Source organism: Pseudorasbora parva, chromosome 10 (genome assembly GCF_024679245.1).
Source record: "Pseudorasbora parva isolate DD20220531a chromosome 10, ASM2467924v1, whole genome shotgun sequence".
NCBI lineage: Eukaryota > Metazoa > Chordata > Actinopteri > Cypriniformes > Gobionidae > Pseudorasbora > Pseudorasbora parva.
This window is the reverse complement of record NC_090181.1, coordinates 25,676,593-25,820,771: the sequence shown is the minus strand read 5'-3', so window position 1 is coordinate 25,820,771 and position 144,179 is coordinate 25,676,593. Positions and strand designations below refer to the sequence as shown.

The window sequence follows — 144,179 nt, the reverse complement described above, 5'->3', positions numbered from 1 at the left end:
CATTGCAGACAAATTTTCCTGGCCTAACTCCAGGGCTAACTTTAACAATAGTTGTCAGGTAAATGTGCCCTTAAACATTACACTTGCAGACACCTGGCCTAACTCCAGGGCTAATTTTTTAAATATTTGTCAGGTAACTGTGCGTTTAAACATTACCCTTGCAGACAAATTTTCCTGGCCTAACTCCAAGGCTAACTTTACAAATATTTGTCAGGTAACTGTGCGTTTAAACAGTACCCTTGCAGACAAATCTTCCTGTACCCACCAAGGCTATACAGACCTATCTGTCAGAGCAGATCTAAACGGATCGTCCTCGTGCCGGAAAGATTTCATTTAAAAAATATTTGTCAGGTAACTGTGCGTTTAAACAGTACCCTTGCAGACAAATCTTCCTGGCCTAACCACCAAGGCTATACAGACCTTTCTGTCAGAGCAGATCTAAACGGATCTCCCTCGTGCCCGAGGGATTTCGGGTTATCGTTTTTCCGTCTCTCAACCCAGATGGAAAAAGTACAGTAAGTACAGCACTATATATTTTTTAACCTTTGTCCGATCGGTTATTAAACCATGTTAATATTTATGCAAAAATAAGTTTCAATAAATACCTAAATGTACGGGAAGAAAAAGTCAATTGTGGACACCATCTAGTCAAGAGCTCTATCAATGCCATCAATGATACTCAAATGCAAAAAAGCAAACAAAGACTTTTAAATATCACTGTTTGCATGGTGTTTCCTGGCATCAAGAATCACTTATACAGCCCAAAGGAAACATTGCCATCACAATTAGTTTATCTAATCAACATGTTTTGCAGGCCTGAGAATATAACCAGCTGTTTGCATGGCAGCAAATAAGCACACATATGCGAGAGATTTACTATTCTGACTATTTTATTTGCTTCTCAATGTACAGTCATTAAGTGTCACACTTGCCAAACCAGATTTGGGTGAGAAAATTACCACCGAAACCGAATAAACATCATTTTCCCAAATTCGTCTAATTGTCACGTTTAAAATCTGATCTGATAAACCGTTTGAATATCCCTAATTGCACTTTATATCATTTCAGCTGTGGTTGACCGTGATAAACAATGTTTAGCAGTAAATCAAGACACCTCTGATATCCGGTTGCAAGGGGAAGCCGCTGAGCTGGTAGAGGCTATTATCAGGATGTGCTAAATATAAATGCCTAATAGAGATGAATTTGCTCTCTGTCGGGTGTTTGCTTTCTGATTGTGACGTAGGCTATATTGGCTGAGGCCAGAGGACAGGTTTTATTTTACACATCTGCTGGAGTTGGGGGGGGGGGGGGGGGGGTATTGATAGATGAGGGTGTCATCAATATCCTTGAGCAGAGATATGAGTGAAAACACACACGCATAAACACGGAGTGAAACGTGATGGTGGTCTGTGAAAACACGACTAAAGATAGGAGACAAAGACAACACACACACACACACACACACACACACACACACACACACACACACACACACACACACACACACACACACACACACACACACACACACACACACACACACACACACACACACACACACACACACACATATGGCACTAAGCCGCAGAGTTATACTCCTGTTGCTATAAATAAAAGCTCATTTGCCAACCTTTTTCACACCCTCACCTTAACTAATACTTTTATAGTTGAGGTCATTTGTTCTGTCTGGCCTTTTCTCCTCTCCATCCACTCGCTCTCTATCTTCTAAGGTCATTTTCCCTCTCTATATCTATTTTCTGTTCTTTTACTCTGCCACTTTCAACATCTCACTTCGCCACACAAACTTGTCCACATCTCTTATATATAGGCTACATATAAAATATGTAAAATGTTATAAATGTCTCTTATTTAATTAAAAACAATAAAGTAATACTGTCACTTTTCCAGTTTGTTTTCATTAATGTTTGTATTTCCGATCTAGTCTTTTGCTGTCAGTTTGTTAATCAGTCTTCATGGAGTGCCCGTTTGTCTCCTTGGTTAAGTTTCAGTTCAGGTGTGTCTCATTAGTTTCTCTTGTTTGTTGTCTATTTAAACCCTGTTTCTTTCAGTTATTGTAAGTTCTGTGTTTGTGTTAATATAAACCCTTCTGTTCAACTGGCTGCTCTTATACCGGAACTCGAACATTGGTCTGCAACCTTGTTGTGTGTGTTTTATACCTTGTTGTGTGTGTTTTATAATGAGAATGTTTTTAACCCTTAAATGCATGGCTGTTTCACGTTGCACCAATTATTATTACTTATTTGGATCTATGGCGACCTATATGGATCTATATAGATGGATCTCTTCTTGTTGCGATAATATATAAAACTCCTGAGTAGCAATTACAGAAGAACAATATAAACCTTTCGAAGCTTGGAATGGTTCAGTTTGAGCAGATGTTTTATACTATCATCACTGTCCTCTTCTGAGCTCATTTCCCAGTACATTCAGCATCAGGCTCATCTTCGAGATCTCAAACTATTCTCAAAACTAATTTTCAACATCTTCAAAACAGGCTTGTGCACAATTCAAAATTGAACTGAAAATAAATCCCAAATTCCAAATCAATTCTTGATTTTAATGTCAAAAACAGGATGTAGAATTACAATTCAAACTTGAATTAAAGGAAGTAGAATTTAAATACAAGAAAATTTACAAGAAATTCATATACATGTCCATCTTGCCATAGCAGCTTCTTCTGCACCTGTTGAGAGAATCTTTAGTGTTGCAGGAAAGATCTTCAGAGCAGAACGCTGCAGACTCGATGATAAAACATCTGAGGAGCGATTGAGGATTAGATGCATCAGTGCTGCTCAGTGAGTTTTGCATTGTGATTAATAACTGCATATACAACAACTTTGTGTTATTTGATTACTTTGACATGAAAATAACATTGGAACAAAACTATTAGATAACATTGAGGGGGTAATTTATTTAAATTCATCATTATCTGTATTTTAGAACAAAATGTGTGCAGGGGTGAGGAGTGACACTGTCAAAAATGAATCATGGGTCTTGTAATTTTCACCAAAAAAAAGGTGATAATTAAAAATAGTGTGTATATTTTTATATATTATTATTATATATTATTTATAAGAAAATTGGGGTTCAGTGTTGTACAGAAATAAAACTAAGAGATACACTTTCCTAATTTTTTTAAGGAAATCTAAGCAATTTTGAATTGAGGAACCGATTTAAGCTGATAAAAATCAAGAAAATAAGATTACTTGTTTATTTGAAGAGATTTAGCTCAATTGTGCAGTTTCATTAAGAGACACCATTGTTAGTTCCCAGCATGCTTTGCTTAATTTAGATTAATATTGAAATGAAGTGTTGTTGAATGTGTTTTTGAGTGAAGGGAAACATCTGTTAATGTATAATGTTCATTTGCATTTGAAAGAATTTCTGTTATGTTGAAGTTTTGACCATTACCATTGTGCAGAAGAGTAGAGCTTATGGTTAGGTTGTGATGTGAGCATTCTTTCTGTTGTGTGACTGTGGAATTTCTTTGAATTGTCATGAATTTAATTCTACTTCCTGTCATTCAGATTCAAATTCAACTTCCTGTGCGGCGGATTCAATTCAATTCTAATTCTAATTCATGAATTGAATGGAGGCCCATTCTAAAATTCTGAAGCCTGCTTCAAAATCAATAATTTAGATCTCTGACAGCTTCTTCACCAGATCCATCATCAAGTGACAGTGACAATAATATTTGATTGCGTTCAATACATTACTGAGCCATTTCATGTTTTGCTGATGATTCTTCTATTCTTTTGTTTTCTGCCTGCTGTGACTATAAGTGAAGCATCACTTCATCATTGTGTATCAGACATTGCCACATTGTGGAATAACTGAATTGCAATTATTTTGTCAATATAGATTAATTTAATGCTGTACAGAAACAAATATACATGAACACACACCTCGGGTCATTAGCGATCTTATACAATTAAAAAAAATGAATGAAAAAACACAAACACACACACACACACACACACACACACACACACACACACACACACACACACACACACACATACACACACACACACACACACACACACACACACACACACACACACACACACACACACACACACACACACACACACACACACACAGTTTTTTTTTTCTTGTTATATTGTTTACAATTAATTGATTGAGGAATGCTAAGAAGGTTTTAAAAAATGAACGAGGAGGTAGTGAATTTACGTCCTGGAGCTAAAGACCAGAGGTATGTAAGGGTTAATAGGAAATAAAGTAAAAACAGAAGCTTTTTTACTACTGGACACAAACCATAGTTGTGGTGTATTTTGCGAGGCCTACAAACTCCCGTGTTATCGTTCCTGCAAATGCTAATTGAATGTTTTGTAAAGGAACATTTGTTTATACTGAAACTTATCAATTGTCAGGGGAGGATCAGTAATTTTTCTTGTTCTCCAGAGCATTGCTGAAGAGAAAATGAAGAAAAAAAAAGAAGGGTAGACGGCAAACCGGAGTGAGAGCGGAGGCTGACTGCTCATTAGTGTGAGAGGATTTTCACAGCATTGGTTGAGGACTCTTATTTTCAGTGGTGACAAAAACAGTCTCACACACACTCACCAATGACAAAGAGGCAAACAAATACAAGAGGAAATGGCAAATGTAAAAATGACAAGGAAAAAATGTGGCATTATTTATGCCTTCATGCCCAACAGCAAGGTGAAAGCAAACAAATCTATGCTCATTAACCTCACAACTTCCTCGCAGCTTGCACGTCGCCACACCCGTCCAACCATCGTTTTTGAACTGTCATCTTTGTTGCGTGAAGTGTGGAGAGAGCTGGTGTCGCTTTAATTGTCATTGTTTTGTGGCTGCATGCAGAGTTTTGTTGTTGTCATATTTTAATGGGCTCGAATACAACATGAGGGCTTACTGGTGGTCTTTAATGAGGGGACGTTCACTTTTTCCTTCTTTCAAACAAAACTAAAAATACTGCATGTGTAGGAAATCCAGTAGAGGAACTCAGAAGAAAATACATAATATTCAATTTCTGACACCTAAAGTGTCATATTAGATAAGACATGGATTTGGGAAACAATTAGGCCTACACTGCTTTCATAAAGACTACAAAAAAGTTGAAAGGGAACATACACAGTTTCTGCCAATCTCATGTTAAAGGGATAGTTCATCCAGAAATGAAAATGTGATGTTTATCTGCTTACCCCCAGGGCATCAGTAGAACACAAATGAAGATTCACCACCAAGAACTCCAACCATTGCAGTCTGTCAGTCGTATAATTCATGTGAGTAGTAACGCATGAGAGTGTGAGAACTATGAGAGTCAAAAAAACATTCACATATCCTGCGGTTTGTGAGGACACGTTGATGCCTTATGTCTTATTAGGTCAATGTACACAAAAGTTAAAAATCTCCATTTGTGTTTTACTGAAGAAACAATGTCACCTACATCTTGGATGACCTTAGCCTGACAAGCCAGAACCACATCAAGATGTTTGGTCTGGAAACTCACCATTGACAGGGCTCAATCTGAGGGGTGGGATAAATGGTTGTCGGTTGTGGGATAAGCGGTTGTGGGATAAACTCCCTCTGCACGGCATGCACGCAATTGGATAGCGCTACAACCAACCAGAGCAACGAAGGTGAAGCAGAGCTCGTTGACAGATTAAACTTTCGCCATATCCGATTGGCAAAACACTAAAGACATCTTCCCTTTTTAAGAAAGACTTCAGTGCCAGTTTTTGTTCTTTTCTCAGAGAAAAGCTTAACTCAAGTCTTCAGAGTCACGGTCAAAGCTGATTCGAAATATCGCCGTTCGCCAGCTTGTTTACTAGAAGCATGCAAACGCAACTCGACCATCATTATGTTAACCCCCGCCCACCGACTCTATACACGATTTGATTGGCCTGACCAGAGTTTGTTTTTTACAGCTCAGACGTGTATTGAGATACTCACGGCAGATTAGATTTGCTGCCGCTAGGGTGCGTCTAGTTTTCTAGACTATGATGCCCTGGGAGTAAGCAGATTTATTTCACATTTAAATTTTTGGGTGAACTATACCTTTAATCTTGAGTACCTATAGAGTATTGAGTAATGTTTTAGATTACGGCCCAGAAAGTACTGCATAATTAAAGTGAATTTAAAGCATAACTTTCAGTAATTATAGTTTAACTATAAAGTAAGTACTTTTAGGTATAATGGAACAATATGTAATATTTGGGGAATAAAGGGGTATATCTAGCCTAGAAATCTAGACGCACCCTAGCGGCAGCAAATCTTATTTGCCGCGAGTGTCGTCTAGCACTCTCAATACACTTCTGAGCTGTAAACGCCAAACTCTGGTCACGCCAATCACATTGTGTATAGAGTCGGTGGGCGGGGCTTAACGTAATGATGGCCTCTGAGAAAAGAACAAAGAATGGCACTAAAGTCATTCTTAAGAAGGGAAGATGTGTTCTGAGTTTTGCAAACCGGATACGTTAAAAGCTTAATCTGTCAACGAGCTCTGCTTCACCTTCGTTGGTCTGGTTGGTTGTAGCACTGGTAGCTCTATCCTATCGCGTGCAGAGGGAGTTTGAAAGACAACCGTTTATCCCGCCCCTCGGATTGAGCCCTGTCAATGGTGAGTTTCCAGACCAAACATCTTGATGTGTGTCTGGCTTGTCAGGCTGGGGTATATCAGGAATTAACAAATTATTTATACTGTAAGTATTTTTTAATTAAGGGGTAATTATCAGTGTAGTTACAGGGTAAGTATGAATGTGTATATTAAAGCAGATCTTGTTCCACTCTTGTTTCATGTAGTTACAGGGTACAGTACAAGTACAGTAAAAACACAAATATCAGATTATCACTTGGAAACCTTCATTTGAAAAATGGAGGACATTTTTTTTTACAACGTTCATTTACCTTGCTTGGCTTCATCCTCCTCTTGTTCCTCTACTTTTTTGTCCTTGCCACAGATGAATCTTAAGAAGGAATCCCACGTGTAACTGTTACAGAATCCCACATGTAAATGTTACACTAAAAATACAGTGCATGCAGAAATGTCCTCACCATTTACTCGTCTTTTACCCTCATGCCATCTGAGATGTATATGACTTCTTCAGATGAACACAGAAAAATAAGTAATCTCTGTTAATTCTTAGAAACCCAAAACTCATTTGGGTTTCTTAGAGTTAAAGTATCAAACAGTACATACAGCAATAACTACAGTAACCCATATGATCCCAATGGATGAATCAATGTCTTCTGAAGTTGAGCGATAAATGTTTGTAAGAAAAATAACAATATTTTACATTTTTTAAACTGTAGACTATATCACTTCTGACCAGCAGTCATCTGCGTGTGCATGCGAGGGTTGATACACTGTACCGATTCTTTCCAAAACTAGCCGAGCTCAACGAGGAATGCAGTGGGCGGAGCTAAAGAGTCACGCACAATACATCATCGCATTATCCCTGGATTCATTATACATTCATGCTGTTTACATTATATGCAATTAAGTGCCGATTGTCAACAAAACAGACATGTGATACGGTTTTACTTAATGCCCATGATTCTGACTCATGGCCGGGATCTTTTAGGTATAGGACCGCTCGATCTTGCAGTTTTAAAAAATGTTCAGTGTTTCCTTAACACTGGATTATTTGGAAAGCTGGACTAGGTTATCTTTCCCTCACAACCAAAAGCATACTTCTTTAGTGACATTGTTGATTTCGTGCTCTTAAAACAAAATGGCTGCGCTGCCTTTAGCTTCCATAAACCGAACAAAGCATGTTGATGGGTGTGCTCTTCAGGGAGCACATACACGCAATTCCGCTCATTATGATGTCATACAGGGCCATACTCAGGGAAAAAAAAACTTTCCAAAACTTTTACGAATCCTAAGGGAGTGTTGTTGGCACATAAATACTCCATCATATGCCCGAACATTGTTTAGAACTGTGCCCGTGTTAAATCTTTAACAGTATAAGTAAGTCAGAATGCATGAAACAGCATTAGACATCCCCTTTAATCATTTTCTGTAAAACTTCCTTCAGATGTGCGTAAACACAAAAATGGGTAATTCACTTTGAGGGTATGGTACATCCATCTCCTTCCCCCTCTCAACGGCCCGTCCACCCCCTCTCCATCTGCCAATCAGGTTAATTTGATCGAGCCTGGTTAATCATATCAAATTTAGAATCACAATTAAAGCTGTCAACCTGCTTCTCTCCTCTCACCAATTCACTCCATTCACAGTGCAGACATATGTGAATATGCCATTCTGTATGACATGCAGTCATAAGAAAATCTATCTATCTATCTATCTATCTATCTATCTATCTATCTATCTATCTATCTATCTATCTATCTATCTATCTATCTATCTATCTATCTATCTATCTATCTATCTATCTATCTATCTATCTATCCATCCATCCATCCATCCATCCATCCATCCATCCATCCATCCATCCATCCATCCATCCATCCATCCATCCATCCATCCATCCATCCATCCATCCCAGGGTACAAACCTGAACGTCATGGTCAATTTTGTATTGCACAGCAGACTTAAAACAAGTTAAAAGAAATGTACATGTGTAGTGTGTAATGATTGTAATATGTGGGGAAAAAACAGCAGGTTCAGTGATCTCATAAAATGTCCCTGAGGCCATTTTAGTACAGACCGTATCCCTTTGGCTGCAGGGATAAAGCTAATCATTGGCAGATCGGCCCGCCAACATTGATGTTGCCTTAATAGGCTTGCGTTGTATTCAGACACTTCTCATGGAATCTAATGGCTTAAATCTAAATTCGCTCTGCTGAAAATCCCTCTAAACCCAGCTTAGAGTGATAGCAGGTTTTTGGAACGTTGTGGCTGGTTTCTAGAAATTAGTGGCACTTGCATGTACACATATTTTTTACTAGTGGAAGAGTAGACAAGTTGGTCAATTAATGTTTACCTTATGTGAATGACTAATACACCTGACTGGGATGATGGACAATCATAGACCAACAACGAAACAGCTCACCACATTTAGAGGACATCACAAAGGAATGTACGGTCATTTACATCATTTAATGAGCAGTGATAAAGAAAAGTGAAATGTAGAAAAATAACTGAAGAAAGGAATCTGATGGGGGGGGGGAGGGGATTTTTAAGATAGTGAGACAAAAAGGACAGAATCTCTTCAGTTTTCCCCCTCTGTCTGGTCAGCTTCCATTTTCCTCAGGACTTGCAGGATTATTCTAACACTCAACAGCAAAGCCTTCTCCTATCTTGGGCCTCCAGCATATAAAGTCTACTCCAATTTTTCTCCTGCAAGAGAAACATGTGACAGGCCTTATATAGCAACTCTCTCACACTCTGGATTGATCCATGCAAGAATAAAATCCTGATTACACCACACTATGATATATTTTCAGTATTGTGACAGCTGTATGTGAGTGGTTTTGTCCTTTCGTGAAACTCTTCCTAAATAGAAATTTAAAGAGGACATATGATGAGTGTACTCAAGTCACATTAATTTATATTGCACTTAATACAGATTGTTTCAAAGCAGTATGTAGACATACTCTAAGGCCCGTTTCACAGAATCCACAGTACAGTAAGCTACATGTATTTATTTTAGCACCCTTATAAAGCTTGTGTTAGGATTCCTACTGAAAATGTTTTTGGACATAGGCTTTTTGGACTATAGGCTTTTACGAAATCTAAATCTGCTTTTTATACCTATACCGTGAAGAAGAAGAAGAATAGTGTAATGAGTAATTTGTGTGGGGTTTTGTTTTGTTTTGTTTTTTGTGGGTTTGACGTCTGAAGTTAAGTTTCCTGTGTTTCAGTTTGTTTCAGTTTTTTTCCCTTGACTTATATTTTTTATTGACTTAATAAAAATATGATTTTATCTGCTTACCCCCAATTAGACCCCATTGACATTATACAGTTGGAGTTAAACATCTTAATTTGTGTTCTAGAAGAAAGAAGAAAGAAGAAAAAAAAACGTTTTGCGTACGGTCTCAAAAATTGGGCTGCACACGGACAGGGTTTGCAGACAGCCGCGAACCCTCCTGATGACAAAAATTACGTCACAAAGTATACTTTGGGCTTCAGTCCTCCAGCATAGAATGGGAATTCAGGCTCTTTTTAGAGAACTGAACTGAATCATTTGGCTCAGCTCAGTAATAAGAGTTTCCGTTTGCGTGTGTTGCTCATCTTGTTTTCTGATCTGATATTAAGGATGATCTTTCAGGTATACTGAATGTTATGTTATTAAAGGTCCCATTGCATGGATTTTTTAAAATTATTTTATAATGTTTCCTGAGGTGTACTTTTATTGTTAGTATGGTTTTACATTGTCTTAAATGCTCTGTTTCAAGGGGCGTGTCAGCTGTGAGATTTCAGTGAAAACACCCACTGTTGTGATTGGCTGACATCTTTTCTTTTCAAATGAGTATTTCAAAGTATTTCTCTACCCGTCCAGAGGGACGGCGAGCTGGGGAAAGATTGCTGAGAAAGTGTTATTGATTTGTTGAGAGCGCTGTGAGTTTATTTTGTTTGTCTCTGAGAGCTCTGAATAAACATGAGTCCCAATCACACCGACCCTTATTCTATGAACTTTGCAAAAATATTTCTCTAACTACAACACGATTCATATTGACATGAATACAGTAAGAGCTTCTGTTGTGCAGCTTAACAGCATGATTAAACGCCACTGGTCATTTGGACAAGTGTGCACTGCCAACATGACATCATGACTTTGGGTAAACATACCGCAAACATACTTTAGGCTTGTTTGAGATGCGCCTTGCCTCGCCTGAAATAAAGGCGAGACTAGGCGGCTGCAGTGAGGGGAGGAGTGAAAAAAGAGCAGGCAAGCCGGACAGTTCTCTCTTCTCGTAGTGGATCAGACACCTGCGAGATCAGTTGCAGATATCGCGGGATTCACACTCGTGCGCTCTGTTGCTGATAAACTGGATGTAATTTAAGTTCTGTTGCTTTTATATGAAAATAAATATTATGAACAAGACACCCAAAGTTTTTGTTATTTATTTCCTTTCGAAAGGCCTGTTTATCAAGCATTTTTATTTTAATTACACACGTTTTTATATATTTTTATTAATATGACAACAATCACATAATCCACAGAGAGATCGCACTGTCCGAGAGTTTGAGAATATTCACACATAATTTATACACATTAAAACATGATATCAGAGTTTTAAAATCAAATATTTTAAAAAGCAACCTTGCATCACGCTTATTTAAACCAATGAGCATTAAGCTGTTTCGTCAGCAAGTCGTTTCGCATCATGCTTTTGTTCAGCGCAGTCGGTGAAGAGCAACTGCGCTCAACTGCAGAATCCAACACGTCCGCCTCGCCATCGCGAGAGATTTTTGACATGCGTCTGCATGACATCAGAGCAAGGCGGACCGCCCTCGGACACATTTCTAACCGGCATGCATCTCGCGCTGATCACCGGTGATCGGTTCTGCGCAGATTTTGCTCATCTCAAACAAGCCTATTATTTGTACGCATTTTGAGCTATCCGCATGTATGTTTACGTCGTGTGATTTTGTGTGTATGTCTACGCCTAAACGAACCATCATCTCAGTTTGTATGTCTACGCGGTGTGATTCCGCCAACCTGATCTCACAGAATGAATATTTATTGGCTAATTTTATATTTTGGAGCAACTAACTCCACTCCTACCCACCCTCAACAAAATAAAACATGTAACATGCAAATAAATGTACAGTCACATGTATTTATTGCAAAAACGGACCAAAAAAACAGTATAAGTATTAACTTAAGTATTAACATTCCAAGTCTTCTGAAGTCATACGATATCTTCATGTGAAGAACAGAGTTGATTTTAATGTTTTATTTGTTGAAACGATGATTGCGCCTTTGTGAACAGAACACACACGCACTCGTTCATATTTCTGATTCATATGATACACACGTCACGACAAGTTTAGAATGACGCGACCGGTCACGAGACACACGAGAGCCAATGGCATTTTACAATCAAAGCTGACGTAATGACGCAATTGGTCACGAGACACACGACAGCAAATGCTGTCAAAGCTGACATGACGTTTCTTCCGGCGGCAATATTTGAAATGTATTAATAATCTTTGGCGGATGGACTCAACGTTCTGATCGCTTTTGGGGATTTTCTTCACAAATCAATCGTTTGGCCTCGGAACACTTGGAATATTTGTACTTTCTGAATAAATTGTGCCTGCAGTCATATCTGCCTGTTATATTCTGTTTTTTATAATACACAAATGGGTAGGTTTAGGGAGGAGTTTGGGATACGCTTTCAAAATGTGTCTGAATATGTGTGTGTGTCCACAATGTAAATGGATTTATACACATACTAAATTATGTTTTTTTGAAAATGTAAAAATGCAGAATGTTTCTTGTGATGGGTAGGTTTAGGGGCAGTGTGTGTGTGATGGGTAGGTTTAGGGGCGGTGTGTGTGTGATGGGTAGGTTTAGGGGCGGTGTGTGTGTGATGGGTAGGTTTAGGGGCTGTGGGTGTGTGTGATGGGTAGGTTTAGGGGTAGGGGCAGTGTAGGGGGATAGACTGAAACGGCGTTGATAAACACGCTAAAAAGCGATTATGCGTCTTCATAGCATGCCAAAATGACATACGAACTGGCGTGTCATACATATGCCATTTCATCAGATCAGTCTGGCACTGCAGATATACGTGTGATGGACATATCCGAACATTATAAAGAGTGCTCTTTGATCACTCCCTGTAGTTTAATTATTTAAATAACAGATTTGTTTCATGCTACCAAACGAAACGACGTGAAGTTGATCGTTTTAGTCACTGGCTTGATTCACTGATGCATCAAGACGACCAGTGGCGGGACTGACACTATTCAATGATTTATTAAAGAAAGTCTGTGTGAACTTGAATGCTACACATCAGAGCTCACTGATCCCAGATCAGGCATTAATGAACACTGTTACTCACTGTTTGTGGTGGTGCTGTTTAATCCATATGATAAAGCCAACCTGTCCTCCAAAAAAATACGACTCTATAGGTCGTTCAAGCACCTTATTACGACCTAGAGTTACGTTTTAAAGTCATGAGCCCTCTAGCTGGCGTAAAAATAATGACAGTGTCGTGTCACGTCTGACGTCATGAAATGACGTATGACTGTTGTTACCTGCCAAAATGCGTGTTTATTTTATTATGTCTGGACTTTTTACCACCATTTGTCATATTTCCGTTTAGCAAAAATATTTTTTTTAAATTTACAGCTACACCCACCCCATCCATAAACCTACCCAGTGATTTATAGTGCATACACACTTTATGAGCACGTGTTCCCCGGGATCGAACTCACGATCGCATGATCACATGTTGTTGTTGTTGTGTAGTGCAATGCTTTAACAACTGAGCTATGCAAAACCTCAAATATTAAGCAGATAAAAGGGAAAAATGCTTTAAAATGAAAGCTTCCTGCTGTCAATAGTAGCACAACTTTAGAATACGATCCTGTCCGTCGTATTTAATTAATTAAAATATTGTCGATAGGGGCGCAACTTTAGTAAACGCTCCTATGGGTCGTATTTCAAGGAAGTGACAAACGACCTATATAGGCGTATTGGTTGGAGGACATGTTGGATAAAGCCTGTGCTGACATCGCAACCAAAAAACTGAATACAGGTCCTTCTCAAAAAATTAGCATATTGTGATAGAAGTTCATTATTTTCCATAATGTAATGATAAAAATTAAACTTTCATATATTTTAGATTCATTGCACACCAACTGAAATATTTCAGGTCTTTTATTGTTTTAATACTGATGATTTTGGCATACAGCTCATGAAAACCCAAACTCTCAAAACATTTGCATATTTCATCCGACCAATAAAAGAAAAGTGTTTTTAATACAAAAAAAGTCAACCTTCAAATAATTATGTTCAGTTATGCACTCAATACTTGGTCGGGAATCCTTTTGCAGAAATGACTGCTTCAGTATGGTGTGGCATGAGGGAATCAGCCTGTGGCAGTGCTGAGGTGTTATGGAGGCCTGCTTCGATAAGGATGCTTCGATAGCGGCCTTAAGCTCATCCAGAGTGTTGGGTCTTGCGTCTCTCAACTTTCTCTTCACAATATCCCACAGATTCTCTATGGGGTTCAGGTCAGGAGAGTTGGCAGGCCAATTGAGCACAGTAATACCATGGTCAGTAAACCATTTACCAGTGGTTTTGGCACTGTGAGCAAGTGCAAGGTTGTGCTGAAAAAAGAAATCTCAATCTCCACAAAGCTTTTCAGGAGATGGAAGCATGAAGTGCTCCAAAATCTCCTGATAGCTAGCTGCATTGACCCTGCCCTTGATAAAACACAGTGGACCAAGAACAGCAGCTGACATGGCACCCCAGACCATCACTGACTGTGGGTACTTGACACTGGACTTCAGGCATTTTGGCATTTACTTCTCTCCAGTCTTCCTCCAGACTCTGGCACCTTGATTTCCGAATGACATGCAAAATTTGCTTTCATCCGAAAAAAGTACTTTGGACCACTGAGCAACAGTCCAGTGCTGCTTCTCTGTAGCCCAGGTCAGGCGCTTCTGCCACTGTTTCTGGTTCAAAAGTGGCATGATGGCACCCGTAGCCCATTTCCTGCACATGCCTGTGCACGGTGGCCCTGGATGTTTCTACTCCAGACTCAGTGCACTGCTTCCGCAGGTCCCCCAAGGTCTGGAATCGGTCCTTCTCCACAATCTTCCTCGGGGTCCGGTCACCTCTTCTCATTGTGCAGCGTTTTTTGCCACACTTTTTCCTTCCCACAGACTTCCCACTGAGTTGCCTTGATACAGCACTCTGGGAACAGCCTTTTCGTTCAGAAATGTCTTTCTGTATCTTACCCTCTAACTTGAGGGTGTCAGTGATGGCCTTCTGGACAGCAGTCAGGTCGGCAGTCTTACCCATGATTGCGGTTTTGAGCTAATGACTGTGTCTGACTGTTTCACTGGAAAGTAGAATGAACCAGGCTGGGAGTTTTTAAAAGCCTCAGGAATCTTTTGCAGGTGTTTAGAGTTAATTAGTTGATTCAGATGATTAGGTTAATAGCTTGTTTAGAGAACCTTTTCATGATATGCTAATTTTTTGAGATAGGAATTTTGGGTTTTCATGAGCTGTATGCCAAAATCATCAGTAAAGATTAATTTGTATCATTATATTATGGAAAATAATGAACTTTTATCACAATATGCTAATTTTTTGAAAAGGACCTGTACATTCTTTACTAATTCTCTGGGCGGGCAAGGCAGAGGAAGGGGAGGAAACCTTTCCTGGTATGACGTCATAGGAGAAATCAGGATCAGCTCATCTGTTCTTATCGTGTTGCTTGCTCTGTTCATGTTTATTCTAGTCCAGAGTTTTCAGAGTATTTTGTTATTTTGAGTTTGTGTTTAATAAGTAAGTATTTTTTTGTTTTTGTTAGAAACCTTGACTAATATTACAAATGGACTATAGGGGAAAAAAATAACTTTTATAGTCTGAAAGAGGGCCATTGACTTATCTGGACTTAGTTTAGTTTGTATCAGGCAGGAAAGTCACATGCTCACATGCCAGCTTGCTTTATTAAGCCAATGTTCTCCAATTAATGTGCATTTCTCGCTCATCCCTTGGTGGAAGGCTGCCTGTGTTAAAGTTTTGAGCTGAGGACATAAAAATAATTATAGATTAATTTCAGCTAATTACACTGAGCAATCAAAGGGTACTGCAGAAATTTAAGCCCAAATAAATCGAAACCACCCAACCATTTATTTCTCCCATGAGACCTAATCAAATAAACAACAACATGTAAGAGGCATATCTTCCACCATGTTCAGGGATGTTCAAAATGAAACTTAATTAAATTTGAAACTTTAATTCTGAAGTAATCACTGGGAAATTATGATTGGGGGGTAATTGCTCAAAGAGAAGTAGTGTGCAACTAATTGGAGAGGACAGTGCACGGTTAAAATGAGAGTGACAATGATCGGCTCTGTCTTTTTGAAGATCAGACTGTAATTACTGTGGTAAAATGAATTTTCATTCATGATAGCATGAATACATAAACAGGAAATTGCAGGGACACACTTTTCAATGTACTTAATGTGAAAAAGCAGACCTTGAAGCGCTGTCTCTCTCTCTCACACACACATGTTCAAACCAGCTCTGCATATCTCTATCTACCTTGCATCAGCCTTACAACACCCTTCTGCTAAGTTTAATCAAGTGATAAATCTGGTTTCCTGTTAGGATCGACTCATCAGGGCGAACATCAAAGTGTGATTCCCTCTCAGCCATGACTGCAGTGTGCTTCAACAGGGCAGAAAAGACACACGTTTTCATGCACACACACACACATTATGGTTCCACGAGATTCATTATATCATTCCCCGTTGTATGGCAGACTCTTATCTGATTTGCGGTCTCTGTGTCCTGTCTCTGTTCAACTAATTCCGCAGACAGACATCAGTAACAGGCCAGCGGCTTTTTAGCCTATAGAGGCTCGATGAGAACATGAGAGGATTGTGTAAAGACAGCGTGGGAGAGCTTAAGGCTTTTTTAAGAGATGCTTTGAGGCAGCTGACGTGTTTGGGGAAATGAGCAATACTTTAGTGGAATTTGTAATTTGGTATAATATTTTTGATAAGAATGCAAAGGAGTGTGGACTGTCATAAGTTAACACATGTTGTGCTTGTTTTGTAGGTGAGTTGAATAAGTATTGGGGAAGATAATGGTGCATTCAAGTCAAGTCCTTCTAGGAAGGGTTCGTAATTTCGACAGCAGGTTTGTTCAAATCTCTTTGTTTGGAGCAAAATTGTGATGTACTTTTTTCATGCGCAGCGAGTGTTTTTAACTCATCAGGTGAATGTTTTTGCTTTTTTTGTTTTTGTTCAGTTTATAAAGGTGAATCTGCAACTGAACCTGGGTTTGAGTTATCTTGTTAGTTTTGTATTACGCCCAATTCAGTTTCTTTTGTCTTTGTCAATCTGTTACCATGGTTTTGACACCTGTGTCTAGTTAACTACTTTGTTTTAGTCCTTAATGTTTCTCTCATTTTCAGTTGTTCTTTGTCAGATCTTGTAATTTTTTGTCCAAATACCCACACTTGTGGTCTTTGCACTTGACCACCACTTGTCTACTTACATGGCGTTTCCTGTGTTTGGCCCAAGTAGGCGCAACTTTTTGGGGGTGGGGGCATTGCCTATAGCCTACCCACAGCGACACTAAAAATTGAATGTCAACCTCCGGACAACTTTGCACTTTGATACATTATGCTAGCCCGCCAGCACATGATGGATTTAAACAATGGATTTGTCTTCTCAGTGGATGTTGTTTTCCATGGATTTTGACTATGTTTAAAAAAAGGTAAGCTGCGATCTAAGTTATATCTGCCGGGTTGGTCTGTGTGTAATGTTTTCACCTCGCCAGGGGAGGTGTGTCGTGAGGCGTTCCCATCCCAATCCACTCGTGTTTTTTTTTCTGTCAGATTGTCTGGATAGTATCCAGGCTTTGATTTATGGTGTCTTAAAGCTGGCACACCATCTATCATGTAGTCTATTTGTGGAGTAGGAATAGTTGTGTTTTGTGTGTCAAATAGCCTAGCTAGCTTAGCCCAAGTTTGCATCGCTAGCTATTTAACTATAGGCTATCAGTGTCCTAGCTGAATTTCACAAAATCTAAAGTAGAAAAATCACAAAAAAAATTCTTCAACATCCATTTCATCCTTACCTTGATCTTCTTGGTGTTTGCGTTTCAAAGCCATGTCCAACATCATTTTCCCACGAGAATATGCCTTTCTTTATGCTAGATAGAAAACAACCACTGCAACAATTTTTTTTATTTTCACTTTATTTAAGTTAATGGGTGTGGCAAAAGTGCTTCAATTACATATATAGTAACACCGTAACTTCAGCGCGGCAAAAATCTTAACGTTGGTAAAACAAAGGCAGAGTGCCTTAACTCAAGCGTAACTGAATTCCACCGTTCTAGAGTGCAGCGGAACAAAGCTAAAAGACTCTAACTGATGTTAAGGTTTACTGCTTTTGCTTTCCCTCTGATTTTGGAAGTTATGGCAAAAACAACATCCTAATTTTAGCTGAAAAGAACAAAATTGACTCGAGATATTTTAACACATGATAAAACTGATGTCCATTTGTCCAAAAATGGCAATAACTCATTTTTGACCAAAATTGAAGTTAAGGTCTTTTGCCTTTGCACGGCAGTACTGGCCTGGTAGCATAATACTGCGTTTTTAAAGATTTCCATAGATCTATGTGAACGGGGATTTGTTTTGACAGTGTTGCTGTATGTATGCAAAAACTGATAAGGAATTTTTTTTTTCATTTTTTTAGTACATCGTTGTCATGTAAACGTACCCTAAATGCTAAATGTCATGTTGTGCTGTGCAAGTAATATTAATAATTCCCATAATTCTCTCGCCATGCTTTTTGTCTACCACAAATATAGCACTAAAAAGCCAGATTCATTCAGAAATTCGGTTTGTCCTACACAGTCTTTTCTCTCGTGTGTTGCATCGGAAAGTCTAATCGGTTTGTGCAAATGGTTATTTTTCTCATATTGGCAGGTGGGTGTGAGTGAATCTGCACACACGTTAAGGTGAAGACTTTTGGACAATGGCCTGGTGTCAAGGGAAGCAAAGAAGTCACTTCTCTCCATGAAAAACATCAAGGACAGACTGAAATTCTGCAGGAAGTGCAATGATTGGACAGCAGAAGACTTGTGCAAAGTTATTTTCTCTGATGAAGCCTCCTTGTGATGGTTTGGAATGTCACAATTCTGCCCAAAAACACAGCCAGAAATAAAGCATGGTATCAAAACAGGACGCAAGAGCAACTTCTCCCAGCAACCCAGGAGAAATCTGATAATGATCTGTGCATTTTCCAGCAGGATGGAGCACCATGTCACAAGAATGATAATGAAGTGGATCGAAGATCATTAAACTCAAATTTTGATATTTGTGGCCAGACAGCTCCCTGGATCATAATCCCATAGAGGACGTGTGGTCAATCCTCAAATGGCAAGTGTACATGCAGCCTACAAATCAAAAAATGAAAATCTACAAATACTGAAGCAAACATGGCAAGACACAAAATTTAAGTGAGTCGGTTCGTCTTGAGCAGCTGGATATTGTTGGACAGTTTTGCTGGTAAAACAAGGTTGGCTACCATCTTTGTTAGATGGTAGGAATCTGATCCTCTTTCTAGATTTTGTAGCCTGACAATTTGTTTAATTAGTATTAAGCTTACCTTGAAACCAAGCCAAGATAGGCTTAATATAATGTTATTATTTCAGTCACATAACGCTACTGAGAATCTTTTGGCTCCTTTTGAGTTTCTCAAATGTTCCCATCTGTGCATGTTTTTACAGCTTACAGTGATTTAAGGAGCTAATTCACTCGGCTGAGGTGGTATTAGCCACTCACAAAGATAAAAGTCTACCTGTATATCATCTGTTATTTTTGTTATCATTCACAAAACTCCTTAGCAGACTACTCGCCTCTCATTCTAGATGGTTCCTCAAAAGTTCAGGATGTCGACTAAGCAGGCGTATCAGGCATTCTGAGCACTCTGCAAGAGAATAAAAGGAACAACCGGAGGAGAATTTCTGCTCGATTGGAAATGTATTACTGCATGTAATCGCTTTGATTGTAAAAAAAAAAACTTTCACTACACCATGCAAAAAAGAAGGCAGAATAGGTTAATTGGCCTGTAAAGAAAAAAAAGAAAGCATAATATTACTTTATGTAGGCTATTTGTGATTGTCACAGTGACTGTACAGTTACAGCATCCAGAGAATATTAGATTATGTTCCTCTCAATTCTGATTTCGTTTTGACTCCTACGGTGGCCGATTCAAGCAACCCTCCTCTTCACATTCGACATGGTGCAATTGAGTGTTAAAACGTGAAAGGCGAAGCTTGAATTTACAGGTATGTCCCTCTTTGGCTAATGTACTTTCAAGATGGAGAGGCAACATGGCGACCGGCATTCGATCCCCTCACCCGTATGTATTTTCAATGGCATATTATAAACTTACGAGAATTTATTACTTGAAAGTGATTAAATGATTAAAAACAAGGCTCAAAATAGCCTCACACTAGCACGGTAGCATAATGAGGGTACCTACATGCAAACCGAAGGATTGAGAACTTTGTGTACAAACAGTTTAATAAGAAGATACTTTATAAAGACAGTCCATTACGCGTATACAGACAGGAGCCATCTTGGAAAACAGTCTCGACGAGTTGAGTCACGAACACTGTGCTAAGTGATGAACTGTGACTTGGAATCTCATATGGTCCGTTGTTTCCGGAAGAAAACACCAGAACACAACAGAGAAAATAAATAAATAAAAATAAAAATGTCCATGTAATTAGATTTCACAAACTTAATTCCTATCGACCAGCTCACTTAGCACAGCAGTCGAGGCTCGACTGGTCAAGACTGTTTTCCAAGATGGCGCCTGTCCGTGAACGCGTAATGCACTGTGTTTATAAAGTATCTTCTTATTAAACTGTTTGTACACTTACAAAGTTTTCAGTCCTTCGGTTTGCATGTAGGGACCCTCATTATGCTACTGTGTTAGTGTGAGGCTATTTATAGCCTTGTTAGTGGTATTAACTAGCAATTTAATTTTACTACCCTGTGCCCTATAAACAAATGTTATAAGCTAATCTGTTTTTAGAGATAAAATTCTTTACATTCGATTTTCATGAAAACGCATCCCACAGAACTATCTACTCGGTAACCATATGTTAATCACCCCTAGGTTCATTTCTCACCAGAGTTGTCCTTTAAGGACTGTTCACTGAAAGGTATTTTGGGAGCCCAAAATGTCTGTGACGTCGCTTTGAAAACCCTCATTTGAAACCTTTATGGAAAAGTGCATATTTAAATGGAGCCATAAACAACTATTTGAAATAGCTAAAGTTAGATATTTATACAGAAATTTAAAGGCAAGAAATTTTAAACTTGAAAAACTATGAGAGATAAAGTAACAAAAAGGAAAAAAAAATGGGAGCTGGAGATACACACCTCAGGGTTGCTGAAGGGCACCGGTGAGTCTGTTTGAGAGAGATTGAGACTGGGCCGCGGTAAACACACTCTCCTCCGAGGTCACTGGAGCAGTGTGAAAATCAACAAGAGGTGGAGCGCAGTTGACCCATCCTGACCGGAGCGTTCACTCTCAGACTGCTTATCTCCCTCTCTCAGGCCTCTATCTGCTTGGCATAGCGCTAACTATAGAGCTTAGCTATTGGAACGAACACACAAGCACTTGCTTCTGTCATTTAGTATCTCTGGTATACCGTAGCTCTAACTCAGAGCTCCGGGGAGTCACTTCACATAAGTTACGAAGCACTTCAGCTTCCCTTTCTCTCTTGCATGTGACAGAAATTATGTTAGAGTCCCTCAAAACAAACACTTGACACACTAATGGAAACTTGACTCATATGGATATTAACGTGGTAGCAGCTTGGAAATGATGGAGGAGAAGGAAAATACCCATCATCATTAACATAATTTTCATGATTGTGATCGTCATCATTGTCTGTTTTGTAATAGACTCACAACATCTCCTCCTCCTCGCTGTTTCCTGCTCAGCCGCGAAGATTTAATCCTGCTGACATAAAAGATCGCATCTTGCTTTATCGATTAGGCTTGAGTTCTTTAATGCTAGAGCTCGAGTGACATCCACACATGAGCCTTTTCTTAGAAACTGAAGCGAGTATACAAAGCCACTCCAGCATCTCTTTTTCAAATGTATCATGGTTGGACATTTAGAAATGTTATCGTGATGATTAAAATCAGTGGCTCTCTAGTTTTGCTTCAGAATCCAGGCATGCACTGGCCATCCCAGTATCAACATTGTTAATTGTACAAAAACATTAATTTGATTCATATCACCACAACACAAATTGTAATGGTTTTATTGTGTGTAGCAACTTATAATCTAAAAACCGCACATAATAAGTATTACATTATTATTACACGGCAATACAAAGTTAATAATTATCTAAAAATGTAGGCCTAATAAAATCTTGAGCTCATAATGTAATAACAATGTTTACATAGGAGAAACTCATTACATTATAAACTCACTAAAAACATGTCATATTTTCATTATTGTAATATTTCAAAACATAGAAAATATTAGTATTCACTTACAGTAAATGTTTTATTTAAAGCCAATACAATTTAACGCCAGTCTTAAACTACCTGCGAAATGCAACAGAAAATGATTGCATTATGAACATTTTATTACAATAACAATGAAATGCTTATTACATTATGTGCACTTTTTACATTATGAGTTTGCAATGGTCCTAATGGTATCAAATAATGTAAATGCCTCAGATCAGTGTCAAGACATTTAACACACTATCATTCAAAAGGTTTAGGGTCCGTAATTTATACTTTGATTTAGGACTTTTACATTAGTACAAGAATATTGCATTTGAAATAAATTCTGTTCTTTTGAACTTTACCAAAGATGATTAAAAAGACAATAATAAAAAAGATAATAACATTTTTTTTGAGCTGCAAAACAGCATTAGAAGGATTTCTGAAGGATCATGTGAAACTGAAGACTGGAGTAATGATGCTGAAAATTCAGCTTTTCCTATTTTAGAGAAAAAAAATTCACAATATCAATGTTGTGTGTGTATGTGTGTGTGTTTGTGAGAGAGAGAGAGAAAGAGAGGGAGAGAATTTCAATATTCTAAAAACTATAAGCATTTATAAACATTTGTACAGTTGCTCATACTGTTTAGAATGCTAACATTTTAAAATGCTGTCAATATGTTCATTATGTTAATTTAACAAAAAATTATATGTGCACTTTACATACAAATACAGTGCCCTCCATTAATATCGGCACACTTTGTAAATATGAGCAAAGAAAGCTATGAAAATAAATCTGGGCTCTGATATCTTGTCAGGTGTTCTCTAAATTCATCAGGCATTACAGAAGAAGGCTCTGATGTTGATGTTGTAATAACTGGGCGCCAATAATTGTGGTCAACATGAACTAGAGAAAAAACATGTATTTCATATTGTAAGTTTCCTCCCACTCTCAGTTGTTTTACTTGAATGAAAGGTTAGAATTTTGAGATTTTTTAAACAATGCAAATTTATTTTCATAGCCTTCTTCGTTCATGCCAAGGGTGCCAGTCTTAGTGGACCGCATGATTACTAATGAGATCACATTGCCATAATGTGAACAAAGAAAACCTGGGACTCTCAAAAGACTAATTCTTAGGGTGTAGTTGATGATTTGAATGTAGAATACAAGCTGTTTTTTAAGTTGCAGAGATGTAGAAATGGGGAAAATATGAGAGAGAAAAGTTTAGTATTTGAGGATAGCATGGGGAAGGAAAATATTGAGGGACAAGGGAATGTGGGTTGTTGGCGCAACCCTCATGCACTACATTTGGCTGGCATTGCTTCTGCATTCATGCTAAACTGGGCTCGTACATGGAGACAGTTTGGTCAGGTGGACGGTTGACAGACACTCCAGCATGTGATGTCTTATCATCTGATTTTTAAGGCAGGAAGATTAGCCCCATTCACATAGGTTTTTAAAGAGGGTTTCAGCAAATCTGGGAAGGATTTAAAAGATCTAGATTAGAAAGTCTGGAAACGTTTGAAATGATTCTGAACATGGAGATATTCCAACTGCTACAAATAGCCAGATTCCATGAGGAATGGTTACTAAATCTCTTCTTTCAATGTTTATTTCAGCACTTTTAAAGTCACCTTGGGGTGAGAACTAGGAAGTTTAGCATTTTAAAACCCCCTGTTGAAAACACTCATTTAGAGAGAAGAGTGTTTCTTCCATTCATTAGCAGTGTATACAAGTGGACAATCTGAATTCAGATCTATAAGGTACAAGCATGTTCCTAACAGAAGGTGTGAGTTAACTGGTCTGCTGTTGGCATTGGGGTTTGTAATCTAAATGGTAATATCGGGAACTCTCTATTTGACATGGAGGTGTGAAGGGGCCATGAGCCGCATGCTTTGCAACTTCAGTTGACAAGAACCATTCAAACTGCATTGAGGAAAGGGCTGATGCACACATATCCCTTTTAACTATTTCCTTGCCAAACACGGAATTCTCCATGGGTATAACTGCAAACCGGAGATCTCCAAAATGAGGCGTGAACTCCAGAAGTGGGCAGCCAACCTCCAAAAAGGGGCAGGGTCTCCACGTGCAAGAGTTCCATGTAGGAATTCATCACTGTGATTGACTTTACCAATGAAGTCTTTAGAAACGACAGCAGGGTGGAGTTTGCACTGATCTGGATGGATGGGGGGGGGGGATTGCGTGTCATGTGCCTGTCTGCCAATGAGAGAAAGCCACGCCCTATTTTGGAGCTCCCGCCCCTATAGCTGATGGGCAGGTATATGACATCACTTTGTAGGCTAAAACGCAGAAGCAAGTTAGCATTTTAGCACTTCCGGTTCCCCCGTCACAAAGTCAGTCGGGTTTTTAATGGAATATTTGTTAAATGGCTGAAATAAGGTCTGTGGTGGACACAACCTCAAGACACTTTCACGTTTTATTCTACTAAATAAAATACATCAGTATTACCCCACTCATGATTTTTTTTGGAAGCTGTTAAGTCTTGAAAAAGGAAGTTGCTAACAAGTGGCTAAACTTGTTTCAGATGCTGTCGAGGAGATCAAACGTCATCATGTCGCAAAGGTAAACCCGTCAGATGAGTTTTGGCGTGCATATGGTACGTGTTTTTTCGCATGCATATGATACACACTTTATGGCGTATTATACGTACGAACACCCCACCCCACCCAACCACCCTAATCCTACCCAAGAGCGTGTCATAAAGTCCAGCCATGGTAACAGTTCATTAAAACATACAAATTCTGTCAAATTCCATCATAGGAATAAATTCAATTAAAAAAATGCACTAATATTTCACAATATTACTCCTTATTTACTGTATTTTTGATCAAATACATCCAGCCTTGGTAACATATAGGTTATCCAAAAATACAAATTCTGCTCCTCACCCTCACACCATTTCAGCTTTTTGTTGTTGTTGTTCCATAGGCGGAACACAGAAGACAATATTATGAAAAATGTCTAAGTCTAAGTCAAATCAATTCACTTCATCTTCACGTATCGCTGACCTTGGTGGCTCTTGCAATGAATCCAAATCCAGTTTTGTGTTTCCGGCCATGTAGTTGTAGCTGATGTTTGAATCAGTCTTTGTTGACATGTTTCAGCAGGAGGGTTGACTGGACATACTTTAAATGCCTCTCTGTTGAAACGAAAGGGTCGTGGCAACATCCTTCTCCTTGGACTGAATTTGTTTTGTCATCAGAAGTCTGTAATGTTCAAAGCTTCATTTTTCAATGCTTATTTTGTGATAATATGCCAGGCGGGTGTGACCTTGGATGCCATGCAGCTCATCCATAATGCAACTGGCATCCCATTACTAGTATCAACTTTTAAATGCTACTTTCAGCAAGGATATCTGCAAAATGACTAAATCGAAATCATACATTTTTCAACTTGTAGTGCCATTTAACTGTCAAGCTCAAAGTGACAGTTAAATTCCCTCGCTCCAGTGCCAGGCAGTGCAGAGAGCCATATTAAGCAGCAAAGGAGCATGAAAAGTCAATTCGATGGCATAATAAACACGAGGGCACATGTAGCCTCAGAAGCAGCTTCAGGAACATCTTCTGTTCTGCGCGAATTAGGCACAAACTCAGTGCAACATACAGTAACAGATGGTATAAAGAAATAAATGCATAAAGCCAGAGGGGTGTAGTTAAGGGGTAGGTTTGTCATTAAGGTACGCAGGAGTCTTTTTGTCATGTTGTCACCTTGAATTTGAGTCATCTTTTTTCCAGCTAACAAAACGGCACAGAGGAGTTATAGGAGTGATAAAAGTGATAAAAGCTGCCCTGTTGAAATAATAAAATACAGTTGAAAATAAATATTCAGTATATACGAGCATTACACATATTACAATAATAAATGTGTCTTTAACTACTCTATAATTTCAAATACCACAACACACACACACACACACACACACACACACACACACACACACACACACACACACACACACACACACACACACACACACACACACACACACACACACACACACACACACACACACACACACATCTTCCTCACTCTACATGTATACATTTACATTCATTCATTCAACAGACACTTTCATCTAAAGTGACAAATGAGAAACGTCACAAGCAATCTGTCATAGAGTAAAAAATATTCCTAGTGCACAATGCCAGGTTCCCTATAAACCATATCAGTAAACACACTACAACAGACGTGATATGCACAAAAACAAAAAATAAAGGGGGAAAAAACAAAAAAAGGAACCACTTTAATTTTGTATAAATCAATATGTAAAAAAGGTTGATGGTTTAACTTAAAAAAGTAAGTAACCGGGTTGACTTACAATTTTGAATTCTTTAAAATATTTTTTTTTTTTTAGTTAATACAATAAAGGAGATTGGTTTTATAAATATAAACTCAAAATATTATGTTATCTGAACCACATTAATTATTTAAGTTGATTTGACAAAAGATACAAAAGTTGAGATGACAAATCATGAAAACATGCTTTATCTAATTTTTTTTGTTGGTTGTGGATTTGTTAAGACATGGTTCTTCAGCTGTTTGTCATGTAAATGTATAAAGTATATTTTTTCTTTGAATACAATAACGTCTCTCGCTTTCTTGTTCTATGTGATTGTTCATGTCCTTGACATTTTTTCCTCATAACTCCTTTGCTAGTGTGCTACTGTTTCCTTCCTGTCCTGTTCTATATGTTTGTATTCAGTCCATTTGCATATTCTCTCTGTATTCTCTCTCAGCTCGACAGACTGACTATGAATTTTTTTTTTTTTTTTTTTTCCAATGATGAATCCTGAGAGGAATAATGAAAAAATAGGAGAGAGACACAAAAGAGAAAGAGAAGACTAGATGCGAGTCTCCTTCAGGAAAAATACACAATATACATTTACTACTGACAAATACTCAAACATGCAAAAACACAGAGTAATTAATTTCATGTGTAGTGTCTATTGATAAACTACTACAGTCAACTTCATAATTCCCTCAGTAATTAAATTCCCAATGTGAAAAATTTATAATGAGTTTTGATAGTCTTACGCATCATGCTAACATGCTGTTGCTTTCATAAACCAAAATGTGAAAACAATTAAATGGTAGGTCACAGGACAAATATCGTTTGAAACAGTGAGTGGCTTATGAAGTGTTTGCGAATGCGAACCAGCTTGAGTGTCTGGAGCCGTGATGACGTGCTTGAGTTTGACACTGATATAATGAACCCAACACCGAATACTCTTCATTCTGCCCGAGAACTGCACCAGCTGAATGTTTTATAAAGTCCTTCTAACTCTCATAAGAGCTTGTAGTACAGCAAATAAAACAATGCAGTCAGGGTTATCATAACTAAAACTAAAAACAAAACTAAAAAGTGTTGTTTGAAATAAAACAGGTAGTACTTTATTTTACAGTTCTCATGTACCCTGAACCTACTCCTAAAGCTAACCGTAACCTTCAGTTAATTATTTATTTGGTGAAACTGTGAAGTAAAGTGCAAACAAACACACATTACCTCAAATAAAATAAAATATTTATATTTAAATATTTATTTCAGCAAGTTGCCAAAGCAAAATATTTTTATTCAAATTCATTCACATTTTTTTCATTTAAATTTTTAACTAAAACTAAAATAACTAAAACTAAACTCATTTTTAAAAAAAAAAAAAAACTACATTATAGACATCAAAATGACAAAACACACACAAAAAATTACTAAAACTTTAACTAAAATTAAAATGGAAAAACAAATAAAAAATGTGATTAAACGAATATGATTCACATCATATCTCAATTATATTTAAATAACAGACTTGAGACTCCCAAAAATGTCCTGCACAATTAAAGTTTTGCTTGAAAAATGAAATGTCAGTGCTTCTATATGCTATATAGCCTAACCTAAATGCTGTGTGTGTGTGTGTGTGTGTGTGTGTGTGTGTGTGTGTGTGTGTGTGTGTGTGTGTGTGTGTGTGTGTGTGTGTGTGTGTGTGTGTGTGTGTGTGTGTGTGTGTGTGTGTGTGTGTGTGTGTGTGTGTGTGTAAAACGGTACACAAAACTATATGTATCTCGGTTTTGGAGTCATGGTTCGGTTACAGGTTACAGCAGAGGAGAGAAAACTAAATATAAAATGGCTTCTTTTTTATTATTAAACAGTGTTTTACTGAACAAATTGTGTATGTCCAAAAGTGAAATAAATTATACATTAAAATTTATCACAGATAAAAAAATATCTCTGCTAATGCTAATAAGTGTGAACTACAGGTGCTGGTCATATAATTAGAATATCAAAAAGTGGATTTATTTCACTAATTCCATTCAAAAAGTGAAACTTGTATATTTCAAATGTTTATTTCTTTTAATTTTGATGATTATAACTGACAACTAAGGAAAATCCCAAATTCAGTATGTCAGAAATTTAGGATATTACTTAAGACCAAAACAAAGATTTTTTTTTTTTTTTTTTAGAAATCTTGGCCAACTGAAAATATGAACATAAAAAGTATGAGCATGTACAGCACTCAATACTTAGTTGGGGCTACTTTTGCCTGAATTACTGCCGCAATGCGGCATGGCATGGAGTCGATCAGTCTGTGGCACTGCTCAGGTGTTATGAGAGCTACCTTCAGATTTTCAGCATTGTTGGGTCTGGTATATTGCATCTTCCTCTTCACAATACCCCATAGATTTTCTATGGGGTTAAGGTTAGTCGAGTTTGCTGGCCAATTAAGAACAGGGATACCATGGTCCTTAAACCAGTTTCTGGTTGTTTTGGCACTGTGTGCAGGTGCCAAGTCCTGTTGGAAAATGAAATCTGCATCTCCATAAAGTTGGTCAGCAGCAGGAAACATGACGTGCTCTGAAACTTCCTTGTATACAGCTAAATTAACCTTGGACCTCAGGCAATGTGGATTGTGTGCCTCTCTTCTTTTTCTCCAGACTCTGGGACCCTGATTTCCAAAGGAAATGCAAAATTGGCTTTCATCAGAGATTATAACTTTGGACCACTCAGCAGCAGTCCAGTCCTTTTTGTTTTTAGCCCAGGCGAGACGCTTCTGACACTGTCTGTTGTTCAAGAGTGGCTTGCGACAGCTGAAACCCATGTCTTGCATACGTCTGTGCGTAGTGGTTCTTGAAGCACTGACTCCAGCTGCAGTCCACTCTTTGTAAATCTCCCCCACAGTTTTGAATGTTTTTTTTTTTTTTTCACCATCCTCTCCAGGGTGCTGTTATATTGCTTATACAATTTTTTTCATATTTTCCTTCTCTTCGCCTCTATATTAATGTGCTTGGATACAGAGCTCTATGAACAGCCAGCCTCTTTTGCAATGACCTTTTGCGTCTTGCCTTCCTTGTGCAAGGTGTCAATGGTTGTCTTTTGGACAACTGTCAAGTCAGCAGTCTTCCCAAAGATTGTGTAGCATACAGAACTAGACTGAGAGGCCATTTAAAGGCCTTTGCAGATGTTCTGATTTAATTAGCTGATTAGAGTGTGGCACCAGGTGTCTTCAATATTTAACCTTTTCACAATATTCTAATTTTCTGAGATACTGAATTTGGGATTTTTCTTAGTTGTCAGTTATAATAATGAAAATTAAAAGAAATAAACTTTTGAAATATATCAGTCTGTGTGTAATGAATGAATATAATATACAAGTTTCACTTTTTGAATGGAATTAATGAAATAAATTAACTTTTGATATTGATGATATTCTAATTATATGACCAGCACCTGTACATAGGCTAGGGAGCCCTTACTTGCAAGTTACAAAAAATATAACAACAGAGCCCAAATTAGCCTAAATTCAGTATTTTTAAATATAATATTTAACACTCAAATAACAAACATTTGCATTAGCCTAACATCTAAATCTAGTTTTACTCCAAATCGTTGTTGAAATATAATTATAATTAGTGAAATATCAGCTGTGGACACTGAATTAATTCTGAGGTAAATGCTACATGAAATTGATTACAAGCAGTTTTAGTGAGGTCTTATTGGCCGATTACACAATAGATTTCAGTAAGTTGTAATGTATCCTCATACTTTCAGCTGTTGATTATTTTTATTCTTATGCTGCATTCCAATTTGCATACTATACTCACTAAATAGTATTCGAAAATAGAATTAGTATGTCCCAAATCTTAGCATGTTAAAAAAGAGTATTTCAAAGATACGCGGGTGGTTTAGTATTTCCTGTCAGAATTCAAAGTACAGATTGACGCACACTCTAAATGATTTACATGTTACAAGTCAATGTAAAGATGCTTAATTGACATTCTGTGGCACGATTTGCGCGAATGAGGCTGCGTAACAAGCCTATATTGTTAAAGATTGCATTTGCACTGTTCAGTAGCCTGCCGAAATGGTGTACATTTACACCCATAATATACATACGTTCAAATATAAAATGATATTTGCATTTAAGTGACATTATTATTTCAATGATAAAATAAACATCTGTAAAATAAAAATGATTTGTTCTCATCCATGTGCCTGATCAGTTAAAACCTTAAAGGGCTATTTCATCCAAAAATGAAATTGATGTCATTAGACTCACCCTAATGTCGTTCCTCACCTGTAAGACCTCTGTTCATCATCAGAACACAGTTTAAGATATTTTATATTTTAGTCCCAGAGCATATGCAGTCAATGCCCACTATACTGTCCATGTCCAGAAAGGGAATAAAAACATCATCAAAGTAGTCCATATGTCACATCAGTTGGTTGATTAGAATCTCTTGAAGCATCGAAAATACATTTTGGTCCAAAAATATCAAAAACTATGAATTTATTCAGCATTGTCCTCTATTCCCGTGTTTCTCCAAAAAGATTCAAACGGTTAATGAATCAGTGAATCGATCAATGATTCGGGTCGCCAATGTCACGTGATTTCAGCAGTTTGGCGGTTTGATGCGATCTGAACTGCTGAAATCACGTGACATTGGCGACCAGAATCATTGATTGATTCACACCGTTTGAATCTTTTTGGAGGAACGCAGAAGAGAAGACAATGCTGAATAATTTCGTAGTTTTTTATATTTTTGGACCAAAATGTATTTTCGATGCTTCAAGAGATTCTAATCAACCAACTGATGTCACATATGGACTACTTTGATGATGTTTTTATTCCCTTTCTGGACATGGACAGTAAAAAAGTGTGCATAGACTGCATATGCTCTGGGACTAAAATATAAAATATCTTAAACGGTGTTCTGAAGATGAACGGAGGTCTTACGGGTGTGGAACGACATTAGGGTGAGTCATTAATGACATCAATTTCATTTTTGGGTGAACTAACCCTTTAAAGGTGGGGTAAGTATTATTTCAAAACCGTTTTAGTAAAAGGACTCGGGCTGAGTGGAATAACAAACTTGTAGCCAATCAGCAGGTAAGAACGGTTTGTGTTTTTGTGACAGAAGGGTTGACTTTTTCATTGAATATTCGACCTGGATTAGTTACACACAGATTCTGCCATAATTGTTGCCTGGGTTACGTATGTGTGGGGCGGAGCTATCAAAATAGGGCCGAGACCCTTTTTGGGGGTAGGGGCGTGTTTGTTACGGTGATTTGAAATATCAACAACGGTGACCAGATATCACTTACCCCACCTTTAACATAATAAATGCAGTTCTCTGCAGCATCGCAATCCCAGACAAAATCTATTGACCTTTCAGCCCGACATTCAGTACCTAAAGGATTCAGCAATTCTCAGATGATCTGGGAAGGGTTATGTTATCCCAAAGGTCATGATGGTAGAGTCTGAGAAGGACATTAACCAAATAGGTGATCTCTCTGGCCCAGAATCGCCTTTTCTTTATTGGAAATATGAATCTGACATCTGGCATCAGCTTATGATTTTGCAGAGAAAAATGTAAGAATGGATCCAGAGTCCCACTTCTTTGTCTATTCTCCTCAACATGCAGCCCACATCCTTCTCTCCACTATTACTCTCAATTAAAACCACCAGCATGCTCTAGCTTACAGTGCAGTAAGAGCTGTAGCAGTGAACAGACCACAGGCTAGGTACATTACCATCCATCACAAATACCTCTGTTCACTCCAACACATTTCTGGGTGGCCATCAGTCAAACACAAACAGGCTATGATTTACAAAAATGAATCACTCACAATCACTGTGGTGTGTTCAGTCTGACATTTTATCATTTAAAGTCATTAAAAACGGACAATTACATCTGTGCACATCTGTGTGTGTGTGTGTGTATACTATTTGTAATGTTTTTGAAAGAAGTTTCTTCTGCTCATCAAGCCTGCATTTATTTGATCAAAAATACAAAAATACAGTTTAAAAAGAAATAAATATATATACATACATACATACATACATATATATATATATATATATATATATATATATATATATATATATATATATATATTATTGCAATTTAAATTTTTCAATTTATTATACTTTAAATTATAATTTATTTCTGTGATGCAAAGCTGAATTTTCAGGATCATTACTCCAGTCTTCAGTGTCACAGGTGACATCCAGCCTATCACATGGTCCTTCAGAAATCATTCTTATATTCTGATTTATTATGAGTGTTGGAAACAGTTCTGCTGCCTAATATATTTGATGAATAAAAGGTTTAAAATAACTGCATTTGAAGGGGTAGGACAACCTGTCATTCACGTGAGACCAATAGCAGACCACAACCAATCAATTCCTGATGGACAATATAACGCTGCAATTGTTCTTGTTCGAGAAGCGATTTACTCGGATAAACAATAGGGAAGGAAAGACTATCGTTTCATTCAACTATAAACAAAAACTTTAAGAACAAGAACTCAATTAATCCATAATCATAAACAGATTCCTATAAAATATATAATAAATAATTTAAATCTGTATAGTATTTATTTGGTTTCAATTATATATATTCAATGAAACAATTTGAGCTACAGTACTTTGTCTGTTTGATCAGACCACACAGGTCAGCCTTTGCTCCCCACGTGCATCAATGAGCCTTGGCCACCCATGACCCAGTCGCCAGTTCACCCCTGTTCCTTCCTTGGAGCAATTTTGATACTAACCACTGCAGATCGGGACATCCCACAAGATCTGCAGTGCTCTGACCCCGTCGTCTAGCCATCACAATTTGGCCCTTTGTCAAACTCACTCAAATCCTTATGCTTGGCCATTTTTCCTGCTTCTTACACATTAACTTTGAGGACAAAATATTCACTTGCTGCCTAATTTATCCCACCCACTAACAGGCACAGTGATGAAGAGATAATCAGTGTTATTCACACATATATATATATATATATATATATATATATATATATATATATATATATATATATATATATATATATATATATATATATATATATATATATATATATATATATATATATATATATATATATATATATATATATATATATATATATATATATATATATATATATATATATATATATATACACACCTAACTTTGAAAAATTGTGGTAGGCTACTGCTGATGCTTTTTCTATCAATGGTTTTCCTTCTATTACAGATAATGGTAATCAGTTCTGTCCTTTGTCTTCTTTTTAATAAGGCTGACAGCAGCAGGACTGCGCATTACATTCATGTAGATGGGGGTTAAAGCTTTGGCAGCACCTCTGGAATTGCTGGAGATCAATGCGTCATGCCCTGCAGCAGCGACAACTCGACCAGCAGCATGTGATGTGGGCTGCCGTATAATTTCATTTCACGCTCAGGATCTGAGTGCTACCTCTCACACGGAGAGAGAGACAGACAGACAGAGAGGAGTTGAGAGAGATGAGAACCACAGATGATGGAGTGGCTGTTGAAAATAAGGAGACGAACACGAGAAGGCTGACAGTGGATGAAGAGAGTAAAGAGAAAGGGATGAGAACAACACAATGAGAACAATAAGAGCAAATAAAGGTTATGGAACTTCAGACATCACACTGTGCACAAAAATAATATTAATGCTGTCATAATTAGTCTGACAGTTTGTTAACCATAAATTTTAATTATTAGTGGGTGATTAAAAAAAAAAACCCTGATTTCAACAAGATAAAAATAAACTTGGAGTAACTGAAACACTGGAGACATAAACATCATTTTAAGAATGATTATATATTTTACCGGAAAACTAGATTTTTGTAGTGAAAATGAGGAAGTGAGATTCTCCATAAATTATTAATATCAGATACACAACACTCTAGATTAGAAGAGCTACAATAAGACCAGTTTCCATGTTCTTGAAGTAATGGTCCTGCACTGTTTGTGCTACAAGTTTGATATATAAATGTATGCGCCACTTATTTGTCTAATGATAATATAAAAATCTAGTTATATTCTAATATTCCCAGTATGGTTAACTGTGAACATTAATATGGGTGCTGGAGATTTTCAAACTAAAGATGCCATGTTTTAGTTTACACTACTTGCATTTATTCCAAAGTGACAGGTTTCATTTGGACTCCATATGTCCAAAAAGTACAACATGAACTTAGTGCCTTAAAGTTACAAATATGATATATTAATAAAATAAGACCAACTAGCCCATTGCGAGGTAACTAGAGATTACACTTAACACTCTTACAAAGATTTCAGATGACGCAACACTTGTGAAGAGATGACAGTTATCAATATACAAAATTGCCAAATTTCTCAAATATTGCCATCATTATGATCATAACATGTAATTATTGCTTTAACATGCTCGTTGTTTCTGCCTAAGAGAATACATGATGTTAGCTCATTGCATGATTTGTATTATCTTAGAACCGTACATTGCAGAAACATGTCTTTTCTGTCAAGCTGCTTTGAAACTATAATACTGTGATAAGAGCTATACAAATAAATGTAAATTATAACAATAAATAGGTAGTGAATAAATAGTAAGAACCAAACAAGCATGCACAAAAGAAAATACTGAGTTATACACCAGCTTCTTATTATCATAAGAACATCCCAGACATACTTCATAAGCATTTACCAACTAAACTACAGAAAATGAACTGGAATTCTTCAGCTGAGTTGAACCTCATACTGTTTCCGAAAACAGTCTCCAACAGGAAAGAACTCCCAGCAGCGTTCCTGGAACATCTTCCACACGTATGATTCCTGATGTGTTAAAGAGTGCAGCAGTCAAAGTATTTTAAAATGTTCAAATGTTTTCTATTCTTTGTGGTTTTTTGACCAAATAAATTGAGTCTTGGTGAGCATAAGAGATTTCTTTCAAAAACATTTTGACTAATCTTACAGACCTCAAACTATTTGTTTGATGGTTTTACATATTATTGTATTATTAAGCACACATTTTTCACTCTAAAAAATGTCCTATCTTTTTTTCCAATAAAGATTCATGCTGTACCTGTCCAGTATGTTCTGTAATATCCTTATTGATGAGATACATCAGAAAAAACCTAAAGGGCAAACAAAACATCAAATTAATGTTATCCATTTTCAGTCAATAAAAACAGAAACAAGACTCCTATTTTAGGCTAAACTTTGTTGCCATTGTTTCTTGAACTATAGGTCAGGATTATAATGATTTGATTAAAGTGATGAATTGAGAAATCAATTTTCCCTTGAGCTTTCGATATATAAAAGGTCATGGTAATATAAGAATATTCTGTAAGTTTCAGAGCTGAAAACTTCATTGGTAGAAAAAGAAAGAAAAGCTTTTATAGACACCCAGGCCCAGAAAACGATCGTGTGTGCATCTTGATATCATCTGTTGCAGAACATAAATAATGAAAATAATGCCTCTACAGAAAATAATAACCACGTCTAATTCAGTAACTCCGCCCACCAACTCATGGAGCTGTTTGGAAGATAGGAAGATAGCAAGATATTGCACAATTCCTGGTTGTGGAAGAACACAGTTGCTGCATAAGCTTTCTTTGGATCATAATATTAGTATACTTTATTTTATTTTATATTAATATTAATATTAATATACTTCATTTATTTTTAATGAAGTTCCAGCTCACTTGGGGAAGACATGTACGTGTGTTTGCCTCATTTCACTTCGGAATCATTTGTAAACAAGTCTCAGGTCAAGTTGGATTTGCAGACATATTGAGATTAAAACACAATGTTGTGCCTTCTATACTGGATCCGACAGGAATGGTGCAACACACCAGACCAGGGGGGGGCTACATCATCTGTTCATCTTCTGATGTACATCTTTGCTACGTGAATATATAGTAAAGTGTCATTTATTTCTGTGATCAAAGCTGAATTTATCACCATTACTCAAGTCTTCAGTGTCACTAATCATTCTCATATTAGGATTTGATGCTCAACAAACATTTATGATTATTATCAGTGTTGAAAACAGTTTTGCTGCTCATGGTGCTGCTTCATTTTTTTGGAAACCCCCATACCATTCACACATTTGTGGTAAAATTAAAAAATAAATATCTTGTATCACAAGTGATATTTTTAATATTACAAAAGATAATTGATTTAATTAATGCAAATAAATGCTGTCCATTGAACTTTCTATCATCAATGAATCCTAAAAAATAAAATGTATCATGGTTTCCACAACATTTTTAAGTAGCACAACTGTTTTCAACACAGATAATAATCAAAAATGTTTCTTGATTATGAAATCCTCATATGAGAATGATTAGTGAAGGATCATGTGACACTGAAGAGTGGAGACATTTTTAATGATGATAAATTCAGCTTTGATCACAGCAATAAATGACTACTATATTCACATAGAAAAAGGCTGTTTTAATTTGTTATGGTATTTCACAATACTGTTTAAACTATATTTTAAATGCAGCTTTGGTGAGCAGAAGATAAACATTTAAAAAGCTGTCAGTTAGCACTACATTATTCATATGATAGGCCTACTTAATTTTCAGTAAATAGCTTACATTGAGATGGCTTGAAAAACACACATAAAGCATATATTGTCGCAATCGTTGGATTGCCGTTGTAACGTTTCAGCTCGTAACGACTGTTTTCCTTCAGCTGCAGCTCCAGCTTGACAGTAAGTTTCTAGGAATCCGCTTTTGGACTTTCTGTGAGAGCGCCCACCTCATATTTAGATAATGAAACAACAGGTCATGCATAGATTATTTTTTGTCCCTGAATTTAAATCTTGATGTATTCACATTGGTTTCTATGTATAAATAGGCTTGCCCGTGACCTCAAGAAGCACGCAATCAACCAAGGTTAGAGAAAGCGGTCTTTAGCGTCCCTGTTAACTTGCCCGCCCTCGCGCAGGTAACGGCGGTTCGAATCCCGCTCGGAGCGGGTCGACTAGGATCGGGGAGACCCAGTAAAAGTGCGAGGGATGAAAATACACTTTTTTTATGTACGGGAGACACGTCCCCCTGTCCCCCGCGTAATCTACATGCTTGAATTGAACACTAGGCTTGCTTCCTTCCATCCATCAGACTCGCGTGGTAGCCAGGTGTCTCATTCAATGGCGAGCTCAGTTGACGCTGTGTGCTTCAGGATTCTGACGCTTCCAACTGGCCCAGAGAAATGTTAGTTATAAGAATTATCCAATAATGTTTTGCATGTCCAGTCTTTTTGACCAAGATAATGCGGATTGTCGCCGAAAAGCGACAAGTTTGCAGGTCTGAACACACTTATGTGAGTAAAATGTCTTTTTTATATGTAATAGTAGTCCCGGGGCTATGTGTTTTCCAGACGTGTTACCAAAATGTAAGCCCGTCGGCAGGCCGGTGAATCTCAAATAGTGAAATAATATTCCTTTCTTGATCTGGATCACGTGCTTGCGGTTCGCGCTTATTTCCACCGATCGGGCTGGCCAAGCAATACAAAAATAATATTTCAATCAGTCACGGGTGGATGAGAAATAAATCATTGTGTTTTTTTGATAAAGACGTTTATGAGCTGTGATCGAGAGAATCATTCCAGTTGTCACTTTTAAAACAATTATGTGAACTGAACTGACAGGGAAGCTTAAACTCATTGAATATGCAAATCTTATCCAATCCTAGCCGGGGTTTACTTCCAAGTCTCCAGTGCGTCAAGCCCATCAAAACCCAGCGTTCAGGAGAGAGCCTCAAAACCAGTGTAGAAAATAGCCTATTACTTATTAGTTATGATGTTTTTGAATGTAAAAACCACACACAGGTCATTAATTAACCTCAGACAACAGTATACTTTTTTTTTTAAAAGCCAGTTCATGACACCCTTAACATAATTAACAATATGATCATGTTTTTTGGTTATAGCACTTTGCAAATACAATGATTTTTTTTTTTAAACCTTAAGATGATATGTAAATACATGTAACGTAAATTAATCATTCATCATATTTTATCACCATTGTGGCACCACCACAGTACATATTTTGTCACATGAAATGCTCTCTGTCCTGACCTGCTGCACAATAGACATATTTTCCAGCAGAATACTGATCTCACAACAGCCTTTAAAATTGTGACTGAAAAATATGACAGAAATTAGGCAAAAGTGACCTCTGACCTCTGTTTTCTAGTACTCACAAATAGTTGGCCAGGTTGTGTTCTTGCAGTGTGTGCGACTCGAAACCATGGGGCACTGTGTCAAAGTACTCGCTCCCAATGCCACAGATAAAACACTTAGTCTACAGAAGAAAAAAACTGACTTAATGGCACGCCACATTCACTGTTTAATTATAGATGATCAATTAGCATAAAACTAACGTCTAGTCCAAAGACTGTCTGGCAGAGATTAATGATGTATTTACTAACAGAAATAAAATATTAACTTGCAAGTACAGTGTAGCTCTGATTTATAATTAAAGAAATGTTTGCTTTTCGATAAATTCATTCAGTGTGTTAATTGGAACACAAGAAGACAGGTGTCATTAATCTGAATGGATTCAGGATGTAGCGTGGTGCTAAAATAATCAAATCTGAACTCACCTCCATGTCCTCTTTAACCTGCTCCTGCTGGTCTCTCAACTCGCCAAATGCATCAATGATTAGACCTTTCAAACGATATGACAACAGAGCAAGTCGCAAACACAATTAAGTTACAAAAGCCAAACATTTAAATCGTGAGTAGTTCACCCCACGCATCACACTCCTCTAGCATCACACAGTCCTCAGATCTCTTCCCATAAACCCCTCTCAGCTTGTGAGAGCGTGATCTTTTAATGAAGCTCTCTCCAGCGCTGCTTAACATGATTTGAATTAGAGGACAAACTAAACAATTAAACCCGAACACTCATAGTCCTTATTAAAATTTGGTGCACATTTCATTTGTTTGCCATTTCACTCAAAATACAGTCAAAATCTCTCTATCACTCACCCTGGATGATGGCGAGGAGGATGACGATGACAAAGAAGAAGAAGGTGATGTCGAAGATGACACGATAGAACTCAAACTCATCACCGGCCGGATCTTCGATTTCATCTCCGATCCCTCCTCCGGCTCGCACGCCAACATACATGTGGAACATGTAACACTAAGCACACATACAGAATGAATCACTTTTTTCACTGCTTTATTCAAGCACCAGAACAGTACTACATTTGTTTTATCTGTGAATGACATGACGTGCATATTGTTGTGTCCAAATGCATTATTGTCTTTTAAATTACTGAAAACAATTCATGGTATATATCACTTTATACTATAAAACCTTTTTAGTTTGAATTCATTTTTAGTACATTTAAAGGGGGGGGGGGGGGGGGGGGGACACACAAATTTTCAGTCAATCTCATGTCAATCTTGAGTACCTATAGAGTAGTATTGCATCCTTAATATCTCCATAAAGTCTTTAGTTTTAATATATTTATAAAAGAAAGATAGGCTGTACCGAGTCTTTCCGGAAAAAAAACGAGCGTCTTGAGGCGTATCGTGTGGGCGGAGCTAAAGAATGACGAGCGAGCAGCTACAGAACGAGAGCTTCTGAAAGCGGACATCGTCAAGCGTGGAAACGAAAACGTTACCCTAATAAACCATGGCTATCAATCAGATTCAACTTATACATATATGATCCAAAATTGAATCCAGAGGCTAAAATAAATTAAACAGGAGAAGCAGTAACATCAGGACGTCCGTCTCTGTGGTATGTACTGTATCAACATTTGCGTTTGTTTATTTGGTTTATGGACTATTGTATGTGACTAAATCTTAGCAGTAGCAAGCAAAACGGTTTTGCATGTCAGATAGTGTATAAAAAAAACAATGGAGGAGCGCATTTGAATGAAGAAGCACGCTTTGTGTGAAGGTCCCCTAGGTTTAAGTTTGGGTGGTTTTACAATAAACAAACTGACACCTATATTGGTCAGCTAAACAAATGTATTTAAACACACACCATACATCGCATGCTCCATTGATAAATTAACTATTAATGATTGTGTTGTTTATTGATGTTTACTTACGCCACGATAGCCAACAACACAGACATTTGAAGCAGTTTTACTCACCGCCTGCTTCCAAAGCACAACCGTGAACCTTTATCGCTGGGGCCACTCTGTCAAAAACACATTTATTTGGTGATGTTGTTGATTTCGTGAAGTCCTGTGACAGCAGTGACCACGGAGATCCACTTTTGCGACACGACTGAAGCGTGATGTTTTGACGCTTCTCGTCATTTCTGCGTTCAAATCGGTTCAAATGCCTTCCCGGAATGCTGTGCGGGCGTGTTAAAGTTGTTTGATGTCACCCATATGAATAAAGTGGAGCGCGGCGCGACAGAAGTGTTGCATGGACAAGTGGATCTGCAGCTTGAGAGCAGTGTACATTTCCTCTCTCGCTCTGGTCGCTTGCGCGCGCATCCTTCCGGGAGAAGAGCCCATACAGCCCATACAAGGACATTCCGCCCTGTTAACGTCAAGCAGACTCGTACTCGAAAAAAACTCTCCGAAACTTGTGAGAAACCGGAAGGAGTATTTTTGACACAGAAATGTGTTTTTTAGCTGTACACGTTATCACATATCAGCTTTTAAGCATTGTTTTTTTTGTTACAAGTAAAAAAAAAAATGACAAGGTTCACAAAATACTAAGTCAATGGAGAGTGTTGGACTCTACATCCCCACCCCCCACCGCCGCCCCCGTGCTTTGTGTGTTTTGGTGTAGGTGTGGCCTAAATATGCTCCGTCTGTATGGGTAGGTCGGTACACGTTCCACGTCAGGTGGTACGACTACAGTATAAACAATGATTTGGTTGCACCACCTGACATAATTTAATAAAATGGGAAATAAAGGTGATAAAAAATATAAATGCATAAGATAAGCATAAGAGACTTCTTGCAAAAACGAAACAAAAATCTTCCCAATCTCAAGTTTTTGAACAGAAGTTTATGTTAATGCTCTTATGTTTCTGAGATCAATACCATGACTATTTCTAAACCTAAGAGATAGATAGACAGTGGGCTACTCACTGTGAGCATATCCTCGCATTTCATGTCCATTGGTTCACCGTCCTCACTCTTGTTGTAAAACTTGCGGAAGAAGTTAAAGGCAACCACAGTGTAGAGATACACGACCACAGCCAACAGTCCCACGGTCAAAACCAGCTGAAACACAGACAACAGCCTTTCTTCGCAGATATACAGTGACTCAAAAATGTGGAAAGTGTCACACTTAAAAATTATGAATATTACTGTATTAAATGACAACAAGAAAATAGGAAACCACCTGGCACTGATTTTAAAGAAAGATGGCACAATAATATAAAAAAAACTACTTTTAATAAATTAATCAAGTTGCAGTAAAGGCATTTATAATGCTACAAAATATTTCTATATCAAATAAATGCTTTTTTTTTTTGTGAAAACCATGATTCTGAAAAAGTATCATGGTTTTCACAAAAATATTAAGCAGCACAACTGTTATAAAACATGACCAGTTAGTTCTAATATATTATTTTTTTGTTACATAGTATAATGACATTCATATTTGTGTAGGGTCTAATGACATTGAGATCACTACACACACACACACACACACACACACACACACACACACACACACACACACACACACACACACACACACACACACACAAACACACACACAAATGTAGTACCTGTTTGCCATTATGTGTAACTGATGATAGTATGGTGCGCAGTGTTTTGAAGCCCATGGCGATGTCTAGCAGGTGTGCAGCGAAGAAAAAATTGTTGTAATGTCCCAGAACTGACACAAACATATACCAGGCCAGGTAAAGGAAGGACTGAGAGAAAGCAAAACACAATTTCATGTTAGATTTGGCCCACTGATGCCTTCTGTTTTAACACTTTGAGTGTTCAAAGAGTAAAGAAGCTTACATTGTTGGTGAAAACCACTCCCAGCTTCCATATCTGATACTTCACATCAATGGTGTTTAATCTGAAGCTGTGAAATATGAGAATGATGTATTTGATTAATTTTAAGCATATCGCACTGAACACTGCTGCCATCATCTGGCACACAGTGAAATTAAAATGTTCTAAAGATGAACTCATTGGGCTCTTTCTCTGAACAAAAGCTGGTTTGCTTGGTGGAATTATTATAATCAATAAAAGAAGAGGGGTGTAACTCACAGGGCAGTGATGGCACCCTTTTGTATAGGTTTCTTCTTCTCATGAGCCTCTGAGCTGAAGTCCAGAGCAGCTTTATCCAAGCCCAGAAGCTCATTGATGCGTGCTGATCCATACAGCTCTCCATATTTCGCCATTACCTGCAGCACGAAAAGCAATAACAGAATGAATCAAAAACAGAAAAACAGTTTGAACCTCCAGCTCAAATAACACTTACTGTAGCACATCAAGGGATTGGATCATTATTACTGGGGCTGAACCCAAGTATTATATTTGGCACGCAATTCATCCAACACTGTTTGTGCTGCAGACACGAATGATATCTCAAACCAGGTTTATTGTTGAGAGGTCTGCTGTTGCTTTTCTAAGCCACTGGATTTATGCTTCTCACATGGCGGATGATAAAAAAGGAAGCATCTTATAGAATAAGCCGCTCAAGTCATATAGATTAGTTTTATGATCTCTTTATTAACTTTGAAGCATCAAAGTTTTAGTTGCATAGCTGCCAATGGAGGAACAGAGATTCTGCCTGGTCAACCTGATCTCGCAGAATTCCATGAAACGAAAACAGGCCCTTAACTCAAAAATCTGTGGTAGTTTCACGGAATCGCCGAAAATTCTGTGATGGGTCCACGGAAGTTATGCCTATGTATATGTCAATGACAGGCAGCATCCGTGGTCCACACATGGATTCCCTATTCCAACACCTTATGTTCGTCAGTTTGATTTAGCATAATTCTATTTACTTTTATTTTCTTTTTATTCAGACACATTTTGAACACTTAACTCAATCCCTTCCCTAAACCTACGCATTTGTGTATTATAAAAAACAGAATATAACAGGCAGATACACAGATACTGCAGGCACAATTTATTCAGAAACTACAAATATTCCAAGTGTTCCGAGGACAAACAATTGATTTCTGTAAAGAAAATAGAGTCGTAACGTAGAGTCCATCCGGTGAATATTAATACATTTCAAATACTGCCGCCAGAAGAAACGCCACATCAGCTTTGACAGCATTGGCTGTTGTATGTCGCGTGACCAATTGCGTCATTATGTCTGCTTTGATTGTAAAATGCCATTGGCTCTTGTGTGTCTCATGACCGATCACGTCATGCTGAAGAGTCGTTTGTATCATTTGACTGAGAAATAGGAATGGAGCGCGTGTGTGTGTGTGTGGAGCGCGATCATCATTTCAATGATTAAAACATTAAGATCAACTCTGTTCTTCAGATGAAGATATCATATGACTTCAGAAGACATGGAATGCAACATGAGTTAATACTTCTATACTTTTTTTGGTCCGTTTTTGCAATAAATAACTGTTTGTGACTGTAGTCTACACTTATTTGCCTGTAATGTGTTTTATATTGTTGAGTGGGTAGGTTTAGCGTAGGAGTGGAGTTAGTTGCTCCGAAATATAAAAGTATGCTATAAATATTCATAAAATCATGTCTACTTTTACATTAAATGCATGTTGGGAATCTGTGTGTGGACCACGGATGCTGCCTGTCATTGACTTACATAGGCATCACTTCCGTGGACCCATCACAGAATTTTCGGCGATTCCGTGAAACTACCACGGATTTTTGAGTTAAGGGCCTTTAACCACGGATTTTTGAGGATCCGTGTTCATTTCACGGAATTCTGTGGGACCAGGTTGTTCTGGTAGGACTCCCAGATTTCATCAAAAATATCTTAATTTGTGTTCCAAAAATGAACAACAGTCTTAAGGGTTTGGAAAAACATGAGGGGGAGAAAATTTAGAAATCTCTTACAATACTGCAGGAGAAAAAAAAACTCTCAAAAGTGAATCAATGTGCTATTCCGACATACATTATAGTTATCCTTTTTAACCTACTTAAAAAAGTGCCACGCTTTATTTTGTTCCACCATACTTGGTCGTTCAACTTTTCGTGTAATTATTTAAATAGGGAAAATGTGGAGGTGTTTGGTTGCTTCTAACTTGATCTCTGTTTGGTACCAAATGAATGAAACAGGCTTAGTAAGCTAAGCTAAATGCTATCAAAATGTCACCGCACGTCAGAGTGATCAAGTGCATGCACTGAGACGAGAGAGGTATGTATCAACCCATCTTAGTTAAGGGAGTTTTAGAGAAGATAGAAGGAGTTTTAGAGAAGAGAGAAGTTTGTTTTATTTGTTCAACTTACCTTCCTTTTCACAAATTTATCCCAATAATTGCTTGGGTATGACCTGAAAAACAGCAGAAAAGAAAACAGAATATCACAGAAGAGTGTCAACATTTGTACTGTGTAGTAGTTATAATTCTAATTTTTAAATTCATATAGAAGGTCAGCCATTGTTTTAATGTTTCAATGTGATCCTTTATAAGGCATTTATGAAGCTCTTACGGTGTATTGATGACCATTCTGTCCCACTGCCCTTTAATGTCTTCTTCAGAAGGTTGCTCTGTGATGTAGAGTCCATCGAACTCCAGTTTACGAGCCAGCTCCTTCTCTCGCTTAAAAATAACTAAAGGAACCTGTCAGAGGTCAAATAATGAAAAAGGTAGTTGGATGTTTTATATGCCTGAGACCATATAAAACATTCTGAGATTTTTAAGCCGGGAAATGAACAAATATATCTTCCATTGAAGCATAAGATTCTCTTTGGATAATCTCAAATCTTGAACAAGAACTTAAGTGGAAAAAAGCCCACTACATTTCTAAATGTACCCAGTTTTTCATATCTACAGAAAAATACACTCACCTAAAGGATTATTTGGAATACCATACTAATACTGTGTTTGGCATTCTTTAGAAATGTTGGCCCATATTGATAGGATAGCATCTTTCAGTTGATGGAGATTTGTGGGATGCACATCCAGGGCATGAAGCTCCCGTTCCACCACATCCCAAAGATAATCTATTGGGTTGAGATCTAGTGACTGTGGGGGCCATTTTAGTACAGTGAACACATTGTCATGTCCAAGAAAACAATTTGAAATGTCCTGCTGGAAGTAGCCATCAAAGGATGGGTACATGGTGGTCATAAAGGGATGGACATGGTCAGAAACAATCCTCAGGTAGGCCGTGTCATTTAAATGAAACCCAAATGGCACTAAGGGGCCTAAAGTGTGCCAAGAAAACATTCCCCACACCATTACACCACCACCAGCAGCCAGCACAGTGGTAACAAGGCATAATGGATCAATGTTCTCATTCTGTTTACACCAAATTCTGACTCTACCATCTGAATGACTCAACAGAAATCAAGACTCATCAGACCAGGCAACATTTTTCCAGTCTTCAACTGTCCAATTTTTGTGAGCTTGTGCAAATTGTAGCTTCTTTTTCCTATTTGTAGTGGAGTGAGTGGTACCCAGTGGGGTCTTCTGCTGTTGTAGCCCATCCGCCTCAAGCATGTGCATGTTGTGGCTTCACAAGTGCTTTGCTGCATACCTCGGTTGTAATGAGTGGTTATTTCAGTCAAAGTTGCTCTTCTATCAGCTTGAATCACTCGGCCCATTATCCTCTGACCTCTAGCATCAACAAGGCATTTTCACCCACAGGACTGCCAGATATTGAATGTTTTTCCCTTTTCACACCATTCTTTGTAAACCCTAAAAATGGTTGTTGGTGAAAATCCCAGTGAAATACTCAGACCAGTCCGTCTGGCACCAACAACCATGCCACGCTCAAAATTGCTTTATTTATCAACTTTATTTCCTATTCTGACATTCAGTTTGGAGTTCAGGAGATTGTCTTGACCAGGACCACACCCCTAAATGCATTGAAGCAACTGCCATGTGATTGGTTGATTAGATAATTGCATTTATGAGAAATTGAACAGGTGTTCCTAATAATATTTTAGGTGAGTGTATACCGGGATAACCTGGCTTGTCTTGAGACTCCCATGCAGTTAATGATATACTAAAGCCTGCCTGCACGTTGCAGTGATTGGTTACAAGGTAGTTTGTGACATCAGAAATACTGTTGATTTCAAATGGTGTTTTTTTCCCAGTGCAGTTTGAAAACTCAGCAATGGAGTTGACTTATGAATTTGCACATGGTATGTCTTAAAGGGATAGTTCACCCATAAAATTAAAATTTTATGTTTATCTGCTTACCCCCAAGGCATCCAAGATGTAAGTGTGTTTGTTTCTTCAGTATAACACAAATTAAGATTTTTAACAAAATCTTCATTTGTGTTATAATGAAGAAAAACACACCTACATCTTGGATGCCCTGGGGGTAAGCAGATAAACATCAAATTTTCATTTTTGAGTGAACTATCCCTTTATAAGAGCATATTAAAAACACCACATCCGGAAATTATTCACAACGCTTCAATTTTTTTCCATGTTTTGTTATGTAACAGCCTTATTTCAAAGTGGATTAAATTCATAACACTCAAATTTCTACAAACAATACCCCATAATGACAATTTGAAAGAAGTTTGTTTGAAGTTTTGAAGTTTGTTTGAAATCTTTGCAAATTAAAAAATAGATTTAATTAGACAAAATTTAAAATTTAAAATAGATAAAATTTCAAAAAAATCATATGTACATAAGTATTCACAGCCTTTGACATGACACTCAAGCTCTGGTTCATCCTGTTTCCGCTGATCATTCTTGAGATGTTTCTACAAGTGGAGTCCACCTGTGGTAAATTCAGTTGGAAAGGCCCACAGTTAACGGTGCATGTCAGAGCACAGACCAAGCCAGGAAGTCCAAGGAATTGTCTGTAGACTTCAGAGACAGAATTGTATCGAGGCACAGATCTGGGGAATAGTACAGAAAAAGTTCTGCAGCATTAAAGGTCCCAATGTTCACAGTGGCCTCCATCATCCATAAATGGAAGAAGTTTGGAACCACCAGGACTCTTCTTAGACCTGGCTGTCCAGCCAAACTGAGCGATCGGGGGAGAAGGGCATTAGTCAGGGAGGAGGTAATCAAGAACCCGATGGTCACTCTGACAGAGCTCCAGCTTTTTTATGTGGAGAGAGGAGAACCTTCCAGAAAAACAACCATCTCTGCAGCACTCCACCAATCAGGCCTATGTGGTAAAGAGGCCAGACCTGAAGAACTCTCAGACGATGAAACCAAGATTGAAATCTTTGGCCTAAATGGCAAGCGTCATGTCTGGAGGAAACCAGGCACCGCTCATCACCTGGCCAATACTATCCCTACTATGAAGCATGGTGAAGGCATCATCATGCTGTGGGGATTTTTTTCAGTTGCAGGAACTGGGAGATAAGTCAGGATCGAGGCACAGATGAATACAGCAATGTACAGAGTCAGAGACATCCTTGATGAAAACCTGCTGCAGAGCGCTCTTGACCTCAGACTGGGGCGAAGGTTCATCTTCCAACAGGACAACAACCCTAAGAACAGCCAAGATAACAAAGGAGCAGCTACAGGACAACTCTGTGAATGTCCTTGAGTGGAGCCCAGCCAGAGCCCAGACTTGAACCCGACAGAACATCTCTGGAGAGATCTGAAAATGGCTGAGCACTGATGCTCCCCAACCTGATGCAGCTTGACATGTCCTGCAAAGAAGAATGGGAGAAACTGCCCAAAAATAGGTGTGCCAAGTTTGTAGCATCATACTCAAAAATACTTGAGTACATATCATTTTTTTCCACGGTTATATTTTAAATACATTTGCAAAAATTTAGAAAAAAACGTATTTCATGTTGTCATTATGGGTTATTGTTTGTAGAATTCTGAGGAAAATAATAAATTTCATCCATTTTGGAATAAAGCTGTAACATAAAATCTGGAAAAAGTGAAACGCTGTGAATACTTTCTGGATGCACTGTATAAACAACATTAAAAACTTGACAAGTGTCCATTGTGTGTTTGTATGTGTAACCTTCAGACAGTAGTATCCGATGATACAGCAGAGTGAGATGAGTGTGTGCAAGACAGCCAGGATGCGAAGAATCATTTTCATGTAGCCACTGTTCTCTTCTAGTTCAAAATAAACTTTCTGTGAACCCTTGGTTCTGTCTTCACAAAGAGCAATCTCCACATTTTCATCATCACCAATGGTCGATGAAACCTAAATAAATAATGTTTAAATATTTTGGTCAAATTTACTTGTGAAAAAAAGTTGGTTTGAACTGGTCTAGCTGGTCTCCCAACATGGTATTCAGTTATTTTAGCTGGTTAACCAAGTGATCTAAACACATTAAAACAGACCAGCTTGATCAACAACATTAAAGCTGATGTTTTAGCAGGGAATTCAAAACTTGCCTTGTAGAACAGAAGAATAAAATTGATGGCAAAAGTAAGGAACAGTGCCAACAATCTCATGTTGTAGAAATTTCTTGCAAAACAGTTCTGCAGAGAAAAATACATACTACTCATCAGATCACATAGAAGTGTTCAGATCCATATGGCTAAACATCCATTAATACAGCATGCACGTATTGAGCAACTGGACAACAACAGAGAAAGAAACATACCAGCAGTTTGGTCTTCTGTGAGCAGATAATATTCCAAACAGCTGAAACCTGGATTTTATTTTTGTCTGGTTTTGAAGAGCTGAGCTTTCTAACTCTCCTTTTAGACTTCTTTTCATCTTTATTTTTATCTTCATCACTGCAAAATTTAAATGCAGTATCTTAGGCTTGTTTCACATTGCACTCAAAAATCGGCACATAAATATTAAGATGGCAATATTAACAGGTACAGTAACTGCATTCACTCTGGCTGCATAAGCAGTATAAACATTTTTGTGCAGAACCTATTTTTACCAGCATAGTGCACAGATTCCACCAGAAAACAGAGGAAGAGTGCATTTTATTCACCTATTTGCATCTCCAGCACAGTATATACTTTCTTATAAAACTATATCTTGCAATATATAGTGGGGTTTCTTTAGACTACTATTCATACAGAATGGTTGAGTATTGACACCGTCATGTTTAGTTTCTGTCTTGTGAAGTTTTTAGTCTTCATTAGGTGTGTTCGATTGAAGCAGCACTGCACAGTCCGTCAGTGTAAGACATCAAAGTACTGCGAAATAATACGGCATATGCTTCTAATCGCTCTCACTGTGCTTTGATGTCATACACTGATCGGTTTGCGCAGTGACGCTTCAAGCTGTACACACCTCTAGTCATCACCATTTGCATGAGTTTTACTCATTCATTGATTATCATGGTTTCTTATTAGTCCACATCTGTTCCCTGTTCTGTTGATAACCTTACCTTGTGTATTTAAATCCTGAAATTTCCTCTGTTCTTCATCTTGTGCTGGCATTACATTGAATATGTAGTATTCTTTCTCGCTGTTTATTAAATAAATTGTTTATGACATTCTTTCTTTATCTCACATCATCCTTTGGATTTCACATGACAACCAGTGACAAATAGCCTATATGAGCCATTTCGAATTCCGATTCACAAGCTCTTACTCTCATTTGTGTTTAAACTAACATTCAGAATTTTGGGATCGGTATGATTCAGATATTAATTATATATTTTATATACAATTTATATAGGTTCTATAGGGCAGTGTTTCAAACTGATTCAAAAAGGCTCATGAGATTCAGACGTTTTAGGAATCAGACTACACTCGTCACTGTGCATGCTTTTAATTAACAAATGCCAAAACTAATTTAAATTGTATTAAATATGAAATATTTGGCAGACAGTGTTCTTAAGTATTTCCATCCTCACCTTGGAAGGATCGAAATCCTGGGCAGTGGGAAACGGATCGAAAGAGTCTACTTTGAGATCAGTGAATCCAGCCGCACTCAGTGGGAGAAACCACAGGTATTAAATGATTATTTGATTATATAATTATTTATCTTCTTTCGTAGACTACTTATGTATTTCTTATACAAATATCTGTAAATGCATGTTCTTAATGATTCAGGTTAAGGAGAGCTAACGACAATTCATCTTCGATGTTGTGAACATCCTAAATATGTTGATTTTCAGTGGGAGTAACATTCTCAACATTTAACTATACAGGTCCTTCTAAACAAAATGCATTTTGTGATAAAAGTTAATAATTTCCATAATGTAATGAAAAAAAATCAAACTTTCATACATTTTAGATTCATTGCACACCAATTTAAATATTTCAGGTCAATTTATTGTTTTTAATACTGATGATTTTGGCATACAGCTCATGAAAACCCTAAATTCCTATCTCAAAAAATTAGCATATCATGAAAAGTATTAGCATATCAAAAGAATTTAGCATATCATGAAAAAATATTCAGGCTTTTAAAAACTCCCAGCCTGGTTCATTACGCAAAACCGGAATCATGGGTAAGACTTGCCGACCTGACTGGTGTCCAGAAGGCCATCACTGACACCCTCAAGTGAGAGGGTAAGACCCAGAAAGACATTTCTGAACGAAAAGGCTGTTCCCAGAGTGCTGTATCAAGGCACCTCAGTGGGAAGTCTGTGGGAAGGAAAAAGTGTGACAAAAAACGCTGCACAACGAGAAGAGGTGACCGGACCCAGAGGAAGATTGTGGAGAAGGACCGATTCCAGAGCTTGGGGGACGTGGGGAAGCAGCCTGGAGTAGAAACATCCAGAGCCACCGTGCACAGGCGTGTGCAAGAAATGGGCTACAGGTGCCGCATTCCCCAGGTCAAGCCACAGTCAGTGATGGTCTGGGGTGCCATGTCAGCTGCTGGTGTTGGTCCACTGTCTTTTATCAAGGGCAGGGTCAATGCAGCTAGCTATCAGGAGATTTTGGAGCACTTCATGCTTCCATCTGCTGAAAAGCTTTATGGAGATTGAGATTTCGTTTTTCAGCACGACCTGGCACCTGCTCACAGTGCCAAAACCACCGGTAAATGGTTTACTGACCATGGTATTACTGTGCTCAATTGGCCTGCCAACTCTCCTGACCTGAACCCCATAGAGAATCTGTGGGATATTGTGAAGAGAAAGTTGAGAGACGCAAGACCCAACACTCTGGATGAGCTTAAGGCCGCTATCGAAGCATCCTGGGCCTCCATAACACCTCAGCAGTGCCACAGGCTGATTCCCTCATGCCGTGCCGCATTGAAGCAGTCATTTCTGCAAAAGGATTCCCGACCAAGTATTGAGTGCATAACTGAACATAATTATTTGAAGGTTGACTTTTTTTGTATTAAAAACACTTTTATTGGTCGGATGAAATATGCAAATGTTTTAAGAGTTTGGGTTTTCATGAGCTGTATGCCAAAATCATTAGTATTAAAACAATAAAAGACCTGAAATATTTCAGTTGGTGTGCAATGCATCTAAAATATATGAAAGTTTAATTTTTATCATTAAATTATGGAAAATAATGAATTTTTATCACAATATGCTAATTTTTTAAGAAGGACCTGTATTTTATTTTATATAATTTATATTTGAATTGTTCAGGGACAGGAGACCATACATACTCAAGGGCACAACAGTCCAAGAACATTCAAAGATCTCTTTATATGTTCCCTGAGCTTCCCTTAGGGGAAGGTAATGATTCACTTAAAAGCAGAATATCAGTGGTATTCCTTTGCTAAAACAGCAATATTTTCTGAGTTTTAGAGTTCAGTTTTCAGAGTTTTATCTTTCCTCAATCTGAAGCACTTACAATGTTTTCTCAGTCTCTGAGTCCTCCTCTTCTTGTGCACCATGAATATCCTCACAGATTTCAACCTGTTAACAAAGCAGACATACAGTAAATTAACATAAATGGACATAGGACACAGACTAAAGGGATTCAAATGTTCACTGTTTAAACACAAATGCTCAAATTGGACGTAAAAAGATTTTTAAAAAGGCAAAGACATCCACTTCATAGGCAAAACTGTCCAAAATTGAACAAAATGAATAGTAACTATTCTAATACAATGACCTGGAGAAATACAATCACATGTAACATTTTTGAGAGTAAGTTGCCAATTGTATACTCTAGAATATATTTACCTGACATTTGGAGGTATTTAGAAATTCATCCAGACTGGAAAGTTGGTCTCCACTCGACAATGTGTACTTTTCTCCCTCCTTCTTCAGACACAAGCCGAAAATATCTGTGAGGAGCTGGGGGTCCCTGGACACTGCAGACAGATCTAGACTCATGCCTCTAAGATTACCACGAGCCGAAAAAGCACGAGTAGGGCACACGTTATTCTCTCTGAACGTTCCTTCTCTGACCCCTATGGCTTCAACCATGGTAGGATCCCGAAGGTCACCTAAAAGGTCGGCCAGGTTCATCTCTTTAACCACATCAATGATCCACCCGCTCAAGAAGATGTGGTAGAGAAGATAAAGGCAGTACCAACCCATACCTAAAAAGGCATGAGTGATAAATAGCAGAATGTTGTGTAAGAAAGAGAAAATCGCTGAGATAATACTCATAAGGGTTATTCTCTTTATGTGTTTTTTGATGTTCCTTATAGAGAAACATCTTTGGTCTTTTGTCATCCTGTTTTCTTCTGCAAGGTTTTCATTCATCTCCACTTTGTCTTTCTCCTCATTGTCATCCTTAGCTTTCAGTTCCTCTCCACTCTCTGAACCAGATATTTGTGCAGCAAGCTGCATTTCAAAGATGGTGTCTTCACAGAAGTTGACAAATAGCTCCATCTTTTCCTTCTCTCCTCCCTTATTCACAACATCGAAGATGAATTGTCGTTTGCTCTCCTTAACCTGAATCATTAAGAACATGCATTTACAGATATCTGTATGAGATCCATAATACATAAGTAGACTACAAAAGAAGATAAACAATCATATAATCAAATAATCATTTAATACCTGTGGTTTCTCCCACTGAGTGCGGCTGGATTCACTAATCTCAAAGTAGACTCTTTCGATCCGTTTCCCACTGCCCAGGATTTCAATCCTTCCAAGGTGAGGATGGAAATACTTAAGAACACTGTCTGCCAACTCCAGGAAATTCTGCAAGCGGGCATCATTGGGCATGTGCTCGGAAAGATTGGTCAGAAGAACCGCCATGTTGAAGCCGATCTCTTTGGCCGGTTCGTGAAAACGCTTCACAAAGTCAGAGTAATCCAGCAAATCGCTTTTCGCCATTTCTGCACAGGATAACAGAAATTCGGTTTCCGATTTAGAGTAGCGCTTGAACCCTTCCATGGCTCGGTGGAAGTCCTTCTTGGAAATGAGTCCTAAGCCATCTGGGTCATATTCGCGAAAGGCTTCAGATGATGTAAGGTCTTTAAGTTTGAGGAACATATCAAAGAATTTGAGGATCATTTCCACATTGCCAGACGATTCTACCAACATGTCTACCATCTGTTTGCCAATGGTCCCATTCACCACATTTCCTAGAAACACATAGGAACATTTATGTGCCTAAAATGTCTACATGACACTTAGGGCTCTTTTAAACTACAGCGTTTGGTATATCAGAATTTGGTTCATTTGGTTGGGGCAAAAGGGTGCTTCCAAAGTCATGTGTCATTCCAAGTCATTTCCAAAAATGAAAATTCTGCCATTAATTACTTACCCTAATTTTTCTGTAATTTTGACAAAAGCAAATGTAAGATAACCAGTACATTTGCTACCATGAAGAAATACAATAGCAACCATGTTACTTTAGTTTGCTTCTACAAGTATTTGTGCTATTAAGTATCATGACTCGTGTTTCAGAGTACTCAAGCATTCCATATTGCAAATGCAATGCTCTGAGCTACTAAGCAAGTTTACTACAACAGAAAAGCCATAAATATGGTGCTGATTATGTGATGAAAACATCAAAATGTATTAGTTTACAAACCATGGTCCATGGTAAAAGGGTTTTGAGGTCATAAAATAATATTGTGCAAAGAACCATGCAAAAATAAGTGTTTATTTATTGATAATCTGTCCCCGTAATCATAATTTGTGTAATAAGAAATATGTAATATAAATATTTATTTGTTGTTCTACTGACACTAGTGCTTATTTCAGCTCGAAACTGCAGTGAAGTGTATAGGTATAGGTATGATTTTCCAATGAAATATTTCCAGTGTTTAAATATTTGATGGCAAATTCAACTTAACAAAAAAGGGACAAACAATCCAACCAAATGTAAAAACAAGTTTAGTATAAAAATGTTATTATAGTGTCATTGACTAGCCTAGAAATCTAGATGCACCCTAGCGGCAGCAAATCTAATCTGCCTGCGAGTGTCTAGCAACTCTCAATACTCTTCTGAGCTGTAAACGCCAAACTCTTGTCGGGCCAATCACATCGTGTATAGAGACGGTGGACGGGGCTTAACAAAATGATGAAGGCCGAGTTGCATTTGCGTGCTTCTAGTAAACACAGAAACTAGCGAACAGCGGCATCAGCTTTGACCGTGACTCTGGAAGACTTGGAGTTAAGCTCTTCTCTGAGAAAAGAACGGCACTGAAGTCATTCTTAAGAAGGGAAGATGTTTTCGTAGTTTTGCCGACCAGATACGGCGAATTTAATCTATCAACAAGCTCCGTTACACCTTCGTTGCTCTGGTTGGTTGTAGCGCTATCCTATAGCGTGCAGAGGGAGTTTGAAAGACAACCGTTTATCCCGCCCCTCGGATTGAGCCCTGTCAATGGTGAGTTTCCAGACCAAAAATCTTGATGTGGGTCTGGCTTGTCAGGCTAGACATTGACAGGATAATCAACAATGCCAAATATCTCACAAGCTGAAGAGAAAGTGCATGGAAAAACATTGAGAATTCCTTCAGCATTTCTCCTACCTTCAAGCATGGAAAGCAGCATTACCACCATGTCTTTTTGTAAATCCATCAAAGCCTTCAGCAGCTCTATTTGGTTGGCATCCTGCAGAAATAAAAACGTTTTTTATCTTTATGCATCTGTAAATGTGTACTTGATGGATGAATAAATTAGCACAAAAGACTTTTGTCAATAGGCTAACCTGGGAAAGCTTCATCTGCATATGTGCGAACACATGGAGGAAGCCAACAACAGCGTCCCACAGACGACTGTGGGCCAAACTCTGCTGATTACCTGTACACGGACCCTAAATTAGATAATTCAAAGTTTGAATTGATGTTAGCGACCAAAATTAATTAAATCAGTTGCTTTTTCATACAAGCTCCGTCTCTGCTGACCCATTTGCTTGTGTGCATTTACCTGAACATATTCAGTGAGCGTGTTGAACACTTGCTTGGCCACACTGATGGCTTTGGAGAAGTTGTGCTGACCACGCTCATCAATCACATCCTTCCCTGAATAATACCAGTAGAAATCGCTGATGGACTCCTGCAGATATAAGACCATATATCATTCTCAGTATCAGACAAATGAAATGGAGGTGGCCTGTCAGCGGCAAATGGTTTATGGAAAAATTATTTAGCTACAAGCTCTGTCTCACCATTTTGGGCCTTTCTCTATTTTGTGTTGAAACTCTCAAACCACTTACAGCAGCCAACATGCATTTTTCAGTCTTTCGTCACGTATATTACAGACAGGTGAAATGAAAAATGTAGGAAACTAGTGTTTAGAGTTGAGACATGGGCTTGCCTGGACCCTAAGCAGATAGTCCACAGTGGAGATGATGATATTGACAGTTGTGTTGTTTCCAGTTTGAGTCCTCAGGTAATTCTGGAAATCTGTGGGCGAAATTTCAGTCATATACTTCCAGTTCAAAAACAGAAGAGGATATATTGATGCTGTATAAGATTCATAGGTGCAAAATAGGGCTGTCAGTAGATTTTATTACATTACATGAATCAGTAATGAATAATCTCATGATTTATGTATAAAACAATCTGCACATTCTTGATAATGTTGTGGATTCAGCTCTTTTTTAATGATAGAAAACAAAACAACCTGAATTAGCTGCTAGCATGGTTTAGCAACTTGCTAATGTATTTTAACACATTGCTAACATGAATTAGCATGTTGTTAGCCGGAACTAACATGTTTTAACACATTGCTAAAACTTATTAGCATGTTGTTAGCATGAATTACCAGATTTCTAGCATGAATTAGCAGGTTTCTAATATGTTTTATCAAGCTGCTAGCATGTCCTAAGCTAGTTTCTAGGCTGTGCTAGCGAGAGTATTTAAGCTTCATCCAGTTATTGTATAAAAGTTTTGATACCTTCGAACCTAAAACCACAGGGACATGTTCACACACTGATTGGTCGGCTTTTATTACATATATTTCATGACTGAACTTACAGAATATCCTAAACAAGGCTGTGTGCTGGCCTAAATGCGGTAGTATTTTGTAGTAGCTAGTAATAGCTTGTATGTGCTCAGCCAACATATGATGCTATTTTGAACAGCTGAGTAGAATTTATAAAATGTTACCCTCTACCACAAAAAGTCAAAAGGATATATTTTTATTGCTATTTATACAACACCTGAAAGCTAAATAAGGCAGAGGTACAACTATTTGAAAATATAGTTTCTCTGAGGGTTTTTGCCTTTAAAGAGAAAATTGCCTTTAAAGATGTCCAAATTAAGTCCTTAGCAATGCACATTACAACTAATAATAAATTTGATATATTTACATTAGGAAATTCACTAAATATCATCATGGAACATGATCTTTAATTAATATCCTAATGATTTTTGGCATAGAAAAATCGATCCTTTTGAACCATTTGAACAGTGTATTGTTGCCTCAAATATACCCATGCGATTTATGACTGGTATTGTGGTCCAGGGTCACAAATGTGTAAAGGAGTCAAAACAGTGGGAGGAATCCCTCCATCACACACACACAGACACACACACACACACACACACACACACACACACACACACACACACACACACACACACACACACACACACACACACACACACACACACACACACACACACACACACACACACACACACACACACACACACACACACACACACACACACACAAATGGAGATCCCATTCCATCCTTTTTAACATTGCATTATGTGACATAATATCCAGTTTTAGGTTTGTTTAAATGTCTTTGGTCCATGTTGCATTTATATTTCATTCAAACCCCTCCAGAGATCATTTGGAAGCAGGCCGAGACCAATCTATTCAGCTATCTCAGTCCGCCAGTTTGGTACGCACCAGGGGTTTGGGCGGCAGAGTTCACTTATTCAAATGAACTGCACTAACAAAGCAGTAGGGTTTCTCCAGGGTTCGTTTTAATTCAACCAAACATGCCAGGTGTGAACACACCCTAAAGTTCTATCCTAAGTTTAGTGGTTTTAGCTTTAAAGCTTAGGAGGTTTAAATATTTAACATTTATTCTCATTCGAGGAGCTGTTTCACTCAGATACACATCACAATAGGGGAGAAAAGACCATAGTAACTTCCGTTTCACTCCAATTTTAAAAACCATTTGATTTAAAGGCTAGTAAGTGTTTGAAATTAGTTTTAGACTAATTTGGATTTTAGTCTAAATGTTTTATGTATTCCTGTGATGGCAATATCACAGGAAAGATGCATTATCCTTTAGAAATCATTCTAATATGCTGATTTGGCATTCAAAAAACATTTCTTACTATTATTAAAGGGGGGGGGGGGGGGGGTGAAACACTCAGTCAATCTCATGTCAATCTTGAGTACCTATAGAGTAGTATTGCATTCTTCATATCTCCGAAAAGTCTTTAGTTTTAATATATTTATAAAATAAATATAGGCTGTACCGAGTCTTTCCGGGAAAAACAAAACGAGCGGCTGGAGGCGTATCGTGTGGGCGGAGCTAAAGAACCACGAGCGTGCAGCTACTGCACGAGAGCGTCTGAAAGCTGACATCGTCAAGCGTGGAAAAGAAAACGTTAGATCCAGAATCGGATCCGGAGGATAAAATAAATTGAACAGGAGAAGCAGCAACAGCAGGACGTCCGTCTCTGTGGTATGTACTGTATTTAGTGGCTTGTCAACACTTGCGTTTGTTAACTTGTGGACTGTGAGGACATGATTTGGTTTATGGACTTTTGCATGCGACTAAACCTTAGCAGTACCAACCAAAACGGTTTTGCACGTCAGACTGTGTTATAGTGTTACATAGAAAAACAATGGAGTAGCGAATTTGAATGTGCTTTGTGTGAACGTCACCTAGGTTTATGTTTGAGGTGGTTTTACAATAAACAAACAGACACCTATAGTGGTCAGCTAAACAAATGTATTTAAACACTCGCCATAAGTTACATTGCATGCTTCATTGATAAATTAACTATACGATTGTGTTGTTTACTCACACAACGATAGCCAACAACATAGACATTTGAAGCAGTTTTACTCACCACCTGCTTCCAAAGCACGATAGTGAACCTTTATCGTCACCGCTCCATCAAAAACACAATTCTTTGGTGACGTTGTTGATTTGGTGAAGTCCTAAGTCAGCAGTGAGAGCAGTGTTTATGGGCGCGGTGCATTTGCTCGAGGAGAAGAGCCCGTACGGCCCATACAAGGACCTTCCGCTCTATCGACGTCAAGCCGACCCATACTCGAAAAAAACTCTCCGAAACTTGTGAGAAACCGGAAGGAGCATTTTTGACACAGAAATACTCCATCAAGCGTCCAACTTATTTTTTTGAAACTTTATCCATGTTTATGATGGGAATCCAAGTCTTAACAGTGTAAAAAGCTCAGTATGCATGAAACAGCATTTCACCCCCCCTTTAAAAAATATTTTGTGAATATTTGAAACAGAAACCTTTTGGAAAATTATTAATACATTGGCTATTGCTTTTGCTTAATAAAAGTTTCCTTTCACAAGAAAATGACCCCCAACTTTTTAACGGTAGAGTAATTCCCATACTGCCATTGCTTGAGCCGAATTGTGATATGCTGGACCTTTGTTAACATTCTTCAGGGAAATTAATCTGCAAATGGCTTTTTATAGTAATGCTGAAGTGGGATTGCACTTTACCCTACTCACTTTGGAAACCCAAGGTACAAAATTACCTTGCACTATTAAAAGAAAAAACAAACAAACAAACATGTTTGTTCTAACCAGTGTTATGGCCTTCACAAAGAAGCTGGAGAAATCTGAAAAGATCGCAGGTCAGCTGTTCATCTGCCATCACTCTATCGCCTGAGAAAGAAAGAGAGAAGGTGAAAGCAAAATGCAATATAGGCAAATCAATGTCAATAAAAAGAAAATCTGCCTCATCTGACAGATACATTAGTTTTTCAAAGAAGCACTTTGTTGTGGATGTCAGCGATGTACCTGAATTGTCCTCTGCACCCACTCCTAAACTCTCTGCTTTGATCTGCCTCTCAAATGCGTTCAAATCCAGCACACTGTGACACACACATAATTACAACACCAACATCAAACACACAATCCTCTTCTTTATAATACAAACCCAGACACTCAACAGACACTTCCAATTACAGCAATGGAACAGATTGAAAGGGAAAAAAGTGATGTAAAAGGATGTTCTTCACTCTTGATTTTAGCAAGTAATTTTAAAACTGGACAAAGGAGGGTGAACGGCGATAAATGAGTGAACAAAGCTCTTCTCCACATTTAGGTGAGCAGGAAAACGTCTCACAATGCATTAGGAAATAACAGCCGAACCTGCAAGACTGCATTAGGCCGGCCAGACTGTGAAAGAAGCCCACGTCTCTCTTCTGTCGCAAGTAATCCAGCATTTTCTAGAAAGATTTTTAACAACAGAAAGAATGAAGATGAAGTAGTTGTTATATAAAAGTTGGTTTTGATGTTAAATGTCAAAACTTTTGGGTTTTTGTGTTATCGTTCCAACATAATCCAGCCTGACCTTTTCAAACCTACCTGCTGGACAGCCGGGTTTCCTCCATTCAGGATTGCAATGCCCAGCTTTAATGTGGCTGCAACCATAGGCCCCATATCACCTGGTTCAAATATCACATCCAACTTAAGAGCACTGACAATAATAAAAGTCACAGCCAGCTGGCTCAAGGTATGAATGGTGACCTGTATCTTGGACTAGGGGTTTTCAATCTTTTTGATGCCAAGGAAGCCTCATATATGATGGAACCTTTTTTCTAAAATTGAATGGAAGCTCTTTTTTCTTAAGAAATTATTACTTATTTTTAAGCCAGGATGAATTAAATTAAGGAAATGACAGCAAATACACTTACTTTTTTAATTGAGAATAAGAATTGTTTCTTGAGCACCACATTTGTGTGATGATTTCTGAAGGATCACGTGACACATAAAATAAAAAGCCCATTTGAAATATTCCTGCTAAAATAGAATAAAATATCTCATGGCAGAATAAAATGTGATAGATGTAAGAATTACTGTTAAAAATAATACATTAATTAATCCAAACTGTAAAATGTAATTTCTCTTTTCTACTTTTCTCCTATGGACTCCCTTGTGGCCTTCTGGGGGTCCCTTGGCCCCAGTATAAAAACCCCTGCCTTTAACAGGAATGAGATGAAGGAACTTTCAGTATTTTGACTGATACCTCTGCTGGCGCTGAGGTTCTGTAAGACCATCTCGGCAGCTCCGCGTTCGTGAAGACGGGCCTGCTGATACAGCAGCCTTTGCTTTTCCATCTCTTTTTCCTAAGACAAATAATTAGTTACCCAATCAATTCACTAAGAAATAAAAAACACCAACTGTTTCTCAGTCTATTATTTCTGAAGCCAATCATTGATTGCATAATTTATGAACCCGGGTGCAATTCAGTACACTATGTCAGCAACCTCTGCTTTTCCAATTTCAGCTCTTTCTTCTACAATTAAATCAATACCAACTCAGATCCTATTCATTTCCATTGCTTACCTCAAATGATTTCAGGCCATCTTCATCCTGGTCTTCCTCAATTTGGCAACTCTGCAGTGCAGTTACAGTTCAGCTTGAATGCTGCATGTGTTGTGGCAAAAATTAAAAACTTTGCTCAGAAAGTCCAAGCAATGCTTCTTACCTTGGCCATGATGTCAGCATAACACATGTACAGGTCATCCTCCTCAAGTTTACTGTAGATACAGATTATAAGAGTGAATCAGATGAGTTAAGATTTGTTCCCTTTATTGAGTCCAATGCAAAGACCAAAATCTAATGCATCAATAGATATATAGTTTACATATTAGTAGGCAGTTGTTGTCTAATGGTTAAAGAGTCGAACTTGTAACCTTAAGGTTGTGGGTTCGATTCTCAATACTAGCAGGAAACAACTGAAGTGCCCTTGAGCAAAGCACCTAACCTAAATAATTATAAAAGTATATTTTATCTGTAACACACTATATTTAAGCAAAATTCTGAAGTGTTACAATTTAAAAGAAAAAGGACCAAAAATGTAAATGAACCAAAAGCTCTGCTAAAAAGGTTTTAAGACTGTGCTTAAAAGCATCCAGTCTATTGTGTCCTCAGGTGGTCAGAGAGAGCATGGGAAACAGCTGAAATATGCTGAAACAAAACAGAGGGCACATGTAGCAGATTGTGGGATGAAGAATGAGTTAAAAGGGGCATCACACATAAATACCATTGGTGAGTGAGGAGTGAGACCTTGTACAGTGAAACAGGAAGCCAGTAAAGTGAGGATGGGGGTAATATGATCTTATTTGCGAACCCTCATCAGGACCATAGCAGCGTTGTTCTGAATGTACTGCAGCTTCTGTAGGCTTTTTTCAGGGATCCCGATGAGGAATGCATTGCAGTAATCCAGTCTGGAGGAGACAAAGGTTTTCCACCTCTACAAGAGTAGTGTGGGATGAAATTTAGCAAAAGGAGGAGGTCTTAGACAGATGTTTGATGTGAGCCTCAAAGGTCAGATGAGAATATATTCTAACACCCAGGTTACTGACTGATGTTGAAAGTTGAATATCCTGGCCAGAAAAAATAACGCTGGTTATGACAGATGTCTGATGAGCTGATGTGGGGTACCGACTAGAATAGCGCCTGTCTTGGAGCTGTTTAGCTGCAGCAAATCAGATTGACAGATAGTGGAGTGTAGACGGTGGAGAATGTTATGATCCACAGTGTCGAACACTGCAGTCAAGTCCAGAGGGATGAGAAGAGATGGGGAGCCAGCATCTGCTGTCATCAGAAGGTCCTTTGTGACCCTGACCAGAGCTGTTTGTTTTGCTGTGGCCAGAGCGGAAACCAGACTAGAATTTCTCAAACTAATTGTTTTGTTTTAAATGGACCTGAAGATGTGCACCATATTATATATATATATATATATATATATATATATATATATATATATATATATATATATATATATATATATATATATATATATATATATATATATATATATATATATACACTACTGTGTAATAATGTGTGTGGCTAATTTGGATGGGTTAAAACCAGAGGACCAATTACGAATATGGGCTGCCAAACTTGGCCTTTAAGTCTCTTCACTTCTCTTTACATCATATCAAGAAATCTAAGAACACATTGAGAAAAACTGTGTTCTTAGAATTGGGTATGAATATACTTTTTACAAACCGGATTCCAAAAAATTTGGGACACTGTACAAATTGTGAATAAAAACAGAATGCAATGACGTGGAAGTTTCAAACTTCAATATTTTATTCAGAATACAACATAGATGACATATCAAATGTTTAAACTGAGAAAATGTATAATTTTAAGGGGGGGAAAGTCATTTACCACTGTGTGGCATCCCTTCTTCTTTTTATAACAGTCTGCAAACATCTGGGGACTGAGGTGACAAGTTGCTCAAATTTAGGAATAGGAATGTTGTCCAATTCTTGTCTAATACAGGCTCCTAGTTGCTCAACTATCTTAGGTCTTCTTTGTCGCATCTTCCTCTTTATGATGCGCCAAATGTTTTCTATGGGTGAAAAATCTGGACGGCAGGGTGGACATTTCTGTACCCGGATCCTTCTTCTACACAGCCATGATGTTGTAATTGATGCAGTATGTAGTCTGGTCTTCCCTGAAAGAGACAACGTCTGGATGGGAGCATATGTTTTTCTAGAACTTGAATATACCTTTTAGCACTGATGGTGCCTTTCCAGATGTGTAAGCTGCCCATGCCACACACACTCATGCAACCCCATACCATCAGAGATGCAGGCTTCTGAACTGAGCGCTGATAACAACTTGGGTTGTCCTTGCCCTCTTTAGTCCGGATGATATGGCATCCCAGTTGTCCAAAAAGAACTTCAAATTTTGATTCGTCTGACAACAGAACAGTTTTCCACTTTGCCACAGTCCATTTCATATGAACCTTGGCCCAGAGAAAATGCCTGCGCTTCTGGATCATGTTTAGATATGGCTTCTTTTTTGACCTATGGAGTTTTAGTCGGCAACGGCGAATGGCATGGTGGATTGTGTTCACGGACAATGTTTTCTGGAAGTATTCCTTAGCCAATGTTGTGATTTCCATTACAGTAGCATTCCTGTATGTGTATGTGATGCAGTGCCGTCTAAGGGCCCAAAGATCACGGGCATCCAGCATGGTTTTCCGGCCTTGACCCTTATGCACAGAGATTGTTTCAGAATCTCTGAATCTTTGGGTCATACTATGCATTCTAGATGATGATAACTTCAAATTCTTTGCATTTTTTCTTGGAGAAACTCCTTTCTGATATTGCTCCACCATTTTTTTGCAGCAGCATTGGGGGAATTGGTGATCCTCTGCCCATCTTGACTTCTGAGAGGCTTTTTTATACCCAATCATGTTGCCAATTGACCTAATACGTTGCGAATTGGTCCTCCAGCTGTTCTTTATATGTACGTTTATCTTTTCTGGTCTCTTTTTGCCACCTGTCCCAACTTTTTTGGAATGTGTAGCACTCATGAAATCCAAAATGAGCCAATATTTCGCATGCTGTTTCAAAATGTCTGCCTTTTAATATTTGATATGTTATCTACACTATATTGTGAATAAAATGAAATAAAATGTGAATAAAAAGTTTATGAGATTTGTAAATTATTGCATTCCTTTTTTATTCACAATTTGTACAGTGTCCCAACTTTTTTGGAATCAGGTTTGTTGTACGATGTAAAATATATTGATTTAAAAAAAATGCAGTTTCAACCTATATGTGTGTGTTCTGCATAACATTTGTCCTGATCTGTAAATTTAGCAACATGGTAATTTCTATATAACTGTGAGTGTAAGCCAAATATCTTTTGTGCCTTATATTAGACAAGTTGGTTGGGTTGGGTCTAATGTAGAACAAAACAGTTTTCAAGCAGAGGTGAAATGTTTAAAATGGTTTTGCTTATCCTTAATACATGCAAAAATAAATGCATAACATTATCACACATTTACACACATACTAACCTCCTCTCAGTCAAGGCAGATTGACTGAAGAGATTGATGAGCTGATGGAGTGGATCAATGTTGTTTCTCTGCACTGCTCCCTCCTTTAGGATCTCTACATGAGCTGTTTTCTGCCGGGTATAAAAGTATTCCTATTACTATAAAATCAAGACAAGCTTAGGGTAATATATATCTGAATATAGTCTGTAGTCACATAGTTTGAAGGGAAAGATCACTAGAAAAGGACATTATGATTGAAAAGATTGAGGGTAGAAGGTGCAGAGGAAGACTGCCAATGAGACGGATCAATATATTCAAAACAAAGATAGGACGACTGGAGAATCTCATTAGACTAGCACAAAACACACACACACATGTATATATATATATAGGTGAATTTAAACAATGGCTAAGTGGCTAAATGCATCTCATTGTCGTGTGAGGGACCTGTTCCTGTTGGACAGACATTTTATTTGGATTTTGTGTCTGTTAAGAGGCACAAAGACACCCTTTACTTCTATGCCCCCAATGCTGCCGTTTAAGCTGAGTGGGGGCTCTGGGCATTAACTGTAATAACGCCGTGTTGCAAGCACCAATGTGGTTCGTTTTTTTTTCTATAGACTGTACTCAATAAGATATAACGATCAAGATAAACTTAAAAATTCGCCGGAGTTGTCCTTTAAGCCGCTGCTGGGAGAGAGATGAGAGAGAGAGTTGGACTGGGACTTTGCGAGTGACTGACTGAGAAAGCTGAGACCTGAGCTATAAAGAAGTGAAAAGGAGCGATCCATATCGAGGATATAGAGAGTCACGCCATCGAGCGTCTGTTGTTTTGCTGTTTGATAAGATTGAATAAAGAGAGCGAGTCCCAGTCAAGCCGACCCCTGTCTTCTTCCTTCCTGACCATATAACCAACCTTATCACACAGTACAATTAGAAAAAGCCTCAAACAAACACAAATCTCAACAAACTGAAGCAATGTTGTAAAGATTGGACAAAAATCCCTCCGGAATAATGTGAGAGACTGATAAATCATGCAGGAAATTATTGTTAATAAAAGTTATTGCTGCTAAAAGTGGATCTACAGGAAATTGAATGATAGGGTGTCCTAACTTTGTCACCAATGGTTTTTAATAGCTTTCAAATTATGTGTGGTTTGTGAGGATAGGACAATATTTGGCCAATATACAACTATTTGAAAATCTGGAATCTGAGGGTGCGAAAAATCTCTATATTGAGAAAATTCCCTTTAAAGCTGTCCAAATAAAGTTCTTAGCAATGCATTTTACAAATAATAACAATACAAATTTTATATATTTACAGAAGGAAATAAATATCTTCATGGAATATGATCTTAATACTTTACTTAATATCTTAATGATTTTTGGCATAAAACCCATAAGACTTTTGTTCATCTTTAGAACACAAATGAAGATCTTTTTTGATGAAATCTGAGAGCTTTTTGACCCTCAATTGGCAGCTGAGTTTCTGCAAGAACCCATGAGGTTAATTCTTGTGTTACGCAGCACATCTGAGCTTCAGCAAGAAACAATGAGGTTCATTCTCGTGTGTTATGCAGCAGGTTTGAGCTTCGGCATGAGGTTTGTTCCTGCGTGTCAATGAACTGTAGTTGAGCTTCTGTTTATTTTTACTGATCAATGTTTATATGTAAATAAAAGCCTACATTCAATCTGTTCATCATATAAAGTGGTGTTGTCTCATCAGCAAATGTGGACTAAACCACTGAATTAATATAAATTAGTTTTATGAACTATTTATGAACTTTTTAAAGGCTCAAAGCAGTAGTTGCGTAGCTGTTAATGGAGGGTCAGAAAGCTCTTAGATTTCATAAAAAAGATCTGCATTTGTGTTCCGAAGAACGAAAGTCTTATGGGTTTGGAACGACATGAGGGTGAGGAATTAATGACAAATTTTGGATGAACTAACCCTTTAACACCTAACCCTACAACAACTCCACTGCCTACTGCAATCTAATACTCAAATGAGATTTAGTTGACATGTATTTGCAAAATTACTTATAGTTAGTGGAATATCGAAAGTAGACCATCAAAATAAAGTGTAATTAAAATCTTTTGTAAAATTACAAACATATTTAATGCTTCAATACTTTTGATTATATATTTTTTAAAGTTGCTATATAAGGATTACAATGTTGTCAGATTCATTGAGCTTATAAATTAATTGTGTTTATTAGCAACATGTTTTTAAAGCACAAAACGAACCCAAAATCGTTTGAAGTGTGCCGTTGTACTTTATGTTGTAATACAACATGTGAGTCTCTACAAGAAATATTAATTGTACTCATAAATTGAAAACTGCCATTCTAAAAAGCCATTACAAAATTCCCAAGGGAACCTGTGGTGAATTAGCCTTCTGGATTGGCGTACACATGAACGTCATGACTCAACATCTCAACTAGGGAATACAGCCAATCACAAACACACTCACAGCCAAATCCTCAATTAGTCTATCCTCAGGTGAGTCATGCTCTGCCTTCATCCAGACTCTCTCATAACCCTGAAGGAAAAGGTTCACTGCTCTGTGCCTGCAGAAAAAGACAGATGTCACGTTAAAAGCAAGTAACGGTAATGAATATTGGTTCCAATCAACATTTTGTCATCTTCCTTATAAGTTAGTTCAGCAACATTGCAGTTCACAAGTATTTCAGCAGCTTTTCAGATTTTTTCACTTGGATAATTCATAATGCCATGTGAAGAGTAAATGGACTTGTCATAACTCTCTTGGCAGCAGACCTGGGGAGATTGTACAAAGGAGCCATTCGCAAGCAAGCAACTACAGCCCGCTTCCTCTGCTTAGACAACATCTTATGCCACATTGCCCTCTTCTTCTTTTGAGGGCGCTCCACCTGACAGAAAACACAACTGTATGTAAATCAATGACTAGAACAGAACCACAGAAACACCTGAATTTTAAAAAATGGCCCAAAATGAATTTTGATAGTCCACATCAATTCTTGTGGCCATACACAACATGTTGCATTTGACATTGTGCCTTCAATCATCATTTACAATCAATTGCAGCAATTGATACCCAGTCTAACCTGATCCAGGTGGAAAAGGACACAAGCAATGCTTAAGATTCTCTCAACACTTAGGGCATCTACTGTGTTTTCACATAGTTCCTGGCAAAAAAAGGAAAAATGAAAGTGAAGTGAGGAGTCTCAAATAGCATCTTTCACAGGACATTATCAGCACTTTCACAGGTTGTCTGCTGGTTCACCTGTTGCAGTTTGCTTCGAACGAATGCTCGGACCTCATCCTCTGTGTCCTTCTAGAAACAGATAAATGTAAAAAAAAAAAAAATGTTTTATTAATTTTGCAAAACATTTTCATTATTGATCAGTGTGAAGAGGCATACCTGAGAGAAACGGCTTTTGGCATAGTTGACCAGGCCCTGATTGCCATGGCAACATCCATTCATGGCAACCGAGAGGAGTTTTTTTGGGGCGGCCACAATGAGGGAGGTGTGTGTGGAGTAATGATCACCCTTCCTCTTCACTTTTCCCTTCTCCTGGTTACACACCCCTCCCTAATGTACAATCATATTCAATTTAGATTCATTCAATATTATTGAACAGCATATTTAGGTTGAATAATGACTTAAAGTCTCTGCAGGCCTCTAGGTTTACAGGGCAAAGATTAATTTCTTTTCAAAGAATAGAGTAAAAGATTTGGATAAATCAAACTTGGTAAGGATTGAGAAGAACTAGAGCGCAAAATACGTTACATGGTCATTTACAGAGTTAATAAAGGGAAAAACTAAAAGGGTTATAGTTCACCCAAAAATGAATATTCTGTTCATGTCACTTTAGTTTATTTTAGAACACAAATGAAGATCTTTTTAATGAAATTAAAGAGCTTTTTTATCCCTCCATCAACAGCCAAAGCATTACACAATTACCACTTTCAAGCTCCGGAAACATAGTAAAGACATCATAAAAGAAATCCAAGTGACTCCAGTAGTCCAATTTACCACTTTATATACAAAATATTAACATATGAAATATTCATATTGAGGTTAAGGCATTGGAGCCACATATATTACTTATTATGTCTTTACTCCCTATCTGGAGCTTGAAAGTGGTAGTTGCATAGGCTGTCAATTGAGGGACAGAAAGAAAAGTTTCATTTTAGGAGTGGTTGCATGCGATTTCACTTTTTTTAACTTTAGTTAGTGTGTAATGTTGCTGCTTGAGCATAAACAGTATCTGCAAAGTTACAGCACTGAAAGTTCAATGGAAGTTATGGCAGTTTATTGCACAGAAACGGTTGTCCGGTTTGGACTACAACAAGCTTCTTCCCGGGTTGGTGACCTCATAAACCCTTGCTAGTCACCGCAGATGTGACTTCTGCCCGTAATGGTAAGGGGCGTGGCGTTTCCAGACAACCTGTGCTTGGCACTTCAGCCAATAAAAATACATGAAACTACATTTGGCCATCTACCCAATCTAAGACCATTGTGTTTTTCTGAGGGATGGACTTCATAGAAGCAGGAAGCAAACAAGCCATTCAAAGGACAGTGGAGACAGCGGTGTGGAATAAAGGTAAAATATAAGAAAAATACAGTGTTAAACAAAAAAAGTATTAAGACATGTTATACTGTGCCCCAGTGAAAAAAAAAAAATTGAAAAAACAATGGGTTCTTTCAAAACAACCTTTTGAAAACTTTAAAAAAAAAACTATGGGTAAAGTCTTATAGGTTTGGAACGACATGACAGTGAGTAATTAATGACAGAATTTTTATGTGTTTACAACAAATAATACAGTATGAGTAAAATGAAAAGAGACCTTATCCATCCTGCTTTTGCTGCTATTCACCAGGAATGTCATGTTGTTGATTTCATTTTGAACAACAAAATTCTGTTCTTCCCATTTGAAATTCTAAAGGGGAAAAAAAAACATTGAAAACAAAGAATGTTATAAATGTATGAAAGGTAACAAAGTATGTAAAAAAATGTATAGACCGATGATGATATTATCATTTTTGGGGGTACTTTAAACATGAATTATCATTTTTTATCATTTTTTTTTCTTTAAAGACAACAAAGACAAACAAGAAATTACAACTTCCTTCTTTCGTTCTATCATATTAAATGTTTGTTTTGCATGTCATGCAAGTGGCAGCATACACTTTAGCTTTAAAAGATTTTTCAGGACATTTTCAGAAACTGAACAAACTCTTTTGCTTATATACTGAAAAAAATAAAAATTTTAATGATATGACCTCTATAAGAGGTAAATATTATATATTAGGGGCTAGATTTACTAACCGCTTACATCAGTGCAAACCTGTCAGGATTCACCATCAGACACGGATGAAAAATTTGTGCTGTAATTTTTGCAGCTGACCTTACTGCATAAACATTTGTAGATGTTTTCCTTTTAAATGCAAAATGTATGGGAGGAGAGTATTTAAATGAATCACGCAACATGATTTGCTAAGGTTTACGCTCGTCAATTTAACGGTATTTGCGCCATTATTTAATGCCCGAAAAAGCATGTCTTAAACCAGACGCTAATTAGAGCTGCTTTTGCTAGATTGCGTTGGTCATTATGGGAATTATCTGACTGCATCTGTGTTCTTTAATGTGCTCTCAGTCTCATGCTAATTTGTCCTGTTTGGTAAATCTGGCTCTAAATTTAAAAACCTGGCTGAAAGCTGCTTACATGAGATTTAGCCCAAAAAATGAAGATTTCAGCTACGAGGGAGAAAAGCCTCTCAGCATCTGCGTTCACCTCTCTCAGCCAGCTCATTCTGATGAATAACAAACATTAGAGGGTTAGTTCACCCAAAAATGAAAATTCTGTCATTTATTACATACCCTCATGTCGTTCGACACCCGTTAGACCTTTTTCAGAACACAAATGAAGATATTTTTGTTGAAATCCGATGGCTCAGAAAGGCCTCCTTTGGCCACAATGTCATTTCCTCTCTCAAGACCAGGCGCCAACATCCCGCGATCTCTCTTGAAGCCAATACGGAAGGAATGTAAACTGTAATTCCTTAACTGGCCCCTAGAGGCAGGCTCCAGAAGGGAGCAGAATCTCATTGGGCCCCATGTTAAAATTCTCTACTTTACAGCAGAAAAAAAACATGTTTACAGCCTGGTACAAATTGTGGTTTTGGCTTATAAGGCTAATTTTGATCTTCATGACAACTGTGAGGGGGGTGAATTTTTTTTATAACTCACTGTTTACGTTACATAAAGCCTTAAAGTTCTGCATTATTAAGGGTGTGGTTACAAGTGGATAGCCATTTATCTACCGTCTATAGTTATTGCGTCACCTCAGCTCCACGCACATCCCGCCTTTTTGCCTATTTTCTGTTATCCGGGAGTGACACGCAATGACTCGCTCACAAGATGGCAACGCCCAGCTCGCCCATACTTTAAGCTTCAGAACGGCTTATCGGTCTATGCACAAGACCCATAAAAGGTACTAAAGACGTAGTTACAAAGTTCATCTCACTACAGTGGCTCTACAATAATTTTATGAAGCGACAAGAATAGTTTTTGTGCAAAAAATAAATAAAAATAATGACTTATATAGTGATGGCCGATTTCAAACGACCACTTCGTAAAGCTTCGGAGCTTAATGAATCGGTGTATCAAATCAGCGGTATGGATCACCAAAGTCATGTGATTTCAGCAGTTTGGCGGTGTGACATGCGATCGGAATCATGAATCGATACGCTGATTCATTAAGCTCAGAGGCTTCAAGGAGAAGTGTTTTGAAATCGGCCATCCCTATATAAGTCGTTATTCCTTTTTTTATTTTTTTGCGCACAGAAACTATTCTCATTGCTTCATACAATTATTGTAGATCCACTGTAGTGAGATGGGCTTTGTAACGACGTTTTTAGTGCCTTTTATGGGTCTTAAGAGAGGAAATGACATTGGGGCCTTTCTGAGCCATCGGATTTCAACAAAAAATATCTTAATTTGTGTTCTGAGGGTAAGTATTTAATGACAGAATTTTCATTTTTGGTAGAATTAACCCTTTAAGCAGATTAAACAATAACCAATAATGAATTTCAGTAACTGATAATAGATTCCATATTGCACTGTTTCTCACCTGTGAAGGTCTATAAACGAAATGAGTAAAGGGTAAAAAGCATAGATATCCTGGACCAACACCGTAAAGCGTTCCTGGATTTCTAACTCCTGCTCTGAGACATCACCACGCCCCTCTGTCTTCAAATGCTCCTCCTCCAACAGCACTGACTCCGCCCTCTTCCTTAACTTTTCCATCAGAGGCAGAAAGTGGCTCTTCAAGAGGTTTGGTTCTGCCTTGCTGATGATGGGCTGGCCAAATACTAAAAGAAATGCCCTGTTATTTATTTCATTTGTGCTTTAAAGTTGTACTTTTGCAATACATTTTTGACTTGTACTGTGCCTGTTTTTGTTTTCTTCAAAAATAAATGCTTCGATGTCACATCACATCACATAATCTCAGATAATTATAATCTAGTAATATCACTTTCTAGCGGGACCAGCTCACCTGCGAGGCGTTTCATCAAAGCACTGTCTGCAGTCCCCAGGTGAGCGTGGATGATGGAGAGGATGTGACCCAGCAGGGCATTAGCGTGCTGGGGTGTGACAGATGAACAGCAGCCCTCGAGCGATGCCTGGTTACCAGCCTCCCCCCATCTAGAGACATAGCTACACAGCAGAGGAAGCGTCACCTCCGTAACCCTAGTTAAAAGGGCATGGCGGGCTGCAGACCCCGCCCCTGCGAGTTCTTCGACCTCTGAGAAAGCCTCCTGCAAAGTTGGGAGGAGCCTACAGGCTCTATCGGCTAGAAAGACCACATCAACATCCATGAGATACTGAGTGCGGCAGTGTGAGCATGTGCAAGTATTTCTGTTCTATTGAACTTTTCTTGCCTTCACCTTCATTCTCTTCATTACTCATAGTGTCAGAGAGGGAATGAAGGTCATTCAGCTCCAAGAAACACACAGGAAAGGCAGCAGATAATGCAGCCAGACACTCCCCAAAGACTGACCTCTGCCTATCAAAACAAAGATAAAAGCTGATTGACAGATGAACTGTAAACCTAGACATGAGCTAATAACTATGGAGCGCACAAGTTTTAAAAGGACAAAGTTAACATTGACAATAATGTATAATCAGAATAAAATGATAAGAGCCGAACACCCAAAGTGACAAAATAAATCTGTAAAAGGGTAAGGACAACCAAAACTTAATTATTTGCTATTATGTCTGTCCAAACCAATAAACTGCTATTTCTCCCTAGAACACAAGAGTTTTTTTTTGTGTGTATTATGCAGCTATTTTCCATAGTTCATAGTGCACATGTCAGAAATGCATTGAAAGGTAACGTTTAAGCAAAAAAAAAAAAAAAAAAATGGTGCATAGCAACACTGCCATAGAAAAGCTTGCCATTATTTTTTTTATTATTATTATTAAAAAATGTATTCACCAATGCCACAACAAATTATAAAAGTCAAAAGTGACAGTAAAGACATTTACAATTTTACAAAAGATTTCTATTTCAAACTTGTTATTATTTTGTTACTTTCTATTAAATCAAAATATTTGATTTAAATTTAGATTTGAAAGAGTTTTAGTGTCAGTACTACCGGTTATTATGTTATCAGTAAAAAGTGGCCTACATTCTTTTAAATAAATCTATTTAGTGACAAATTGTAAGCATATTCGTCTAAAGTTTCCACAAAATATAAAGCAGCCCAACCTTTTTCAACTGATTATAATAAGATATTATGTTACTTGAGCACCACATCACCATATTAGATTGATTTCTGAAGGATCATGTGTCACTGAAGACAGGAGTAATGATGCTGAACATTCAGCTTTGCCATCACAAGAATAAATAAGTTTTTTTATGTTAATATATTTTAAAATGTAGGTTCATTGTATAATAAGTTTTTACTGTATTTTTAATTAAGTAATTTCAGACCTGATAAGCATAACAGACTTCTTTCCAAAACATTCTCCCAGACCCCAAACGTTAGTAAATTACTGTTCAAAGGTTTGAGGTCTGTAAGATTATATCAGACCTGAAAATATTTAATTAAAAATAAAATGAAAACAGTAATACTGTGAAATATTATTAAAATTAAAATAGCTGTTTTAATATATTTTAAAATATATAATGTATTCCTGTAATGGCAAAGCTGAATATGAAGACAGAGGGGCTTTTTACTTTCCCAAAGCTATTATAATATTAATTTTTAACATGTTTTTGTTAATTGACACACAGCAGACATGAATAAAGACAAAAATGCAAATTAAAATAAAAAAAAGCATTATTTTAAACATTCCTTTTGTCTTCAAATGAGAAAATAACAGCATGTGTTTGGAACAAAGGAAAACAAATACTGAAAGAATTTTCCATTTTGAATGTTACCTCTCGATAAATGTACAACTGCAGGTGCCAAGAATGTAGAGACTGCTGACAATCCTATAACAACAGGAGTGCACTTCATCCACTGAAAGAAAAAATAAATCAGAGATTTAAAAAACAAATCTTTTCTTCTAGTGTTTTACGCAGGCATTCTTACATGCTTGAAGTTTAATGTAAATAATAAAAAATCTGATAGGCTATTATTTATCCCAATTCTATGTGTGATTTATTCATAATTCAGAAGAATTGCAATAGAGGAGTAAATGGGATAAAATTATTTCTAATGAAATGGTAACCAATTCATAGAGAGCATCATGTTCATGATGCTGCAGCACAGCAGCTTTTGTCTCAGTGAAGCTTGCTGCAGTCCTAAAGTGCAGTGCAAACAGGATTTTCTTTTGCCAGTACACTTGTGAAGATTGTTTATAGAAGAAATATAAAGTCATGTTTAAGAGGAAAATTCTCACGTCACAAAGAATGTGAAGGAATACCAAATGTTGGAAATTTTCACAGCCAATTCCTTTGGATCTTTATATGGTGCAGAATAATACAAAACATTACTGAATGTACATTCTTTAAGCTGAACCTAGAGAAAGTCATCCTCTCTGAGAGGCGTTTAAATAGGTCCTATTAAAATATACACCGAGACACAAGCCCATAAGAGGGTTCAAACACACGGCCATATATATTAATCAGCATCCTGTGCAGACAGGAAGACAAGTGTCATTGTAATTGGAAAAACAGTGGTAAGTGGAAAGGGAAGTGATCTGCTCGACCCAAAAGCTTTGTGAATACTTTTCCAATGCTTTTCCACAACCTCCATTTATTTTCCCTCCATCTGTTCATTCATCATTGAACACACTAATCTATTCATTATTCATCTAATTTGTTGCTGCTATTTCTTCCATACATTCCGCCTTCTTCCCTTTTTTCTTACCCAACAGTCCCCCTCCGTGCTGCCTCTGGGAGTCATGCTGGAATAGAGCGGTGAGCACAGGGATCAGTGCGGCGGTGGTGTACGTTATAACCTCACTGTCACCTCTGCTCTGGGCTCGGTTCAGTCCATACTCATCCCAGGTCACGGTTTCCACCGTTAGCTCAAGATCCTCTGCAGCGGCTTCAAAGAACGACCACAACAGCACCCTGGCAGATTCGCTAGTGGTTTTCATTACCGTCCTAGAGACAAATAACCATAGACAAATTAGATAAAAAAATAAAAATAAAATATATACAAAATTTTAAAAAATTCATCATATACACTACTCAATGTTTTTGAAGGAAAATATTCAACATATTGAACTAGGGGTGTAAAAATACCCTCATATCACGATTCGATACATATCATGATGCTTAAATGATGATACGATACTATTGCGAGACTCCAAGGCTTATTATACGGCAAAGGGTTAACAAAAAGATTAAAATGATCAATTTAGTGTCACATTGGGGTGGAAATGAACAGGCTTGGACTTAGTGCTGGTAACCTAATGCAGGACAAAGTTGACACAAGATTAAAAATATTCATGATTTTGAAGCTGAAAATGCAGAATAAACATTTGGCATTATCAGGATCCACAAATACCCCCAAAAATACACACACACACACATATAGGCACCGATACCGTGGGTGCTCCGGGGCTCGAGCACCCCCAGAAAATACCGAGCACCCACGTGTGCCAGACTGCCTGCCAGTAGGCTACATTAATTTAAAATTAAACATTGAAGTTGGTGCTATGTGTCGCTGTCAGTCACTTGATCCAATATCCTATCCACCAATTTTACTGTGTGGACTTGTGTGACATTGATTCTTAGTTTCCCACGAAGCTGATCGCGGTTACGTCTCAGTTAAACTTTCCATTTCCAAGCCTGTCTGTATTTGTGAGAAGTGGCGCTGTCCTGATTTGAAAGATATGCTACTTTACGGCTTTATTATCAATTAAATAGGTGTGCGTGTTCGTGTTGGCCGCTATCCATTTCCTAAGGTTCTGAAATGCAAAAAAAAAGTTTTACGTCTTTTTTTAAAGGGCGTGTGCACCAATGAGCAACCACGGAGGAAAACATGAATCGGCGCCTATGCACACACACACACACACACACACACACACACACACACACACACACACACACACACACACACACACACACATGTTGGTCTATGTGGTTTACAGGGACTCTCCATAGGCGTAATGGTTTTCATACTGTACAAACCGTATTTTCTATCCCCTTACACTGCCCCTGCCCCTAAACCTGCCCATCACAGGAAACATTCTGCATTTTTACTTTCTCAAAAAAACATAATTTAGTATGTTTTTAAGGCCATTTGAATTATGAGGACATTTGATATGTCCTCATAAACCACATTTATAGTGTAATACCAGTGTAATACCCATGTAGTTATACAAATGTGTGTCCTCATAAACCACATAAACAGGCTCACACACACACACACACACACACACACACACACACATACATATGTACTAATATACTAAAACTCTGTACTATGTGAGAAAAAGTTAAAGTTTAATTTAATTTCAGGTGAACAATTTTTTGGGCGGGTCACTATCCACTCTTTTCAGGTCAAACAACTAACAAATGGCTTACTTAAAGCTGTCTCTGCATTTTAAAGAGATAGTTCACCCAAAAATGAAAATTCTGTCATTGTTTGCTCACCCACAAGTTGTTCCAAACCTTTACAAGTTTCTTTATTCTGCTGATGGTAGTAAATGGTTGTTCTCTCTGCTTGGTTACAAACATTCTTCCAAATAACTTATTTTGTGTTCAGCAGAACAAAGAAACTCATACAGGTTTGGAACAACTTGAGGGTGAGGAAATTATGACAGAATTTTCATTTTTGAGTGAACTATCCCTTTAAGCTGGAATAGTTAAAAGTATTTATTTTATTTTATTTTTTTAAAGATATAAAGATATTAAATATACAATATAAAAATAAATAGTAATTACAATTCAGATTTTTGTAATCTATTATTGCAAGTTTAGACATTACATATTTTACTGTTTAACTGGTGCATTTATTTCTCAAATAATTTACGGATTTTTCAAATGCTTAGTGTACAAAAATGTCACCTATATTGAAGGTAAATTCAAACAAAAAATAATAACTTGTATATCAGTACACCAAACACAGAGTGTAGCATTAACTACCTTCCATCCAGGGATTGTGCCAGGATTTGTAGGCAGCTCACCAAAGCAAGGGCATCATTTCCTAAGAGGAAACATGGCATTGAGCTCAATGCAGTTCAGCCAGTAAAAAGCGCCGGCTTCTGATTTATGTTTTCCATGGAGGGTGTGTTAATAAAAGTAATGAGGTATGTAAGCATTTGCCTCAGCAATACAAGAATGGGGTGAGTGAACAATGGCAGTGGATAATGCTGAGAGCGCATGAGATGAATACAAAGTGCTTCTAAATTAAAAGTGTTTCCAGCTAAATAATCCAAAGTAGCTTTTTATTAATAACAATGAAAATATAGAAAGAAAGGAGTATGAGGAAAAAGACATTCACACCATACCAACCCTTACCAAACAGAGAGATTCTGCGTCTGGCTAGAGCTCCGAGTTTACAGAATAAACTAGGAAATAACAGGAGAGAGGACAAGTGTAAGAGAAGGAATGAGGGAAGCGAATGGGGAAAAAACAAGATAGATGGAATTGAAAATATATAATGACAGAGTAGCCAGGGCGAACATGGAGACACAGACATGCAATCAGCCATATGTGTGTATGCACACACACACACGCATTTCTCTCATGATGAGGACTTTAACATTGACTTCTATTGTTGAACACATTATACTTTCTGTCCCCTAAACAATGTAGTATTTTCAGATATTCCTTAAATGTGCACTACATAATATTTTTTGCATGTTTCATTAGCCAATAAGACTGTGTATAATGTGTATTCTGACACCAAAAATGGTGTAGATGCAATATCATGCAAAAGCCAAACCATCAGTATTCAGTTGCTGATGTCATTGCATATTAACATTCTATACTCAGTCACTCATGATTAATTCATTCCATGAGCTAAAGTCTCAAAATAACGTGAGGTTACCAAGATAAACTGAATAGTATTCATCTGATCATGTGATCAAGAGGGGACTCACTCCATGTAAAATAAAGCAGCTTTTTTAAAGCTACTGATATGACTAGAGCCTTCATCTCATGTGGAGCTCATATTTTAAACATTTTTCAGAAGTACTATTCATTTTGTGTATGTGTGTGTAAAACATGACTGAATTACCTGTAAGATATTATTTTGTAGGTTTATTCATTTTAATCATGAAGACCATTGGCTAATGTAACAAAAACCTGACCCACATAATCAAAAACATTTGTCAAGTCACAAATTACCTGGTAACCATCTCTTTTTCTTTATTTGTGGACTGGCAGCCATCTCTGAGGGAAGACATTGTAGTGGACAGGAAGTAGAGATAGTGATTTTTGAAGTATTGATCCAGCTGTGGCAATACAACCTGGGACAAAAAGAAAAATAATATTTAATATTTGAATATAGAATAAAACAAGTCATTACATCATTTCAGATTTTTTGTAGTTAGGTTTTGAAGTGAAGATTTTAGTGCACATTAATGAGATTGATGGTTGTGGAGGTCAGGGAACCGCTGACATTCGTTATTGATCTTCATGTGGGAAAGAAAACCTTTTTAACTCGCAGGCTGCATATTTGTCTCAGTACAGGGACGCATACTATCACACAAAGCAAAACATGACATCTAATCAATTACGAGATCAGGACTGACATGACCCACAGAGATGCCCAAATGGACAAACAACATAAAAGCCATTATTAACTGTAAATACACAAATCTACCATGCTGTTCAACTAAAATATGTTCATCCCAAAGCTGAGACATTTTCTTCATTAACCATTAAGAAAAGATACATCATGTCATTACACAAAAGTGTTTACACTTTATATATCTACACAATACCGGTACACATTTGCAGTGTCTTAAAGAGAATCCAAAAATCTATTTAATGCTTCTTGGTTATTTAAATAGGTCTGCCATACTGACTGAGCTGCTATGCTGTGGTGGATTCTCATGGATTTCAGTGTAAACTTCTGTTCCAAATATCTGAGCTGCATTAAGGATGACTGACCCTAATGAAGAAATGAATTTGTTGTTCATGGGGAACTCTCTCAGTCCTGTTAATCTGCCCTCGAGCTTGAGCAACTTCTGCAAAACACAACAAAACACATAAATTAAATAAGCAGACTTCAACACAAGGCTTTCACATGCTTCAGAAAAGCCACTGAAAATCATATAGCTAAAATTAAAACTGAAATTACGCTAATTTGGAGGAACACTTCATCCAAATTTTGATCCAGTGAAAATCTTTGTGGTAGCTCTCAAAACTCATTTACATTCTCATTTACATTTACATAAATAACAGTTATTTTAGTATTTTACATATTATAATAGTATTGATTAATATTTTAAATTAGCTTCAATTTGTATATTTTGCATTTTTAAATATATTTTTATATATATTTTAATTTCTATTTATTTCAGTTTTAGTCATTTTAGCACTTCAAATTGAAGGTAGGCAATTTTCGGAGTGCTAGCAATAGCAAGCTAGCTTTGAAAGCATAAGATCCCACCCTCCCTACAGAGCATCTAAAAAGATAATAAATAGATACTTTCTTATTTGTTTATTCAAAAATACAAATCTCATAACATTATTTAATGCAGTTGAAATTTTCATTCCCTATAGTGTCTTATTTTAATTTAATACCTTTATAAAAGGTAAAAATATCACAAATATGCAGATTTAAATATGGCAAAGCTGATTGAACACTGGTGAGAATATTGCTTCAGAATAATAATAAAAATAAAAAATAAATTAATTTTAGTTTTTTTTCCGGACAAGCACATTTTTTGCTTTTGTGAATGACTGAATTACCGATTTCCGAAGGACAAGCACATGAACATGTGCACCCGAAAATGAAACTGATGTCATTAATGACTTACACCACACCCGTTCCACACCCGTAAGACCTCCGTTCATCTCCGGAACACAGTTTAAGATATTTTATATTTAGTCTGACAGCGTATCTAAGTGTATGCACACTATACTGTCCATGTCCAGAAAGGGAATAAAAACATCATCAAAGTAGTCCATATGTGACATCAGTTAGTTAGTTAGAATCTCCTGAAGCATCGAAAATACATTTTGGTCAAAAAATAGCAAAAACTATGACTTTATTCAGCATTGTCTTCTCTTCCGTGTTTGTTTCAAACCTCAAATAAAGATTCAAATGGTCATGAATCAGCCAATTGATTCATGATTTGGATCGCCAGTGTCAAGTGATTTCAGCAGTTTGCCATTTTGACACGTGATCAAATCATGAATCAATACACTGATTAATGACTGTTTGAATCTTTATTTAAGGTTTGAAAAAAAAACACGGAAGAGAAGACAATGCTGAATAAAGTAGTAGTTTTTGATATTTTTGGACCAAAATGTATTTTCGATGCTTCAAGAGATTCTAACTAACTAACTGATGTCACATATGGACTACTTTGATGATGTTTTTATTCCCTTTCTGGACACGGACAGTATAGTTTGCATACACTTATGCTCTTGGACTAAATATAAAATATCTTAAACTGTGTTCCGAAGATGAACAGAGGTATTACGGGTGTGGAACATCATTAGGGTGAGTCATTTGTGGGTGAACTAACCCTTAATGTTGAGCCCTGGAGAACAAATCACCTACCTTGCCTTTAAACTACATTTTATTTTAGATATAACAAGGCAATATTTCCAATTTTCATTTGAGTTTTTTTTCTTGTTAAATTTTTCATTTAATATTTATATTTTGTTTTATTAAAGTTTTAGTTCACAAGAGCACTCATTCCCACTTCTACATAATGACCATAACATTCATGATACATAAAATGGATTTAAAGTACATTTTGGTCTGTCCCTCTCATAAAGCTATCATATGGCTTCAGGAGACTGCAGTTATAATGATTTGTTTTTATCTTAACAGCATCTGTCTGCATCCAATTTGATAGTACATAAAAAGAGCTGTCTGAAAAATGCTTTTGCTTTTCACAAAAGAATGTGATATGGGTTTGGAAAGGCATGAGGATTATGACAGAATTTATTAAGTATTACTTTAACATATCTTTCAGAATAGTGAGGCCTTGCAGTTAATGAGCAGTTATATAAAAAGACAGATGTGCAAATAAGTAATAGGAAATAAGTGGTGTGTAAGAACAAGGGAATGTGTGTATGTGTATGTGTATGTGTGTCACTAACCCAGCTCTAGTAACTGCTCCTGGGCTTGCTCAGTGAGACAGAGGGCTTGCTGGAGCAGGCCGTAAGCGAAGCGGCTTGCAATCGCTGGGGAATCAGCATCTGCCACCTTTTTGTTCCTGTGCAGTGAGAATTCAGTCAGTGAAAGTGAAATGGACACTTCAAAGGCATCATGCCCATTCTAGTATCCAGTCACAGGAAAACACCCTCACCTCCTCACTGAGTACCCATTGATTTGGAAGAACTTGAGAACATCTTGAGCTTTGTCTCTGACTCGGTTCTTGTCTTTAACACTCAGGGCATCATAAGGTACAAGCAGAGGGTGACTGCCCCCTCCTGGATAAAAACAGCACCATAATTAACAGCCACACAGGATTTTAGTCCTGCCAATATGGCTTTGAGACAATTAATATTGTTAAATACAATGAATTTTAATTAATTAAACGGATTAAACTTTAATTAAACTTGTTCAGGGCACTGCCTCTGTAATTAGTGCATATTATTACACAGCTGAAATATACGACTGTGATTGGTCATTCTAAGACAAATATTTGTGTATAATGACAATTTATTTGAACACACACACTCTACTAGTTTCATGTCTCCATATTACTCCATAGTCTCTTTCTTCTTACACTCTAAAAAATGCTGGGTTAAAAACAACCCAACAATTGAGTTGTTTTAACCCAATGGTTGAGTTGTTTTAACCCAATGGTTGAGATGTTTTAACCCAGTGGTTGAGTTGTTTTAACCTAGTGGTTGGGTTAAATGTTGCTTAAGACAACCCAATTGCTGGGTAAGAACAACTCAACCATTGGGTAAAAACAACCCAATTGTTGGGTTGGTGCATTTTCAACCAAACTTGGGTTGTTTTTAACCCAGCATTTTTTAGAGTGTACATAATAAAACAATGCATTTTTTAATAAGCAGGATAGTGAAAAACTACAGAATCCCTAAAGGGACATGGTGAAGCCATAATACATTGATTTTTAGGATCCTTTGATGAATACACTCTAAAAAATGCTGGGTTAAAAACAACCCAAGTTGGGTTGAAAATGCACCAACCCAACAATTGGGTTGTTTTAACCCAATGGTTGAGTTGTTCTTACCCAGCAATTGGGTTGTCTTAAGCAACATTTAACCCAACCACTGGGTTAAAACAACTCAACCACTGGGTTAAAACAACTCAATCATTGGGTTAAAACAACTCAACCACTGGGTTAAAACAACTCAACCATTGGGTTAAAACAACTCAATTGTTGGGTTAGTGCATTTTCAACCCAACTTGGGTTGTTTTTAACCCAGCATTTTTTAGAGTGTAGAAAGTTCAAAAGAACAACATTTATTTGAAATGGTAATCGTATAAATGTCTCTGCTGTCACTTTTGATCAATTTAATGTATCTGTTCCATGCTGAATAAAAGTATTTCTACTTTTTAATTTCTTAAAAAAACAGTAATATACAGTATTGTATGTGTATATATATATATATATATATATATATATATATATATATATATATATATATATATATATATATATATATATATATATATATATATATATATATATATATATATATATATATATATGCAATGTACGTTCACACCTCTTCAACCCAGTATTGCTATTTCACAGTGTCTTGTTTTACTGTAAGACACAGGTGGCTGCAGAAACCCTCATTTAATTTACTGTATCATCTCTCACAGCAGCCCATCTGTAACACACACCTTTACTTTCCAGTTCCTGCCGTTTCCTGGCTGCCCAGATGTGATGATAATTCTCAGCCAAATGCTCTGCCATTGCCTTCAACACCAGATTGAAAGTGCTGTTATTTTTAATCCTGTTAATGTACAGAGCTGGCTGGCAGTATAAATGAGAGGCAATTTCTTAAATGACTTCAAAAATATGTTCTGTTATTTGGCAACTTGCATTTTAAAAATATCTCAAATCTATGTTAGCTATACAAGTTACTCAAATAAAAGAAAGAAGTAATCAATTATATTAACATAATCTTCTCTTTTGCCTCTGTTGGACTGAGTTACATTGTGTGGAATTCATTGAGGCTGCTTACATACTGATCCCAGGTCAGAGTGACACTGCTGGTGTCCACAGGCTTTGGACTGAATGTAGAGGCTCCTTCAAAAGACAGCTATTAAAGACAAAACACAACTTATGTTCTTCATAGAAACACAATGCATTTATCTGTTTTGAGAAATAGCATTTGTCAAACCCAAGCAGTCTGTTTTGAATGCATCCCATGTTCTCTGAATAAGCAATGTCTTTTAAAAGCCTAAGAGCTGTTAATCCAGTCTTGGTGAGCACACAAGGACTATTCTGAATCCCAATCACTGAATCCTAGTATGTAATGAAAAATAGTAGTCAATTCAATGCAAAAAAGAATTTGCCTTGATGAATGGTGGTTGTTGGGGAAAACAATACACAATACTAAGCTAATGCTAAAACATGTTTTAAGATATGTTATCAGATATATACACATTGAACATCATGGAATAAAAAGATATACATGAAAACAATTATGTTATTTTCAATTATTATTTCATTATAATATTATAATACCAATATTGTATTTATATTTTTCAAATTGTATACATTACATTTTGTCATAGTTATTACATTATACTTCTGGTAAAAAAAAAAAAAAGACAAAAAAGACAAAAAATAAAGACAAAAAAGAAGGAAAAACTGACCTCCCCTCACAATTATTATTATTAAAAATGAACAGTGCTGTGCTTTACTCTGAAACATGCAGCGCATTAGACTATATATTTATAAAACTATATATCATAACAATTGAGATTTGATGATCGCTCTAAGCCAGATCATATTCTCACAACCATGCATTGTTAAAAATTATAAAAAGTTACCAAGCTAATGGCGAGTAACACAATTTCAACACAGATTTTTACTCGCATTTGGTAACTTTAGCTAACATGCTACGGGTGTCTCGCAGATGCTGCCACAAGCTTGTGTGGCGCTGTCAAGAAGCAATCCAATGAAAGTATTAGAAAACATAACATTTTGCCAATCACCAATGTCACGTGATTTCAGCAGTTTGAATCGCGTGTCAAACTGCCAAACTACTGAAATCTCGTGACATTGGCGATCCAAATCATTGATCGATTCACTGATTCATGGCCGTTTGAATCTTTATTTGAGGACCACGGTAGAGAAGACAATGCTGAATAAAGTCGTAGTTTTTGATATTTTTGGACCAAATTTATTTTCGATGCTTCAAGAGATTCTAATCAACCAACTGATGTCACATATGGACTATTTTGATGATGTTTTTATTAGCTTTCTGGACATGGACAGTAAAGTGTGCATAGACTGCAAATGCTCTGGGACTAAAATATAAAATATCTTAAACTGTGTTCCAAAGATTAACGGAGGTCTTATAGTTGTGGAACGACATATATGAACGACATAGGGTGAGTCATTAATGACATCAAATTTCATTTTTGGGTGAACTAACCCTTTAAGGCAGTTTCAATAACACCCACCATGTACAAGTAAATACTTTTTAAATTTAAATTAAATTACATTTTAAATAATAAAATACACTTTATGTATTTAATCTCACTTTATTAACCAATGTCTTTTCTGCTGACATTCGATGATCCATTTCAACCATACTAATAAGCAAAAATGATCTTAGTTAAACATCACATTTGTGTTTCTTTTCCTTTTTTATTCCTGAAGTAAAAGTGTTTGTCCTATTTTTCTGCAATATAGAATAGCAGCAGAGCTGAAAGGTTTGTTTGAACTTTTCGTGCAGCCGTGAATTTGCATTTCCTTCAGCCTGAGGCTTATTCATTTTCATGAACTTTTCCCAACACTGTCCATTACCTTGCCAGACTGTGAGATCTTCCTAGCTGGGTTGTGAAAGCCTTGTGACTCCCCCTCATTTGTCCTCTCAATGGTCCAGCCCAAGAACAGCATGCATTTCACTGTCTCTTTAATGACCCCTCGATAACCTTCTTTATCCTAATATACAGAGCAACCTCAATGCGTGAAAAAAAACTGCATGTTGCCTGTTTAATTTCTTTGAAAAATACTGAATATCTGGTATTGTTGATTGTAATGTGCATGAGGGAGCATTAAATACCTTCTCAGATAGAGCTCTGTAAGGTTTAAGGAGTGGATGAACTTTAGAACTCTCAGAAAGCTGTTCTCCATGAACCCAACCATTACCAAACTGGAAAAGAATCATAAAACAAACTGGCTTTAAAACTACAGAATTCCCAAGGTTTTCACTATATTAATGGCTGTTATCATCAAATAAATTCCTGTAATAAGAAACTTATTACCTTGTCCAGTGACCATTTCTCATGTGTATGTTCAGCGTATTTGTTCACCACAAATTCAAGCCTCTCTGGGATTGTCACACTATAAATGTATGACAAAAATTGATTATTCATCACATATCAAATAAACACACTACACCTTTCAGAAAAAGAACTTCTGAGATCAGTGACCATGGTCAATTAGATCCAGCTCATGTTTATTTGCCCTGTCTATGCATGTGTCATGGCCCTTTTAAGTCAATAGGAGTCTTACTTTGAGGTGTCCAGGGGTCGAGAACAAAACCGCCTCTCAGAATCCATCGCCAAGTGTCTCTCTCGTCCGCCGGTGCAGCTCGGGTCAAGGTGGTCGGGAGGAATCGCCCCAGCAACTGCACTGAGACAACCGAGGGCCAGTTTGAATAGGTCTGCATCATAAGGCTGTGAAAAAGATTGATAAGATACAAAAGATACTTCTTCTGAGCAATGAATTGTATGGGCACATGGGTCATTGCATATTTGTAACAAACTGAGTATAATGAAAAAGCCTTTTCTGTCTTTTCTCACTTTTTTGGCAAGAGCACTGAATATCCCCCAAAACAGCCTCCTGGTCAGACAAAGTTCTTCCTCAGAGGCAGAGCCAAAGCCTCCCCATCCATCATTCAGACAGTAGTACTTCCTGTTCTGCTCATAATGATTGGTCAACAGCTGGGAGAGGAAGTGAGCACCGTAGAATTATGAGTACCTGATTTATCTTTTAATATTTTTTGATTAAATGCTTTATTTTTTGGTTTTCTCTATAGACCTTCAATGGCATCTTGGAGCTTTCTGAAAGATGAGGGACATCAAACACAAGATTATGCAGAAGAAATTGCAGCATGGAGGGATTCAGTTTTCTGTGGGAATGAAGTTGCACACAAGCAGTCGATAAATAATAAGAATGGGTTATGAAATGTACAGACCCATACAATATAGAATTGCTTACAGTAATTTACAGTAATACAGTAATTGACTTATCTTAAAGTCAGCCCTTCAAGAGCAAGGAAAGGCAGACAGATACAGTTAATCCTCATTTAATGGCCTATTACAGTTAGGTCCATATATATTTGGACACAGGCATCATTTTCATACTCCTGGCTCTGTATGCCACCAGATAAAATTAAAATTTAACAACCAAGATAAATTTGAAGTGCAGACTTTCAGCTTTAATTCCAGAGGTTGAACAAAAAATATCAAGTAAAACTTTTAGGAACTGCAAGACTTTTTATACACAGTCCTTTTATTGTCAGGGGCTCAAATGTAATTGGACAAATTGATATAATCATAAATAAAATGATTTTTTATATTTTGTTGAGAATCCTTTGCAGGCAATGACTGCCTGAAGTCTGGAACCCATGGGCATTACCAAAGACTGGGTTTCCTCCTTTCTGATGCTTTGCCAGGCTCTAACTACAGCTGTCTTCAGTAGTTGTTTGTTCTTGGGTCAATCTGTCTTTAGTTTAGCCTTCAGCAAGTGAAATGCATCCTCGATCAGGTTGAGATCAGGTGATTGACTCGGCCATTGCAGAATTTTTCGTTTATTTTCCTTTAAAAAAACTCCTGGGTTGCTTTTGCTATGTGGTTTTCCAATCAACTTTGTTGCATTTGGCTTAAAGGTCCCATGGCATGAAATTTTCATTTTATGATTTTTTTTAACATTAATATGAGTTCCCCTAGCCTGAATATTGTCCCCAAGTGGCTAGAAATTTAGATTGGTGAAAACCGAATTCTGGCTGTGTTTCTCTGCCTTTGAGAAAATGAGAACTCAGACGAGCCGATCTTGAATTTTCCTTTTATGACGTCATACCAGGAACGGTTACCTCCCTTTCCTCCGCCCAAAGAATTTGGCACGCCCATGCCAGCGCTATATATGTTTGTCCTCAAGAGAGCATGGCTGTTGCTCAGTGTTTGGCTGTACAAATGAAAACAGATGTCTTTTTTTCAGTTCCTTCATCAGAGTCCCAGTGGATTAATTTTATTTTCTCCGGAAATTCCCTGATCTGTGATCAGTTATATCTGATGTGTAGCTAATCATTTAAGTTCACACAGACTTTCTTTCTAAATTGTTTAATGCTGTTTATGCACCAGTGAATCAAGCCAGCAACTAAACAAACAACTTCACATCGTTTCTGTTAGTAGCATGAGACAAATCTGTTATTTAAATTATTAATTTAAAGAGAGTAATCAAAGAAAACTCTCTTTATAACATTTGAAGCTGTCAATCACACCTTGCGAGTGTATCTGCACATTTGTCCAAACTGCCGTTATAATGAATAACGCTGTTATGCTCAACAACGAAGCTCTTACTGTATTCATATCAATGTCTTGTTTGCTGTTAGTTGTGGTCAAAGCATTTTGTGAGAGAAATAGCGGTGCAATGATGAGATCGCTGCAATCACGTGATCAACAGTCTGCCTGTGTACTCAATTCTTAAAGGAGGAAGACGACAGGGTGGGCGTGACTGGGACTCGTGTTTATTCAGAACTCTCAGATAAAAACAAAATAAACTCGCGCTCACAGCACTTTCAACAACTCAGTAGAATATAACTTTCTCAGTAATCTTTATCGTCTCTCTGGTCCACGAGTGCAGTGCTCAGTCTCCCTCTCTGGCTGACAGCGCTTGCATGCAGACCTCTCTTAATCACTCCCCCTCCGCTACATACGGTAAACTAATACTCATTTCAAATGCAGACATCTTTGCATTTGAAATGAGTATTAGGGCGTTTTCACTGAAGTATCACAGCAGACACACCCCTTGAGACAGAGCATTCAAGCCAGAGGGCTTATTATTTTTAAATAATGACATTTTATGATGTACAAATCATACTAACAATATAAGTACACCTCAGTAAACATTATAAAATAATTAAAAAATCCATGCCAGGGGACCTTTAATCTAGGTATACTACAGTATATTCCTATACACTTCAGAATTAATCCGGCAGATTCTGTCTTCCGTCACATTTTGCTTCCCATCATTCTGGTACAGGTTGATCTTAGTTGATCTTAACTTTCATCCGTCCAAAGAATGCTTTCTAGAACTGATCAGGCTTTTTTTAGATGCTTTTTGGCAAAGTTTAATCTTGCTTTTCTATTCTTTTCTAAGCTCATGAATGGTTTGCACCCTGCTCTGTACACCCTTTGCAGGACTTAAAACAAGATTATTTAGCATACCCCACTTATTTTAAGCAAAAACTCTCTTAATTTTGAGTTATTTTTCCCCAAAACAAGACAATCATTTTTACTTGTCTCGTAAATGTTTCTTAATGTAAGAATTTTTAGAAATTTTGGGGGGTGCTCTTTATTTGGCTGGATGTTGTGAATGGGTTTTTATTTACCATGGAGAGGATCCTGCAATCATCTGTTGTCTTCTGTGAACGTCCAGGCCTCAGTGAAGCTCACCAGTGCATTATTTTTCTAACTGTTGATTTGGCCACTCCTAATGTTCCTGCTATCTCTCTGATGGATTTGTTTTGTTTTTGAAGCCTAATAATGGCCTATTCGACTTGCATGGATAGCTCCTTTGAATGCATTATGTGAGTTCACAGCAGTAGATTCCAAATGCAAATACTACACTTACAATTCACTCCAAACCTTTTACCTGATCAATTGATGCAGAAATAATGAACGAATAGCCTACACCTGTCTATGTAACAGCTTTTGATTCAGTGTTCCAATTACTGATTGGATTTGGTCCCTTGAAAAGGGGGGGTGGCTACTCTCAAGAGATGTCCTAAATCCTTCCTCCAATGTGGATGTATATATTAAACCTGAGAGTGTGCACTTTCAGCCCATATCCATTATACAACCATAGCTTGAATATGTTTAGGTAAATATCTAGGGGGGTTCTATGTCCAAATAGATATGAACCTAACTGTAGTCACAGAGATTCCTAAAACAGTCACTCTTGAAATTGTGTCAATCATATTAATCACTTTTACTAAATAATAAGACCAACACAAAAAGAAGCAACGTCTAACATCCTTACCCGCACACTGCCAGCAGACAGTCCTGTATGGCATCTCTCTGGGCCTTGGTCAGCCCACTGGCTTTAGAAAGGCTGTAGACACCCTCCAGAAGCCCATCCACCGGCCTGGTCCGTACAGATGAGGAGTCACACAGTAGAGAGGAATACTTACTCAGCAGTGGCAGCATGGCCACACATATGTATCGATTGAGGGCCAGTGCCATATCTGTTCCACCTAACCCCGTCTGCAGAAAAAGATATATACAGAATATTTAAAAGAAGCGAAGAAATTAATATTTGTATTCAGCAAGAATGCATTAAATGTATCAAAAGTTATAGTAAAGACTTTTACATTGTTACCAAAAATGTCTGTTTCTAACAAATGCTGTTCTTTTAAACATTCTGTTCATCAAGAGTCCTGCATCAAAGTTCACTGTTCGCTGTTTTCACAAAAAATAGTAAGCAGGACAGCTGCTTTCAACATTGATAATAAAACAATATATTAGACAAATAACTGATACATATATTAAAATAAAACAAATGCTTTTTTTATTTTCAGTTCAATTTAAAATGTATTTTAAATTCACAATATTAGTGTTTTAATGCTAGTTCTATCATGAAACTCTAGATGCTTAATGCAAGCTGATGGTTTACAACGTTAACTACTTGGCACACGCTGATTCGTCTGTGTTGAGGCCAATGAGGTTGCTGCTCAGCATTTAAATAGCTGATTACCATTCTCTACAGCAGTTTGCTGCGACCTTTCCGAGTTTGTCTAAAACCCTTCATCTTCCCCAGCTCCACCTGTATAGAGCTGCTATGGATAACTGATATTTGCTATTTGTGCAGCAGACACAGCATGTTTTACATGCTCACAGCAGAGTGGCAGTAGCAAGTTATTATACTTGCTCTGCAACAGGAACAATAATAATAAAAATCAGCCGCAGCAGCTATAATCTAAAACAACAGCAATAATAAACAGCAGCAGCATTTCAGCAGCAGGAGTGTAACAGATCTATTATGCCAAGACCCATTGTCATATCCATTACCATGCTAAAAATCTTCTGAGAGTTGTCATGATAGATATGCATTTTTGCATTTTTGATCAAATGCAGCCTTGATGAGCATAAGTAATGATGAAATTCATTATATATATATATCTACATTTGTCTATGTATGTTGAGTTCTGTGTTTTGTCAATGTCTTCAGTTTTGCAATTACCGGACCCATATGTCAATGGATTGACTTGATTTCGGGGTGGGTGAACTTGATATTATATTTTCTTTTTATGCTGCATTCAGACAGAGCTGTTAAAATATGTAGGACAGAGCTGTGGAATATGCAGAATTAAGACTACAAGCCTTTAAGCCCCTCTTGACCTTTATTTTGGCATTAATTGCAGGGTTCAAGTCTAACTCTTAATAATGGAAAGTCAGAACTCCCAAACTCAACGTTTTTTTTAGCAAATAAACACATTCAATTGCAGGTTTGTTCCTCACACAAAACATATTGTTTGACTTTTAAAAAAACTTTAAAATGATACATGAGTTGAATGGGCTTCTTTGGAGATCAAGTGCTCCATTACCATTCATTTGCATTATATGGAAAAAGGAACCACATTCAGGTAAAACCCATTTGTGTTACACTGAAAAAAAAGTAATATCGGTTTAAAACAACATGATGACAATATTCAAATTTGGGTGAACTTTTCCTACATGAAATGTCTACCCCCTTACAGTATCCATGTTAACAGCCGCTTGCAGGTCCGGCAGGAAACCACACTCCAATAGACGTAGCAAGAACTGCTGGTCCTGAACTCCGTAAACTCGATCCAAAAACAGCACCATGGCTGCTTTGTGATCCGGACAAAATATCCGAGACATATCTGGCTCGATCACTACATCATCTGAGAATAACAAGCACAAAATATTTTCAACCACTAATTAATCACTTTTGGCCACTCCAAACTAAATGTGTTTAGTTTATTTAAAAACTGAGCTCTGGCTCTCTTATTTCACTGATCCCGGTTTTTAGAAATCAAATACATTTAGAAAGACTGATTTTACATCATGATTGTATATTTTACTTACGTTTACAAGTCAACAAACACCCACACACTCACACGCACCTGTGTTTACAATTGGTAAACTAAAAGGAATATTTATGATGCCCTCCAGATCCTCTCTGGGAACAAGAGACCTCAAGATCGCCCTGAATCGGATGGCCTCACCTTTCCCCGCTTCTATGAGCTGCAAGACGACATGAGCACACAATAGAGACAACCATTAGCAAACCTTGAAGAACCTTTCAAAGCTTTAATAAAAACTGAAATGGCCTTAAAAAGTAGATAAAACCAATTAGTCCTTTCCAACGCATTCCTTCAAACACATTATGAGGCGCTTATCTTGCTTTTCCAGCAGGTTTCCCGAAACACTTACATGTGTTTCAGGAGCGCAGCGACCCAACAGATCGATGAGAGCAGAGTAGAAGGTCATTATAGCGTGTCCCATGTGGATGATATCATCATCTTCATCATCAAGCATGTCACTAAGAGTGCAGGTCAGAACAAAACACGGATATGAGCGAGAATGGGGAAAACAAAGACAGAATAAAACTGAAATGCAACACTCACAGTGTCCGGTTGGAACTGTGTGCACTGGCTACACTGGTTCCATCCTGCTTTTGGGAAATTCTGATGGCTTCCTCCATGGTTGCTAGAAGACCATGCCCCCCCTCCCCTCGAAGAGCCGGGCCAAAGCACTCAGGTCGGCGAATCAGAAGCCTCACCACCACATAGGCGTTCTCCTCAACACTCTCACCTGAATGAGGAGAACAAGTAATCAAAACCAACCAAAGGTGTTCAGTTAGGTTTCACCATGTCAGGATTCCAGATTAAAACTGATCATTACCATTGCAAAATACTGCAAAGCGCAGGAAGTCCAGGTAACGCTCTCCCTCTACAGGATTCCATCCAATATCAGGGTATCCTTTGGAGACTAGCAGAGCACAACTACACAAACCACAACCTCCCAAATACTGCACAACCTGTACAAACAGATTCAGAAAGACGGGATCAGTTCAATATAAGTCAGAAGGGATGTAGAAGAGAGAAAAAGCAATCTGTCAGTTAGTCTTACTTTCTCCAGATCCGCCTCTGTAAGAGCAAGTGCCAGCTCGTTGTTGTCCATGACAGAAGCGGCCGCCACATCCAGAGGAGTCGATCCTCTCATTGAAGGAGACGCTGATAAGAAAGAAAGAAAAATCACATTTACTTTTGTCTACTTCTTTAAAAATGTTCAGGTTGAAGGTTAATTATGGGTTAAACTATATCAGTATCAGTATGAACATACCAAGCCCAACATTGCTGTTGTCCAGCAGGTAGCTGAGATGATCAAACATGGCCTTTTGGTTATGACGACTGATTCGACAGAAATAACACAGGAAACGACAGCAGTGCGCAACCATCTTAGGGAACATGATTTCCTTAATGAGGCAAGAGCATCATAGTTAACACAGACCTCACTGAAGTGCATAAATTAAAACATTCCACTTAATCTAATGATTAGGTTCTAATTTGTGTGGTTCAATTATTTAACTGATATCGGACTACTGTACAATGATGACCACATAAGCTGAAAATCCAGGAAAGTATTTGTTAGTATTATTACCTTGGATTCTCTAGCACCAAGGACATTCACCATAACTTCCATGACGGTCTCATGCATCCCCAGAGCTCTCATCAGATTAGGATGCTGATAGAAAACTTTATTGTTCATAATGTCACTACACAAGAGAAAACACAGGTCTCAAATACAGGATAAACTGGCTTAGACATAGTACAGAAAAAAAGAAGAAAACTGCATGATGGGATGTGTTAAAAGTAATTCTATTGGTTGAGACATTTCATGGGTATCCTGTTCAGTGCCTAATTAGAAATGCAAAAAAAATTGTATGATGCATTTGTGCTTAATCATGAAAATACACTACTGTTCAAAGTTTGGGGTTGGTAAGATTTCTTTAATGTTTTTGAAAGAAGTTTCTAGGTCTGCTCACCTAGACTGTATTTTTATTTTTTATTTTTTTAAAGTAATATTGTGATATATTACAATTTAAACTAAATGTTTTCTGTTCTAATGTTTTTTTGTTTTGTTTTTTTTTTATGTAACAATTGTATTCCTGTGATGGCAAAGCTGAATCAGCCAGGATTAGTGTCACAGTGTCAAATGATCCTTTAGAAATTATTATATTATGCTGATTTGGTGATCCAGGCACTTATTAATAATAAGACTATTGTCAATAACTCTCTTTTGACAACATGTTTGACAATGAAGTCTTTCTGCCTCGCTGCATCTCTCATCTCCCAATAATATTAAAATATTGTTTTCATTGCATTTGTAGCGACAGGAGGCAGTTCTTCTCCCTGATCCTCCTTCTTGGGACCTGAATGCCGGGTGAATTCATGTAGCTTAGCCAGAATTTCTTAAACTCTTGTGTTTGTTCTTTCGTGTCAGCCATTTTAGCTAGTGCTGTTTAGAGCATCACCCACTTACGCCCTTCTAGCTCTGAAAATACTGTAGGCTCTCGTATTTTTCAGAGCCAGAAGGTCGTAAGTGGACATACGCCCCTCTGGCTCCAAACAATGCTCAAACGTTTGTGTTAGGTCTTTGTTGTTTTGTTGATTTATTCAATACAGGTTGATTTCTGATGCGTCTTTTTGGCACAACTAGATAAAGCTCATCAAGACCTTTAATTTGATATATAGAACGCATTTTCGCCCAAAATGCCACTTACGCCCCTCTGGTTCCAAGCCCTCGCTATTATCAAAATCAATGGTAAAAACAGTTGTGCTGCGTAATATTGTTGTCGAAACAGTGGGGAAAAAAATCAGATAAATGCAAATTTAACAGTATACATTGATTAACAATGCATTCTTGCTGAATAAAACAGTCTTGCTTTCAAAACAAATCTTGACCCCAAACCTTTGAATGGTAGTGTACATACATATTATATTGCCAAAGCTAAAATGGTAAACTCAAACTATTCTCTTTTCTTTGGGTTTTATATGAATTTCAATTAAGTTTGCTACTCTCATGCTATTTAAAAAATACCAATTAACAATAAGAGAGAGAAACATTTAGCACTGCAGCCATCATCTCTCACCCCAATCCTCTAATCATAAGTTCCTCTTCTTCTTTGCCCATCCTGGCCGTGAGCAATGAACGAATGCATGCTAGAGCCCACTGTAGGTTAAGAGTGTCTTCCACAGATGCCTGGCTGATACAGTAAGCCTTCTGTAGTGGAGCAGACATCTGGCCATCCAGCCCCGCGTACTGTTGTAGCAGCAGGCTGAAAACAGCCCGCACCAGATCGGGGTCTTCAATCGTCCCCTCCTGGGCCCAGTGCAGCATGGTCTCTGATATTAGCTGCTGCAGAGAGACTAGAACGAGAGAGGTCTGTTTTAGCTTAGAATCACTGTACCTGTACAATTTTAGTACTGGTATTAGAATCAAGAGGCTATTAACACAGTTCATAACAGTGTGGTCCCACAATATAATGAAAAAGATTGGTAATGTTTCTGACCGGATTTGTTCACAAAATCCTCAGGCACACCAGACATTCTCCTCTTTAAATGAATTATTTTATCCACCAGGCCTTGGAGGTGATTCCTGATTGACAGGTCATCCTCATTCTCATTCTCTGAATCATTGTCTATCTTAATTCCTGGAATAAACAAAGAAAAAAAACGACATGGGAATACATGCTTCATGCTTGAGAGGTCAGATGATGGCAAATACAATTATGGCAACGGTTGTCCTAATTGGCTGCTTACCACAGTGGGTCATTAGATCCTGATGGAATTCCCACATCAAATCTTGGATATCCTTTGGGCACGGACAATCGTGACACTCCTCCCGGAAGCTCAACATCATGTTTATCTGAACGGAGGAAAAAAGACAACTCATTAGGACAGATTGAATCTGCATGAAGTGAAAAATTACACTATTTTTAAAAGGCATGTTTATAGATTTTCTTATCAACGATTCATCTGTTTAATTTTTTTTATTAAAGTTGGACCTCATACTTTTTAATCAAATAGATTACTCATTCTTCAGGTTAAACTACAGACTGTTCTCCAAACTTTTTTTTCTTTGTTTAAATCCATGCCTTTCTTACAAATGACTGCAAGCTTGCCTTCAGATCTGCCTAAATCCAATAAACAGCTAATAGACAGAAGTTCCCAAACTAAATCTTTCCTTTTTTTCAAAAATCCATTTCACTCAGAAAATATCTGTTGCTAAAAAAATTAATTAAAAAAAAGTTACTCAACCTCATGATGTTCCAAGCCTGTATGACTTTTTTTCTGTGGAACACAAAATAAAATATTCTAAAAAACTGACTTTTATTTTATGGACAACATTTTTCAAAATATGTTGATTTGTGTTCCATAGAAGTAAGTAAGTCATACAGGTTTGGAATGACAAGAAGGTGAGAAGTATATAGTCTAATTCAGTTATCCTATGACCTCTAACCTGTTCCTGAGGGGGGGAACGGAACTCTTTAGTTTTGCGTGCAGTGAGGGCAGCAGACATGTTGAGCGCATCCATAACTTCATTGTACCGGTAGCGCTGGTTGTCTTGGAGACGACCAACAAAGTCACCTGAGAACGACATCACAGCTTCTACTCTTTGACGTACCTGGCAGTCACACAAGTACTTCAGAAGGTGGCACACCTGATGAAGAGAAAGAAAGCCAGTCAAAGTTTAGAATATTTCAGATTTTTTATTTATGTTTTTGAAAGAAGTCTGATACTGGCCAAGGATTAATTTATTTGATTAAAATTATTTGTTCCCTTTCGGGGAACTCGAGCTGCGTCGAAACGTTGTGAGAACGCCTCTGCGTAAATGCGTCGTGAAGCGCGTGTAGAACCAATCCATCGGGAGATCGATCGTCGCCGACGTGATGACGTCGCCGACGTGATGACGTCATCGACCGGAGACTATAAAAGGTCCGCGAACACAAACAGGAACTAGCTTCTGTGCCTTCAGTAAGCGATCTGTGTGAACCTGTCTGTCTATTTGGTGTTTTTGTCTGTCCATTAGAGAGAATTTTCCACCTTTGTTAAATATATCTGATATATATTTTATAACATAAAGAGAAAAAGGAGATTATGGCGAGTGAACAGCATTTCACAGTGTGTTCATCCCTGCCCTCAAAATATATATATTGCGTGTGGGAAACACACTCATTGTGTATGGCTGTTTGGGAGCGCAGCACGCTCAGGCAGCCCTTGAGGGGGCCGCTTGCGAGCATTTTTTGAGCGGCTTCCGTTAAGAATGCTGCGCTCCCGCCGGGCACTCTTCGAGGAGGGTGCTTCGGCTCGTGTTCCCCGCGGCTCGGTCCCCCTGCGTTTCAGGGCACTGCACTCGCTGCTCAAATTACACCAGAGGCCAGCCTCGAGAGGCTGGTTCCCTTAGTTTCCCCTCCGTGGGAAGACGGTGCTTACCTCAGCATACGGTACCCGTCTTCCTTCGGTACCCTCAAGGGGCCGCGCTGCCAACCCCGCCGCAATGTCGGGGCGCAGAGGGTCTCCGCGGGCCACCTGAGGGTGGTCCGCCCCCTCCTCGGAGGGCAGGGGAAACAAAAGGACGCTGAGGGTAGTCCCCTCCGAAGGGAAACGGTGTTTACCTCTGCCTACGGTACCCGTTGTCCTGCAGCGCCCTCTGGGGGCCGCGCTGCCAACCCCGCCGCAATGCCGGGGCGCAGACGGTCCCCGCGGGCCACTCGAGGGTGGTCCGCTCCCCCTTCGGGGGGCTCCCGAGCAGTCAAGTCAGTCGTTCCCTGCCGGTCCGCCGCTTCAGGGCACTGTGCTTGCTGTTCAAAGTACACCAGAGGCCAGCCTCGAGAGGCTGGTTCCCTTAGTAGATTTTCTAGACTAATGGAAACGTCTATTAAATATATCTCGTTGGGTCCTGCAGATAATCGAAAGGGGGTATGCCATTCAATTTAAAGGGCGGCCACCTCCTTTCAGCGGTGTCCTACCTACAGAGGTGGGCCCGGAGCAGGCTCTGGTGAGGGCACAGGAAGTAGAGACACTCCTGCGAAAGGGGGCTATAGAAAGGGTTCCTCCTCCCGGCAGGGAGTCTGGGTTTTATAGCCGTTACTTCATCGTGCCAAAGAAGGATGGGGGCTTACGCCCGATATTAGATCTGCATCTCTTAAATCGCTCAGTGGCCGAGCTCAAGTTCAAGATGCTCACACTCAGACAGATTGTGTCGCAGATCAAATCGGAGGATTGGTTTGTCACCATAGACCTCAAAGATGCGTATTTTGTCTCCATCCTTCCACATCACAGGAAGTTCCGGAGGTTTGCCTTCGGGGGAGAGGCATACCAATATCGTGTACTTCCTTTCGGTCTAGCTCTGTCACCCCGCACATTCACCAAGTGTGTGGATGCAGCTGGCGCCGTTGCGTCTGCAGGGCATCCACATACTGAATTATATCGACGACTGGCTGATTCTAGCGAATACAGAACAGATGGCGGTTCAGCATCGAGATGCTGTTCTCGCACACATGTCGAAATTGGGGTTGAGGCTGAACGCCAAGAAGAGTGTGCTTTCTCCGGCTCAGAGAACCACTTTTTTAGGCGTGGACTGGGATTCGGTAATTATGCGGGCACAATTATCGCCAACACGCATAGCATCGATCCTGGCAGCAGTCAAAGAGCAGAAGCTAGACCGGGCCGTCACTGTGAAGCAGTTCCAGAAACTGTTAGGTCTCATGGCAGCAGCGTCCAACGTAATACCTCTTGGCCTACTGTACATGAGGCCACTGTAGTGGTGGCTCAAAACAAAAGGGTTCTCCCCGAGGGGAAATCCGCTCTGCATGATCAAAGTCACGCGGCGATGCCTACGTGCTCTGGTCATGTGGAAAAACCCGGGGTTTTTATCTCAGGGTCCCGTGTTAGGGGCTCATGTTCGTCGCGTAACGCTAAAGACAGATGCCTCTCTCACGGGCTGGGGGGCGACCATGAGTGGTCGCTCATCCCAGGGTCTATGGCAGGAACATCAGCGGCACTGGCACATAAATCGGCTAGAGATGCTCGCAGTGTTTCTTGCATTGAAACAGTTCCTGCCCGACCTCAGGGGCCACCATGTGCTAGTCAACACGTCGGTGGTCGCCTATATAAATCACCAGGGGGGTCTGAGGTCCCGTCCGTTGGACAAATTGGCACATCGGATCCTCCTGTGGGCCCAAGGGAAATTGCTGTCAATCAGAGCAGTATATATCCCGGGGGTCCTGAATCAGGAAGCAGACAGCCTGTCGAGGCAGGGGCCGAGGCCCGGGGAATGGAGACTTCACCCAGAGGTGGTGGAGCTCCTATGGAAGGTATATGGGAGAGCAGAAATAGACCTATTTGCTTCGGCGGAGAATTCTCACTGCCCGCAGTGGTTTTCTCTGACCCATCCAGCCCCGCTGGGGTTGGATGCCATGGTACAGGAGTGGCCGAGGCTACCTCTGTACGCCTTCCCCCCGATTGTCTTGCTTCCAGGAGTTCTGGAGAGGGTACGCCGGGACGGGGCCCAGGTACTTCTAGTGGCTCCATACTGGCCAACCCGAGTATGGTTTTCGGACCTGATATCTCTCCTGGGAGGCTCTCCGATGGAGATTCCGACCAGGAGGGATCTACTCTCTCAGGCGGGCGGGAGATTCCTGCACCCACGCCCGGAGATGTGGAAACCATGGGCCTGGCCTCTGAGGGGGCTAGGCTCATAGAGGAAGGTCTCTCGGCCGAGGTCGTAGAGACCATCCTTCACTCCAGAGCTCCATCCACGAGGAAGCTGTACGCTCTGAAATGGAAACTTTTCTCAGCATGGTGCAGAGAACGCCAGTGGGACCCAGTTAACTGCCTGGTTGGTACAGTGCTGGAGTTCCTGCAGGCAAGGTTCTCGGCAGGGTTGACCCCCTCCACAATAAAGGTGTACGTGGCGGCCTTGGGTGCCTTCCACGTCCCTTTCGGTGGAGTGTCTTTGGGAAGACACCCTCTAATTACACGCTTCCTCCGTGGCACTTTGAGGTTGAGGCCGGCTATGCACTCGAGGCTCCCAGCATGGGACTTGGCCATTGTCTTGAGGGGCTTGTCTGGGCCACCGTTCGAACCTTTAGAGGAGGTTTCGGACAAGTTCCTCACCCTAAAAACTCTTTCTTTTGGCCATTTCATCTCTCAAAAGAATAGGAGATATTCAGTCCCTGTCTGTAGCACCCTCATCTTTAGAGTTTGCGCCTGGGATGGTGAAAGCCTTTCTGCATCCCAGGCCGGGTTATGTCCCCAAGGTTCCTACGAGCCCACGGGGCCCCATCACTCTCCAAGCCTTCTGTCCTCCTCCGTTCTCGACGTCAGACCAGGAAAGATTAAATCTGCTGTGCCCTGTTAGGGCGTTGGATACATATGTCCACAGAGCTGCCCTGTGGAGAAAGACTGATCAGTTATTTGTCTGTTTCGGGCCCCCTAAGAAGGGGGCCCCTGTATCTAAGCAGAGGATGAGCAAGTGGGTGGTCGAGGCCATTTCACTTGCTTACGAGGCGGCCGGGCAGCCGTCTCCACTGGCTGTCCGGGCGCATTCTACCAGGGGTATGGCTGCTTCGAAAGCACTTTTGTCGGGGGCTTCCCTCCATGATATTTGCAACGCGGCCGGATGGTCGTCTTCATTAACCTTCGTCAGGTTCTACGAACTAGACCTGGCATCTACTGTTGGGGCGCAGGTACTCTCGTAACCGTGTGCGCTTCGGCTTCACACATACGAGACACTTGGTCCTATGGCGATGTGGGTATAAGCGTTCTCACAGCGTTTCGACGCAGCTCGAGTTCCCCGAAAGGGAACGTCTCAGGTTACGTATGTAACCCTAGTTCCCTGAGGGAACGAGACGCTGCGTCGCCCTGCCATACTCCCGGCGTGCCCGTGATCACTTACTTCAGGCTTTATCAGAAGCTAGTTCCTGTTTGTGTTCGCGGACCTTTTATAGTCTCCGGTCGATGACGTCATCACGTCGGCGACGATCGATCTCCCGATGGATTGGTTCTACACGCGCTTCACGACGCATTTACGCAGAGGCGTTCTCACAGCGTTTCGACGCAGCGTCTCGTTCCCTCAGGGAACTAGGGTTACATACGTAACCTGAGACGTTTTCTATTTTAAATATATTTTGTATTTTGTATTATGTAATTTTTTTCCGTGATGCAAAGCTGGATTTTTTTTCAGGCGCATGATACTTCAGAAGTAATTCTAATATGCTGATTTGGTGCTCAAGAAACATTTATGATGTTGATTATCAATGTTGAAAACAATGTTTGCTGTGGAAACTGTGACATACCGTTCAAAAGTTTAAGGCAAGTAAAATGAAAAAAAAAAGAGGAAAAATAAATAAACAATTGTATTTAGGAAGGACTCGTTAAATTGGTTCTTTTGAGCTTTGTTAATCAAAGAATCAATCAAAATTTATCATAGTTTTAAAGGGGTGGTTAAACACGATTTCACTTTTCTAACTTTAGCTTGTGTGTAATGTTGCTGTTTGAGCATAAACAACATCTGCAACGTTACAACGTTCAAAGTTTAAAGCAAAGGGAGATATTTGCTTTTAAAGAAATCAATTTCTTAGGACTACAGCAAACGCCCGTTAGGGACTACAGACATTCCTCCAAGGTATTGACATCACTAACCCCAATATTTGCATAAACCCCTCCTCCGAGAACATATAATAAGGGCCATTTTTTATTGCTTTGGAGTGTGGTACAGGGCCTAAGTAGGCTGGAGTGTTGTTGCCACAATGCTGAGGAAACGCTGTTATTTTCATCCAAATTGCAGGTCAACTTTGTTCAGCCTAGGGTTGGGGGAGTTAAGGATCAATGGTTAAAATTTATTTTTAACTCGGTCCCTCATAATTATTACCCAAATCTCGCTCTCTGTGCTGCATATTTTACAGAGGAAAGCTTCCACAATCGTACCGAGTTCAATGAAGGATTCGCACGACGGCTTGTCCTGAAAGATGGAGCAGTTCCAACTTTAAAAACAGAAGCTTATGGGCCACAACCTGTAAGTATGATTTATTTTTCGTCTATGTATAAAAGTTACAGTTACAATTTACAGTTCCTGTAAAAGTTTGTATTGTTAATTGTACGTTGTAGCAAGGAAGTAAACAAATGACAACGCTGTTTGGCTCTGCAAACCAGTTTGTTAAATGCTCATTTATACTTAACCATATCTGACAAAGATCTAACCTTACAAATTGTTTATAAATCTCAACAGCGAACTTGGAATTAGTGTAAATTATTCTTTGATTAGAGTTTTTATGTATTGTTTATCTACATGCTTGTTTATCTACAGGCATGCTAAACATGGTTCTGTGTCTGATTTGGCTACTAGTAAAGCCAAGGTTTAGTGTTTGTTTTGGGTTAATAGTTCTTGAGACAGATATTTGGGTATAATCGTTTTAAAAATGCAAAAGGTGTAGATCCGCAGTCTTTACAGACTACCGGTAAAGGTAAGGGGTTTCCCGGAACACATGCACTAGGTGGTTAGCGAATCACAACACACTAGGCCAGCTAACCAATCTGAGCCCATTGCGTATTTTTGAGGGACCGGCTTCATAGAACCTGGAACCCATCAGACCGTTTTTACAAGGAGAGACAGAGCAGTGTAGATGTAGAATAAAGGTAAAATATATGAAAAATAATGTTGTTGTTTTTTAAAACAAAGCATGAACACGTTATAGTGCCCCCCACAAACATAACCTTCGAAAGAATGTGTTTACCACCCCTTTAACAAAAATATCAAACAGCAAAATCTGTTTTCCGAAAATAAGTTCTAATATTTTAAAATATTAAAGTTTTTACTGTATTTTTGTTTAAATAATTGTACCCTTGGTGAGCATTAGAGATCAAAATATAAGAAACTCTATTTCAAACTGCCAATCCTTTCTGCAAAGTTCAACTCTGATCAAACACAACTGAATCAGTAAAGTAATGCTGCCTTCACATGTGTTATCGGAATAATCATAAAAACTAGTTTCCCAGGTAAAAATTAGATATGCTCGTAATCACAACTTCAGAAGTGGGAAGTAGGAAATTTCCAATAGCATATGAAGGCTGGCATTCTTCAAAAGAACTTGATAATTACTGGCAGGTGTATTGGATCAGGGTTGGATCTGGATTCCCTCATTCACTCATCCCCAGGAACAGGATTGGGCAGACAAAATGTTCATTTTTGGGCAAACAACATCTGTAAATTATTTGTGCCAACCTGTAATTTAACAGCTTCTGGAAGCTTCATCTGGAGAAGACTTTGATGAGGGACATTATTCTCCAAATCTCTATCCTCCTTTTCCTCTCTTTCTCCATCACTCTCTTCAAGTTCATCCATCTCCTCTGTTTTACATGTTCCTCTCATGTAACTGACTGGCAGGATGAGACTAAACACGGCCTCGAGATCTGTCCCTTGATACACACCCATCATCAGGAGTGTGTGAAGTAAACCGAGCAGAGGAACCAGCAGGAGCTCTATGCTGCCCCCTGCCGGATCCCTCACACCCTGCCCAACTGCTGTCACTGCCTCCTTCAGCATTGCAGTGACAACAGCCTTTAATACATCCAATGGGAACTCTGGGCTGTCTTGGCGCAAGTTACTCCACAAAGCCCCATCATTATTACCTTCCATCATGTCTATTTTATAAGCTCTAACAAAGCAAGGCGATGTGAAGCGCATTCTCGGCCACAAGGAAGTGCTGAAGTAACTTCCTGGGAATCTTTGCAATTTCCTATTGTTTCCGAAAAGTGTAACAGACTGTGTTGCATCTGTTAAGGGCACAATGTATTCATGATTCATTGCCTGCCTGGCACTGGCATGGGCAGCTAGGTGGGTGTTGATGAGGAGGTTGTAGTAACTTATCCGCAGTTGACCTGGCATTCTAGAGCACTGCAATGCGAACAAGAGTTGTGATTGGTCCACGTGGCTGCAGAGGGCGTGGCTTACATGTGTGTTTCCGTGAGCTGAAAGGGCTGAGTAGAGGCGAAGGGTGTGGTCATGAAACTTCAGGAGATTGTGCAATTCGGACAGTTCCAGAATGTCCACACACCTGAAAAAGGGGGACGTGATAATAATGGAACTAGAGAAACAACACAAATTGTATTTGATAGATTGGATTTTTTTTCCAATTTAGTTTTGTTTATTTAAAGGTGCCCTAGAATGAGTTGAAACAATATGTTAAATTGTTCTCTGATATCTACATAGAGGGTATGTGCCTTATTTAAGGGCAAAATGTGTCCAGATACAGTTTTGCAGGTCCATTTACAACCCTATAAATTGTAAGTAAGCTGCATTTCAGCAATCTCCATTTGACATGTTCAATTAAAGTGTCATTCAGTCTACATTTTAGACTTGTCTTTTTTCGTCAAGGATACTGCATGTTTAAATAACGTTAGTCACAATGTAGGCTACGCAGTGACTGTGATGTACTCTGAAAGCATGCAAAAACATCATAGGCCTACTTCAGTTCTCAAAAATATAACTTATATTTATACAAAATGAATAGCCTTGTCAAATGTTTTTACTTATATGTCGTTTTAACTTATATAGTGGAAAAGGTGATGTTTGCTAGAAGGATCGAGTGAGCGATCTGTAAGCAACGTATCTACGGTTGTATTTTGTAATACAAAATAATATTAACCTTTGTCATTAGACACACTATTTAGTTTTGTATGGTACTTGGTGTTTCAATTGTTACTGTAATAGCATCTTGCGTCATCTAGACAATGCTGTCTCTCTAAGAAACTTTCAATTTAATCAGAAATCGTTTAAACAGTCGATAAGTGGATAAAATCGCTACTTACTGCTTGCAGGAATGTGATGTCCATGTACTGAACACTTATTATTTCACTATGGCAAGGTTAATTTAATTTTTCATTCTAGGGCACCTTTAACAAAAGTGTTTTTTATAGAACAGAATTTTTAAACAGCAGATTTTTAGGGTGGGGGAAAAGCTGTAAATATTAAGATGATACAAATAAATTAATATAATACAAAATAGGCCAAAGGTCAAGCAGGGACAAGTAGAGGTTACATATACAAATATATAAAATATGACACAAAACAATTCAGTTTTGATATTATTGTTGTGTTAAAAATGTACAAAATGCCACACATTTCCATTTTGTTAAATGTGATGTCTAAAATTCTAATTAACAAAATTCTTATTTTTTGCTCAGATAAAAATGGCAAAAAAATCAAAAAGTGTACATATTAGCAGCAATTTGATATCTCCAAAGTGACCTCTGACCTGCTCTCCTCAGGTATATACAGGGTGGTGACCTGTCGGATCTGGGTGCAGCGAGCTCTCCAGCCATATCTCTCCTCCAGACGGGTCACTTCCACAGGCGGAGCATGGTCGGGTACTCGAGTCCACCGCATAGGCGTTAAATGTTGAACACACAGTCTGGGAGGGCACTGAGGTTTCGCATTTCTTCTTTCGCTCCGAAAAACTCCCGCTGATAGTGGCATCACATTCTGTGGGCAACAATACAAATAAATATAAACTGCTGCCAATATTATAGGGAAAACTATATACAAATTAATTTGATGTTTTATTTATGGGCAGATAGTGAAATGCTTTTTACTTGGCATTCTTAACTATATATATATATATATATATATATATATATATATATATATATATATATAATGAAGGGAGAGAATACAATTAAATGCACAGTGGCATAAAAACAAAATATCTGATATATAAGTGCAGATTTCTATTTGTGTATGGAGATATCAGAGTGCACAAAATCTAATTTGATATTGATCTACTCTTGTGCTGATTTAAGCCAAGCTCAGCCATAATGGATGTGTTGCAGCCCATTTTAAGACTGAGCGTTTAAGGTTTTTATTTATTAATGGCAAAGGAGGTATTGCTGGCAATTAAATTCTTTTAAAGCTTGCAAGGACACCCAATGGGCTGAAAGAAGCACTTTTTCACAGATTTATTTGGTCTGGCCATGGAGAACAGAACTGATGTATTGGGTGTACCTTGATACGTCCCAGCTCAAACTGGAAGACTTCGGGACTGGTGGGTTTAGCAAAAACAGCAGGGAAGAGCTTGGTGCCAGGTTCCACCTACAAATGGAGACAAACGCTGAAGTCAAACTACAATAAACACTAACATCTAAACAAGAAAAACCTATGAATAAGGATAATTTTATAATATAGTGTGTAGAAAGTGCTTCTCTGACTGTTTGTGGCTAAAATCACGACTAGTCAAGATATGCTTGAATTAAGGTATTTTATGGGACTAAGTATCCAAAGATTATTAGATTAATCTAATGTATAACCTAAATTATACAATAATGATACATATGCAAAGCTAAATATTCAAACTGCAGCCCCTGACTTTGATGTTTACCTGGTAGTATGTCGCAATCTCCTTGCCATTAGCAGTGAATGTCAGGAGCCCTGTTGCTGTGTCAGCCAGACAGCCAATCTCCAGGCTACTGCTGTTGCGGTTGTGGGACAGAACACTGCCCTCTGTTGCACACACCATGTAACAGCTGCTACGCTTGACACTAACAAATACACACAAACCAGTATTATATCAAATTTATATTATATATCAATTTTATGCGCTTGTGTCATTTTTATATTTTTTGAGTAGGAGGTAGATTTGTAAAGCTATAGCTTAAGTTGTTTTTATTTCAGTTTTATTTGTAGTAATTTTAGTACTCAAACTCATTTGTCATTTTCTGTTTTTCGTCATTTCTATTTGACAGTGGTCAAGAGAGCTCAACACCCTGCAACTGAAGAAAACATATGCAAACAGAAAAAAACACCAGCAAATTAAGAAAACATCATCATCAGTTTGACAACACATGTGCTGCAAAAGTCCACAATGCAATACAGAAACATCCTGCAAACAGCACAGAGCGCACTGGAAATATTTCAAGGGGACCCTAAAAGTGACGAACCCAGCAGATGAAACTTCTGTGAAAATGAGGCGTTTTTGAAATTTTCTGTGTTTTTATGTAAGTGGCGGGTTTTATTGTTATCCCGGATTGTTTAATTTTTGGCCATTTTTGTAGAACAAAACTATTTGTAAAATAAATGATTTAGTTCATTTGAGTTCAACCACCGTTACAAATGTCTACTTGTCAGTCGTCATTGGTGTTGTCGATGCTTCTAGTAAACATAGAAACTGTCGAATGGCAGTCTTTCGAATCAGCTTTGACCGCGACTCTGGAAGACTTGGAGTTAAGCTCTTCTCTGAGAAAAGAACGGCACTGAAGTCATTCTTAAGAAGGGAAGATGTGTTCTGAGTTTTGTCGACCGGATACGGCAAAAGTTTAATCTTTCAACGAGCTCTGCTTCACCTTCGTTGCTCCGGTTGGTTGTAGCTCTATCCTATCGCGTGCAGAGGGAGTTTGAAAGACAACCGTTTATCCCACCCCTTGGATTGAGCCCTGTCAATGGGCAGTTTCCAGACCAAACATCTTGATGTCAGGCTAAGTATTTGCAGCACACGTTGTCAAACTGATGAAGATGCTTTCTTAATTTGCTGGTGTTTTTTCTATTGGCATGTTTTGTTCAGTTGCAGAACATTGTTCTCTCTATATTTTATTATATTTCAGCTTTATTTCAATTACAAAAAAAAAAGTTTTATTTTACAGTAAAACACTGACACATAAATTACACTATGTATTCAACAAAAGGACTAAAGAAAATAATTTGTCTAAAGATAAAGCATCTTTTAGATGCCCCATGAGTCCTACCTCTCATGAACTTTCCCCCATTCATCCCCAAGAGTGACTGTGACGCTGCAAATGCTGTCCAGGTCAAAGGTCACATCATGATGGTGGAACTTAGAAGTCACCCATCCAACCCAAACGTAAGAAGGCTCCTGACTGTAGGGGATTCTCACAGAGTAATAATACTGCAGTGAGAAAGAGGAGATCATGGTAAATGTACTCTAAATCAAGACTACTTGCTTGAAACAAGCTCACAAGGTCCCATTCAGCATCCAGAAACAAATGGCTCGACAAGAAAGGGGTTATTGTCTACCGTAGTGCAGCGAACAAGGCAGTTGTCTTCATCTTTCTCAATGGCCAGCACGTCCTCCGACAGACGAGCTGATGAGTGACTGGTGTTTAACTCAGTTTTCTTCTTCAACATAAACCTGCAGTCATCAGTTGATACAGGTATGTAAAGACAATTTCAGTCAATAGATTCTCCTCTTTAGATGAATCATGTTAGTTCAATTATGTTTGATGTTCTAGAAGCAAACGTGAACAAGGAGGAATGAAGTGAACTCACCGGTGCTTGAGTCTAGATGGCTTCTCCTGACTGTGGTCCTTGTGATTATTGAGTTCATCTCTGGATCCTGTGTATTTGTGAGCTTTCATCAATAACTCAAAGTCAGACTCTGCTTCTCCTTCCTCTGGATCTTTGAGGTGGCACACCACACCGCTGCTGACCTCGCTGAGGCTGGAGAACACCTGTGCGCACTCTACTGGCATGCTCAGACGGTAAAATCCAACATAACTTGTGCTCCTTTCCTGCTGCCCAAAAAACTTATGTGCTACTTTCAGACAGGGGGTGTTGTCGACAGTTCCGACACGAATCACCTGGGTAGAAATTTGAACATAATTGTATAAATACATAACATTGTATGTACGAGATCATAAAATAATTCAGAAATGTACTGAGAAATTTAGTTGTAGTGATTTTGACTTAAATAAAGGACATTTAATGGATGGAAATAATAAAATAAAATAAATATTGTGTCCACAACATATTTTCAACATATTTTGGGGAAAATATCTTCGATACACTTTGATAGTATACCGATTTTTCTATTTTGGTTTCCTCTCAAATAAGACTTCAAAGATATTCGCAAACTTTTAAACCATAGACTGTAAAAAAATTACAGGTTTAGGTTTAAACGCTAAATCAATACATTTAACAAACCATAAAATGAAACCTAAAATGTTTTATTTCGCAATGATTCAGGAATCTAAGGATATGACTCCTGTGTGAGTCTTTAAAGTAAACTTTATTACAACATTCAATATGACTGACACCCAAAATAGCCGATATGAAAAAAAATATATTCAACTCATCATGCAGCCCTGAATATTTTATGATTTTTTTAGGCAAACCATTCAGAAGTTATAAGCAAAAATATATATTTTTTCATATCTTTTGACCAGTAGGTGGTGCTATGCCGAAACACAGCATGTAGCCCCGGGTCATGCTTGTGATGATATGTACAAAGTTTGATCAGAATACGACTGCATTGCGGAGATACAGCCTTATGTCTATTTTCTCAAGCGCTGTGTAAAATGTGTTTGCATGTTATTCGAAAACGCTTTGACTAATTGACTTTGTTGGGATTGTCTGAAGATGATCTGATTACATTTTCATGCAAATCAGATAAACCGTCTAGGAGGAGTTTGAAAAAGCAGGTTTTTCGGAAAATTCTAAAAGGCAGGAAAATGTTCATGCTGGAAAATGACGTCATAGGGTTAGGGTGCAATCGAATCATCTTGAGCCAAGGAATCAGAGGGGATAATTTTGTTTCTTCAAAATTTATGAGCACAAACATAAGCCAAACTATGGACAGATGGTGGCGCTAGAGGGATTAATTTAGAGACTCCAAATTTGCTATGGTGACAGTTTAGACTGTCTTCTGTCAGTGTTCCAAATTTAATAACTTTCCCGTACACAGTTCTATGGGCTGCCATAGACTTCCAGAGTGGAAGAAAAAGAAGAAAAAGAACGCCAATGATAACAATAGGTGCCTACACCCCTAATAATAAAATCTGATATGATAAAGTTTATGTTAATGAACTAACTTGTATGTTAGGATGGTCATCGGGTATAGGAATGAACAAAGGCTCTCTCCAGCTCATCCACAGAGGTAGCTCTTTGCTCATGTTCAGACCAAAGGGCTGGTATCCCTCTTGTAGGCCACAAACACCGAAGTATCTCAGTGAATCAACCTGACGACCCAAATTTAGACGACCCACCTGATTTATCCCTATACTACAAACAGGCAGGAAACCTAGAATTTATCAAAGAGAAGACAGCGAGAAATGTGTTATACAAATAAAAAAATATCCATTTAAATATATTATTCAAATAAATTTGATAATTACATGTCAAAATGGAAAATTACCACAGAGAACTTACCATCAGATATATTAAAGTCCTTTCCAGCCAGTTCAGAACCACGACTGTTTAGCAGTAGCTCTCCATTAAGAGTAACCATCATAGTGCATGTAGTCAGGTCCAACAAACAGCCAATTACATCTCCCCTCTTCCAGCGGCCACCCAATTGCTCTTCCCCACCATGCCACCACTGCCCCTGAAACATGCAGTGTAAGAGATAAATGAAAAGTATATTACCTTTTTCGATTTTTAAATGTTCATAAAGGCCTCTCATGGTTAATATATAATCAAGCTCAGTAAAATGTGCTTTGACATCATAAATTATCATTGAAATACCTTAGAACCATCAAACACAAAGGCCTGATCATCTGACCCAAGATCCACGTCAGGTTTACATCCAGGTCGTGCCCAGCCCACTCTCATCTGTCCATCAGATACGGCCTCAAACTCAAAGTACCATTTGCCACAATGCACTGCAAAGGGCTGCTCCACACGGAAAATCCGAAATCTCTCTGCAGCCATAGATTTAATATTGCTACCTGAGGCTATGGGAGACAAAAATGTAACAAATGTTAATGTTGATTTACATACAATACCATTCAAAAGGTTTCATTTTTTTAAAGATTTTTTGAAAACTGTCTCTTATGCTCATCAAGGCTGCATTTATTTCAGGAAATAAAGTAAAAACTGTAATATTGTGAAATATGATTATATGATTATAATTATAACTACACATGATTATATTTTAAAATAACTGTTTTCTATGAATGTATTTTAAAATGTAATTTATTCCTGTGATGGCAATGCTGTATTTTTTTTAGCAGCCATTACTCCAGTCTTCAGTGTCACATGATCCTTAAGAAATCAGTGTAATATACTGATTTGGTGCTCAAGAAACATTTATTATTGTCAATTCAAAATGGATGTGCTGCTTAACATTTAATTAATTACAAAAAATCTCAAATCTTTAATGAAAAGAAAGTTCAAAAGAACAATATTTAGATTTTTTTTTTTAAATAATGTAAAAGTATTTACTGTAAATGTAATGCATCATTACGGAATAAAAATTGTTGTTGTTGTTTTTTTTTTTCATTCTCATCATTTTTTTTTCATCTCATCTCATTTCATTTTCATTCAAATCATTCTAACAACAAACTTATCAACAGTAGTGTATAGAAATGTATGAGGACACCATTTAAAATTATTAAAATATTAAGCATATATTAACATTTACCATGTATCAACAGCAAACAACTAAAACCAAAATGTGCTTTAAGTAAACTTCATAAATAAGTTTGAAATTTATCCAATTGTCCAAATGTCAATTCTTCAAACTATACTGCCAAAAAAGGACAATGGTCCCACCATGTTCTTGCTCCAGCGGCTCTACAGTGTATCCTAAGCCAAGAAGGGTACCCAGAGCATCCCTCATGGCACCTCTACCAGCCTGTTTGCTCTTTTCATCCAACAGGGAAAATGGAACTAGTTGCATACTTCTCTTACACTTTACATCCTGGAACAAAGAGATACAGTATACCATGAGAAGCTATTATTTTTACATTCATCATACACAAAAATACAAGTTGGAGATATACCGTTTGTTTTCAAGTACTACATATGGGCACATTTTGCATTTGCATTCCATTAATGAAAAATAATTCTTAAAATCACATTTATATTGTTTGTTTTCAATAAAATACTAATTTCCACCTGCTGTTGTCCAAAGCTCCAACCCTGCCTGATATGCTCTCTGGCCCAGATGTTGTGTTCATTCTCAGCCAGTTTTTCCACCAGCTCTTCCTGGGAAGCTGTTAGCACAACACAGGACTGATCCACAGGGGCTGGTTTATATCCGTTCCATAGCTCATACCTGGACAGATGATGTATTTAGATTTCATATAACAAGGATGATGTAATTGGAATTTATTTTAAATTTCAAGTGTCTTAGTGAGGAATTTTATTTTGATATACTTATTTGAAAGGCGAACATATTTCACATTCTCCTCTGCATGTTCATCAGAGAGTCCAATATGGACACCAAAAGCCAGAAGAGTCCTTCCACAACACAAAAGAAAGCATCATTAATAACAGAGAGCTGATTAATAGTATATATTAGGCACCAAAAATAAACGGCATACCTGAGGATGTCCTCAGATGACTGAAGGTTATGAATCCGTTCCTGATCTGGAAGTTTGGAAAACTCAACTAGACAAGGATGTACTTTTTTGCTCTCATCTTTAACCTAGGAGTAGAGATGCCGTTTTAATATACTCCAGAATGAGATGGAGCAATTGAATGGATGTTATTAGGGCGTTTTCAAACCGCTGGATTTTTTACTTTGTTCCGAATCAGGGACTTACATTTTTTATAATAGATGTTTTTACACCATTGGGCCAAATCGTTTGTGGTTGCTTAACCGTTCGTTCCATTGCATGCCAACGTGGTCCATCCGTGCTGAGAATTCCAGGCTGTGAGCTTATTGTAATCATGCTGAGAGAATTAAGTTTAAGTGGAAATTTAAATGGAACTGTTCCTTACTTTATATATAAATTCTATATATATATATATATATATATATATATATATATATATATATATATATATATATATATATATATATATATATATATATATATATATATATATATATATATATATATAATTTACCAGTTAGAGCGACAAGAAAGGCTTTGTCGGGAAAGCATGTCCTGTTTCGAAGAGTTGCAATAGGATTTTGAGATGAAACTTTAACTTTGGTTTTCAAATGTAGTACTGTGCTCAAATACATGAAACCAGACACTGCTGCTTTTTATGGAACACATACACATTTCCCCTTATGAATTGTGATACAGCTTGGGTCATATTGCTTTCTCACAACAACCAAACTGCTCCAAAGGTGATTTTCACCTTTGCTGAGACAACCTCTTTCAGTTGATTTCGGACGGACTGTTTTGGTGTGGATCCGAGCATATGATTAAACGAACTGAAGGGAGAAAACGTGTCAGGTTCTGAAACAAATGCTCCATACGAGCCAGGTGTGAAAACGCCCTTAGATACTTACAGGTCCACAGTTCCAGCCCTGCTCTATTTTGTCAATAAGCCAGAGTTCATGGAGATTTTCTGCTAATCTTTCTTTGATCTGCTCCAGCTGTGGAGGCTGTTCAACCTGACAAGATACAAAGTTGAGGGCAGGGGTATCAGATACTCACACAAGTTGATGCAAGACAGATTGTGGCTGGAAATAATTGTGCTTTAATGGTGGTACTTAAAATTGAAAGTACCTGGCTGGAATCAACTGGAATGGGTGTAAAGGTCACTGGACTAATAGGGATCACAGGGCCTAATAGGTCACGCTGTATTTCATTGTGACTTCGTGTGAGTTCCTGACACATTTCCAGCTTGCAGCAGGTTTTGGGGAGGAGCGCTTCAGCGCACGGAGAGAAACCAGCAGGAGGAAGAAACCTAAACTCTCCCTGCCGAGCCCCAAGCATCACACGCACCCTGATGGGGGGAAAAAAATCAGACACTATTTATTTTAGTGAGGGTCCTACATTTAAATGGTGAGGTTGATTAAAAATAAAATGAGTTCATTTTCCATGTTTTGTTACAATGCTTCGAATCAAAAAACATTCGAAGGTAACTCACTGCACTCCAGCTGAGAAGCTGACCACAGGAAACAGCAGCCCATCAACTTTGAAGTTCTCCAGCATGCCTTGAACTGGCTGTCCATTGACCCGAAAGGAGATGCATGTTGCACTAAGGTCAAGACAGCAACTAATGACATCATCCTCCCTTAACAGGTGCTGGCTGGGTGAGGTGACCCTTCGACCTACACCTCCTTGGAAAGAATACAGAAACTTTGTTTAGATTTCACATTTATTTATTTTTTATGTAATGCATCTTTGCTGAATATCTTACTGCCCCCAAACATTTGAACGGTAGTGTATAAGCTTATAGTATCTTACCTGCCCAGAGCTGGAGTCCATCGAAGCCATAAGAGCAGAGGTCGTCTCCAACACCATTTGACCCCCAGCTGTGACCCCCTGTGGGGGAGGGATGGTACCCTTCAGTGCTGGCCCAACCCACTCGCAGGTGAGTAGGCTCTGCTGTCACAAAAGGCTCCACCTTCTCAACTACAACCTCATAATACCACTTCCTGTACTGGGCGCAGTCATCTCTTGCACACAGGAAGATGTTTGGACGTACACTAAACAGAGAAACATCTTTTATGAGATTTAACATTTAACATAACATTTATTCTCATTGTTTGGTCAATTTCTATATTATAACAGACTATAATATATATGCTAATATGCTAAAAAAACTCTAAATTTGCTTTTTTTATTGATAAAAGGGCACCTGAAAACTTGGTTAACCAGTCTTGTCTGTAGCAGCAGGTCTCTTTCTGGCAGCAGTGTGTCACAAATCAAATTCTGATTAGAGCGGACAGCCACGCCATGACACACACAGAGTGAGCACAACACATCCAAGATCTGCAGATGCAATAAAAACACACAAATATGATACAAATAGTAAAACGAATTAAGCAATCATCACAGAACACATAAATATACTACAGTTTGGAGTAGTGTAAATTATTTAATACTTTTATTCAGCAAGGACACATTAAATTGATCAAAAGTGACAGTAAAGAAAGACATTTATAAAGTTACAAAAGAAATGCAGTTCTTTTAAACTTTCTCATTCATCCCAAAAAATCCTGAACAAATTATTGTGCAGTCCATAAAAATATTAAGCAGCTTAACTGTTTAACCGCTGATGAAAAATCAGGAATAAATTACACTGTAAAAAAAAATTATGTCTCCAATTGAAAAATGTCTAGTGACTCATCACATCTAATTTTTTTAGTTGGCCAAATTGAATTTCTCTGAATTAAATTGCATCAATTCTCAGAAATTAAATTTGGCCAACTGAAAAATTTAGATGTGATCAGTCACTAGACATTTTTCAATTGAGATATTAATTTTTTTTAACAGTGTACATTTTAAACGTATAAAATCTATATTATATATAGAACATTTCACAATATTACTGTTTCTACTGTAATTTTGATCAAATAAATGCAGTCTTGCTGAGCCTAAAACAATTTTTTAATTTATTTTTTAATCTCCTAGACCCCAAACTTTCGAATGGTACTGTAATTACCTTATGGTTCCTTCCATGCTTGTCCAGAAGTGTGATGATAGATTTAATGTGGCTTTCCTTAATCACATTCAAAGCTTCAGGACTTTCTACTAAAACACAATGTAGCACTTCCAATATTCCTAAAAGAAGAAGAAGAAGAAGAAGAAGAAGAAGAAGGAGAAGGAGAAGGAGAAGGAGAAGGAGGAGAAGGAGAAGAAGAAACAATTGAGGGGAGACTCTTTTTGACATCATGTTTAGACTCTAAAATCAACTTAGACATTCTAGTCACAACACAAAGTAAATCATTCTGCAAGACACCTACCAGAGGAGGCCTCCAGCCTCTCCAGTCTGCTGACCAGCCAGTCCAAGGATCCAGAAAACTGGGCACAGTTGTTCCGATTACCTCTGATAAGGGCAGCTGTATGGAAAATGGAAATTTTGTAAACCCAAGCTAAACCTTCAAAACAAATCTATCAAACTAAAGCCAGTCTATACCTAGAAGCTCATAAAAAGAGTTCAAAATCGTTTCCCACGACTCTGCCGCCTCTTTCCCAGCAGCCTCTGCAAAATGAGCCGCACTGTGGTACACATGCAGGTGGTCGATGCAGTCCAGCACCAGAGTGATTATACCCTGAAAAAGGCACAATGAAGCAAAACAAAAAGTAAACAATTCAGATGTTATTGCAGTGTGTGGCTACATGAGCTGTCTCGTTTGCTGCAGGTATTACCTCATCTTGGAAGAGATTTTGTCTGTTCTTCAGTGCTCTAATATCTCCCTGTCTGAACTTGTGGTCTTGACCCATTTCAGGACATTGAAAATAACCAAGCAAATCCTGCAGTGTCAGGCGGACCATCTCAAATGGAAGAATTAGATCAGTAATGTTTTCCTTCTGACTGACATCCTCTAGTCCCCTTCAGAAATAAAAAAAAATTCATTATGAAACATAAATGTGCTTCTTTGAACATACTTTTGGGCCTTTTAAAAGGATTTTAAAAGTGTTGGAATTTGAAATGCTTAAGCAAAGTTGATAAGCACACACTATTCTGTCTGATATCACTGCATTATTTTCTATTTCACCTAATGAATTGTGAGAAGAGAAGAGCAGAGGTACGGATTAAACAAGCAGCTTGTGACTCCTCCCGCTGAGAGCGAGACAGGGTGATTCCGTCATCCATGTGACCTTCTGCTTGCAAAACAGCCTGCGAGAGAGAACCACTTCACTTCATGCATTTGAACCAGAATTCAAATATTAGACAAAACAATAAAAAAATTAAAAATTCTGGTTTATTTACTTGCAGTACCTGAGTTTGGGGTCAGTGTGATTTAAAGATGCAAGGATGCATAAAAATTATCCAAAGTGACAGTAAAGACATTTATAATGTTAAACATTTTAAATATTTTAAATAAAGGCTATTTTTTTTACTTCCTTTTCACAAAATTATTAAGCAGCACAACTGTTTTCAACATTGATTTTATTATAAAAAAAATGTTTCTTGAGCAGCAAATATTAGAATGATATCTGAAGGATCATGTGACACAAGACTGAAGTAATGATTCTGAACATTCAGCTTTGCCATCAGATAAATAAATTACATTTTAAAATATGTTCAAATACTCAAATTGTGATTTGTTTTTACTGCATTTTAGACCAAGTAAATGCAGTCTTGGTGAGCATAAAATACTTCATAATAATAATATTTCATAAACATTAATACAAATCTTACCGATCCCAAACTTTTGAACTGTACTGTAAGTGTTCTTATCTAGTTAGTTTTTGGACCTTATTTGATTTATTAAAGGGATAGTTCATTTTGAAATTAAATTTTGATATGTTTTAGCTTAACTCATGTGCATCCGAGATGTTTCAGTTTTGATCATTTTAGGTCAAACCGTTCTTGTCTGTGCCTCACATAATGCAGGTCTATGGTCACCACCTCAAAGAGCATACACAGAGAAGTCCAAATTAAACAATCCCCCATCGTAAGTACACACTGATGGCCTAAGACACAAAATGAGCGGTTTGTGTGAGAAAACGAACAGTATTTATATCGTTTTTACATCTTGTACACCACTACGTCAAACTGATCCGAGGGCGCGCGTGCGTGTTTCCTGTTGTGACATTCGCGCGTTCTGGCTTTAGTCTGCACAAGCGCGGAAAGCGCCGGAAGTGGTATCACATTCTTGATCAGTGTATTCTGGTTCAAATAAATATGGTTGTGAAAAAAATTCAACATTGCCTGTAATATATCGAAATCTTCTTCCATTGCGATGTCCTGTACGTCTAAATATGTTTAGATCTTCACAGTGAAATGTAACACTTTCCAAATTTCTGTGTAAACAATGAGAGACGTACACGCACAAAGAGATACACTTCCGGCGCTTTCCGCGCTTGCGCAGACTAAAGCGAGAACGCATGAATGTCACAACAGGAAACACGCACGCGTGCCCTCGGATCAGTTGGACGTAGTGGTGTACAAGAGGTAAAAACGATATAAATACTGTTTGTTTTCTCACATAAACCGCTTGTTTCGTGTCTTAGGCCATCAGTGTGTACTTACGATGGGGGATTGTTTAATTTGGACTTCTCTGTGTATGCTCTTTGAGGTGGTGACCATAGACCTGCATTATGTGAGGCACAGACAAGAACGGTTTGACCTAAAATGATCAAAATTGAAACTACTGGGGAAACAAATACTCCTACATCTCGGATGCCCATGAGGTAAGCTAAAACATATCACAATTTAATTTCAAAGTGAACTATCCCTTTAACATGTTTACCTGTCTCTGTGGCACGCTTTCCTTCTGTCTCTTAGAGTCAGTGGTCTGATATGTAAGCCAAAGCCCTGTGTCAATGTGCTGAATGAAGCAGAGAGAGTCTCCATATTTGATCTCAGGTACACCCATGCCATCTCTCCTCTTAACAAAATGTGAGCTCTCCTGGCTTCCTTCCTATAAAAATACAGTGAAAATAATTTGCATTAATCATAAAAAATGTATTTCACACCACAACAACAAACTTATTATACACCAAAAAATCTGATTATACTCTGTAACCACAACTATTTATTGATTATTAAATGGTTTATCTGGCTATGTTGAATTTAGAGCTGATATTATCCAACCTTTGAAGCACGGAAGGAGAATGCTGTACTTTTAACATCGGCTCTCTCTCTTTCCATCAGCTGGAGTCCCTGATTGTGAGTCAGTCCCAAGTATGATCCGGTGGTAAGGTGCCGAAGGCGGAACGGCTGACCCCAGTGAGTGTGGCTACAGCTCCACCTGTAAACAATCGTTTACCAAAACAGTCTGACAAACATGGAGGGAATCGACTTTTAACTCACTGCCATTCGCTAATTAGTTGAAGAAACACCTACGCAACATGCAACATTTCGAGCCTCCATAAAGATCGAGCCTGAAGAGATACCAAGCCTCCCTCAAAATGGACAGATCTGGGAAGAAAGGAAAAATGGTCATGAAGGGAAAAGATGTAATAAATGTTAATAATAAACTATCTCTACTCAGAAAGGTGACCTCTCTTACCTGCGCTCCTCCCGTCTGTGTTCCACTGCAGGAATGGTCAAACATTCATCTGTGTGTCCATGTAGCAAACGCACAGTGTCTCCTCCTCGCACATGACCTACAGTTCAAAATTAAAATAAAAAAAAATGACATCGTTTACCTCCAGCTAAAATATCTAATATTATTTCTAATATATTGCAAAAATAACAATAATATAGATTATATATATATATATATATATATATATATATATATATATATATATATATATATATATATACACACACTGTGTGTGTGTGTGCGTGTGCGTGTGTGTAAAAAATTATATAATCAATAAGTTATGCCAACGTATGTTTATTACATTGCTGTAATTCATCAAAATAAGTTAAGCAATTTTCAACTTCATATACAGGATTCAACTCATTTTCTTAAAGCTACACTGTGTGATATTTTCCCCCATCTAGCGGTGTAAAGGTATATGACCATGAAGTGAATAATAGTTTCTGTTACTCTCAATTCTGATTCCGTTTTGACTACGATTTAGTCCAAGATTAACATGGCAATCCCCCTCCTTACATTCGACACAGTGCCATTGAGTGTTAAAATGCGAAAGACGAATTTACGGGTATGTCCCTTTTTGGGTAATGTACTTTCAAGATGGAGGGGCAACATGGCGACCAGCATTCGAACCCCTCACCCGTATGTATTTTCAATGGCATATTATAAACTTAAGAGAATACTTTATTAATTGAAAGAAGTATATATACATTAATGAGCACATATATTTTTGAAATAACTAATTGTTTTTAACTAAGAATAAAAAGGTACACAGTGTAGCTTTAAGTTAGTTTAATGTAATTTAAGTTGAAATTACTTGACCATTCAAGTTGACTGTAGGCTACTTAAATGTAAGGCAGCAACTTTTTTTTACATATACACTACATTGCCAAAAGTATTGGGACACCCGTGCAAATAATTGAATTTAGTGTTCCAATCACTTCTATGGCCACAAGCATATAAAATCAAGCACCTACGCATACAGACGCTTCTACAAACATTTGTGAAAGAATGGGTCGCTCTCAGGAGATCAGTGAATTCAAGCGTGGTCACGTGATAGGTTTCCACCTGTGCAATAAGTCCATTTGTGAAATTTCCTCACTACTAAATATTTATTCCACAGGCAACTGTTAGTGGTATTATAACAAAGTGGAAGCAATTGGGAAAAACAGCAACTCCGCCACAAATTGGTAGGCCACGTAAAATCCCAGAGCGGGGTCAGCGCATGCTGAGGCACACAGTGTGCAGAGGTCACCAACTTTCTGAAGAGTCAACAGCTACAGACCTCCAAACTTCATAGCCATCAGATTAGCTCAAGAACAGTGCATAGAGAGCTTCATGGAATGGGTTTCTGTGGCCAAGGAGCTGCATCCAAACCTTACATCACCAAGTTCAATGCAAAGTATTAAATGCAGTGGTGTAAAGCACAAGCCCACTGGACTCTAGAGCAGTGGAGTGACGAATCAAGCTTGTGTGTCTAGCAATCCGATGAACGAGTCTGGGTTTGGTGGTTGCCAGGAGAACGGTACTTATCTGACTGCATTGTGCCAAATGTAAAGTTTGATTGAGGGGGGAGTATGGTGTGGGGTTGTTTTTCAGGGGTTGGGCTTGGCCCCTTATTTCCAGTGAAAGGAACTCTTAATGCTTCAGCATAGCAAGACATTTTGGGCAATATCATGCTCTCAACTTTGTGGGAACAGTTTGGGGATGGCCCCTTCCTGTTCCAGCATGACTGCGCACCAGTGCAAAAAAAAATGTCCATAAAGACATGGATGAGCGCGTTTGGTGTGGAAGAACTTCACAGAGCCTTCACAGAGTCCTCACCTAAACCCGATAGAACAACTTTGGGATGAATTAGAGCGGAGACGGCGAGCCAGGCCTTCTCATCCAACATCTTTGCCTGACCTCACAAATGCACTTCTAGAAAAATGGTAAAAATTCCCAAAAACACATTCCAAATCCTGTGGAAAGCCTTCCCATGCGAGTTAAAACTGTTATAGCGGCAAAGGGTGAACCAACTCCATATTAAACCCTACATTAAACAAAGAATGGGATGTCATTAATGGTCATGTGCATGTAAAGGGAGTCGTCCCAAAACTTTTGACAATATACTAAAAAAATATTTAAATTTTTTGTAAAATTGGTCCTCTACCCTGCGTCTCCACAGTTCCAGAGGAAACAGGGGCCACACTCCACAATGTTTGCTGAAAGGCAGCATCCACCCGGCCAATGCCATTGTCATTACCTTCACCGATACTCCACGACACATGCTAGAAAGAGAGAGACAGGTTGTCACATTTAATACAAATACTGATATACAGACAGACAAATAGATGAACAGAATGAATTGATTCACTCACTAGGTATCTCTCAGAGGAAACACTAACTAAGATGAGATCATCACCCACTCTGACTTTCTCACCCTCTGACCTCTGTTTGGATGCAGGGTGAACCGTCCACCAACACACCTCCCCTGAAACCATAAAACAACAGCCCTAGTCTTTATCAAAACATTCCCACACATTTCACATACAGAAAGAGAATATGAACTTACCTTTTGTTTCATCCTGCAAACCAACATCAAAAGCCAATTTGTCAGAGGAGACACCTGATGTGGACAGGCAGCAAAGATACTAAACAAGAAGAGACAGCAGATACCAAATTTAAGCTTCATAGTACCCATATTGATTGGAAGCCACTAATTAATAACAAGGAATATAAAAACTGGTCTTACCATGTTGCTGTAGACATGTCGAAACAGAACTGCCTGGCCATAAAGCAGAGTACGACGCCCAGCTGCCTCAAGGTACTGAAACAAAACTCTCTGTGATATTTTATAGTGTAAAATGTCTTATTATTATTATTGTTGAAAACAGTTGTGCTTCTTATTATTTATGATTCTTTGATTAATAGAAAGTTCAAAAGAACCGCATTTAATGACAGTCCCTTTTGATCCATTTATTTCATCTTTTTAGAATTTAAAAGTTGTGACCCAAATTTGTGAAAGATGGTTTATGTGTGACATGTTCTACTGAAAATGTATCCACTAAATCCTCGTTTGCTGAAAACTGCCCCTTTCAATACATTACCCACCCCTGCACACTGGTCTTCACGGTTGGCCAGCATCTCCTGCAGCGCCCGGACAGACAGACACTGGTCAAGAACAAACACGCACACGGAAAGGTCTGCTGGAACATTCTGTTAACGAGAGGAATGTTTTTGAGGCATATGATCATGCGGAGATTGTTCTTACACATAGCAGTGACTTAAACGAGTAAATGAGCATCATACTTTTGAGTTGGAGGTGGACTCAAGGTAACATAACCGGTCACCGAAACCTTCTGCAGCTAAACACAGTTTCTTCTGATGAGGGTCTGATGAACAACACCTCAACACCAGCTCATCCCGCTGAAAACACATTCACATTACTGACCACAGTTAAGAATAGACTCTTATCTGATATCATGAGTTAAAAAAAAAAAAAATAGGTTGATGGAAAAATGCTTAAAATGGCATGTTATGACACCTTCAAGTGTTTAACTGAAAGTCACAAATGGTATTTTGAATATTTTGAATGTAAATTAAACTTGGATAATTGCACCATAAACTGTGAAATGGAAATTAGAGGGGAAAAAACAATGCAACATGCTACAATGAGATTTTATTAATTATCCTCAGTAGCACTACTTTGCTCATGTGTTAATGTGTTATTCTATTCAGGCAATACATCTTTGTCAAAAAAACATCTTGTCTAAAAAATTTTTTTTTAAATATCTGTTATTAGAGAGCCCCATCTTTCCTGGTCAAATGAATTTTATAAATAAATTCTAAACAAATAAAAAGCCCCATATACTAGATCAAACATTGCACATCTCACAGTGTGTAGAACAGCAGTGTTTTATGTTGCACTGCAATGCAGCCTTATAAGGACTGAATATCAGCGTATCATTCAGTGAAGGGAGAATTCTGAAACCTTCAGCTTGTCATTTACATTTCATTGACCAGAAATGGGTTTTATAGGGACTTTCCGTAGACATTATTTTTATACTGTAAAAACTACTGTATATTCTACCCCCTTACACTAACCCTACCCTTAAACCTACCTAGATCTTTCTGCATTATTACATTTTCACACAAAAAAATCACTTGGTATGATTTATAAGCTTGTCCTCACAAGGTCAATGATTTTGGTGTCTCTGAGGGGACATTTTTCCTGTAACATATAGGGTGAACCTGAACCACACACACACACGCGCATCTGTAATCTTTGTGGGGACTCTCCATAGACGTAATGGTTTTATACTGTATAAACTGTATATTCTACCCCCTTTCACTAACCATACCCTTAAACCTACCTATCACAAAAAAAATGTTCTGCACTTTTAGATTTTCGAAAAACTTCTTTGATTTATAAGCTTGTTTCTTCAGAGACCTCAATAAGGTCTCACGTGTGCTTACAGTTTGAAGTTCCCACCGGAAAAGAAAAACATGAACCCACACATTTTAAAAGCTCTTAATAAAACAATATAAAAAAAAAAATATTTTGCACATTTTGTTATAAATGTATGCGCTAAAGGACATACAGTGAATCCGTGAAAGCATGTACTGTATCTGTGCAAGAAAGAGAGAGCACATTTATCTCTGCTTTAGAGATATGGAGCTGAGAGTGGACAGCTCACACATCCACCAGACTCTCCAGTTCCTCTGTTACTGATAACACAAAATAAAAATAGACACCAGTGGTATGGTGAAAACACTCTCTAATGTGAATTCTCATGCATTTTATAACTGTATATGACAACAGACACAACAAAAAAAGTAGTGATCACTCAAGTGTAAACATATCATCAGTATGATATTGTATTAAATAACATTGATAATATCTGTGGAGCAAGCTTGTGTATTCATATGCATAGCCAAAAAGTCTCAGATATATTATTTTGTAACCCACATGTAATGTTTAAGTCCAAGAAGCTAATTCATTTCCTATTACATCAATATAATAACAAATCCAATTGCAATTTAGTAATTAGCCCTATTTCTGTCAGAAGTTACAAATGTAGTTCAGCATAAAGAAAGGGTCAACATATTAATTTAATTCATATTGGCAGTATAAAGTAGCCCATTTTACTTACAGTTCGCAGAAACTGGATTTCATCTTCCGTGTCTCCAATATCCATGTCCAGTGACTATGTAGCTGGACGTTAGATCTGGTCAGGGATCTATGTGTAAGAACCAGAAGACTGAAGAACTCCACTCACCCAGCTGCAGGTGCTGAACTTATCCCAGGACAGGGAGACCACGATACCACCCATCATGAGATAATGCTGCTGAGATCTGATAAAGTTAAAGTGGGAGAGAAAGGGCTTCTCCATATTTGGTAAGTTACAATGGAGAAAGCTTGCAAGCAAGAAAATAAAGAAAACAAGAAAGCAAAAGTTCATTTATGTAAGTGAGGATAGCAAGATACAGTAAACTGTGACATAAAATACCCCAAATTTGTGGACTACCAGTAAACTTGATTTAAAAAAAAATTGGGACCTAAATTATTCAGATACTTTGACCTGACCATGTTTTGCTTTAACTGCTAATGCAACCTTTTACACCACAGACTGAACAAAATTAGGCATTGCTTGGTCACTAGTTGAACTAAATAGATATTATCTAATTTAGTACTTAAATTTAACAGCTGGCAGCTGATTGGTTGATTGTAATCCATTACATATCTTTCTGTTAAAGTTATCTGACATTATCCAGATTAATTCGTTCTGACACAGTTTAACTCTGAGTTCTTGTCATATGTTATTACCATTTTTTAAACTATAGCGAATAAACTGTGATAATGTGAGAAATGTTTTAAGGGGTCAAATAAATTGTGGTTTGACTATAGGCTACAGTGCATCTAGAAAGTATTCGCAGCGCTTCACTTTTTCCACATTTTGTTATGTTACAGCCTTATTCCAAAATGGATTAAATGCATATTTTTTCCTCAATTCTACAAAAAATACCCCATAATGACAACATGAAAGAAGTTTGTCAGAGCACAAACTAAGCCATGAAGTCCAAGGAATTGTCTGTAGATCTCAGAGAAAGAATTGTACCAAGGCATAGATCTGGGGAACGATACAGAAAATGTCTCTAGCATTGAAAGTTCCAATGTTCACAGTGGCCTCAATCATCTGTAAATAGAAAAAGTTTTGAACCACCAAGACTATTCCTAGATCTTGCCGCCCAGTCAAACTTACCAATCTAGGGAGAATGGTCTTAGTCAGGGAGGTGACCAAGAACCCGATGGTCACTCTGAAAGAGCTCCAGAGTTTCTCTGCAGAGAAAGGAGAACCTTCCAGAAGAACAACCATCTCTGCACTTCACCAATGTGGCCTGTATGGTAGAGTGGCCAGACAGCACATGACAGCCCATCTGGAATTTGCATGGCACCTGATGGACTCTCAGACCATGAGAAACAAGATTTTCTGGTCTAATGAAAAAAAGATGGCAATTGGTCTGAATGGCAAGCATCATGTCTGGAGGAAACAGTGAAGCATAGTGGTGGCAGCATCATGCTGTGGGGATTTTTTTCAGCAGCAGGAACTGGGAGACTAGTCAGGATCAAGGGACAGATGAATGCAGAAATGTACAGAGACATCCTTAATGAAAAGCTCAGGACCTCAGACTGGGGGGTGTCACATGCCTGTCCTGTCTTGTGTGCACATGTGGGTTTTGTCAGTATGGCCTTTGTGCTTCTGTCATTGTCTGATCCCTTCCCCTGTTGTTATCTATATAGTGTTTGATTTCTCCCACCTGTGTTTCCTTGTTCCCTGCCTCATTTGTTCCCTGTTTTAAGCTCCTGGTGTTTGTCAGTCTTTGTGGTATCGCTGTAATGTCTGCATCTCCCGTCCTCCCCGTGATTCTGTTCTGGTATGTTTTTGAGTTTATGTTTTGATTATGTATTTTTGCCCCCTTGTGGGTTTTATTTTGTATTTATGTTTCTTTTTATAATAAATTATCACTTCTTTTGCACATGAGTCCTCACACCATTTTCCTTTGTGTTTGTACTGTGACAGGGGGAAGGTTCATCTTCCAACAGGACAACGATCCTAATACCCTTGACACAGCCAAGATAACCAAGGAGCAGCTACAGGAAAACTCTGTGAAAGTCCTTGAGTGGCCCAGCAAGAGCCCAGACTTGAACCCGATTGAACATCTCTGGAGAGATCTGACAATGACTGAGCACTGACGCTCCCCATCCAACCTGATGGAGCTTGACAGGTCCTGCAAAGAAGAATGGGAGAAACTGCCCAAAAATAGGTGTGCTAAGTTTGTAGTATCATACTCAAAAAGACTTTGAGGCTGTAAATGGGGCCAAAGATGCTTCAACACAGTATTGAGCAAAGGCTGTAAATACATATGTACATGTGATTTATTTTTATTTTTTACACAGATTTCAAACAAACTTCTTTCATGTTGTCATTATGGGGTATTGTTTGTAGAATTGAGGGGAAAAATATGAATTTACTCCATTTTGGAATAAGGCTGAAACAGGACAAATGTGGCAAAAGTTAAGTGCTGTAAATTATTTCCAGATGCATTTGCTGAGCTTTGAGAATGTTTTATGAATCGGGTCTGATGTAGGATTCAAATACTGAGGAAGACCATCTGCCCATGATCTTAATTGCTGATGTAGAGATTCCTCTGCCCCGATCCTGAATGAATGGCCAGTATAAAGAGAGGGGGATAGACTGCAGCTTTTGATAACAGTGGTTAAGTGAGTTCTGAAACAAGCCTTGGAAGGGGGTGCTCCGTTAGGTAATATAAATAGCGGTGCGTATTTGGAAGTTATAGGCCGGATTTTAAAGGGGGGGTGAAACACTCAGTTTCAGTCAGTGTCATGTCAATCTTGAGTACCTATAGAGTAGCATTGCATCCTGCATATCTCCGAAAAGTCTTTATTTTTTTAATAATTATATAAGAAAGATGTGCTGTTCCGAGTCTTTCCGAAAAAAGCCGAGCGGGTGGGGGCGTATCGTGTGAGCGGTGCTAAATAATGACGTGTGCACGCCGCTGCTATTGTGTTGAGTGCGTCGTAAAGCTGTGTCATCCCTAACACTGGGAAAAACTTTATTCAAAATAAAAATATGGCTTTTAATCAGATACAGCCATACATCTATGATCCGGAATCAGACCCAGAGGCTGAAGTTGAACAGGAGCAGCAGCAAAAACGACTAGAGCAGGACGTCTCTATGTGGTACAAGTTATACACTAACTATATAATATGCTTAGCGGCTTGTGTTATTTACATATTTATACTTGAATTATATCGTCATATTTTTGTCTTTGAAGGTGTACATGTGGGAAGTGCAGTTGTGCACATGTGTGTGTTTGTTTACGCGTGGTTTGTGTAGACAATTGTAACGTTATTAAGCGGACTGGTTTTGCAAGGCAGGCTAAGTTAGTGTTTACATAGAAAGACACGGAATAGTAGCGCATTTAAATGAAGAAGCGCGCTTATTTAGTTCAACATATTTCCCCACTCTTTGTGTATTGTTGTTTGGAGTGCTTTTACAATACACAAACATAAAGTTACACATATAGTGGCCAGCTAAACAAATGTACACGCACTACACATCGCATGCTCCATTGATCAATTTCTATATATAGTAATATATATAGTAACTATACGTGATCATGTTTGGGCTACTTGATGAGCATAGGCAAAAACACAGACATTTGAAGCAGTCTAACTCTGCTTCTAAGCAGGTTCTAACGTTGGGACCTTTATCGTTGGGACTGCTCCATCCTTCAGCATTAGGTGATTGGAAAATCCGGCGTCAAGCTGGGCCTTGTTTATGAAACAGTCGGCACCGAAATGCAGCGAACAGATATAAACATTCGCGCAACTCAGATGCTGATCCGGAAAAGCAAATTCCATCCACTGTTGCCTTACCGCGGGGTTTTTGGGGAATCTGTGCAGGACTGTCTTGGTCTGGCAACCAAAAACGCACTTTTTGATGTCATTGTTAATTGTGCACATTACCTGTGCAGCGCAGCCTACGAACAGCGCTTTGATGGGCATAGCCTGTTGCTTTCGCTCTCTCCCTCTCTCTCTCTCACGCTCTTCCGGTAGAATTGTCCGTAAGGCCCATACAAGGAAATTCCGCCCCCATTAACGTCAAAGGGGACGCATGATCGCAAAAAAACTTGCCGAAACTTATGACTAACCGGAAGTAGTATTTTTGACAAAGAAATACTCCCATCAAACGTCCACCTTAACTTTTGAAACTTTGTCCATGTTTAGTATGGGATTCCATGTCTTTAACAGTGTAAAAAGATCAGTATGCATGAAACAGCATTTCACCCCCCCTTTAAGAAATTTCACCATAGCTGTAAGGGACAGAAGTTAATATTGATTTTTGAGAATGTTAGGATAACGCCAGAACCAGTTTTGGAGTTCTTAAGAAAGATTGTGAAGAATTTGGGTCCAAAGCGTAGATCGGAAAAAGAAATGCCGCGGGCAGGATCGAATTTATTAGTTTCTGAAGTGAATTCCCCTGGACGCATAAACCCGTAGAAGGCAAATAAAAACACAGCCTCTAGAAGAATATTAAAGTAAGTGAAAGAAAGGCCATTGCAGACAGAATTAATTAATCTGTGCAGTAAAGGCAGGGTAATAGGCAGGCGTTTGTCTGCTATTTTGCTGGAGGATTTAGCTAACCACTTGAGTAGTAATCGAACAGAAGGGTCGGAAAAAATGCTTTGGAAATTAGGATTATAATATTTAGCATAGAATTGGATGACGGCAAGAAGTCTGCGAATAGAAGAGATTTTAAGATTGCAATTTTCGAAATTAAAGACGAGAAAGGAGCAAACAGTCAAAATAAGAATAGGAAAAATGGAAATTTGGAAGGAGAAGCAAAACATTAGAAAAGCAGACCATGCAGACGTATAGGCTTTAAGTGTAGAGGGAGCGACGCCTTTAGACATGTAATGACTAGCTGACGTGAGCAGTTCGTTCAATTTAGTATTATGTCTCCTAAGGGAGGGCAGGTTAAAGGATCCTGGTTGGCTGAAGGGCACAGCTGCCTGAACGTCTGAAAACGAAACCGAGAGAGTGCGTCAGCAATAACATTGCAGTGGCCGGGTATATGTTCAGCTTTAATGATGAAGTTAAAAATAACGGATTGCCAAATTAACCGTCTCAAAAAAGGCATAATCGAATGACAAGATGATCTGCCTTTGTCAATGATGGCGACTGTAGTTTCGTTATCGCAGAGCATCGTGATACGTTTACGTGACCACTCCGGGCCCCATATGACACTGGCTACGGCTATAGGATATATCTCGTAAAGCGCAGATGAAACGGAGTCTGATGCTGTTTTAGGAAAATCGTTAGACCATTTTTCTGGGAACCACTGCCCTTGGAAGAACCCCCCAAACCCAATGGAAGGGGCCGCATCGGTGAATAAATTAAGTTGGAGCGATGATTCAAATCGTTGTTGTAAAAAAAAAGAAATGCCGTTCGAATCGTTAAGCAATCTTTTGCAGAATTGAATGTCAGACAAGCAGCCTTCGTCTAGTTGGATCTGATCGCTTAGCTTTTCCACAGAATGGGTCAGAGTTAACAACCGTGAGATCAAAGCCCTGCCTTGAGGAATTATTCTCATAGCGAAATTTAAGTGCCTGAGTAGCGAGAGCAAATCGCGCTTCGAGATAAAAAGTAACGAGGGAAAAGATTCCCAAAAAAACCTGATCCTTGCGAGATTTTCAGGGGAAAGGGAAGCTTGCATTAGAACAGAATCAAGAGAAATCCCGAGAAATTCTAAAGAAGTAGAGGGTCCCAAGGTTTTCTCGGCAGAGAGGGGAATGCCGACATCACTAAAGATATGTTTGAGTATGTCTAGAACAGAAGATTGGGGAGATGGAAAATCGATTAATAGAAAGTCGTCGAGCAAATGCAGAACGAAGGGAAGCTTGCTGACATTCAGCAAGATCCAGCACATCGCTTCAGAAAGGCTATTAAAAATATGAGGGCTACTTCTACACCCGAATGTAAGCCTTACAGCAAAATAGATTTTGGAATCCCATTTAACGCCGAAAAGTGGCCACTCAGAGGGATGGATTGGCATAGTTTTAAAAGCATCTGTTATATCGGCTTTAGCAAGCCAAGCACCTTGCCCGTTTATCTTAATTAAATGAATAGCATTGTCAACCGAGGCGTACTGTAGAGAAAAGGGGCTAAAGTTATGCATTCGTTCACACTTGCTGAGTAGGCAGAATGAGGGGAAGATGTCATAGATCAGACGTTTTTTACCGTAGTATTTCCGTGTTGCAATGCCAATAGAATTAATGCGGAAAGGGGAAAAAAAGAGGGGAAGCAAAAGGGCTAATGACATAGCCTTTATTTACCTCTTTCTCTAATAATTCAGAAACCACGTCTGGTTCAGTAATGGCTAATTGCAGATTTTTAGCTATGAAGGAGGTGGTGAGATTGGAAAGGATGCCCATCTGAAATCCTTGAGACAGACCGGTGATTAGATAGACGACAAAAGTCGGATTGGGGTGAGAGGAGAGGAAGTTAGAGAGATTAGGAACATTAGTAGGAGTAGAAGGGTGGCTCTTCAGAATTTTCTCAGAATTGGGGCTTTTCCTTGAATTTGAGGTTTGTACCGGCGTGGGCAGACTGTTTTCGGGTGCGGATCCTTGCAGAAACTGCAAATGTGTTCATATTTACAATGAGGGAAAGAACAGACAGATTCATTAAAGTTATTACAGATAGTAGCGCTTCGGTTTTCTGAGATGTAGCGTTTCTTGTTGTCTTGTGGAAGCCTTACATTATCAGCACCTTGGACAGCGTTCGGCCCTTGTTTGTTGAATGCTTTGGGGCAGAAAGACGCTGTGTGTCTGTGAGCGCTACAAATGTTACAAGCCAGCGTTTTTGCAAAGCCGAAATGACGAACGAGCAGTTCGGTGTCAGACACAGATCAGTCTAGTCTGGAGTTGAAAAGCAAAATAAAGGAAGCTGATTTGGCGGAGAATGATTTATGGTATTCGTAGAATAATGTACCTCCGTATCGTTGATTAAAGTCCGCCATCATGGCTAGATACAAATCCAACTCTTCCCTTCGATCTGGAAAAGCCTGACACAGAATATCTCTGAATATGCTGAAAGCAATGACGAATTCTGCGAATGTAAGATTCCGTTGTAATCTAGGATCGGACGTTTTAAGCAAGACTGCCACATCACCACAGTCAACCACCTTCCTGTCAGCAGCAGGCGAGGGGAGCAGAAGTGAAGCAAGGTTTATGTCCTTACCTTGGATGATTTTTGTTCTGATGTGAGAAGATACCGTAGCAGCAGCTGGAGAGACAAAACGCCTGCCGAATGTCTGGGCAGGAGTTGCTGTTGAAAGGTTAAAAGATGGAGTTTCAGTTGGAGCAGGAACGTCCTGAAATGGTGTCAGAGCCGGTTGTTAGAGAACTAGCAGGGCTGAAGAAGTGGAAGCGAAGCCCGGGGGATCACTTAATCCGCTGGCAGGAGGACAAAATTGAGAGGTTAGGGCAAAGTTATTGGCTGGATTCGGGCCATTGGAGGTCGCAGCAGAGTGTTCAAATTTTGACATCCTTTATTCCAGGCCTTTAACGGTTTGGGAGAGGCTTTGAACCGCTTGGAGGAGTTGAGTGTTAACTCCATTGGGTTCAGTGATATCCGGATGAACTGGTGGCTGAGCTTGCAGTGTAGTTCTTTTACCGGGATGAGGTGACGATTACTTGTTTTGAGTGGCCTGACAACGAACGAGTCGCAATATCAGAGACACACTTTGGTGGATTACCCAGAGTATTTTGAGTGAGAAGAAGAAGATCCTCTCTGGACAGACCTTGGCTGATAGGGATGCCGGCTGATTCCAGAGTACTGTCCATATCCTACATAGAACACATTACCCATGGCGAATCGCGGTGTTGAAGGTGGGCGCTGCGCTGTGTTAGAAGAGGAGAGGGCGGTACTAACTCATCATCGGAGTCTAAGTAATCACATACGATTGGGGTATCGTTGCACATGGTTTAGCAGTGAATGCAAGCAAGTGTTGTCGCATCGGCATCTGCGAACTCTAGCAAGTTGTGTAAGTACGACCTTTATACAGAAAATATGAAGACGTGATTGGATAGAGATGAAATTAATAGTGACAAAGTGATTAAGTCTTCCTGGCAGAACTTAGGCTGAAGCTTCCATTTTTGGTAGGAAGCTAGGCTTTGGCCATGGGACCCTAGAGTAGAAAAGATGTGTTCCTGCTTGATAAAACGGTCCTTATGGAAAGGAAGCAAATTCTGAGAGGCTCATAATGCTCCTTAGAATGAGCTACCACCTGTATTGCATTACAGTGTATTCAAACTATAGCAAATCTCTCCCACAGATTCTGCTAGTTTGAAAACACCCTACTGGCCTCACTAAATAATCTTTCAATAAAAATAATTTTTTTCCCAAAAATGTCTCACTTTCATGTAACTCTACTACAGACTTGTGAGTAAACTACTAAGCCTGGCCTACCTAAAGAATTCTCTAATAACAATTTAATGTTTCAAAAAACAGTTGCCAATTAAAGTTACATCCTGGCTAGAACCCGCACAGTTTAGGTGGGAAGCTAGGCTTTGGCCATGGAAAGCTACAGTTGAACAGACGCAATCTGGGTTGAAAAAACAGTCCATTATGAAAGGAAGCAAAATCTGAGAGGTTCAAAATGCCCCTCAGAATGAGCTACCACCTGTATTGCATTACAGTGTACTCAAACTATAGCAAATCTCTCCCACATATTCTGCTAGTTTGAAAACACCCTACTGGCCTCACTAAATAATCTTTCAATAACAATCATTTTTTTTCCAAAAAGGTCTCACTTTCATGCAACTGCAATACAGACCTGTGAGTAAACAAATAAGTCTGCCGTACCTACAGCATCCTCTAAAAACAATCGAGTGTTTCAAACAACAGACTCCAATCCACGTGACATCCTGGCTAGAACCCGCAGAGTTTTGGTGGGAAACTAGGCTTTGGCCATGGGACGCTACAGTAGAACAGAAATGTTTTGGCTTGAAAAAACAGTCCATATGGAAAGGAAGCAAATTCTGAGAGGATCATAATACCCCTCAGAATGAGCTACCAGCTGTATTGCATTGCAGCGTACTCAAACTATAGCAAATCTCTCCCACATATTTTGCTAGTTTGAAAACACCCTACTGGCCTCACTAAATAATCTTTCAATAATCAATTTTTTTTCCCAAAAAGATCTCACTTTCATGCAACTGCAATACAGACCTGTGAGTAAACAAATAAGTCTGCCGTACCTACAGCATCCTCTAATAACAATCGAGTGTTATAAAAAACAGACTCCAATCCACGTGACATCCTGGCTAGAACTCGCAGAGTTTCAGTGGGAAGCTAGGCTTTGGCCATGGGACGCTACAGTAGAACAGAGATGTTCTGGCTTGAAAAATCAGTCCATTAGGAAAGGAAGCAAAATCTGAGAGGTTCATAATGCCCCTCAGAATGAGCTACCACCTGTATTGCATTACAGTGTATTCAAACTATAGCAACTCTCTCCCATGGATTCTGCAAGTGTGAAAACACCCTACGGGCCTCACTAAATAATCTCACAGTAAAAATCTTTTTTTTCCAAAAAGGTCTCACTTTCATGTAACTCTACTACAGACTTGTGAGTAAACGACTAAGCCTAGCCTACCTGAGGCATTCCTCTAATAAAAATTTAGTGTTTCAAAAAAACGTTAAGAATTCAAGTTACATCGTGGCTAGAACCCACATAACATTGGTAGGAAGCTAAGCTTTGGCCATGGGACCCTAGAGTAGAACAGATGTTTTGTGGTTTGATAAAACGGTCCATATGAAAAGGCAGCAAATTCTGAGGGGCTCAAACTGCCCCTCAGAATGAGCTACCAGCTGTATTGCATTATAGTTTACTATAATGAACTGTACAGTAGAACAGACATGTTTTTGCTTGAAAAAACAGTCCATATGGAAAGGAAGCAAAATCTGAGAGGCTCAAAATGCCCCTCAGAATGAGCTACCAGCTGTATTGCATTATAGTTTACTCAAACTATATGGCAACTCTCTTCCATATATTCTACTAGTCTGAAAACACCCTACGGACCTCACTTAATTATCTCCCAATACAATTTTTTTTCCAAAAAGGTCTGATAAAACGGTTAATATGAAAAGGCAGCAAATTCTGAGGGGCTCAAAATGCAATAAAAATAACAATAAAAATTTAGTGTTTCAAAAAAACGTTAAGAATTCAAGTTACATCGTGGCTAGAACCCACATAACTTTGGTAGGAAGCTAGGCTTTGGCCATGGGACCCTAGAGTAGAACAGATGTTTTGTGGCTTGATAAAACGGTCCATATGAAAAGGCAGCAAATTCTGAGGGGCTCAAAATGCCCCTCAGAATGAGCTACCAGCTGTATTGCATTATAGTTTTCTCAAACTATGACAACTCTCTCCCACATATTCTGCTAGTGTAAAAATACCCTACTGGCCTCACTAAATAATCTCCCAATAAATTTTTTTTTTTCCAAAATGGTCTCACTTTCATGTAACTCTACTACAGACTTGTGATTAAACGACTAAGCCTAGCCTACCTGAGGCATTCCTCTAATAAAAATTTACGGTTTCAAAAAAACGTTAAGAATTCAAGTTACATCATGGCTAGAACCCACATAACTTTGGTAGGAAGCTAGGTTTTGGCCATGGGACCCTAGAGTAGAACAGATGTTCTGTGGCTTGATAAAACAGTCCATATGGAAAGGCAGCAAATTCTGAGGGGCTCAAAATGCCCCTCAGAATGAGCTACCGCCTGTATTGCATTACAGTGTACTCAAACTATAGCAAATCTCTCCCACATATTCTGCTAGTTTAAAAACACACTACGGGCCGCACTTAATAATCTTTCAATAACAATCAATTTTTTCCAAAAAGGTCTCACTTTCATGCAATTGCAATACAGACCTGTGAGTAAACAAATAAGTCTGGCGTACCTACAGCATCCTCTGATAACAATCGAGTGTTTCAAAAAACAGACTCCAATCCACGTGACATCCTGGCTAGAACCCGCAGAGTATTGGTGGGAAACTAGGCTTTGGCCATGGGACGCTACAGTAGAATAGACATGTTTTGGCTTGAAAAAACAGTCCATATGGAAAGGAAGCAAAATCTGAGAGGCTCAAAATGCCCCTCAGAATGAGCTACCAGCTGTATTGCATTATAGTTTACTCAAACTATGGCAACTCTCTTCCATATATTCAACTAGTCTGAAAACACCCTACGGACCTCACTAAATAATCTCCCAATACAATTTTTTTTTCCAAAAAGGTCTCAATTTCATGTAAATCTACTACAGACTTGTGAGTAAACGACTAAGCCTAGCCTACCTGAGGCATTCCTCTAATAAAAATTTAGTGTTTCAAAAAAACGTTAAGAATTCAAGTTACATCGTGGCTAGAACCCACATAACTTTGGTAGGAAGCTAGGCTTTGGCCATGGGACCCTAGAGTAGAACAGATGTTTTGTGGCTTGATAAAACGGTCCATATGAAAAGGCAGCAAATTCTGAGGGGCTCAAAATGCCCCTCAAAATGAGCTACCAGCTGTATTGCATTATAGTTTTCTCAAACTATGACAACTCTCTCCCACATATTCTGCTAGTGTAAAAACACCCTACTGGCCTCACTAAATAATCTCCCAATAAAAATATTTTTTTTTCCAAAAAGGTCTCACTTTCATGTAACTCTACTACAGACTTGTGAGTAAACGACTAAGCCTAGCCTACCTGAGGCATTCCTCTAATAAAAATTTAGTGTTTCAAAAAAACGTTAAGAATTCAAGTTACATTGTGGCTAGAACCCACATAACTTTGGTAGGAAGCTAAGCTTTGGCCATGGGACCCTAGAGTAGAACAGATGTTTTGTGGCTTGATAAAACTGTCCATATGAAAAGGCAGCAAATTCTGAGGGGCTCAAAATGCCCCTCAGAATGAGCTACCAGCTGTATTGCATTATAGTTTTCTCAAACTATGACAACTCTCTCCCACATATTCTGCTAGTGTAAAAAACACCCTACTGGCCTCACTAAATAATCTCCCAATAAAAATATTTTTTTTCCAAAAAGGTCTCACTTTCATGTAACTCTACTACAGACTTGTGAGTAAACGACTAAGCCTAGCCTACCTGAGGCATTCCTCTAATAAAAATTTAGTGTTTCAAAAAAACGTTAAGAATTCAAGTTACTTCGTGGCTAGAACCCACATAACTTTTGGTAGGAAGCTAGGCTTTGGCCATGGGACCCTAGAGTAGAACAGATGTTTTGTGGTTTGATAAAACGTCCATATGAAAAGGCAGCAAATTCTGAGGGGCTCAAAATGCCCCTCAGAATGAGCTACCGGCTGTATTGCATTATAGTTTACTCAAACTATGACAACTCTCTCCCACATATTCTGCTAGTGTAAAAAACACCCTACTGGCCTCACTAAATAATCTCCCAATAAAAATATTTTTTTCCCAAAAAGGTCTCACTTTCATGTAACTCTACTACAGACTTGTGAGTAAACGACTAAGCCTAGCCTACCTGAGGCATTCCTCTAATAAAAATGTAGTGTTTCAAAAAAACGTTAAGAATTCAAGTTACATCCTGGCTAGAACCCACATAACTTTGGTAGGAAGCTAGGCTTTGGCCATGGGACCCTAGAGTAGAACAGATGTTTTGTGGTTTGATAAAAAGGTCCATATGAAAAGGCAGCAAATTCTGAGGCGCTCAAAATGCCCCTCAGAATGAGCTACCAGCTGTATTGCATTATAGTTTACTCAAACTTTGACAACTCTCTCCCACATATTCTGCTAGTGTAAAAAACACCCTACTGGCCTCACTAAATATCTCCCAATAATTTTTTTTTTTTTTCCAAAAAGGTCTCACTTTCATGTAACTCTACTACAGACTTGTGAGTAAACGACTAAGCCTAGCCTACCTGAGGCATTCCTCTAATAAAAATGTAGTGTTTCAAAAAAACGTTAAGAATTCAAGTTATATCCTGGCTAGAACCCACATAACTTTGGTAGGAAGCTAGGCTTTGGCCATGGGACCCTAGAGTAGAACAGATGCTTTGTGGCTTGATAAAACGGTCCATATGGAAAGGCAGCAAATTCTGAGGGGCTCAAAATGCCCCTCAGAATGAGCTACCGCCTGTATTGCATTACAGTGTACTCAAACTATAGAAAATCTCTCCCACATATTCTGCTAGTTTAAAAACACACTACGGGCCGAACTAATAATCTTTCAATAACAATCAATTTTTTTCCAAAAAGGTCTCACTTTCATGCAATTGCAATACAGACCTGTGAGTAAACAAATAAGTCTGGCGTACCTACAGCAGCCTCTGATAACAATCGAGTGTTTCAAAAAACAGACTCCAATCCACGTGATACCCTGGCTAGAAACCGCTCAGTTTCGGTGGGAAGCTAGGCTTTGGCCATGGAAAGCTACAGTTGAACAGATGCGATCTGGCTCGAAAAAACAGTCCATTAGGAAAGGAAGCAAAATCTGAGAGGTTCAAAATGCCCCTCAGAATGAGCTACCACCTGTATTGCATTACAGTGTACTCAAACTATAGCAAATCTCTCCCACATATTCTGCTAGTTTGAAAACACCCTACTGGCCTCACTAAATAATCTTTCAATAACAATCAATTTTTTTCCAAAAAGGTCTCACTTTCATGCAACTGCAATACAGACCTGTGAGTAAACAAATAAGTCTGCCGTACCTACAGCATCCTCTAAAAACAATCGAGTGTTTCAAAAAACAGACTCCAATCCACGTGACATCCTGGCTAGAACCCGCAGAGTTTTGGTGGGAAGCTAGGCTTTGGCCATGGGACGCTACAGTAGAACAGACATGTTTTGGCTTGAAAAAACAGTCCATATGGAAAGGAAGCAAAATCTGAGAGGCTCATAATGCTCCTAAGAATGAGCTACCAGCTGTATTGCATTATAGTTTACTCAAACTATGGCAACTCTCTTCCATGTATTCTACTAGTCAGAAAACACCCTACGGGCCTCACTAAATAATCTCCCAATAAAATATTTTTTTTTCCAAAAAGGTCTCACTTTCATGTAACTCTACTACAGACTTGTGAGTAAACGACTAAGCCTAGCCTACCTGAGGCATTCCTCTAATAAAAATTTAGTGTTTAAAAAAAACGTTAAGAATTCAAGTTACATCCTGGCTAGAACCCACATAACTTTGGTAGGAAGCTAGGCTTTGGCCATGGGACCCTAGAGTAGAACAGATGTTTTGTGGTTTGATAAAACGGTCCATATGAAAAGGCAGCAAATTCTGAGGCGCTCAAAATGCCCCTCAGAATGAGCTACCAGCTGTATTGCATTATAGTTTACTCAAACTATGACAACTCTCTCCCACATATTCTGCTAGTGTAAAAAACACCCTACTGGCCTCACTAAATATCTCCCAATAAATTTTTTTTTTTTCCAAAAAGGTCTCACTTTCATGTAACTCTACTACAGACTTGTGAGTAAACGACTAAGCCTAGCCTACCTGAGGCATTCCTCTAATAAAAATGTAGTGTTTCAAAAAAACGTTAAGAATTCAAGTTATATCCTGGCTAGAACCCACATAACTTTGGTAGGAAGCTAGGCTTTGGCCATGGGACCCTAGAGTAGAACAGATGTTTTGTGGCTTGATAAAACGGTCCATATGGAAAGGCAGCAAATTCTGAGGGGCTCAAAATGCCCCTCAGAATGAGCTACCGCCTGTATTGCATTACAGTGTACTCAAACTATAGCAAATCTCTCCCACATATTCTGCTAGTTTAAAAACACACTACGGGCCGCACTTAATAATCTTTCAATAACAATCAATTTTTTTCCAAAAAGGTCTCACTTTCATGCAATTGCAATACAGACCTGTGAGTAAACAAATAAGTCTGGCGTACCTACAGCATCCTCTGATAACAATCGAGTGTTTCAAAAAACAGACTCCAATCCACGTGATATCCTGGCTAGAACCCGCACAGTTTCGGTGGGAAGCTAGGCTTTGGCCATGGAAAGCTACAGTTGAACAGACGCGATCTGGCTTGAAAAAACAGTTCATTAGGAAAGGCAGCAAAATCTGATTGGTTCAAAATGCCCCTCAGAATGAGCTACCAGCTGTATTGCATTATTGTTTATTCAAACTATGGCAACTCTCTTCCATGTATTCTACTAGTCAGAAAACACCCTACGGGCCTCACTAAATAATCTCCCAAGAAAATATTTTTTTTTCCAAAAAGGTCTCACTTTCATGCAACTGCAATACAGACCTGTGAGTAAACAAATAAGTCTGCCGTACCTACAGCATCCTCTAATAACAATCGAGTGTTTCAAAAAACAGACTCCAATCCACGTGACATCCTGGCTAGAACCCGCAGAGTTTTGGTGGGAAACTAGGCTTTGGCCATGGGACGCTACTGTAGAACAGACATGTTTTTGCTTGAAAAAACAGTCCATATGGAAAGGAAGCAAAATCTGAGAGGCTCAAAATGCCCCTCAGAATGAGCTACCAGCTGTATTGCATTATAGTTTACTCAAACTATGGCAACTCTCTTCCATATATTCTACTAGTCTGAAAACACCCTACGGACCTCACTAAATAATCTCCCAATACGATTTTTTTTTCCAAAAAGGTCTCAATTTCATGTAACTCTACTACAGACTTGTAAGTAAACGACTAAGCCTAGCCTACCTGAGGCATTCCTCTAATAAAAATTTAGTGTTTCAAAAAAACGTTAAGAATTCAAGTTACATCGTGGCTAGAACCCACATAACTTTGGTAGGAAGCTAGGCTTTGGCCATGGGACCCTAGAGTAGAACAGATGTTTTGTGGCTTGATAAAACGGTCCATATGAAAAGGCAGCAAATTCTGAGGGGCTCAAAATGCCCCTCAGAATGAGCTACCAGCTGTATTGCATTATAGTTTTCTCAAACTATGACAACTCTCTCCCACATATTCTGCTAGTGTAAAAATACCCTACTGGCCTCACTAAATAATCTCCCAATAAAAATTTTTTTTTCCAAAAAGGTCTCACTTTCATGTAACTCTACTACAGACTTGTGATTAAACGACTAAGCCTAGCCTACCTGAGGCATTCCTCTAATAAAAATTTACGGTTTCAAAAAAACGTTAAGAATTCAAGTTACATCATGGCTAGAACCCACATAACTTTGGTAGGAAGCTAGGTTTTGGCCATGGGACCCTAGAGTAGAACAGATGTTCTGTGGCTTGATAAAACAGTCCATATGGAAAGGCAGCAAATTCTGAGGGGCTCAAAATGCCCCTCAGAATGAGCTACCGCCTGTATTGCATTACAGTGTACTCAAACTATAGCAAATCTCTCCCACATATTCTGCTAGTTTAAAAACACACTACGGGCCGCACTTAATAATCTTTCAATAACAATCAATTTTTTCCAAAAAGGTCTCACTTTCATGCAATTGCAATACAGACCTGTGAGTAAACAAATAAGTCTGGCGTACCTACAGCATCCTCTGATAACAATCGAGTGTTTCAAAAAACAGACTCCAATCCACGTGACATCCTGGCTAGAACCCGCAGAGTATTGGTGGGAAACTAGGCTTTGGCCATGGGACGCTACAGTAGAATAGACATGTTTTGGCTTGAAAAAACAGTCCATATGGAAAGGAAGCAAAATCTGAGAGGCTCAAAATGCCCCTCAGAATGAGCTACCAGCTGTATTGCATTATAGTTTACTCAAACTATGGCAACTCTCTTCCATATATTCAACTAGTCTGAAAACACCCTACGGACCTCACTAAATAATCTCCCAATACAATTTTTTTTTCCAAAAAGGTCTCAATTTCATGTAAATCTACTACAGACTTGTGAGTAAACGACTAAGCCTAGCCTACCTGAGGCATTCCTCTAATAAAAATTTAGTGTTTCAAAAAAACGTTAAGAATTCAAGTTACATCGTGGCTAGAACCCACATAACTTTGGTAGGAAGCTAGGCTTTGGCCATGGGACCCTAGAGTAGAACAGATGTTTTGTGGCTTGATAAAACGGTCCATATGAAAAGGCAGCAAATTCTGAGGGGCTCAAAATGCCCCTCAAAATGAGCTACCAGCTGTATTGCATTATAGTTTTCTCAAACTATGACAACTCTCTCCCACATATTCTGCTAGTGTAAAAACACCCTACTGGCCTCACTAAATAATCTCCCAATAAAAATATTTTTTTTTCCAAAAAGGTCTCACTTTCATGTAACTCTACTACAGACTTGTGAGTAAACGACTAAGCCTAGCCTACCTGAGGCATTCCTCTAATAAAAATTTAGTGTTTCAAAAAAACATTAAGAATTCAAGTTACATCCTGGCTAGAACTCACATAACTTTGGTAGGAAGCTAGGTTTTGGCCATGGGACCCTAGAGTAGAACAGATGTTCTGTGGCTTGATAAAACGGTCCATATGGAAAGGCAGCAAAATCTGAGAGGTTCAAAATGCCCCTCAGAATGAGCTACCGCCTGTATTTCATTACAGTGTACTCAAACTATAGCAAATCTCTCCCACATATTCTGCTAGTTTAAAAACACACTACGGGCCGCACTTAATAATCTTTCAATAACAATCAATTTTTTTCCAAAAAGGTCTCACTTTCATGCAATTGCAATACAGACCTGTGAGTAAACAAATAAGTCTGGCGTACCTACAGCATCCTCTGATAACAATCGAGTGTTTCAAAAAACAGACTCCAATCCACGTGATATCCTGGCTAGAACCCGCACAGTTTCGGTGGGAAGCTAGGCTTTGGCCATGGAAAGCTACAGTTGAACAGACGCGATCTGGCTTGAAAAAACAGTCCATTAGGAAAGGAAGCAAAATCTGAGAGGTTCAAAATGCCCCTCAGAATGAGCTACCACCTGTATTGCATTACAGTGTACTCAAACTATAGCAAATCTCTCCCACATATTCTGCTAGTTTGAAAACACCCTACTGGCCTCACTAAATAATCTTTCAATAACAATCAATTTTTTTCCAAAAAGGTCTCACTTTCATGCAACTGCAATACAGACCTGTGAGTAAACAAATAAGTCTGCCGTACCTACAGCATCCTCTAATAACAATCGAGTGTTTCAAAAAACAGACTCCAATCCACGTGACATCCTGGATAGAACTCGCAGAGTTTTGGTGGGAAACTAGGCTTTGGCCATGGGACGCTACAGTAGAACAGACATGTTTTGGCTTGAAAAAACAGTCCATATGGAAAGGAAGCAAAATCTGAGAGGCTCAAAATGCCCCTCAGAATGAGCTACCAGCTGTATTGCATTATAGTTTACTCAAACTATGGCAACTCTCTTCCATATATTCTACTAGTCTGAAAACACCCTACGGACCTCACTAAATAATCTTTCAATAACAATCAATTTTTTTCCAAAAAGGTCTCACTTTCATGCAACTGCAATACAGACCTGTGAGTAAACAAATAAGTCTGCCGTACATACAGCATCCTCTAATAACAATCAAGTGTTTCAAAAAACAGACTCCAGTCCACGTGACATCCTGGCTAGAACCCGCAGAGTTTTGGTGGGAAGCTAGGCTTTGGCCATGGGACGCTACAGTAGAACAGACATGTTTTGGCTTGAAAAAACAGTCCATATGGAAAGGAAGCAAAATCTGAGAGGCTCATAATGCCCCTCAGAATGAGCTACCAGCTGTATTGCATTATAGTTTACTCAAACTATGGCAACTCTCTTCCATGTATTCTACTAGTCTGAAAACACCCTACGGACCTCACTAAATAATCTCCCATTAAAATATTTTTTTTCCAAAAAGGTCTCACTTTCATGTAACTCTACTACAGACTTGTGAGTAAACGACTAAGCCTAGCCTACCTGAGGCATTCCTCTAATAAAAATTTAGTGTTTCAAAAAAACGTTAAGAATTCAAGTTACATCGTGGCTAGAACCCACATGACTTTGGTAGGAAGCTAGGCTTTGGCCATGGGACCCTAGAGTAGAACAGATGTTTTGTGGCTTGATAAAACGGTCCATATGAAAAGGCAGCAAATTCTGAGGGGCTCAAAATGCCCCTCAGAATGAGCTACCAGCTGTATTGCATTACAGTGTACTCAAACTATAGCAAATCTCTCCCACATATTCTGCTAGTTTAAAAACACACTACAGGCCGCACTCAAAAATCTTTCAATAACAATCAATTTTTTCCAAAAAGGTCTAACTTTCATGCAATTGCAATACAGACCTGTGAGTAAACAAATAAGTCTGGCGTACCAACAGCATCCTCTGATAACAATCGAGTGTTTCAAAAAACAGACTCCAATCCACGTGATATCCTGGCTAGAACCCGCACAGTTTCGGTGGGAAGCCAGGCTTTGGCCATGGAAAGCTACAGTTGAACAGACGCAATCTGACTTGAAAAAACAGTCCATTAGGAAAGGAAGCAAAATCTGAGAGGTTCAAAATGCCCCTCAGAATGAGCTACCACCTGTATTGCATTACAGTGTACTCAAACTATAGCAAATCTCTCCCACATATTCTGCTAGTTTGAAAACACCCTACTGGCCTCACTAAATAATCTTTCAATAACAATAAATTTTTTTCCAAAAAGGTCTCACTTTCATGCAACTGCAATACAGACCTGTGAGTAAACAAATAAGTCTGCCGTACCTACAGCATCCTCTAATAACAATCGAGTGTTTCAAAAAACAGACTCCAATCCATGTGACATCCTGGATAGAACTCGCAGAGTTTTGGTGGGAAACTAGGCTTTGGCCATGGGACGCTACAGTAGAACAGACATGTTTTGGCTTGAAAAAACAGTCCATATGGAAAGGAAGCAAAATCTGAGAGGCTCAAAATGCCCCTCAGAATGAGCTACCAGCTGTATTGCATTATAGTTTACTCAAACTATGGCAACTCTCTTCCATATATTCTACTAGTCTGAAAACACCCTACGGACCTCACTAAATAATCTCCCATACAATTTTTTTTTTCCAAAAAGGTCTCAATTTCATGTAAATCTACTACAGACTTGTGAGTAAACGACTAAGCCTAGCCTACCTGAGGCATTCCTCTAATAAAAATTTAGTGTTTCAAAAAAACGTTAAGAATTCAAGTTACATCGTGGCTAGAACCCACATGACTTTGGTAGGAAGCTAGGCTTTGGCCATGGGACCCTAGAGAAGAACAGATGTTTTGTGGCTTGATAAAATGGTCCGTTTGAAAAGGTTGCAAAATCTGAGGGGCTCAAAATGCCCCTCTGAATGAGCTACCAGCTGTATTGCATTATAGTTTTCTCAAACTATGACAACTCTCTCCCACATATTCTGCTAGTGTAAAAACACCCTACTGGCCTCACTA

General features: G+C 38.5%; 1 protein-coding gene across 1 annotated transcript; it reads right to left on the bottom strand.

The window, feature by feature from the left end:
* Window positions 1-34,300: 34,300 nt before the first annotated feature.
* ryr2b (ryanodine receptor 2b (cardiac)) lies at window positions 34,301-124,035 on the bottom strand. Its single transcript, XM_067455682.1, has 104 exons — window positions 123,881-124,035; window positions 122,037-122,153; window positions 121,839-121,943; window positions 121,480-121,554; window positions 121,300-121,378; window positions 121,106-121,218; window positions 120,898-121,015; window positions 118,710-118,806; window positions 118,544-118,618; window positions 118,292-118,448; window positions 117,948-118,118; window positions 116,247-116,368; window positions 115,897-116,080; window positions 115,664-115,799; window positions 115,491-115,586; window positions 115,190-115,308; window positions 114,383-114,516; window positions 113,989-114,230; window positions 113,669-113,861; window positions 113,305-113,524; window positions 113,085-113,189; window positions 112,162-112,265; window positions 111,995-112,078; window positions 111,734-111,893; window positions 111,389-111,536; window positions 110,360-110,568; window positions 110,045-110,219; window positions 109,708-109,916; window positions 108,167-108,477; window positions 107,915-108,029; window positions 107,626-107,786; window positions 106,266-106,425; window positions 105,893-105,979; window positions 105,147-105,373; window positions 103,115-103,946; window positions 96,350-96,550; window positions 95,650-95,755; window positions 95,400-95,540; window positions 94,980-95,256; window positions 93,488-93,602; window positions 93,170-93,302; window positions 92,957-93,060; window positions 92,729-92,864; window positions 92,452-92,638; window positions 92,258-92,366; window positions 91,948-92,068; window positions 91,556-91,725; window positions 89,841-90,064; window positions 86,619-86,709; window positions 86,381-86,521; window positions 86,091-86,254; window positions 85,841-85,919; window positions 85,639-85,728; window positions 85,380-85,517; window positions 83,584-83,661; window positions 83,240-83,315; window positions 81,723-81,846; window positions 81,514-81,629; window positions 79,345-79,421; window positions 78,577-78,698; window positions 77,746-77,795; window positions 77,371-77,431; window positions 75,143-75,381; window positions 74,209-74,290; window positions 72,710-72,828; window positions 72,319-72,615; window positions 71,893-72,133; window positions 70,486-70,573; window positions 69,607-69,699; window positions 68,177-68,347; window positions 68,039-68,089; window positions 67,860-67,940; window positions 67,552-67,664; window positions 67,247-67,343; window positions 64,799-64,908; window positions 61,457-61,508; window positions 61,315-61,365; window positions 60,995-61,094; window positions 60,334-60,413; window positions 60,118-60,194; window positions 59,764-59,837; window positions 59,548-59,628; window positions 56,106-56,194; window positions 55,716-55,844; window positions 55,498-55,602; window positions 55,319-55,400; window positions 53,392-53,921; window positions 52,564-53,283; window positions 52,229-52,293; window positions 50,326-50,343; window positions 49,108-49,243; window positions 48,896-48,982; window positions 48,513-48,701; window positions 45,048-45,178; window positions 44,847-44,889; window positions 42,675-42,811; window positions 42,420-42,486; window positions 42,179-42,325; window positions 41,532-41,666; window positions 39,451-39,607; window positions 39,063-39,127; window positions 38,661-38,761; window positions 35,531-35,582; window positions 34,301-35,280 (listed from the first exon to the last, which is right to left on the bottom strand). The coding sequence occupies exons 1-104, from the start codon at window positions 123,923-123,925 to the stop codon at window positions 35,185-35,187; spliced, it is 14,694 nt and encodes a 4,897-aa protein (XP_067311783.1). The 5' UTR covers window positions 123,926-124,035; the 3' UTR covers window positions 34,301-35,184.
* Between the last annotated feature and the right edge of the window lie 20,144 nt (window positions 124,036-144,179).

Excerpts from the sequence above, each read along its gene's own strand:
- ryr2b (XM_067455682.1), bottom strand. The coding sequence starts at position 123,925 with ATGGATATTGGAGACACGGAAGATGAAATCCAGTTTCTGCGAACT. Across the intron at positions 115,587-115,663 it reads CTCTTTTTATGAGCTTCTAG|CTGCCCTTATCAGAGGTAAT; the intron begins GTATAGACTGGC and ends TTTTCCATACAG. Across the intron at positions 77,432-77,745 it reads ACGCAGAATCTCTCTGTTTG|GAAATGATGCCCTTGCTTTG; the intron begins GTAAGGGTTGGT and ends GTTTCCTCTTAG.